This window comes from Passer domesticus, chromosome 7 (assembly GCF_036417665.1).
Source record: "Passer domesticus isolate bPasDom1 chromosome 7, bPasDom1.hap1, whole genome shotgun sequence".
Classification (NCBI taxonomy): Eukaryota; Metazoa; Chordata; class Aves; order Passeriformes; family Passeridae; genus Passer; species Passer domesticus.
The window spans coordinates 232,793-374,972 of NC_087480.1; the positions used below are offsets into that span (position 1 = coordinate 232,793).

General features: G+C 47.8%; 1 protein-coding gene and 1 long non-coding RNA gene across 5 annotated transcripts; both read left to right on the top strand.

Annotated features, from left to right (window-relative positions):
• The first annotated feature begins 498 nt into the window (after nt 1–498).
• Nucleotides 499–77,804, top strand: LOC135304070 (uncharacterized). 3 transcript variants are annotated; one of them, XR_010365499.1, is made up of 4 exons: nt 62,501–62,542; nt 63,495–63,591; nt 66,816–67,079; nt 76,557–77,804. It is a non-coding gene; the product is annotated as an uncharacterized LOC135304070 (long non-coding RNA). The 3 variants fall into 3 exon arrangements; XR_010365501.1 differs by lacking the exons at nt 62,501–62,542; nt 63,495–63,591 and adding an exon at nt 499–662; XR_010365500.1 differs by lacking the exon at nt 63,495–63,591 and having other exon boundaries at nt 62,499–62,542.
• Nucleotides 77,805–90,762: 12,958 nt separating this feature from the next.
• Nucleotides 90,763–94,152, top strand: ZIC3 (Zic family member 3). 2 transcript variants are annotated; one of them, XM_064426419.1, is made up of 3 exons: nt 90,763–91,834; nt 92,464–92,627; nt 93,069–94,152. In XM_064426419.1, the coding sequence occupies exons 1-3, from the start codon at nt 90,793–90,795 to the stop codon at nt 93,249–93,251; spliced, it is 1,389 nt and encodes a 462-aa protein (XP_064282489.1). In that variant the 5' UTR covers nt 90,763–90,792; the 3' UTR covers nt 93,252–94,152. The 2 variants fall into 2 exon arrangements, with proteins under 2 accessions (XP_064282489.1, XP_064282490.1); XM_064426420.1 differs by having other exon boundaries at nt 92,464–92,576.
• The last annotated feature ends 48,028 nt before the right edge of the window (nt 94,153–142,180 follow it).

Sequence of the window (142,180 nt, forward strand, 5' to 3'; positions counted from 1 at the left end):
AGTTAATCCAACACTTGTAGCTGCACCAGTACTGCTGAAACGAGTGCTCAGTTGCTAATGAGCTGCTTGCCAAGCAGCATTGCTGCCATCTGAAAACCTTTCTGGTCCTTGGCATCTCCCTCTAAGAGAGATATGAGTTGTACAAACCCAGAAAATTATCTTCATTATGTCAGATTAATTCTGCACATAGTCCAGTGTTTTAGCCTACTGTAAAACTAGAACTATCTCTATGTAAATATACTAAATAATTATCTGAAATTTGCCTTGGTGTGGAGGTTTGGAGTTTTCCTTCTCCACTCCTCTGTACATCCTCAGCACCAAATGTTACTGACTATTCTGGAGGGGGAGGTTTAGCAGCATGAGGAATTTGTAATAGAAATCAAATATTAGTACAAGCATGTGTTTGGTCCATAGGAGTGATGACAGAGAATAATCTACTGTTGGAATAAGAATGACAAGCATTTCTAAAATTGGACCATGAAGAGGGAATAGTGAGTCATGATTGTAACCACTGTCTTTGAATTTTGCTTTTTAACCACCTGCTATCTGTTTGTTTTGTGGTGGAAAAGGCACGGACACAATAATTCCCTCATACAGGATGTGATGCAGCAGCACTTCTGAGATCTGAGCCTGTGGCTTTCCCCAGGATCCTATTTAATAAGGTATTGGCAAGCAATTATTTTAATTTTGATTTACATCCCTGAGAGTTATTCCACTCTTTCCCCACTCCTTAAAACCCAAGCCCACCTTGATGAAGCCCACAGGGTTGCTGTCCCTCTGACAGCTTCTTCTTTGGTGACGGGCACTGCAAGTGTGTTTTCCCCAGCAGAAAGATGCAGGCAGGAGAGAGGGTGTAGAAAGTTCAGGGCATAAACCTGGTGAGAAACCATGAACACAGGTGATACTCCAGGGTACAGCTATGTGGCTGTACATGGATGGTTTTGTGATTGGTGTTTCTCTCTTGCTGCTTTCAAGGGAATTATTCTGGGTGAGGGATTTTTATCATGTCAACTGGATTCAGGACAACATGAGAGGAGAAGAGGATGGAGCAGCAAGCAGTGAAAGGAAAGTGCTTTCCATGGTGTGGGAGATGAAGGTGGCAAGGAGAGGGGCCTGTGTGGATGGGGTGCCTTGCAAAGTTTAGGTGCCAGCACTGGGTGGTTCTGTAAATCTTACTGCTGCTGCCACATGCATAACATGATGCTATTTTAGGAGAAACCTGGGGAACCAGATACAGCCAAGATGAGAGGTGGATACTGTGCCCATTGGTGTTTCTGGTGTTGCATGTCAGCATCAGTCCATGACACAGACACCTAATCCAGCATCACAACTGGAGAGAGCAAATGCCACCATGTTCCCAGGAATATTTTGGAGTTCCTGCCATTAAAGATTGCCTTAAGTACAGACGGGATCAACTGGCCATAGCTCAATTTTAATGGTGCAACAGTGACAACCAGTGGCCAGCTGGGCTAATCCGGGATCAGTGCCATCCCTCCAAACCAGAGCTGGGATCCTTGGGGGTCAGGCTCCTGGGGGCCTGGAGTCACACTGGCACAGCTCTCTCCAGGCACTGAGAGATATCCCACTACAGAGGCTTCTGAGCATGGCAGGCTTTGATGTTTCCATCTTCTGGGTCATGATCCCACATTGCTAATGGGCGAAATGTTAGTGTAGCATTTTGGGACTGACTTTCTGCTACTGACCACTCAGCTGCCAGAACAAAATTTGAGGACATTTGGTGTAAATGGGTGGAGAGGACAGAGCACAGGTGGGAGATGGGTTAAGCCTCTAATGATACCAGTTTATATTTGGAGTTGTGCCTCACCTCCAAAAACTTTTATTTCCTTATTGCACCCTGTTCTGCCTAAATGGACGTGATCTCAGGCACAGCACAAAACAGTGCATGGTTGAATGTCTCATGTAAGACTTTGTTTTTCCCTCTCCTCAAACTCAAAGAAATCATTTAGACCCCAAAGTGCTTGTCCTGCGCTTTGTGTACAGAGAAACCCATGGCTGACCAAACACTTTTATTGCGAGAAAAGCAGAAATTCCCCTGCCTGCCTCCACCTGGGCACTGCTGCATCCCACTCACAGCATCCCAAGGACTCAGTGCTGCGCCTAGCACATCATCCTAGTGCAGTCTTTCCCCTCCCAAGAGAAGTTTGGGGCTGTGTGGGAGCTGGCGGGGCTTGAGGTCCTCCTGCTCCTCCACGTCTGCCATCTGTTTTGGGCAGGCCTTGGTCCCTTTCCCAGGGAGGTGACAGCATCCCTTCCCAGGGCCACTGCAGGGAGGGCACATGGGGGAGGGCAGCATTTGCTTTTTGGCAGTTCAAAGGCTGCTGCTCCTTGTTGCTGCTCTCAAATCTGTCGATGACACAGATGTGGATATGTGGTGATAGCACAAACTGTGGTTCTGTAAGCAAGGGTCTGAACAGCTGGAGGACTGCCAGTAAGGTGCCACTTGCAAGATCTGGACATTTGAGAATTTAGGATAAAGGTAAGACCCTTGTGAGCTGGCCCAGGCAGCCCAAGGTTATTGACCCTCCTTGTGCAGTGGCTGGTGTTGGGTCAAGCTGTCCCAGAGGCACCTGTGATGCCCTATAGGGGGTCTCATTTTGGACATTTTGGGTCTCAACAGCTAAATTTTTCTGAAACCCAAAAAGCTTTGGGGAAAACTTTTTGGTCTTTCTTGTCCCAGTGCAAATGTGTTGTATGCCCCAGTTTGGTGAGTTGCAGCTACCAGTGGTATGATGCTGATGTCCCACTGCAGTGTTGGTCACCTTAACTGAGACCGACTCATTTCATGGAAGTTTGTAGTTTATAAGATCTTAAATTGTGTCCTCCTTAGCCACTTTGACCTCTGGGTCCCTTTGAAAGAATTCTGGTTTGTCTTGAATGTTTAAATTTAATAATTAATTTAGAAACTCAAGAGTTTGGGCTACAGGAGCATCCGGGCACGACGTGGAGCTGCTCCGCGGTGGGGAGAGTCCGAGCAGAGCGCAGCCAGCGCCGGGATGTGCCCTGGGGCTGGGGTGCCGGGATGGAGCCGGGGGGAGCCGGGATGGAGCCGGGATGGAGCCGGGAGGGAGCCGGGATGGAGCCGGGAGGGAGCCGGGATGGAGCCGGGATGGAGCCGGGATGGAGCCGGGATGGAGCCGGGGGGGAGCCGGGATTGCCGGGCAGCACGGCCCCCTCTCCCCGCGTGCCCGGGGCAGGACCTGCTCTCTTCCTGCGCCTTGTTTCCCTCACCAGACTGGGCTACAAGGAAAAAGTAAAACAGGAGATGAAACCCTTTTACTTCTGTTTGTTAATCTTTCTTCTTCTTTCTTTCTCCTTTCTTTTTTTCTCCCCTTTCTTTCTTTCTTTTTTTTTTTTTTTTTTTTTTTTTTTTTTTTTTTATTAGCAGGGCTCCTTTTTTCTCTCTCTTTTGCCTCAATAGAAAGAAAAAAAGTTTTGTCAGCACTCCTGTTTCTTTTGTTGTTTTCTTTTTCTCAGAAGTCTTTTCTGCTTTTATCCTAATCCCAGGCATGCATGAGGGAACAGTTGTGCTCTGTTGTTTGTCTGTTCTGGTAGTTTTGAACCAGTAGGGCTCCTGCTTTGTTCTCTTTATTTTCTGAACACAGAAAGGTAAAAGAGTAGGAATAGCGATTGAAACTCTTAAGAAGAGAAACCTTCGATATTTATTTAGATTTAATTCATTTTTTGCCATGTTGGTAATAATTAAGGGATGATGACAAATAAAAAAAAAAAGAGGGGGGAAAAAAGGAAAAGGAAAGAAACCTTTTTTCACTCCCCTGAGATCAGAGTTTTGCTACCCAGAGCATTTTTGACTTGTACCTCTTGAGAGGCACGTTTTTAACTCTGTTGTCCAATTTATTCACTCTCTGGAACCAGACAACAATTTAACATATGCCAGGGTTGTTTTTTTCCCCTAAACACAGAATTACTCCTTTGTAGATCTGCCTTTATGATTTGAAAAGCAGTGTTAGCCTGGTTTACCTGATGTGATGTCAGCCTGACTTTCAAGTCACATCTCAGTTTTAAGCCTTATATTTGTGGCTTTAAATGCACTCTGGTGCTTCTTTTTGAGGGGCTTGTGCAGAACTGTCATTAAAGCTTTATTTAAGATTTTCCAGGTATTTCTTTACTAGTTGGGCATGCTGGCTGATAAACTGCCTGAAATGTTTTAAAAAATTAAACTAAAACTAGCATGGATCCATCTGTCTCTGTTTCATTCCTGCAAAACAAACCTTTTATGATTTTGGTATCCAACATGTGCTTGTTCTCCGTTGCCATGGAGATGCTGTAGGCCTGAATTTTTTTTCACAGGCTCTTACGATGAAGTTTTTTTTGAAAACTGTTTTGATTAATTTTTCCTCCACTTCAACTTCTCTCTCACTTAAACTGTTTTCCCCTTTTGTTTCCCACTTGATTTATGGCAGGTCGCTGTCATTTAAATAGATGCGCGTTTTGAAATTCCTTCTTTCTGTTCGAATGCAAAGAAAAAAAAAGAGAAAAAAAATAACCCATGCAAGTCATGCTCAAAGACTTGGTTATTGTTGCTTGTTGGATTTCTGCTCTCTGTGGTTGTCGGGCCTAATTCAAAGTAATTCAGGCTACTCAGTGGGGGCAGTGCATAGCTCCACAGGAAATTATGATAGCAAAAGTCTTCCTGTAGAGCTCTACACTTGGCACTACAAAGTGCCTTGGGCTGCAGTTACCTGAATAGGGTTGAATTAGACCAGACAACCGCATCATCCCACTTCTTAATCTATTAGAGCGATATACAAGTGGCAATTGTTGATTGCAAAAATGGGATTAAGAGGCTCTTCAAGTGAATTGATTTTCTTGTGAGAACAAAAAGAGGAAAGAGAAGGCTCGTTTGAATCACACAGCCAGCAAGTTTCGTGAATGGGTTCCACTCCAAATGTTAGAATTAAAGCAACCAATATTTCCCCATGGAGCATGCAGGTGAGAGGAATAAACTGCCGAAAAATAGAAAATTATGTCTAAAAGTTTGCAGTGCTCTCAACAAATTGTGGCTCTTCCCCCACTCTTCCTCCCTCCCTCCCTGCTCCGGGCAGCAGAAACAACAAATCCTTGTTTCAGCAAAACACTTCATTGCTCTTCATCAGCCTCTGCTTATTGTTCTTTAATCTTTATTTTTACCCACACATTTCACTTATTTATTTTGCTTTATCTCCGGCAAGAAATAGGGTGAGAGAACAGCTGCTTTGACTCCTACTGGTTTTCCCTGAATCTTTCCACTTCTTTCTTCCCCCCACCAAGACCAAAGCCAGTGCCATGTCTCTCCCAAGGGATCTCCAAAATCTGTTGCTGGCATTGCTCCAGAGCAGCACCCCACAGGGATTTCACCCTGTCCCCCTGGTGCCTGCTTTTTCCCTCATGGCTACTGTTTTCCCTGAAACCACAAGTTTTGTGTGTCATAAATTTCCCATTAACCTGAGTGTGTCGTCCCCTGGGAAGAGCAGAGGCTGGCATCTACCTTCACTGGGATGGGTCCTGCTATTCATTTTTGGACAGTTCTCAGTGATGCTGGAAATCCTTTCACCTCAGCTGGAAGACAAGCTGGTACTGGGCTTCATAGCAAAGGTAGTGGAAGGCCAGTCCTGCCCTGGGTGTACTGGAGAGCAGTGCTCAGGCAGGGCTCACTGTCAGCAGTGTGGAGAATAGAAATGACACCCAGCAGGAAAAAGGAGCTGCTGGAGCAGATGGAGGGAGCCTGGTGCTGTTGTTTGCCTTGGGAAGGGACAGTGGGGAGGGTCCTCTCTCAGACATAGGGATGAGAATCCTCCCCTCCCACCATAAAAGCATGAGATCTCACCCTGGGTGCTGGCTCCAGTGCAGGGGTGAAGGGGATGAGCAACTTTCAAGCGGGCTTCAAAGATTTTGGGGCAGGGAACAGTCGGCTGACCTAGACCTTGCTCTGTGGGTTGGAGGGTACATGCTCCTCCTCATCATGTTATCACCAGCACGTCTGTTCAGGCTTGCTATGGAGTTGATTTGCCCTTTCTTTAAATTTGCTATAGCAGCCTTGTTCCATCAGCTGGACCCTGCTTAGGATGGGGCTTGAGAAGTGTCTCAGAGCAGAAAGGATTGATGGAGTCGCTGCTGTGAGCTGGAGGGGGCACGGCCACCAGGGAGGCTCTCACATGATGTTTTGGGAAGGGGCAGAAGTAAATTTGGAGCAAAAGCACTATCTCAATGCTTCACTTAACAATTATTTTTTATTTCAGGGGATAGTTATGTTGTTGCAAAACTTTTCTTTTTGGGTAGGTAATTGTAGGATAGGCATGAACGTTTATGGCATCAGAGACTCCTCTTGCACCTCAAGAACCCCCTATGTGTGTTTAGAAGTGCTGCAAATCCAAATGAAACAAGACCAAATGTGCCTCCTTTGGGAGGTTGCATTCGTACTTCCCTGAATCCTTCACCATGAGCAGCCACTTTTTCTTTTCTTAGCACATTCCAGCCCTTCCCACCTCAGCTCTCACAGTTTTAAGGGGTGCTGTTTCCAAACCACACTTGCATGTGTTTCCTTTTTTCACCTCTTCTGCCCCATGGAAAGATTTTTCCCAGGATGCCAAGGAGCACCCACTGAGTGTTAGCATCCATGAGGAGCAAGCAGGCACAAATTTTTCCTTTGCAACAACATCACCAACTCTAAGTGTGACCCGGTAATTGCTCTGTATTTAATTACCCAGGATTGCACCAGGTCCGTGTGCTGTATTTGCGTGTGTGCTATCAATTATGTCATAATAAATGAATTTCCTTTTCAGGATTCCCTGCAGCCGATGGCTGGGCTTCTGTTCCTCCTTGACTGTTCTGACTTTGAACAGGTTTATTCAGCTGTTGTCTGCTAAGCCCTACAGAAAAGAACAATAGCTTCTGATCTGCCTTTTATGGGTTATTGGAAACTGGTGGTCCGCACTACAGCTTTGGTCAGTGATTAACCAGAGTGAAAACAAACTACACAAGGCTAAGTTGATGTTGGAGGAGGAATGAACCCACTTCATTAAGGCTTTAAGAGGAAACCTTTTCTTCTTCAATGCTTGTTCACAACTTTTCAGGTCTCTATTTAATCACGTAATTCTCTCTAAGTAGGAAGAGAAGCTTGCCTCACAGCGAGAGGTCTTTTGCCACATGACAACTTAGAAAGATAAATTATATATAAATATCTTCATGGTTTTGTGGAAAGGAAACTAAATTCAGTTTCACTGCATGCAGCTAATTTACCGGATTCTTAGGTGCTGTGGGCATCCCATGTCCATTGCAGGTAGAGAAATTTTTGCTGAAATTGCCTTAACTTTTGGTGAGAGTCTGTGTGTGTAGGGTGAGCAAATCATATCTGATCAGTGCCAGACACAGGCAGCTGACAGGGGCCGAGGGCAGATGAAGAGGCAGCAATAATAGCAACCCTCCTTTACAGCCACTGAGAGAAAATGGAAGTGCTCCTCAGGGTGGGGTTTGTTACATCTTCTGGACATATTGAACCCTCCTGCATACTCGGGTGTGTTTGCTGTTGGCAACCCAGGGAGCAGAAATGAAAGACAGGAGATTTAGGGTGGATGAATTTGGTGCTGGTGAACATGATGAGTGACTCCAGCCCGTGAGGTCCAACCCTCGTGCTGTGCTGGGTAATCACACAAAGTGCATCAAGTTGAGGCAGCCTCTGGGCTTTTGTTTAGTGTAATTTATTATTTAATTTTTTTTAGTATGCCAGTTAATTATGGTTTGGAGAGCATATGACTTTGACCCAAAGCACAGCCTTAATAAATCAACCCGCTGGCTTCTCTGTGGGTATCCAGCAGCAGCAAACTCTGTTTTTTTCTAGAGCCCCTGCTTTTCCAGCACTGCAGGCAGCAGCTCCTCCTGGCTATCAGTGCACACCCAGGGAGGATAACATGGATACCCTGGGAAACGCAAGGGAGCTGCTTGCTGGTCACCTTTAGCAATTCCTGGTGCACAGCAGAGATCTTCATCAGGTAGATGTCTGAAATGCTAAGGGGTATGTGTTAAACTGGTGCTTGTGGCATGGGTGTGGCTGGCCCAGGCTCCTGTTCATCTGTTGGAATAAACAGGGATTTGTTTGGGGGCCAGGATGAAGTAGGTTGCTGTTGAATGTATGCAGGCCATACATTCTTCTGGTCTTCTAATTTTCCCCTCTAAGAGCTCCAGTGGTGATATGTAGGAGATTCCACTGAGCAGAGATGACTGTACCCCTGGGCACCTGCTGCAGGCAGGGCTGACCCACCTGGGTGCAGTCTGCCTTCCCTGCAGTTCACTCAACACCCTGAAACTCCCCATTCAACACTCCAAATTCAGCAGGAATCCTGGATCTGAGTGCAGCTGTGCTCGCAAGATCTGGGGGCACAGAGGCAGGGCGAGTCCCTGCATGCACCCCAACACCTGCAGTTTTTCCAGGGCTGCTCCCTCCTCCTGCCAGCCTGAGTCAGTCCTGTCCCTGAGCACTCTCCCAGTCTAACAGGCTGGATGTAGCACTGCCCTTCCACTTGCCTCAGATGATGCACGTTGCTCCTTTGCACCCATCTGTTAAACTTTGTGAGCACAGCACGGACCTTGATGAAAGGACATTTGAGGAGGAATCTCTAGTCCCAGTGAGACAGAAGATGAGCAAGGAAGTGTGATTTTGCTTGGGGCTCTCTCCACACATGGAGAAGCCATGGAAAAGGTTTTGCTCTGCTCTTGGTGCAGGAGTGCACCGAGAAAGGATGGACCCATCTGGGCTAAGAACAGAAAAATCATCACTCCATTCTTGTGGGAATGATGACTGCAACTAAACAGGTTGGGAAATAAGGGAACAAAGAGGGTAAAACATATGTAGAGATCTCCCATTTCTCATGAAATCAAGAAAAATAATGGGTGATCATTTCCTCCTTAAATTAAACAGCAGGGGCACAATTTTTCCTCCAAAGATTAATTGTGAAGCATGATTGTCCATAAAACTATCATTTTGTTTTCTCCAGGTGTTTTCTAAATTGATTAATTTTGGGTGCAGAAATGTTTAAATATTTCATTAGCTGAATTCTTTGAACTCCAATTAGAGAATCCTGTTGAAATAATTCAATGAAGTGCTTTGGTATGAGTGGAGGATGGAGGGGCAGTAAAACTGGGGTACTGGGATGGGAGCAGCCTGGATTTGCAGCAGGTGAGGATCTGTCCCAATGCAGGGTTTGGCTATTAAATTACAGTGCTAAGCTGTCTCAATTAATAATTAAAATGTATATTTAAATAATGCATCAAAGGAAAATGCCTAAATTGCAAACTTGAGATTTTTGGGGTGAGCTCATGTTCAGACTCAGGCCTCACATGTGGAAGGATTTCAGATACCTCATATACCAACATTAAATGGGAATTTCAAAAGCTTTTGCTTTTGTGTTAAAATGATGAAAAGAGATGTAGGAAAAGAGACTGCTGAGCTCCTTGGAGTGTTTGTGAACAAAATAGCACCTTTTTGGGGAAACAAAGACAATCGTTCAGAATCTATCAAACAGTTTATGCCTCAAATACCACAAAAATTGGGCAGCAAAAAGTGTGAGAGATCCTTTAGATGATTCCACCAGGGGGAAGGCTGGGTTGCAGATCGAACAGAGAACACAAGAAGCAGATGTGCCTTGGACAAAAGGATTATCAGACTAAGAGCCATTTGGGAGTCTGCAGCTGAATGAGGAGGAGAAACTGAAGCAGAGTGAGACTTCCAACAGTGTTTAATTTCTGGCACAGAGGTGTCCTTGGAGGCAGTTCAGGGTCTCACGGCACCAAACCAAGACCTGCAGGTGTACCTGGAGGTGCAAGATGCATGCATCATTCCTGCAGTGATGTCCAGTGCCTTCCTGTGCTCGTGGCAGCTGGCACCAATCAGTTCCTGGCTGTAATCAAGCATTCTTGGCTTTTCTCAGAACTTGTGTGGTGCTGGGTGGTTTTTGCTCTCAGACATCTCTGCTGAGCCAGGCCAGTGGCAGAGCTGCCTTGAGCAGGCACTGCCTTTGCTTTGGCTGGAGAAACAGAGGAGTTGGGCTTTCCCAGGATCATGTCCCTGCTCTGCTCCGGGGATGGCACTGCCAACTTTCACCCATCCTGCACGAGCCTAGCACCTTCCCCTTTGGGAGCTTGCAGAGAGGCAAACCTGCCTCCTGCTGTCAGCTCCCAAATCCTCCTCTCCCCGTGCCCGCCCAGGGATGGGGTTGGGTGGCAGTGGCATGCTCAGGCTGGCTGTCACCATCGTTTCACCCCGCCTGTGGGGCTTGGCCACACTGATGTTGGTCTGCTCTGACTCCAAACACAAACTCTCTGGGGCTGAATAGAGGGGATTCCTCAGTGCAAAAGGCTGGCTTTGCCTTCACACATGAGGGATTTGCTCCAATATGCTTTGATGTCCTGCAAGGAAGCTGCTGCAGCATCAATGGCATGTAACACAGCGACACATGTAGGGCCCGAGGGCCCTGGGAGCAGGTTTAAATGAGACCATTGACTCATCCACCCGTGCACATGACTGCCATGGCAGGAGCCCAGCCATCGATTGAGCTGTCAGTGTGTGCCCATGGACCACATCTTGGTCTTTCTGTCCTGTGCAAAAATGACTGGTCTTGGTGCACTGGGCCTGATCCAAGCCTTGGAAAAATATTTGGCTGCTCAGGAAGTGACTGGGGGGTACAGGACCTGTCCACTGTGTGTGTAATTACTGCAGCATGGCTTTCTCAAATCTGTTGAAATGAAATAATTTAAACTGCAAGTTGTTTCCCTCCATAGGTGAGCACTGCACAAAGGAAAAAGTCTCCATTCAAGGTTATTATTACACCCTGGGGCTTTGGAGATGTTGTTCCTAATGGAGAAAGAAGTAGGCAGTGTTTAACCAACAGAGGAAATAGTGTTTAACCATAAGCATGTCTCTCTAATTTCTGCTCACAGTCCTAATGATGAGTGGGTCTGAGCATCAAAGGCAATTTTGCTGAGGCCAAGACCACAGGGATTTCATCCCTTCTACCAGGGGACAAGAAAAGTCACTGCTTTCCAAGGACAGGTTTTTCCCCAGATTGCTGCTGCTAGTCCAGGCTTCTCCAGATGGAGATGGCCTTGGAGGCTGTGGTCCAGCCTGAAGCTGGGAACTGCATTAGGAAATGCACGGTCAAGTGTGAAGCAAGGAACAAGGTTAAGGCTGCGAAGGAGCTGGCTCTGCTAGCTCTGCACCCCCGTGTGATGGGCACCCCCTGTGGCACAGGCTGGCCCTGTGTGCCCTGTGCCCTGCAGGAACCCACCTGCAGGAACCCACCTGCACTCTCCACATGGGCTGGGCAAGAGGAGTGGGGAAGAGTTTGCTGTGGGAGAGTGTTTTTAGCCCTGTTCTCAGACCTTAATTTCATCATGAGAGTGCTTCTCTTAAAATGCAGATGGGGAGCTTCTACTTCTGGGTTGGACACTGTTGTCCTCTGCCACTGCAGGTTACGTGTCCATCAGCCTCTGGCCTCAACAGCCAAAACACAGCATTCCCTATGGAGATGCTCAGTGGAGGAGCTGGAGCTGAAATAAAATCTCCAACTTTTCTGGAGGATGCTAAAGGGGTGAGGGCTGTGGTGGGATGGGGATATGCAGGGTGCAGCTTTGCAGCTGGGATGGGAGGGAAAAGCCAGTGAGTGCTGGTGATGCCCCCTCGAGTGCTTCTGTGCACCCACTGCTTCCTTCCAGGACTCTGGGGACGCTGGAGAGCAGTGGTGGGGCTCTGGGGAATTAGTTACTTGCATTTAACTCACTTCATCTTCCATTGGAAAAATGGCATGCACAAGCATGTATGTAGTTTTCTCTATAATTATATTTTTATATGTGTGTATATATATATATATATATATATATACATATACAATATACACTCTGAAGAATTCTTGTGAATAGGCATCTTGGAGGGTAAATACAGGACTGAAACCAAGGAATCTTAATTTTGGCTCAAATTTTGGCTATACTGTTTCTATAGAGACCAAAAGGAAGCTTTGGCTCCCCCACTCAGCTATTAAAGTTTAGTGCATTGAAAACTGTCTTCATGCTGTGATACCCTTTCACAGAGTAGAATAGGGTCTGAGCTAATCCATGAAAGTTGTCATGCTATGAACTAGTAGTCAAGCTTTTTCCTTTCAATTGAGTCTAAAACTATACTGTACTTCACACTTGATTGGCCCTTCAGATGGCAGGACTCAATATCCCTGCTGGAAATAAGCTCGTCTTCACACAGTGATGTTGAACGTGGAAAGATCTTGTTTCTGTGGCATAATTACTAGCACCGCAATATGAAAGTCGTCAGGATGAGACTTCTTTTTTTTTTTTTTGTCTAATTAATATATACCAAACTTCGCTTTCTTCTCCTCAAAGGCCGGTGAGGTTTGGGTGCTAGCAGCATGCCAAGAACCTGGACCTGGGCACAGGCTCCCGCTTCTGGGGAGCTTTCCTCTCCTCAGTGTTGCACATACAAATGTAGCAAGGCAAAGTTATCATCTGCACACCCGCCTCAGCCTTCCCCCATTGAGTCTACTGTAGCAAAGGTAATGAATGGGTCTTTTTTTTTTTCTCCTTTTTTTCTCTTTTTTCCTTTTCTTTTCTTTTCTTTTCTTTTCTTTTCTTTTCTTTTCTTTTCTTTTCTTTTCTTTTCTTTTCTTTTCTTTTCTTTTCTTTTCTTTTCTTTTCTTTTCTTTTCTTTTCTTTTCTTTTCTTTTTCTTTTCTCTCTTTTTTTAAAAGAATTTTATTATTTTAAATTTTTTTCCTATTGTCTATAAAGATAACGATGTAAAGCAGGGTTTTGCACTGGGGCAATTTTTTTAATGGAAATCAGCCCGTTCCTGTGACCTTAGCTGCTGCTCGTGCGTGTTCTCAGGGGCTAAATCGATCGCAGGGACAGTGGACTGTCATTAAGATGGAGCAGCCATGAGACTCTCGATTAAGACTTCACTAGTGAAAAGTTACTGTATTTTTATGATTAAATTTTTAAACGGGGAAAAATGCCTTGAACTGTATAGACCAAAAGGGGGCACCAAGGTATTAAAAAAAAAAAAAAAAAAAAGCGGTGTTGGTTTGGGTAGCGTTACCTTTGCAAACTCTGGCAGTTTCTACCATGGCTTTCTTGCTTAGTGTAGTTCCTAAACAACCACCACAACAAACGACAAATTTCTCCTCAAAGTTTATGCAAATTCCGAGTATTTTCACTCTTTTGATGTGACTGATTCAGCTGGGGAGGCTGCTTTGGGGATTTCTTCCAGTCTTTTTTTTTTCCTAATCCTCATCAGTTAATTTTTTAAGATTTGTAGAGGTTTTTAAATGTAGAGTGGAGTTGAATGGGTTTTTTAAATTCAGGAGTGATGTTTTAGAGAATAAGCACCAGATTAATTTAGTTACATAAATTCTTAAAGTGCTGTCTTCTTTTTCTGGAGTTATTCATTGTTGCCTGTGTCACTACTTTTAAACGGAAGTTTGCTGTTTCCTTTGGTATGAATTTCTCCTGTACTGGGTGTAGGAGGATTTCTCCTTAGCTGGCCGTGGGATGAAGTGGGGCACAGGTAGGGACGGTGTCCCCCCTCCATTTCAGAAACCAGCTCTAGTTACCAGCAGCCTCATTTGTGCTGCTGTGACCAGGACAAGGCACAGGCACTGGAAGAAATCCTGCCCTGTGACAAACAGGACCCCAAGGGTCTCTTCTCACACTGCCACGAGAAAGGGATGAAAGTGCAGAACAAACCTAAATTTCTTCCATTTTCCATTCCTGTCCTGTAGCCAGATTTGGTTAAAAGCCTTCTCTCAGTGAAAGGCTGCAGCACAGGGAGGGTGCAGAGCAATTGTGTTCTCGAGTCTGGGGGTTTTTCTTCTCTCGACTGCACGGAGGTTTATAGTGCTCAGTTTATAATCTCCATTTTTTTACAAGCATCTAGCACGTAAAATCCCAGTCAGATGATTACAGCTATTTTGTAATCACTGTGTTCTATTTGTGCTTTGCAGCTCTGTTTAAACAAAGTCCTTTCATAAAATTTTCAGATTCAATTATTTTTCACACCAAATTGGAATAAGTTTGTTTTCCTTACTTTTTGAAACCACCTTTATTGGTTTTTAAATAATTTAGAAATGAAAGATGGGGTGTTTTCAAGCACTGAGTACAATGTTTTATAGTTTAATTTGTACTGAGACCTAAGCCTTTTTTTTGTTTTGTTATGTTACCTAATTTATTGGATCATATATTGTATAATGCAAGTCAACTGAATAGCTGAGGTTACATTAATAATTTTGATACATGTGGCTAATTAGTTTGTATTTTCTATGGATCCCAATTAAAGAAAAAAAGCAGAATCTACATATCTAGTTTAGATTTCTGCAATAATGTTAAATGCAGTAAATACCTAAATACAACTATTCATACAAAATTGTGAAATTTACTTTTAAAATATAAATAACATGGTGCTATTTTTTAAAGGACTATCCCTTTGGTATCTCACAATTTGTTCACAATAGAGTACACTTGTCTTATCCATCCATCGTTTAATAACAACACCTACAAAACTGCAGGGCATGAACCTGGTTTGTTCTCCGGTTTAAGAAATGGCATTTTGATCCCATCAGCCACCTCCCAAGAAATGTAAAGTCGTTGATGTTTTGGTAGCAAATGCTTTGTAAGAAAGTGTGGAAAGAAGGAGAGACTTTAAACCGTAAACTATCTCAAAAATTTAGTTGCAAAAATCATTTGTTTGTCTAATTTTCCTCTTGCTGTTTTGCTGCAGTTTTAAATTACTCCATGATCTCAGTATATTAGTACAATATTTTAATTTAGTTTTCCCAACTAACTGGTTCAAAATAGTTTCTGCATTTAAAAGGTTTCCTTCTGCTTTTGCAGTTTACTTTGAAAAATAACCACTAAAGAGCACTAAACATCAGCTATTCATTTCATGATTATGATAATAATAATAAAAAAATAAATTAGAGTCTTTCTATTGAAAGCACTAAAATATTGTGCCTTTACCTTCTGCTGTCCCTGTTTGGCTGTACCCTGTCCAGCTCTGATCAGGTTTTAAAGGTCTGCCATAATTTATTAAACCAGTTAACAAAAATGTGTAGGTAAAGAAAACCCATTCAAACATTAACAGGAACCACTTCAAGCAAGAGCTGCAGAAAGCTGATTTATCTGGTCAAATTCCCTTTCTGCAATGAATATTATTTTGCTCTAGAATAAATGTAAATTTTTTTTTTTTGTGGGAAGCAGAGAGGGAAAAAAAAGATACTTTCTTAGTTTAGCCTACATATCTTGCTGTAATTGCAAAAAAAGGTTTTATCTTTTCATTTCAGAGGCATAGAGGCAAACATTGCCTCTTCTGCTCCCATGTAACTTGGATAAATCAAAAATGAAGATGTATAAAAACTGCAGGCAGAATTTGAAATCTGATTTCTCCCTCTGATTTACAATTATAACCTATCAAAAAGAAAAGATTTTAAAATTGAGTATGCCTCCAATTTTATTTTTCCTTATCCCTCATGTGTGTGCTTTTTAAGCAGTGGGAGGACCTGTGCTGCAGCTTTGGGTGCTGCACTCTGGAGTAAATTATCACCTGAATTTTTAATTGTTTGTAGCACAGAGGAAGGGAAGATTCTTCCTCATGCTACTCCACTGGCATTGGTACCTCACTGAACCCAGCTTCCTTGCAGATGAATGCATCAGCAGAAAACTTTACTGCTGATTTCCCTGTGCTCTGCACGAACGGGAGCAGTTTTTTTGTTTTGTTAAAAAGCAAATCAAGAAGCAAAAAAGGCAAGAAAACAATTTCCAATTCCTTGTTTGGTTAAATGCTAGGGATACAAGTTCTCTGTGCCCGTGGCTGTGTTGGGAGTCTATGAGCCCTGTAAAAGCTGGCATCGTCAGAGTCGTAATCCAGCTGTATTTTAATTTTCAGGGTAGAGCAGAGCATTTATTTGCCGTGTCTCTCGCTGTCTCCCTCCCTAATGTTAGTGCAGAAAGGAAACTTAATCTCTCCAGTGACCCTGCTTCTGTTCTTTAGCTCATAAAAACAAAAAAAAGTCAAGCCACAGGCTCCTATATGTGGCAGATCCTGTAAATTACCCCGTAGCACTGACAGGATAACACCTTCCGGGGAACAGATTTTTTCCCTGGACTCTGAGTTTTATTCCCTTTTGTGAGTTTAAGAGACACTCATGATAGCAAATCCATGTATCTGTATGCACAGTATTTGATCTATAACAAATTGTTTTATTATGGGCAATGACTGGAGATAATTACAATGGAATACAAATTTTTAAATGAATTCCAGGGCGTTGGATGCCTCATTACCTACACTGAGAGGAAAGCTGCTGTATTTCTGGCTGCAAAAGTAGAGACACAATTTAATCAATGCATTTAGAAATAAAGTCCTAATGTCTCGTTCCAAAGTGGGCAAATTAAATGCACAGCAGAGCAAAAATTTTAACATTGTCATATATAATTAGTGACTCAAATGTAGGCAGATATTGCTGGATTTTTTTGCTTACTGCTGATTAACTTAATATTGTTATGGAATGAGGGAAGAAATGGGTTCTGGTGAGGTGGTTAGGACAGGAGCCTCAAGTATGAGCTAGATTTGGTGGTTTTATAAAAATGTGCAAAAAAAAAAAAAAATTGCCATTCCTTTCTGCTCCTTGCTTTGACACTGCCTAAATTAAATACAGAGTTGCATTGGCTTTGCACGTTGTTTTTTGCTCGTTTGACATTTAATACTGTTGTATCAGGACCGCTCATCTCAGCTGAGATTCTGAGAGGAAAATATGCAATTTAGACCAAATGTGTGAGGGGCTGTCTGAAGCAAGTGCTGTGCAGGGAGCAGGGGGAGTTTGCCGGGCTGTAGAAGGCAGCTTGCCCCAGGATGTGGCTGGGGAGCGCTGCTGCCAGCACAGCCCCGGCACCTGGGCAGGTCTGCGGCCCCACTCCCTGCAGCCTCTTCGTCCTGTAATTGGCACTTCCTCGTGCAGATGGGTGAAACGTGCTCTCTCCATACAACTCTCATTAATCTTGTGCATAAAGTATACTTTTTAATGTTTATTGTAAGCCACAGAGTTCTCTGGGCTTTTTAGTATCCCAAGTACTGCAACACTACCACATTCAATAAATGTCATGTTATTGTATGTCTGAAGTTCAAAAAAAAAAAAAAAAAAGCGAAGGGGGGTTTAGTTGCAATCTGTAATTAAATCCAGCGGTAAGTATTTCCTGAATAGCACAGACCTTTCACACTCTGTTACCTAATTCTTTACAGGTGATTTTCTCCCCAAACCCCCCTCCTCTTTTTTGGCACTAGGAAGTCGTAGTCATAGCAAAACTGGCTGGATTGCAGAGCGAGAAAATGCTCTGTTGTCTCATAGTGAAATTGGTAAACGTGATGGCTAGTCCTTAGGGTGAGAAAGTAACTTCATATTTAGTTTTTCTTCCATAAGAAGTGATGGAAAGGATTTGAAAATAATTATTTGTATTCCAAAATAACCCTCTTTTGGTTGAAAAACAGCTTGGTGCAACGCTGCGTTTTCCCCTTTTGTGTCAGAAATGGTGGAAGGCGGCGTGGGGGTTTCCCCTCCCCGGGGCACCGCGGGCAGGGGGGCTGAGCGGGGTCGGCACAGGGGAGCCCTTCCCTGGGGAAGGGTCTGCCTTTCCCCTCCGGCCTCCTCTGCTGCAGGAAGAGCTCTCCCAAGCGAAACAACCTACACTGGGAGGAGCTTTTTGTGGCCAGGCTCATCCATTCTTTGAAAAAGTGGCCCTTTCCCCCCACTCCCTGAAGAATAAAGTGATGCAAAGAAATACAAATGGCACAGCAATGACTTGGGCTGTTACATGCAGGTCTGATTTGATATATGAGGTCAGTTCCTGTAGGATAATTCTGTTCTGGTCTCCTTCCAAGCTTTGTGCTGAGCTTCTCATCCAGTGTTTTGATATTCTCTTCTGAAAACGGAGCAACTCAAGAGTCAGTTAAAACCATATTTCTTCCAGGCAAATAAATGTATAAATGCTCCCCAAACACACTTGCAAGCAGAAATGTCATCTAGTGTTCTCCAGATATTTTGATGTTGACAGAATATCATTTTGCATTGACAAATATGGAAATTTAAAGTAATGATGTGATGCAGCAGCCTTCAAAACAGTAGATAAAAATTCAACAAAATTTATTTAGTGTTGATAGAAAAGGTTGTTTTAATTTGGGGGGGGGAAGCAATTACACCAGTATAGTGATGTTCCTGACCTCTTGGTATCATTCTTTGTGCAAGGGTTTCCCTGCCAGTGATTGCCATAAATGCCACTTCTCTTATCTTGTGTTGGCCACCAAAACACGTCACATGGGAGTTACTGCATTTCCGTGGCTTGGGAGCAAAAGTGTCTCTTTGAAGTCAACAGCTCTTGGAGAAACTAAGTCACATGTATTTTTTCATAATGAATGGTGCAGAAATTCCTGCTTGCCTCAACACCACCATTACGACTCTCTCCAGGGCTGTAGCTGTGGATGGTGCTGCTGAAACAGGACTAGGAGTTTGGAGAAGGGGCAGACATGGTGTTCATAGCTTCCACCTGGGAACAAGGAAAGCTGGCACTTTGGTATTGCCTCAGCTGGGCTGATTTGCCTCTTGGGATGCTGGGGAGCCCCCGAGCCTTGTGAGACTGTTGGAGGAATACAGTGTCATTGCTGAGCAATGGACAGCTTTACACTGGCTGCTGTGAGAGCAAGAGTAGCTGGCTCAGAGCAGCCACCATGTGTGCAGGAGGTCCTGGGCAGCTGCCGCGTGGTGGGGCAGGACACCGCCTGCCCTGCTCTGCAGCTCTGGGTGGTTACAGCAGCGTGCAGGACTGAACTCCTCTGCAGGAGCTATGCTCTGTGTGTCACTGTCTCTGCTGCTGGCTGCGTGCTTTCTGAAGGGCCTGGCTACGTCAAAACTGTCATGAGGTGTTTTGCCCCACGAGTGGCCCGTGCCCTATAAGAGACTTTGCCTGCAAATCAGGCTGAAGATCAGCTGGTAACAAACACCATTGGTGCTGTGTGGGTGCAAACAAATGACAGTCACAAAGCTCTAATGAAGGTGACTTCTCTTGACTTGGCCATGGTTTGGGTAGCAGTACCTCTTTCCTCTCCAAAATGCAGCTGCTTTCCATTTCCTCAGTGGCTACAAACTGTAGTGCTCACTCTCTGGGAAGCAGCCTATCTCTTTGTTGTGTCAACAGAGCCCAAATAGCCCAACCAATGTATGTAGGATTGGAAAATACAATCAAGGGGTTGAGTGCTTTGCTGTATCTGTTCTCAGCACAAAGTGAAATTATCTCATCTGCACTAAACCTACTCATTTACACTTTGCTTATCTGCAAATTCCATAATTTTTCTACTTTCATTGATTTTTTCAACTTTTATTAGCAGTGATCAACAGCAGAACACTGTACAAGCCCTCCTTTTACTCCAACTTCATTACTTTTACAAAATAGACTGCAGCCTGCTTAATCGAAGATGCTTTGCTCAGAAGAATTATTGATGATTAAAACCAAGCTACACTTGTTAAAATAAATTCCTTGAGTACCTTTTGAGAGGCAGCAGCCCTTCCTCCCCAGAGCAGTTTCCTGCCATGGCAATTTGCACCACATGGGGACTTGCAGTGGCACAGCAGTGCTGCTGGAGGCCCTGTGATGCCACGTGGCAGCTCTGTGCAGGAGGGTGTGGGACTGATTTGAAGTCTCATGTTTCCTTGTACTTTACCAGTATTACATCAGCTGTGCACCTAGTCAATCTTCATTGATAGAGGAGGTTGATTTGCTCATTGGATGCAGAGCTCGGGTGCCCCAGGGTTGCCTCTTGTCCATGTGGTGCCTCTGGGTTTTGCACGTGGGTGCAGGAGTCAGCTGGGAGCTGGATGGAGATGTGGGGAGCTCCTTTTTGGCTGTGAGAGGAGGTGGCATGAGGTGGCACACAAGAGCTTTTACTTTCATTAATAGTGTGGAAGGAATTATACTCATGAAATTTGCTTCACATCTTCCACTTTCTTAGAGTAATATGTAAACAAGTGATTGGACTTGATGATCTCAGAAATCTTTTCAAACCTTAATGATTCTGTGATTTTTTGGAGAAGCAGAAAGCAGCTGGAGACAGATAGTGAGAGAGTGATGCCTGGAGGGCTGTATCTGGGGACATCTGTCAGTTCCTGCTGTGGGAGTAACCAGCTCGCGCACTTTCCTTGGCATGGGATAGTTCCCCCATACCTGAACACATTGAATTGTTTATATTGGAAAAGCCCTCAAAGCCCTCTGAGAGTTCAGCATTAACCCAGCACTTCCAAATCCACCACTGACCCATGAAGAGCCACATCTTCACATCTTTTAAATTCCTCCAAGGACGGTGACTCCTGAGCAGCCTGGAGTGCATGACACTCACCTTGGTGAAGAAATACTTTCCAATACCCAATCCAAACCTCCCCACACGCCATGCTTCATCTACAGCGTGGCTCATCAGAGGTGTTTTTTGGGGAGCAGTCAGTTTTATTGCCAGATGCAGTGTTGGTTATACAGAGATGGGTGTGTAAAGGACTTTGTGGTTTCTGAACTACCAGCAGTGTGTTCACAGCATATATGGGGAAAAAGTTACAGGCAAAGCAGAACTTGCAGATGAAGTTGCCTTTTTAGACTAAAGCAAAGGAAGATGCAATACCCACAGGTATTAATTGTGCTTTCAGTGTTTCTTCTTGGATAAAGGTTTAAAGCACAGAGGGACCCTCTGACAGGCAATCACAGGGGTTCACATCTTGAGGAGACTCTTGTCCCCTTGCAGAGAGGTATCTTCAGCAGTGTGTCCTGGGTGTATGGGACTCAGTAGCCTCTGTCTTGCTGCAAAGCAATGCAAACCCTGAGAAATTCAAATTTCCCATCTTGGCAGAGAGTGCCTAAAGCAATGGGAGCACCAACTCTAAACAGAAAGAGCAGCAGATTGCTTTAGAGGAACTGTATTTTATCAGGCAAAATTAAGTCTTTTAAAAAATAAACAAAAACAAAAAAGCAACCAACCAACCAACCAACAAAAAAAAAAAAAAAAAAGAAAGAAAAAAAACAGAAAAAAAGTAGTAGTAAATTAAACATCCTGGGGAATGCAGTAGAGGTAATGCAATAACTTAATAGAAAAATTAACTCGAATTGGACTGCTCCTGTCTGGATTGAAAACTGGCTGGAGGAATGTAAACAAAAGAATACAAGAAACAGGATTTGGCTGAGGGGTGGGTCTGTGTTGCTGCAGACACACCAAGGGTGTGTCCCTCTGAGCGGCTCCCTGATGGTGGTACAGGATGCAAAGTGGGCAGGGGTACCCTGCATGGACGGGTACCCATGACACAAAAAAAAACCATTCTGAGGAAAACCCTGGCTAAAGAATTGAAGAAAACCAGCCCCTCATGTGTGAGCTCAGTAGGAGGAAGGTGACAGAGGAGATGGGAGCCTCTGGGAGTGGTTGGCAGGACTTGGAAGCATAAGGTGAGGTAGAATGCAGCTGTGAGGGGTGGCCAAAGCCCTTCCAAAATACCTGCCTGGTGAGTCAGCCAGTCACACCAGGACCCTGTCAGTGAGGTGGGATTTCACTGAAATGCTAGTAATGCCCATGAACCACCACATCAAATAGAGCTTTATTTTTCCTCCTTCCCAAACAGAAGTTATCAGTTGGAACCAGATGAATTTTTTTCTGTAGGAATTTCCAAGCAGGGAATGCCAGGCTACCTTGCTGTAGTCAGAGAGTTGATGATCTCCTCATGAATTTTTTGCTTTTTCAGACACACAGAAATGCAGCCTTTTTCCTTCTGATGAGAAACATTTGCAAGGAGAAGAGTTCAGCAGACACTTGTTGTTGAGCAGTTTGAGGGGCTGCAGCATAATGTCCTGAAAACTTCACCCACTGTCCTCACTGAGACACTGCAGATGCACACAGATTATTTCCATGTTCTCCTTTGTGTACCTTGGTCACATTTATTTTTTTAATGATGTGTGAGTTTGTTTTCCCCTTTTTTCCTTTAATAACATTTATTTCATTTAGAGCTGTTTTGAAGTAATAGACACCTTTCTAGGTAGAGGCTTCTTACATCGTATAAGCCCATTTATCAAAGGCAGGATTTGCTGCTGTTGTTTTTCTATTAGGGAGGAATTACACTAAGCCTGTAGCAGACATTTTGTGTTACCATGGCAGCCCATATTTCCTACAGGGTTGTGACCTCTAATGACTACAGTGGAAAGCTAGGAAAAATGGGGACTCTTTGAAGATTAGTAAATAAATGCATACTTATGCAAACTATCCAAGAGATGGCTAAACTATAAGAGAGGGAATGGCAGGATTCAGAACACTGAGTAAGTGGATCTTTGTAAATACCTGTGTTTTTTAAAAATCACCTTTCATTTCTCCATGCTTTTAAAAGGCTGTTTTGTTTCCATCAAAGTGGCACACCAAACACATTTTCTGCATAGGGTTCATATTATTTTTCATGTAATGTAAGGAAAATACAGAGTTCAGAATTTCAGCAAAAGATGTTTCTTACCACCTAAATAATTCCTTTTTTTATAGCCTTTTCAAATATTATTGCCATCATGATTGAATTTTCAGTGTTCTTTTAGTTCATCATTGCTAGATAAAATAAGGCAGCAGAATGTACTGAACTTTTAAACAGACATCTCAGTGGGAGCTGTCTTTATTCTTTTAAAATAGCGTATTAAAAAAAAGTCTCTGTTTTTAAAAAGAACAGATTGATTTTTACGTATGGGATTTAGTAAAAAGGAAAAATTGCATCAGTCGAGTAGTACACAGTACTTGTTTTGGACCATTAAAATACCTACAAAAGGTGTTTTATAGTATTTGTTTGTGAATTTTAAATGATCCTGCATTGTACTCTGCAGTGATCTCCTAAATTGTATGAAGCCTCTGTAGACGTGCTGGTGCTCTGTGCATCTTCAGTTAATGACCCTTTTCATGTAAGCACAGCTGTTGCAATGTAAAAAAATAAATTAGCAAAATGTGCCTCTTCTCCCTGCAGCTTCCCTTTACTTTTCTGTGGATTTCAGCATTTTCCCCTTCAGTTAGTAACCTTCCAGACTCCTGCAGCCCAGTTGTGTGGTTCCAGACTCTCTCCCATCCATGCTGTCAGCAGAAAAGGAGCAGATCAGGGTCTTACAGAGCAAAACCATCAGCCAGATCCTGAATCTCCTGTCAGGAATACCAAGGTCAAGACAACACTACTGCTCCTTACTGTGGGCGTTGTAACCCTGTTCTCTGCCTTCAGAAAACAAAACAAGCCCTTTGCAGAGAACCCCACAACCCTTGGCTTTCACAGGGCACTGGAGTCCCTTGTGCTGGATCTGCAGTGCAGCCAGGTGTGGGACCCCCCACCACAGACTGGGAGGCACTGGGAATGCGTCACCCTGGAGCTGATCTACCCACTGTGGGAAGTTCTCTTTCTTCTGGAAATCATGGAGGCTTGGGGACACCAGGAAGGGCTGGAGAGCAGTTTTGTTGTACCCTGGAAGACACAAAACTGATATCCACAGGGATATGCCCTGTTCCCAACAGGCTTGACTCTGTGACAGGTTGGGTGCCCACACAGGATGGGAAAGCCTGGGTGAGTTTGTGATCCACACTCGTATCAGCATCTAATATTGTAGTGAATTTTAGCAAAGTTTTGGGATAGCTGCAAGAGAAGTGGTGTGGGGAATTGCTGTGCTCTCTGGTGCACAGGAAAATGCTGGAGATTGAGGCAGATGGCAAAGAGCATTAGTTTTGGTGTTGGCTTTGATTTCTTTGCATATGATTTTGCTTCTTGATAACTGCACTGGCAGTACAAATTTAGCAGCCCCTTGTAGGGATGGGGGACACCAGGTGCCCTCTGGGTTAGTTTGCATTGCTGAAAGCTCGTGGTTTTAATTTCCTTGGAATTGGGAAATTTAGTACAAAATGAGACATTCCCGAGGTCATTATCCTGCTTCTGTTGCACAACACAACATGCTTATGAGCCAGGGTAATTTACACTCTTCTTTCTTCTCCTCTTGGTAGCTCTGAGTTCTCTGCTAATGGTCAGCAATTCAAAGAGGGCTGCCTGGGGAGGTGCCTTCTCCTGGGGCACTCCTCCCCTGCTGTCAGAAATGAACCCTCCCTGGAGCAGGGATGGGTGCACAGTCCCAGCTCTGAACTCCTGCTCTCCTCACCCGGGCACAGAACTGCTCCTCTCCTCTTGAAGCTTTTTCTGGCAGCTGGAACTTTTCCAGCACAAAGGTTTGCCTGCTAACCAGCCTAACCTGAGGTGTGGGGTGCGTGCAGATCTGCCCTTTACCTGATCCCAGGCGCTCTGGAAATCCTGCTGTTAGTTTCCTGGGCTCCCACAGGATGCGTTCTACTTTTTAAAGCTCAAAAAAGGTCTGAGAGAGAGGGGCTGAGTGCACGGCCTCCATCTGTGTGTTGTAGATCACTTGCCTCAATCATGAAGCAACCCTATCCCCCTGCCCATCATTGAACACATAGTTTCCAGCCCAAGCTATTTGACAAATCCGACCCAGAGTAGCTAATAGTTCAGGGTGACCAAGACCTCGTCTCTGATGAATTTATGATTGAACTGAAAACTCTTTAGTCAAGTTCAAACGTAGAGGGGGAACTGGTGGTTAAGGCAGCAGGGAGGAGAGAGGAAAAAGGAGGAATTCTAGGGAGGCTGAAATGGGATCCTGATGTGAGCTACAGGGCTGGCAGAGCACTTTGGAAAGGGGGTGTCCCTGGTGGAGGAGACCCAGGTCCTGGTTAAAGGGACACCCCTCCCCTCCACCTCTTCCAGTGGTTTTGTGAAATTGCTCTGTCCTTCCTCTGGTTAGTATCTTTCTTTCTGTTTTATTTTGAAGGATATTTTTTACCAGTCCTTGAAAGCAAATTTTTTGTCCCTGCTGACATGAGATCAGAGGGATACTTGTGTTAAATGAAAAGGGCAGTGTGGACTTCTGGGAACAAAGTGGAAATATTTTATATCTGGTGGGGTGGAGCAGCACTAAATCACTACTTTGGAAAGTAGTGATTTGGTTCTGCAGTGTGGCCATTGAGCAGACCATTGTGTGATTTTGCACTCCCAGGCCACTGTCACTAAGAGCTGCTGCCATCCCCAGCTTGTGCAGAGCCACTGCTGGGCAGCAGCACTTCAGACATGTGGGGGCACCCCCAGGAGGGTAAATGCAATCATGTCCTGCTCCTGCCTTCTGCCAGCTGAGAGCTGCAGGTAAAACAGACTGAGAAGCATTTAGCAGCCCCAAATGCAGTAATTCTGAGAAAAATGTCTTCAGCATTTTGATCCAACCACCCTTAGAGCTATGATCAGCCCACGCACCCCTTTTCCACCCAGGCTCACCCCAGCACTCACCCTGTGGTGGCTGGTGTTGCTGCTTTTCTTTTTTTTTTTTTTTCTGAGGCTTATTGGCTTGTCAGTTCAGTCCAGCTGAAATCAAATATGTATGTCCAGTGTGCTTTTTATCTAGTTAACTAAACACAAATAATGCGTTCTGCCTCTTCACTTTGAAAGCTTTCAAACCTTTCTCTTTTATCTCTGCCTGTATTGTTCTTTAACAACCTGACAGTTGATTATTACATGGTTTCTCTTTCTCCTTTATCCTCTGCCTATAATACTCAATGATTTTTCACTGGGCATCACTCCCAAAGTGCCTCTGTATGTTCAGAGCTAGGCAAGGTAGGACATTGATATGATTCTTTGATTCTGAAATATCACAGGTACTTAAGAAGGTGTTTCTTCTCCGGGGCACTTAATTTTTTCTGTTGACTTGAAACTTGTCTCCAACCCTGCTAGAGAGACATTTTGGGGAAATTTATCAAGCTGAATTGGCTCGCTTACTGCCAGCCATTTTTTTGTGCTTTCTGCTCCTCTGTCACCAAAACCCCATTGTCTGTGCAGCCTGATCATAATTAAATTGCTTTAACATGGTTTATTAGCTGCTGTGGGGAGTATCTTTACCTGACATTGCCTGTGATAGGACTGTCCCCATCAATGAAGTCACATTGTGTTCAGCAATGCTCTGATCCCATACACCCAGCACACTGTGGAGGGCATTCCTGAAGCTCCACTTTCCAACATGTGAGTTGTAGCCAAAAATGCTGATATTCCCCCTACGTATTTTTGCCTGTTGACACTGCAGGCTGGTGTGTATCTCCTTGCTTATTTGACCAAATTAGGATAAAGCAAAGCTTTCTGCCTGAAATACCTGTGAATATTGCAAAAAAACCCAATTATTTCTCTATTTTAGGAATTTTAGTGATCTTACTTTTCTTTATGCATCTGTGTTGCTGGCCTCCATGACTTTTTCTTCTGTGTTGGGCCCATGCATTTGCATTTCTTGCCGCTCATTTTCATTCAGAATAGTTGTGTTATGGTTATTGGTTTGCTGATAAAACTGTAATTTTGATGACTAATATCCTTTTCCACATTAGACCTTGAATTTGGGCTGAATCAGAAGCAATAGTCAAAAGAAACAATTTTGTAAAGATCAGGTTCTTTTCCAGCCATTTCCAGCACAGGAGCTGCTAACACAACCACTGCATAGCTGCATGTAAAATGTGGACAGAAATACTTGTAGCAATGATGTCAGCTGGAATGAAGTTATGGAATTCCTGCTATGCTGAGACACTAAAACATGGTTTAAATTAAAACTGAGGCTAAGCATATTATTCACTTGATGAGTATTGTTCTACTCCTCCTCTTGGGATACCTGAAAGCAGGCTGCTATTCTGCTATTTCTTATATTTTTAATTTTTTTTTTTTTTTTTTTTTTTTTTTTTTTTTTTTAATTCCTGGAAGGTGACTGATGTACTCTGAATCAAAATGGCACTTAATATTTGAAATTCACCTTCACTTCATTGCACATTTGGTCATGTCAATAACACAGGGAGTTGCTTGTGTCACTTGAATGGCCATGGGTTGTTTCTTATAACTGGGAACGGGCAAGAAGAGCTCACAGGGAAGTTCAGCCTCTCAAGGAGATGTGATACCAAAAACGAGGTCTTTTGCAACCATTGCTATTTTCCCCCTTGTTGAGGCAGTGCAGGATTCCTAGAGGCATCCTAGAGGCCAGAAAGGACTGGCAGCTGGAAAGTTCCTAATCTGAAGGTGGGATCTGGATTTAATTTTCTCTCCTTGCAAATGTATGCAGTAATTGGGCACTTGTAAGTGCCCTGGGTAATACACAGTATCATTGCATCTCTGTCTGGCTTCTTTAGGAGGTGTTTTTTTCTGGCTGGGACTAGACCTTCTGACTTCCCAGTCTGGCTCGAGGCACAGCAGAGTCAAAGGCTTCATCCAGGAGACTTTGTCACCTCCAGCTCCACTGTCAAAAAAGGGAAGTGCTCCTTAGGGAAAGAGCCAATGTTACAAATAATCTTGCCTAGTCCCTCCAGAAGCTGATCCACTGCTCGGTTGCCCTCCCTTGCAGGTGAGCAGCTTTTCTGCAGTTCCTGAGTGCTGTGGCTTTGTGGCTGAGCTGTCTGTGCAGGACTGCCCAGGCACAGAGGGGTGGTGTGCAGGGTGCCCCAGGGCTGCAGGGAGTCAGGGCAGTTCTGTGCTGTGCTGAGTCCTGACTCCTGTGCAGTATGTTCAGCAAATGAATATTCCTCCCTGTCAGACCCAAGAGCCTTGCTGGGCTCACTCTGATGTGCTGTATCTGCAAGAGCCATCTCTGGGACTTCCAAATGGCTACTGCCCTCATGTTGTGTCTTGAAAAAAATCTGAAGTACATAAATATGTCAAGCTGGCAAACTTGTATGCACTGTGTCCTCACTCTGCCTAGTGGTGAAGTAACTTTTTGTGCTGGTTCTTGAGCTGTTAAGTGTGAGGACACGTGTTGTGTAAGGGTGAACCAGCCTCGCATTCTGTTTCACCTTTTCTTAGCCCAGAAATGCTGTGGTTTCTGCCTGCATTGTGCAGTGATACTCAGGAACTTGCTGTGCTGAACATATCCCTGGTGCACCGTTAGGCTTTATTTTGGAGTCCTCATTCACTTTCTGGGCTCAAAACAAGCAAGGAAAAAAAATATGGCTTTCTTCTGCACAGATTTGACATGAAATCACTGGACTATTGAAAAGCAAAGTAGAATATTTTGATCTTGCCAAATCATGTGTCTTGTAAACAGAAATCATTGCTCTCTTGTAATTTTAGGGCACAGAGAAGGCAATCCAAGCAGTAAATAAATTACAACTAACCTGGGGTTTAAGCAGGACTTGGTACAGAAGGGCTCACTGTTCCTGGCCCACCCTGAGCCTGTCAGACTCCAAAACAAACCTGGAAAAGCCTGGAGACCTTGGCACACATCAGCCCAACCTCAGGCTCCGCGCTCTGCTGATTTGAGAGCCAGAAAAGGTCACCAAAGGGTGTGCAAAATGCCTGGCTGATGTATTTCTGGGCAAGGAGAGGGCTGGGGCTGAGCCTGCTGCTGATGGTGGAGTCAGAGTTCCCTGAGCTCTCCTGCCGCCCCCACCGAGGCAGCAGCTCCTGCCCCGGGTGCCCCATTCCCAATGGAGCGCACCAGGGCAGGGACACCTCCCCACGGGCACTGTGCCATGCCAAAGCAGGGGCACCAGCAGCACCAGGACAAGTGTCTGGTGTGCTTTTATGAAGATATGGAGCTGTAGCTGCTGGAGGTGGTGACAGCTTTGGCATGGAATGGGCTGTCCACAGTTCTTTGCTTGGTTTGTTTGTCTGCCCTGCATCAGAAGGTAGACTGAAAACAGAATTTATGCTTTAAATCATCCAGGCTGTGGTGTATATATTTCTTCCACTGATGTTTCTAACCTTCTGGCTACTAATTATCAGTTAACAATGAAGTTTGCAGAATTAATTCAGAACAGTGGCACTTTTTTATTGCATTCCTTGCTTTTCACACACCATCTTGCTCAGCGGGGCTCTCTGCTGCCTGCACTGCTTGTAGCCAAGGTGACAAACCCATACCTTGAGCAGCATGGAGTGTTTGCAGTGGAGAACAAATCTGAACCAAAGGACAGTGCTCCTGACTAAATGTAACTTTTGAAAAAAAAATCAGAACTGTCATCACTGAGACCAGGGAGAAGAAAGTAAGTAGAAATCTTTCCCTGCAAAACTAAAACTTGTTTCCAGGCTTGATAATATTTCAAGGAGATAAATTTGTAATTCTACCTGGAAGCCAAAGCAGAAGTTAGTGCATGTGCATCACCAAACCCCAAGCAGCAGAAAAAGGAATTGCCAAGATCAAGAAAAATGAATATCAAAGAAACATAAAGGTTATGCCCAGGGGTCCTGTTCCAGGTCAGAATATTTGTTCTTTGGGTGCAGGGCACAGTTGCTTTCCTCCCCTCTGCCCTGTGTTGCCCTGTGCTGGCTTCCCATGCTGAGCAATCCCTGTTCCTGCTGGGCAGCAAGCGTGGGATATCCAGCACAGAGCTGCAGCACAGGCAGAGGGGGATGTTTCACCCCAAATATAATGGAAAAGGCAAAATTTAAAACAAAGACTTTTTTTCTTCTTTTAGTTTCACAACAACTTTGCTTTGATGAGTTCCAGGATGCAAGCTAGTTGTGGGAAGCAGAAAGATACAGATATTTTTTTCTGGAGTGCTTTATTTTTCATAAACTTGTACCATTCACTGGTTTTAGTCTTTTGGACTGCATGGTCTTTGTCTCCTTCTCTGCTAGATCTAAATGTGGCTTGTGAGAATCTTGTCAGAGAGCCTTGGCTCTACTTTTGTATTTGTATGCAACAGCAGAAGCAAGGTGTGTTATGGGGATGCCCAATGTACCTGGTACTGTCTGAGAGTCACCTTTCTAATTGAGGATCTCAGCTGGGAAGGGACTCCCCAGGGAACTGTGAGGGACAGACATCCTTCCATTCTCACTGGAAAGCTGTAAGGTAGATTTTTTCCACTACCCAAATCACTGAGGCATTGGCCATCTGTACAGAAAGCCCAGCACCCAAGTGAAGTGCTCATGGCAGAGCCAGGATGGACATTCCAGTAGTTGTCTAAAGATGTGTACAGTTCTGAGTCAGTGTAGAATATCCCTTTCCTGAATGTCTTCAGATGTTTATTTCAGAAATGCAGCTGGGCTGACCCATCTCTCTCGAGTGGTATGGGAAATGCAGGATGAGTCCTGGGATAGCTTAGATTTTGGTAGGGTTGGTGTTGTGGGGATGGGTGTAAAATCTTTAACCTCTTGTTAATGATGTTGATTGATTGAGTTTGTAATGACCACTAGGACAGTGGTTAGCAGAGGTGCCTCAGTTTAATGATAATGAGGATGATGATGATGATAATAATAGGTCAAAGAATAAGAATAACATGCATAATAATAATTAAAATAATAAATAATAGATTACATTTCTTGTCTCAAAGTCGTGTTTGGAAATAAAACAGTGAGTTTCAGGTCAGCTCCCCAAAACCCTTGACTGCAGCCAGGCTGGGGACAGCAAAATCAGAGGCTTAGGAAAGGAGGCAAAGTGCCTGCAGCACTTGGGTGTCTGGGCACCTCCTTCACAACGAGCCAGGAAAATACGGCTTCTGTTGTCTTTCCCAAGCTGTGTTCGGCGAAGGAAGAACTTTGCTCCAAAGGGAAGCTGCGTTTGCTGAAGCCGTTTGTGTGCTGGCATGTGTTGCGTCAGCTGAGAACAAATGCGCTGGGTTAGGGCTTGTGATGTGGCTGCTGGGACCCGTGCAACCACATGTGGGGACTGGGACAGGGGCTAAAGAGCACTCTGGAAGCTAAAGGAAGTCAAAAATCAATTTTGAAGGGACACAAAAATAAAGCTGGCATGTCTGGTTTTAATCTACTTCCCAAGATGAGACTCTGGCTTGTGATTTTGGGTTGCTTTTTTTCGGCTCAGCACATTTTCTGAGGGATTTAAAAATGGTCAGAAAGCAAATTGTTTCACAATAGTTATTCCTTTTCTTTGTGAGTTAGAGTTTGCTGAGAGTTTATACTCTTCTTTTCATGAGGAAAAAAAAGCTTGAAAATCAAACACTGTTAGTTATTTTGCAACTGATTATTTTCCAGACAATTCACCTGTATATTACCCAAACTGGTTAAAGAAAAATAAATATCTTGAGGGTTAAAAAAAGGATACTTGATGGAACCATAAATGCTTTCCTTGTAAAGATGTATTTTCTGCAAAAAATATTGTTGACAAAAAGAAAACCCTAAAATCCACTTCTTTTTTTTTTTTTTTTTTTTTTATGATTTGCTCTTCTTACATATGTGGAGCTGTCTTCCTGCATGTCAGATATACGGGATAATTTTAGTTGTAGTTGATTTATTTAACACAGGAAACAGAAGGGTTAAGGAATTTTTAAAGCTGGTACCCACATCAATATTTTGGCTTTGAAGCAAGCAGCCTTGCTGTTTGGATGTGCACACATTTTCCACATTTTCTCATCATGTTTTGTCTTCTGTTAATAGTCAGCTCCTGTTATTGATGGGAGGCAGCATGGGCAGCACCCTGACAGTCTGGCTCTTTATTTGGATGTGTAACTCCAGGCACTGCAGCTCTGGCTGTGAGTGTCTGGCTGTCACCCCTGTTACGCAGTCAGCGGGAATCCAAAATTATGATGATTGATATTTATCATTTGTGTTATGACATCTTTTAGGAAACCAGCTGAGTGCTGTGCTGCTCCTTTTAGGCATGGCTTGTACATGTGGGGAGAAATGGGGTTTGTCCTCTGGACCCTCTGCCAGACAAGGGACAGGAGGGAAAAGGGAATCAGCTGAACCAACCCTGCCCTGGCCATCCTGCACAGATTTTAGGGAACGAGTCAAACATTACTCCTTAAAAGGTGGTGCCCAGGCAGGGAGTGTGGGGAGTTCATCATGGACACAGGGAGAGGAGTTCTGGAGGTCGTCGGGGGTTACAGCAGCTCCCCTTCCTCAGCAGGGATTCCTGCAGGGTCCCCCGGGCACGGGCTGCGGGGTGAGGTCTGTCCTGCTCGTGCTGCTGCCTGATAAGCTCCATCCCAGCTGGTTGCTTTCACAAGAGTTATTTTCAACTGAGCAAGAGTATTAGGCAGCCAGATTAGGGTCTAAGGTTTGGCTATTGTATCTAGAGCAATTAAAGCAATTTCCTTCTGCAGATGTTATGGGAGAACAGCTTATTGGCTTCACTGGGAGCTGTGCCTGTGGAAGGAATCCCAGGCCCTTGTGGGTAAGATTTGCTTATTGCTTCTCTGCCCCCTGCTTAGACATCTCTTTGAATCCTGTGTCTGCAACATATTCACAGCTCCAGTCTCTTGCAGATGTCGTCTGTCCAGAACTGGTGCTGGCTGTAGACTTTCCAAGGTTTGGAAGCAAACATGAGAGTCTTGGATTGGAGTTACACCCTCCTGTCCAGCCTCTGGAGACAACAGGTTGTCCACCATTTGTACATATATGTGCAAATTATAATTTGCACATATAATGCTAAAGAATACAAGACCATCTCCTGGCTTTTCTTCTTCCATCTTCCCTTTCAGTTGCAAGTTCTGCTCTGAATCTAAATCCCAGTGTAAGCAGGTGCTTTTCTGTTGGGCTGGCAGCCCTTCTGAGAGGTATGAATTCAACATGCAGTCCCTAGTTTTGGAAGGGTTATGCTGGAAGTCCAGGTTATTTCTAATATTTGGGCAGCTGTGGACAGGTAGGATGGCAGTATCTCTCTGGAAATGGCCCACATTCATGCTTTTATGTGCAGTGCTGTTGCAGAAGTGCCTATGGCTGTGGTGAAGAAGGAGCAGGAGGAGTGGTGGGGCACAGACTAAGCCCATGTGCAGTCTTAACAAAGCAGCATCTGTGGCAAAACACAGCCTAGGCTTGGTCCTGTGTGCCATTCCCATGGTCCTGTGTGCCATCCTTGCTTGCAGCTGCATGACTGCACCAGGGCTTTTGAACACATAGCCGTGGAAAACACCTCTCCTTAAAATTAACCTCAGTTTAGGGGTGGTCTCCCTGAACATGCCTTGTGCCTTGGATGAAGCCTGGTTTTCCTCCTGTTCTGGAATATTTATACCTCTCAAACTGATGCTGTTTCAACCACCTCCTGAAACACAGCTTCGGTTTTCAAAAGCCGACTGCTGGGGAGGTTGTTTTGGTTTCCCAGCACACAGTGCTCTGTCTGCCTCTGCTTTGTCTGCCCCTCTGCCCAACCCGGCCATGTGGCTTGGGATTCATGCCCTGGTTGGAGTTCTCTCATTTAATTTTCATGCATCATTTATAGCTTTCTGTGGTGATTTTGTGAAGTGAATGTATGTGGTTAACGCAGGGGGCTGACTGGGAGCCGGTCATGCAGCTGTGACAGAATGGTTGCTCCCTGCCTTTGTCATTATTTTCTGTACTTGGAGTGTGTTGGTGAGAAACTGCTTCTGGACCGAATATTCAGGCTTTAAACTTGATTGCTTCCCTGAGGAAAAAAAAAAGGATCGCCTTCCCTTTCCTGGAAATCTGGAGAATTTCCTACACGCGACTTCTGCCCTTCAGACAGACGGGTGCAACTGAGCAGGGAGACCCCGAGGTGGTTAATTTAAGGGAGTGCAGGGCTCTGCTCTGTGAAATGATGGTGACTCCTGAAGCCAAGCCAAAAAACAACATCCAACTGCCAGCAGGGGTTTACACAGGAAACCTGCCTTCTGATGTGGGCAGCTGTACCCACAGCCTTTGTGCTGTCCCCTCCTTTGGGCACGCTGTGTGGCCTTTGGTGGGAAAAGGTAGGCTTGGAGGGGAGCTGGTGGAGAGGTCTGGAGGTATTGTTGAGAGCAGCTGTCCTCCTTTCCCCACCCTTTCCCTTTTCTTGGGCCAGCCCATTAATTTCACAGATTTATTTGATCTATTTAATAGATTTGCTTAGGCTGAGTGACTTCCTGCAGTATCTGCATTTCTGGTTGCTTGTATTAAGTTGTTTGCTGGACTGTATCACGTCAGCTTAGAAATTACTAACAAGGAGAAGGGAACAAGAGAGCCTTATTGATTTCCATTTGGTTTGACTGGCAGCGCTTGGAAATGGTAGAGGAACTGTGTCCATTTTGAAATGCCACATGTTCACAGGCTTGTGCCACCACTGGAAAGGTGATGGAGCAGATGACCTTGGGCAGGGGTGGCCAACCAACCACCATGGACCTCAGAACAAGGACTATATATCAGTGGATGAGTTTGATTTGCTATTTTTATTGGTCCAGTTCGGTGCAAGTCGTACCCCTGGGATCCACAGAGGTTGGGCACCTCCTACAAAAAGCATCTTCATGCTTGCTGGGCTGGAGCTCTGACAAAGGTATGCAGGGTGTATTGGGGTGAAGGATGGAGAGCCTGAGTCCCTGTGAGCCAGGATGGAAACTGGAAGTGATATTTAGAACATGGTTTCCCCCAGGATAATGCCTGACTGGAAGGTTTAAACGCAGACGTGCAGTAAGAGCTTTGAAGACAACCCAGAGGAGGTGCTTCAGCCATGAGATTTGAGAATGAAAATCCTTTTGGGAAGGCAAGAGGGTAGCAAGTACATCCAATTGTCTGCTGGATGACATGCAGTAAAAGCTGGACTGGGATCCAGAACATAAAGCAGTGATAAGGAGACATGCTATGACCTTGTCTGCTGTTAGCAGCTTACACAGCCTGCCAAAGAAAAACCAGCCTGCATTACAAGAGCCATATGGTATTTTACTAACTCAGTGTATAAATCCCTAATACAATTAGAAGATTCAACTTCCATGCTGAATTAGAGCCTCTATATTGCTTTATCTGGAGGAATTTCTGGATCGCTCAAGACTGTTGATATCAGGAAGGAATAAAATATATATGAATGGACAAGGGAAGGAGTCTGTCAGCCTCCTGGGTGCAGCAGCCCTTTTTCTGGCCGCTGCTGTAAGAAATCCTCTTTCTGGCTTGCATAGACCCTCAGGAGCTGCCTGGGGCTGGCCCTTAGGAGCTGGCTGCCCAACCTCATGGTAGCATCTGTTTTATTTTATTATTAAACCTCATCTGTTTTATCAGGGAGAATTTGTGCAGGATTCCTGAGCGAGGTCAGGATTTCCATAGGAGGCCATCATGAGCTATTGCTAATAGAGCAGGGTCAGGAGGAAGAAAGCCTTGTACTCTCACCTTCTCCCACCTGTTGGATTTTGTCTGGATCAGACAAAAGTGTGGGTGCAGGAGGGAAAGGGATGCCCATAGTGTATGGGGAAGGCTCTGAGCGTGCCAGCTCCAAAGGTGCTCATGCCCAGAGCATGGGCTGCCGGTGGTGATGGGCATTGAAAAGAAGTACTGGAGGAGGACTGGGCAGGTTTGGGAGTGTCTGGCTGAAGACAGGCATATGTGATGCAGCCAGTGGAAGGGCAGAATGTCCAGAGCAGGTTCCACATGCCAGGATCATCCATTTGAATATAGATCTGTCCTTAGTCTTATCACCTCTTTTCTTGTTCTGGCTTAGGCCAGTTTACCCTGGTGTTACCTGGCTCTTCTCAAAAAAATGTCTGTCTTTATTCCAGTATATGAACCTCTTCAAGAAATACCACTTCATTTGCTGATGAGAAGGGAAATGACCACATTATCAATAAGCCATTAAGTTCTCTGAAGGGATGTGGCTGTGCTTAATGGTATCAGTATTGAGGGACAACCTTGTAGCAGGCTGGGATGTGCTCTCCTTTTCCCTGCAGGTATTGCAAGTATTTTCTCTCTGCCTCAGTTCTTCCTCTTACAGAGGTGGCTGGGGACATGTCCTGCCCTGGTTTGTGCATCTCACGGAAAAGTTCCATTGCTCTTATTTTCTTTGCTGCAAAATGCCAGACAGGCACTCACTCAGTGAAGCAGCCTCCCTTTTACCTGTGTTGGAGGGAACATAGGTTTTGTATGATGTTTATAGCTTTGTACAACTACACAAAGTCATTTTTGGCTGTGCCCCTCCCTTTTCTGTGCATGCCCATTTCCAAATGAATTGCTCTGTGCTGGAGCATGCAATTGCAAAGTGCAGCCCTGGCTCTGCTGGGAGAGACCCTGAGATGGGAACGATTTACCCAGGGCTTGTCAGGTGGTGGTTGCTGTCAGTTCAGAGCTGGAAGGAGTGCCATGGGGCAATGTGTGTGAATAAGAAATGTGCTTTCAGCAAGAGCTGGATCCTGCAGGTGGCACAGCCCAGAGCTCAGCCTAGTGGGTCCTGTGCCCCTGTGCCCTGCACCCTGCTGCCAGCAGTGATGGGCTCATCTTGCTGGGACGTGTCTGCAGGTGTGTCCCCTCTCCCATGGCAACCCACGTCGGGGTGAGGGTGATGCTGCACCACTTTCCCCCACTTCCTGCAACTCTGTGCATGGCAGCACAGGCACTGGGTTGGGGCAGTGACTTCTTTCCTACTGTGACCATCTTCTGTGCTGTACTTCTGTGCACAGCCTGCATTTGTTTTGATGGTTGGAACAGCAGTAATGCATGGGTTACCTGAAGTTTTCATCACAATGAGACTTTCAGAAGCTTATTTGTTGTAGCTTCTATAGTAACCACTGTGTGCTCAGAGCTTGGCTTCTCTGTGCCCACAGTCTCACTTTTTTATTTTGAAAAACTTGAGAAAATTTTAAGTGCTGTTACAACCCTGGAGCACAAATAAAAGTATATACACATACAATCAGGAATGAAATTGCTGAAAGCTCCTTCAATGAAATGGCCAATATGGTGGCAATAAATTCAGAGGAAATGGACATTATCTGCTGATTGACCTTCTGGAATGTTAAACAGCTTTTGCTTTTGCCTTGAGGCATCTGGCTGCCTGACATGGTCAATTATCCTATGATAACATCAACTTCATTGGGTCTTATTGCTTCATTATGAAACTGCTTTAGCTGATAATGCACTGTGATTAGCAGGCAAATATTCTTGGGAAGGGAGATAACTTCTCGCCCACTGTTTGGCCTTGGAGCTGTGCAGTTTATCTGCCTGCAGTGCAGAAGGCAGTGATATGGGGAAGGTCCCTTCCTGCTCCTGAGTTTCTCTGGCAGCAGTGATGCTGCTTCCCCTGTTTCCCTCTCTCAGCTTCCCATTTCCTCCCTGCTTGCTTGGATCTCTGCCCTGCCCAAGTGAAATAATTTGTAGATATTTTTATTTATGGCAGGATAATATTTTTATTTATGCCATGGCTGCCTTTGGGGAAACAAAAATACCAATGCTTAGTCCTTACTTGCCTGGAGCACTGAGTCCTTTTCTGTCCTAATCAGAGCTGTGCATAACTCATTGTACCATGATCCAGCCTGGCATGCTTCTCCCTTTGTGCCCACATCATCAGAACAAAAGAGGGCCTGTCCACAGAAGCACTTCATCCTTACACCCATCTTCTCCTCCTGGCCTGTGGCGGATCAGAGCTTATGGCCATGACAGTGATTGGTGGCAGTGCGGATCCAATGCTCGGCCCCAGGAGCAGGGACCGGGCCAGTCTGGGCTCTGCCCGTCCCCAGAGCAGTGTGCTCCTGTCCCCAGGGCAGTGTGCTCCTGTCCCCAGGGCCGTGCTCTGCCCGTCCCCAGGGCAGTGCTCTGCCCGTCCCCAGGGCAGTGTGCTCCTGTCCCCAGGGCAGTGTGCTCCTGTCCCCAGAGCAGTGTGCTCCTGTCCCCAGGGCAGTGTGCTCCTGTCCCCAGAGCAGTGTGCTCCTGTCCCCAGGGCAGTGTGCTCCTGTCCCCAGAGCAGTGTGCTCCTGTCCCCAGGGCAGTGTGCTCCTGTCCCCAGAGCAGTGTGCTCCTGTCCCCAGGGCAGTGTGCTCCTGTCCCCAGAGCAGTGTGCTCCTGTCCCCAGGGCAGTGTGCTCCTGTCCCCAGAGCAGTGTGCTCCTGTCCCCAGGGCAGTGCTCTGCCCGTCCCCAGGGCAGTGTGCTCCTGTCCCCAGGGCAGTGTGCTCCTGTCCCCAGGGCCGGCTGGAGCCGCTGCCAGCGGGGGCTGTGTCCTGGGGGGGGACAGCGAGGGGCAGATGGGAGCAGCTGGGGAGAGGAGATCAGAGGCTTAGGGAAGCCAGGGGAAACCAGCGGGCCCGGTGCAGCTGAGGAGGGAAGATCAGAGTCCCGGAGCAGCTGGGGGGGAGATTGGATTAGCAGTTGAGAGATCAGAAGCCCGGCCCAACTGGGGAGGGTGGATCAGACAGGCGAGGGATCAGAAACCCCGCTCGCCCGTGGGCTGCGGGCGGCTCGGGCAGCTCGCAGGGCCGAGACCGAGCGGGCCCGGGGTTTGCCAGCGCTGCCTGCTTTGGTGCGGGTCGCTGTGCTGCTTGGCATCCCCCGTGAGCGCGCTTTGTCCCAGCTCGGCAGCAGGAGCCCCGCCCGCCGAGCCGAGCCGTGCCGAACCGTGCCGTTCCGTGCCGTTCCGTGCCGAGCCAAGCCGAGCCGTGCCGTTCCGTGCCGTGCCGTTCCGTGCTGTGCGGTGCCGAGCCGAGCCGTGCTGTTCTGAGCCGAGCCGAGCCGTGCCGTGCTGTTCCGTGCCGTGCCGAGCCGAGCCGTGCGGGCGCGGCTGTGCCCGGGATGCATTTGCGGGAGCGGCTCTGTGCAGAGGGGCACCGTGACAATCGCTCTGAGAGTTCCCGGGAGCTGCTGCAATGCTGCAGCCACGCTGAGACCCCGACTGCAACGCTGTGGAACGCTTCCTCCCGCCTGCAGGCACATTCACCAAAGGCTGCGTTTGGCCAGATAGAGCCTTGACACCCTGCTCGTCCATCCGAGCCTGGAAACGCAGCAATCGCGGGGGGAAGGAGCTGTTGAACACAGATAACTGATCAAAGAGCAGCTGTGCTGTTCCAGCTCGTACGTTACCTCAGAGGTGGCACCCTGGGGTCACCGGGCAGGGCCGGCAGCCCTGGAGCCCAGCCCGGCTTCATCTCTGGCCGATTCTTGGAGCAGCAGGTCCACACGAGCAGACCCATTAGCTGTGCCGGCAGGCATCCCCTCCTGCTGCGGTCTGGGGAGCCCAGCCTGGGGAAAGCAGCCCCCAGGAGGGCGGGTTGGGGCACAGGGGGTGGCACCTGCCTGCAGAGGGGACAGCTCTGGCAGGACGTGGGTCCCTGCCTCTGCTGCCAGCAGTTAGGCAGCGCTGCGGAGCCTGTGCTTCTCTGTCTGATTTTCCCTAAGGAGAAACAGAAGTGAAGATGGACAGAAAAGCTTTCCAGAGTAGAGAGCACTGATCGTTTCTCTGAGCATGTGCTGTCCTGACATTAATTGCCTATTAATAGTCTTGTGCTTCTTTGCTTCCTCCCCTTAAGCAATGTGGCTTTGGTTCCCAGTGCTGCTTTCTGTAGTGAAAACACCTGAACACAGTGCAGAGGTGTGGGGTCACCCCCAGAGCTGTAGGAATACCTGGTGGGGAGGTGGCTGGGGGTTACTCAGTGCTGCCCCTAGACCCTCTGACCTCAGTTTTGGATTTGGTTGCTAATGCTTGATTAAAGGGATGGAGCTCTGGCTTCCTGGTACTCCCACCTTCAGAGATGTCACCCAGGGCCTTTGCCAGGTGACCTTGGCCACTGTAACTGCTGAGGACACTTTGTGCTGCCTCTTTCCAGTGCAGACTTTGGTGTCCCCCAGGTGCTGGGCAGAGCCATGGGTGGCTGGATGGAGGCAGCTTTATGGAGCATGGCTAATTGTTTCGTTGTGCCTTTCAGGCCCTGAAGGTGGGCTCAGGCTCTGAGGATGCAGGATCAGAAAGAAAGGGAGTGAAGCAGGACCATTCAGAGCAGCCTTGGGTTTGTTTTGTGGTCACAGGCAGGAGATGGATGAACCTTTGTAGAATTTCTGGATGTTTTCCTGTCCCTCACACACATTCTTCTGGTTTTAGTTTGGGTTTCTTATTTTTTGTTGTTTCACTGACAGGGGAGATGTTCCTCTCTGGGGTGGAGGGCCCTGCAGCACAAGCTGGGCATTCCTGTGCTGGCTCCAGCCCCGCTGCCACGAGGTGCACTGGAACCAGCAGGGTTTGATCCCTCTGGATCTGCTCCAGCCTGGCTCAGTCCAGCTGATCCGAGCCTCCTCTGCACCCTGGTTAAACATCTCTGCCCCATGGGAGGTGTAAAAGGGAATGTTTTGGCACATGGAAAATACAGATGAGAGGGATGCTGCAGTTTGGATGATGTCCTCATTGTTCAGTCAAAATGGTTTGACAGCAGAGATGGGAAAATTATTTGTATGCAGCTGATTTGAGAGACACAAAGAGAGGGAAGGAAGGTGTTTTGCCTGGATGATGATGCCATGGTTTTTGCAATACTGGGTCCAGTATATAAAAAGCTGAACTTAAAGCAGCCCATGGGGAAGACATTGCCACACCACCCCTGGCATCTCACATCCCTGCCATCCTGAGCCCCTCGTGCTCAGGACACTGTCCCCCTGCACTGGGGCACACAGAGCTCCAGTCCATGTGCGTGGGGTTTCTAAAGCCACAGAGATCCTGCCCCAAGGGAGCTGCAGCTGCTGGGGCTTGGGATGTGCCTGCAAGATGGTTTAAATGGAAAGCTCAGACGAGCTCAAGCAAAAAGGCAACAGCAGAAGAAGAGGAAACCTATAAAACCTTTGAGCCATGTTATTTGCTAAGCTGATAAAAGGTAAAGTGCATAAATTTATGAAAAGGGGAAATCCTTGCTGTATTCACAGAGACTGCTTATGGTTTGACAGTTAAGTAAATATAGTTCAGAATAAGACCAGTTTAAAGGGAATCTGAGAACATAATGAGTCTCAGAGAATTAACTGGATAGCTTTCATTTGAGATTACAAAACCACAGTGTAATATAATGTTTAAATACAAATGTGGCTTCGACATTACATAAAACAACCAAACTGAGATAAAACCACTGATCTGTCCTAGTAATCTTACTACTGAGTTAATATATCCACATCTGTTATGATCACCCTTTTCCACTAACTTGACAGGCGAAGGGAAGCAATAAAAAAATGTGAGAAAGGGAGCACATGTTGCTTTTAAAGGTCACCAAACTGCAAAGCCTGGTGTAAAGCAAAACCTGGTGGTCCAGGCTATACTGTGCTGCCAGAATGTCACCTTGGCATTGGATGGGGCAGGAGGGAGATCTTTTGGGTGAGTTTGGGTGTCTGGAAGAGGCTGGGAGGATGCTTCATAGTGCTGGTGTCAGCCTTCATGTAGCATGGGAAAGACTTCATGTTCTTGGACAGGGAACATGACTCTTGAACTCTTGAATTGATTGTAGAAGGAAGGGATGAAGGTGTGCAGTGGCTGTTGGCTTTCAGAAGGAAAGCACAGGTTTTTCAGTCTCTTGTGGTACATGTGGCTCTTGGGCTGAGGCATAGTGCAAAGAATGTGCTGGGATGTGGTGTATTCCCATAACAGATTCATCTGACACTCTGCTGCATCCTTTCACGTGGTTTGAAGGGGAGAAAGTGAGGAATTTGCTGCAGTTTTGTGGCTTTGGTCTGTCAGTCTTGTTATTGGGAGATTGAAAAATCTCCCTTGTTTGGCTGCCAGCTTTTCCCAAGTGATACCCAGTTCTAACAGAGCCATCCTGGCTGCAGCACCCTGGGAGAATGCAGAGGAACACGCAGGAGGAGCAAATGCTCCCCAGACCCATCCACCTCCATCCACAGCACTTCTGAGGGCGGATGTCCAGCACCAGGAAACCAGGAGGAAGCAATGAGCAGGGAGCATCGGGGGTCAGGAAAACAGCTACAAAAGAGTAACAGTAATCTAAATAGACTATGTCCTTTTTCGGTGGAGTCTCTGCCCAAATGGTCACCGCTTGTGTCAGTGTTTTGGGGTGAGAACCATGTTTTGTGGTCAACCAGGGGCTACAGCTGGCAATGGGAGCAGCACAAGGGATGCTTGTCCAAGGCATCTGTAGGTGTGGTGCAGTCAGAGCAATGCTGTTGCACCTCTGGGACCCTTTCTTTGTGTTGTGGGCACAGTGGGCAGTGTTTTCAGTGCTTTGGCATCTTCAAGGTCTCCCACTGGTGCAGTCACCTGGCTGCCTCAGCAGGGCTCAGAGGTGAAGGTGGGGGACTCCTGGTCACACCCCAGGGCTGTTGCAGATCTCAGTGTTATTTGCAAAACATGCCAGGATGGCTTGGCCCAGGGAAAACAAATACCTTCACATCCATGTTCACAGCCAAAATGATTTGCTTAGCTTTGAATTGCAGTCCAAATGTTTTGAACTCTGGGATAATGCTGCTCAGCAAACCCAGTACCTGAAAGGCCTCTTTTATGTGACTATTACTTTGGTGACCAAAGTGCCAGGGTTTTACAAGAGCTGCTTATCCTTTGATAAAACAAAATCAGTGAATTTATGCTGACAGCTTCAGATGCTGTGGAAACCTGAGCAACCTTTCACCAGCATATGTTTCTTGCTGGATTCTTCCTCAAGAACAAACCACAGAAGCATCTTTAGTAATTTAATGAGCAATAAAAGAAACTATAAAAAAACAAGGATAATTAAATGCAATGATAGATTTTAGCACCCTAAATGGTTACCAGAAGTGCTTAATCAAAACTAAGGTTTCTGCTAGGCAGAATGAATGGTTCTTTGTTGCCCCATAATAGAAAACAATTAAAAATAAAACGCAGGGAAATATTTGGGATACATTGGAATAACAGAATCATTAAAACCCATCACAGCCTGCCTCCTAATGCCCCTCTGATGCTTGAATAAAACAAATAAAACAAAGCAAAATTAGGGAGCTATTTCGTATATTGCTTTGATCTTTGTTTCACCTTTTGAAAATATTTATGAAGAGTGCTTTAAGAATTTGGCTTCTAATTTTTTGATTGGGAAGAAGAAAAAATAGATTGACACTGCTAGAGGTTAGTCAGGGATGTGATTATTTTTTTCCTTCAGCCTCCTGATGTGGGAGGTATATCCCAGAGCAGGAAACACTGGCTACCTAGGCAGAATGAAGGGTGATGTGTGTGTGTGTTTGTGTGTGTGTGCTGTCAGGGTGGAGGGTGCACAGACTCCAGCCTTGCTGCTGCTCTTGTTTCAGCAGGAACAGGAAACTAAGGAAGGCACCAAAATTGCCACAAATTCTTTCTTAATACAGTGGTGTTTTGGAAAATCTGTGAATTAATTAAACATTTTCATGCAATAGCATGATGCTAGTTGTTTACACTAAGCCATATTTGCTTCTGTAATTTCCCTTAATTGGTAAATTCTTTAGCTTATAATTGTCAGAGTATTAAAGAAATGAGGAAATATGGAGAATGTCGAGGCAATCCTGTGCAGATGATGCTGAAGTGTGATTCAGGGTGACCTAATCAGTAAACTCAGGCTCTCTCATTCCTCAGGTACAAAAGTGCTTGAAATGATGTGGAAGAATTATGTGAGTTGTAATTCTGACTGTTCATGGCCTGATCCTGCCCTCACTCCTGCATGAGCCCTTCCTGAGGCCAGGAGGGAAGGGATGGGGAAAGCTGCAGATGAGGCCAGCCCTGGGTTTCTGCCGGTGGTACATGAGTAAGCACAGTGTTTTTCATGAAATCATCTTGTTTGAAAAAAATCAAGAGGGATCTTTGCACTGGGTTCAGGTTACTGGACAGTCCACTGTCCAGAGCTGCTGCTTGTTTGTGCTGGAAATTTGTAATGCCCAGTGAAAAACCTTGGGGAAGCCTTTGTGCACATAACCAGGGCAGAGCTTAGGTGCACAAGGAGCGTGGGCAGCCTTTCCTGCAGGCACCAATGCTCTCCCACTGTCACTGGTGTGAGGTGTGCGTCGACTCTGCTCCTTCAGCAAACACCATCGCTTTCTCCTCTTGGTGGTTTTACTGAACAAAACCCCCAGCAGCAAGAAAGCTGGAAACACCTTCTGTGTATGCCACAGGTGAGGTGTTTGGGCTCACTTCTCCTGACTACCCCTTACAGCTCACCCAGGATAATTCCTCTAGAAGTACTTTCCCAAGGTTGTAGGCTTTTCCCAGTTGATTCAGGATAAGCTGGGATATGGTCAGAAACTTCCTTGGAGTGAGCTGGTGTAGTGCTTTTGAAGATAACAGTGGGGCCTGTTAAATAATGAGATACACAGGGAAAAATAATTTTTCATATATGAAAAAATACAGAGCAGCCTGGCATGTCTCAGAAAGGGCAGGTGCCAGTGGGGGAGGTAACTTCTCCACAGGGAGTGTCTCTGAGCAGCCCCTGGCATGGGAGGCCAGTACAGCCCCTCTCATTGCTGCAGAGTATGGCTCATTGCCCGTGGATGAGGCTGCTTCTCCTCCTTGCCCTGCCACAGACCGACCTGGGCTCTCACCCTGAGGACTCTGGCACGCAGCATGTTCTCATCACGCACGCAGCATTCCCAAATCTCATCGCAGCATCCCACTGGGCAGAATCCGTGGCTGTGGGACCCTTCTCCTTCCCCAGAGATGCGAGCCTGCAGCGGGTGCATCCCTGCATCCTGGTGCCAGTGCCGAGGAGCTCGGCAGCCCTGCCTCGGCAGCTGCTGTCTGGGGAGAGGCTTGGAGAGGAGGGGACCCTGGCGGGCCCAGGAAGGGCTGTCCTGCGGCAGCCGCGGCTGCTGCCCCTGCGGGAACCCGTGCTGGGGCCCTCAGGGGCTGCTGGGGCAGGGATGCTGGAGCAGGGATGCTGGTGAGGGGATGCTGGGGCAGTTAGGGGGTTCTGGGGCAGTTAGGGGGTGCTGGGGCAGGGATGCTGGTGCAGGGATGCTGGGGCAGTTAGGGGGTTCTGGGGCAGTTAGGGGGTGCTGGGGCAGGGATGCTGGTGCAGGGATGCTGGTGCGGGGATGCTGGGGCAGTTAGGGGGTTCTGGGGCAGTTAGGGGGTGCTGGGGCAGGGATGCTGGTGAGGGGGTGCTGGGGCCCTCAGGGGCTGCTGGGGCAGGGATGCTGGGGCAGGGATGCTGGTGCAGGGATGCTGGGGCCGTCAGGGGGTGCTGGGACCATCATGAGGATGCTGGGGCCGGGATGCTGGTGTGGGGGTGCTGGTCCGGGGATTCTGGGGCAGTCAGGGGGTGCTGGTGCAGGGATGCTGGTCCGGGGGTGCTGGGGCAGTCAGGGGGTGCTGGGGCAGTCAGGGGGTGCTGGTGCGGGGATGCTGGTGCGGGGATGCTGGTGCGGGGATGCTGGTGCGGGTGCGGCACAGACAGAGCGGCCCCCGCGTTGTCAGAGGTGCAGGGGGGAAGCAATGCTCTGCACTTCAAAGCTGCCCCGTGTCCGAGGCCGGGCCGCAGCTTTTTCAGCAGCGATTAGACACGAAGGTAGGTAGAGGAGCGGAAATGCCGGGCCGTGCCCCCCTCGCCCCCGCCGCCCCTTTGTGCTCCTGCCGCAGCCCCGGCCAGGAGCAGCCCGGCCTTTTTGCTCGTATTATTCTCACCATCTCCCTGACAGGCGTAGTAATATATCAAGCTATCTCAAGCTGGGACTGTTTGAATGAGGAGAGATTAAAAAAAAATATTAAGAATGAGATTTAAAGTGTCTCACCAGAGGCTGGTGCTGCAAACTGCTGCTTCAGGAGGGAGCAGGGACAGAGGAGCCAAAATTGCAGCCAGGGAGGTGGAGGCTGCCCTCAGGAGCAGGCAGAGCTGCGTCCCTGTGTACACACCGTCATTTAACACAACTTGTCCAAGAGGGCAGAGTGTGTTTAAGATCAGATAGGACTCTCCTACTGCTGCGTTTAAAAAGTACTTATTTTTTACTTTGACTCAGCAGCTATTCTGATGGGAGGAAGAACATCACTCTTAAGGTCTGAGATCTAGTTAAATGTGTTCAGCATAAAAAAACATTTTATATCTTCATATCCTGCTGCAATGGTATTTCAGTGTCTCATATGCCCAGTGGAGCTGTGTCCTGGATTCACTAACACTGGTCAGAATCCGGCCATATTTTGATGAGGGGAGGAGGGGGGTGGTGGGGGAAATAGAGGGAAAATAATCAAATCTTCCCCTTTTTTTTTTTAATTAGGCTTATTTATTCTTAGTTTTACTTATGGCTATTCACAAAATATTTTCTTAAGAGTATCTATTCTTGATGCCATGTGAAGATTGACAGTCTGCAGCATCATAAAGAAAACGTATCTGAAACACTTGCTCAGTGGAGTCTCAGAGGCACCAGGCTGTCCAAAATTGTTAATGCAGGCAGGCTGCTACTAAAGAGGCTTTTGCAGCTCCATCAGATGTATTAATTTTGAAGGGTGTTTCTTTGAGTATTAAGCCTTTCTCATGCTACATGCTGTTGGCACTCTTTTGTCTTACAAACCTTTTAAAATTTATCCCAGGACACTTCAAGTTGAGGCTTTCTCTTTTTTTGGGGGAGGATTTTTTTTGGACACTGCCTGTTTCTGTCTTAACTCAATAAACGAAGAGCGGATGAAGGGCTGAGTGAGAATGTCAAGCTCCCTGCAGGATAGTTTTGGAAAAGATTATATGGAAAGAGGAAAAACAAAAGCACATGTGGTGAAAAATATGCATATTTTACTTTACCATTTTGTATGGTAAAAGGGGCTGTTTTGTGTGTATTTTCAAGATGTAGAGGGAATAAAATTATTCAAATATTTTGGCAACTCCTGCACACTTTTTTTTCCCCCCCAGTATATCATAAAACACTTGCTTAGCAGCTGGAGAGGATAGTAATTAAAAAGTAGTGGGTTTGCTGGTGGTCATAAAAAATTTCCATGGTTACCGAGGTAGTGTAGCTAAAGAACTCAAAATATGTTCAAAAATTAAGTTTCTTTGAAATGAAAGCAGAGGTATATTGAGTAACTGCTGTTTAAGTTTATTGTTTTAAGAAAACTGGGACTTGATCAGGTGCTGGTGCAAGCAGACCCTGCAGTGACCCTGCAGCACACCTGCTGATAGCCAGGAACCTGTTCCTTGGCTCAAACTCTGTGTGAGTGGATTGCCCAGAGAAGGGCGGCTCCCCATCTCTGGAAGTGTTCAGAGACAGGTTGGACAGCCTGGTCTCGTGGAAGGGGCAGGGGGTGGGAATTAGGGGATTCTTAAAGTTACATCTAACCCATTCTATTCTTCCATGATATTGGCAATCTTTGAGGTTTGTTGGGGTTACCATAAGGATCTGGGCCATATATTAGAATCTCCACTTTTGGGGTCCAAAATGTGATTTGGAGAAACAAAAAGTTCTTTTTAATGAACTATATGCATTCTTCAGAACGAGCTGTGTGATTTCCCAGCTGAGGAGACCTGAACCCCCACCCTCCCTGGTCCCTTGCACAGCAGGCAGAGGCTGCTGCAGACGGGTGGTGACAGGGTCTGTGTCCACGGGCTGCTCTAGAGGGAAGGTCTCAGCCTCGAGGGTGGCAGTTCGTGTCTGAGAGGAGCTGGAGGAGCTGACATGGAAAGGCTTTCTGCTCTGTGTCTCCTCTACTAAGAGTGCTATTAAATCTGACTTCTAAAAGCACTGAAAAGTCCTGGGAAGTGAGACACACAGCCAAGAAGCACTAATGGCTGGGCTGTGTCTGCCTACCCAGGAGAAATGCTGGAGCTTCTGCTGCTCAGCTGCTCTGGGGCTGCTGTGAAGCCTGGAGAGTTCAACCCCCTCACTGCTGTAGCAGGACCTCTCCTGCCTGTCTGCCCCTCTGTTCAGGTTCTGGCTGCCCAGAAGCTGGTGTATCCACACTAATCAACAACACCTTGGTTTAATATTTACTGAAACAGGTTTGCCATGCTTTACACATGAAGTGCTATGTGAAGAATGCATTAATGTTCCTGAGCAAAGTCTATTTGGGCAGGAAAATGCCAACAAGGTGTGACCAAATCCATGCAAGAAGGACATCATTCCTTTTTTCCAACTCAGCAGAGCTGTCCCAATGCCAACATGATGACAAGCATTGAAGGCTCCTAAAATATAAAATGAAACAGCCAATCTTAATTATTCAAGTTCACTAATTAGAAACATTTTTACATTTCCTGATGGTGAAATAGCAAGCAGCAATTTCTGCTCCTTTCTTCACAGGCCCTGCATTCCCTTGAAGGGATTGAGATTCATGGACTAGAAGGTAACAGATGGGGAATGCAGAGAACTTCAGATGCAAGAAGGGTACCAGTGTGTGATTGAGTTATTAATGTAAATATAAAAACATCAGTACTGCACAAATGTCATATTTTCAGCCAGAGACAGCCCTGGCTGTTTGGAGTTGGTAGTTTGCTTTCCAGATTCTTTACAACTTGATTTTCTCAGACTTCTGTTTTTGAGTACTTAGAGCTGCAAGACCAAGTACTCTGCTGCTTCTCTAGAAAACACCCCTGCATGAGGTGGCAAAAGATATTAGGGGGAGAGAGATGGACTCATTCATCTTCATGCCTTCCCCTATAAAGCAGGAAAATCTGTGAGTTTTTTCTAAGGAAGATGCTTGTAGACAGAATGATTGTTAATGTACCACTTTCTGAGGGTAAACAGTTTCTTGATGTTCACCTGGAATTCTCATTTATCTTGCTGTTTTGCTTCTCTCTGCCCCCTGGGGAGCATACATGGGTTTCTCTTCTCTGAGTGAGCTCCTGAGAGGTTGGGAAAGGCTGCTCCTGCTGCAAAGGGCCCGTGGGTGCTGGAGCAGCCCTGTCCCCAGCAGCAGAGCTCTGGGGAGCCAGAGGTGCTGAGCCTCTGGACCTGTGTGTCCAGGGCAGGTGGAGCTGGGGAGGGGAGAGCTGCATCCCCAGGGAGCACGGGGGTGGGGGGAGAGCTTGGAACCACCTGCAAGCCCCCTCACCAGCCATGCTGAGGGACACGGTGCCTTGTGGTGCCCAGTGTGGCTCTGCAGAAGGGCACCTGTGGGGACAAGGTTCCTCAGAGGCACAGCTCAGCAGAGCTGACCCAAGAGCAGCACGGTGAAGAGCAATGCTGCTGGTACCCTGCTGCTCTCCCAGGGAATCAGGCACATCTTGGGAGGCACTGGCACAGCCTGTGGTGGATTTGGTTGCCAGTGTTGTCACCTCCTGTGCCATCTTCAGTGCAGCTCAACAGAATGAAGGGATGAGCCTGGCTGGTCCCAGCCCTGTTGCCAGCTCCTGCCTGGGAGGTGGCTGTTTCTGTGCTTGTAGGGTCTCATAAACTGAGGGGGCAAAGCCATTTCTTTCCTTTCCATTCCTGTGCTGAGGCCCATTTCTCCTCCAGTCAGCTCCTCCTGCCCCCATCTTTGCCTGCTCTCTGGCAACTGTGTGGCTTTTGGCAAAAGGAGTCCCCAGATAACTATTTTGTATACGCAAACCATGCGGCTTTAATGGAATTACCTCAGCCCGGGTAGTAAATAACTTATAGGAGGCAGTAAACAAAATATGTTTCTGTGTTCTTTAAAAAAGCCCCAAAAAACGAAACTAAACAAAAAAAAAAAAAAAAAAAAAAAAAAAAAGGAATTGTCTAACTGCAATGCCTGCTGTGGGGGAATTAACCCAGAAGTTGCCCCACTACAGAGATCCAGGAATGGGACTTGCTGGCCAAAGCATGCAAGCCCAGAAGAGCTTGGATAGGGAGGGGAGTGCTTCAGAAAAGCTGTGATCTGGGCAGGGGTCTGGGGAGCCGCCTGCTGACTGCCTGCGGTGCGTCCGTCTGTCTGTCCGTTCATGCAGTGGGGCATTTCCGAGGTTGCCTCCCGGTAGCCTTGACCGTGAAACCCGAGCCCGCGCCGCTTGACCCGAATTTCCGAGGCACCCGCTGCAGCCCCTGGAGTCACCGAGCCCCGATTGAAACCCGACCTCTGTCACTAATGGCATTAACGGGAGCTGCGGGCCGGGGCAGCCCAAGGGTGCCCGGCGGGTCGGGGAAGGGATGCGCGGAGCGGGATGCGGGATGCGGGATGCGGGATGCGGGATGCGGGATGCGGGATGCGGGATGCGCGGAGCGGGATGCGGGATGCGGGATGCGGGATGCGGGATGCGGGATGCGGGATGCGGGATGCGCGGAGCGGGATGCGGGTGCGGGAGCCAGGATGGATGTGCGGGAGGGATGGATGGAGGGCGCGGCGCGGCGGATGCAGGATGCAGAGAGGGCAGGATGCAGGGTGTCGGAAGGGATGCGGATGGAGGGGTGCCTGAAGGGGAGCATCGGGTAATGTGGGGTGCCTGGGACTGAGAATGAAAGGTGCCCAGAGCGGGAGGAAGGGAGGAGAGTCTGAAGGGATGCGTGAGGCGGTGGAGATAAGAGTGGTGGTGGTGATAAGATAAGAGATAAGATAAGGGTGGGAAGATGGAGGGTACCAGAGGGTGATGGATGGAGGGGTGCCCAGAGGGGTTTGGGAGATGAAGGGTGGGAGGTGAAGCGTGCCCGGAGTGTGGAGGGTGCCTGCAGAGGTACAGCAGGAGGGATGAGGGGTGCCTGCAGGGGGGCAGGCTGGGGATGCAGGGTGCTGGCGGATGGAGGGTACCCGGAAGGTGATGAACCCAAGGGTGCCCGTTCGTCGGGGAGGAACAGGCGGGCGCGGAGAGGGGTTCGGGGCCAGCTGCCGTGCCTGCCGCCCTGCCGGTGGCTGCATCCCGGCTCTGCGGGCCCGGCCCGGCCCGGCCGGGGAGCCGCAGCCGGTCTCCCGCTGGCTCGGGGAGCTCGGGCCGGGGAAGGCGGCAGCGCAGATTTACGATGCGGGAGGACAGAGCGTGAAAGCAGTATATCATCATCAGGTTGGGCTGAAAGAAAGAAAACATATCTCCAACAAAAAGAAGGGCTTCGCAATTCAACTGCGTTGTTAGGACAACGCAAACTATCCTTGAAATGATTAGTTCCACTTCAAAGGCATTTACATTCAACAGGGGCAGACGCAGCCTCTTTTAATGTCGCCAGAGGAGGAGGAAAAATAATAATAATAAAAAAATAGCAAGGAGGAGGTGGGGAGGCTTTGTGCTAAGAAGAGTCATATGTTTGCTTCTTCTATTTATTTTTCCTCATTCAGGGGACACTTGTGTAAGACAAACACAGTTCTGGCTCCGGGCTGCTGGCCGGGGAGGTGGTGAGGGGTGGCCAGGCAGGCAACTTGGGGGCTGCACTTGGACTCCCCCACCCCTTCCAAAGGAGAAGTGAGGGGAAAAAAAAAAATATAAAAAGAAGGAAAAAATTTCCCAGACCTCAAGAGCTGTCTTTCCTGGGACATGTATTATTAACTTGAGGAAGCATGACGTATGTTCGATCAGATCACAAAGACTCGGGGCATCCTGACAGAGTTTGGGAAAAATTTGAAATATCTCCACTTTGTTTGGGAATTGGCTCCTATGTGATAGCCTGGGCTGGAAAGAAGTTTTTGCATCTGAAATCATGTATCTTAACTGCTTCCCAGAGGCATCTGCATGGGAAAACTAATTTTTTGTGTTCCAGGTTATCCCAAATGGATAAAGAACGTGAAAGAGGAGAAAGATTCCAGCATTAGCCCAGAGGCAACATTTACCACATCCCTACTGCTTTCTCAAAATCCAACCCATCTCCACTTTCTCTGTTCAATTCTTACATCCAAATGAACAGAGACTTCTCTCCTATTTCAAAGCACATCATGTTATTATAACTCCCAAATTACATATTGGTATTGTTTCCATCATGCTCAGTGTTGGAAGTCAAAAAGCAGCCATTAACAAAAATTAAAATTCAAACTTCAGAGCCTATTTGGAGAGTTGTCTGTGCTCGTGGAAGGATTTCCCATCATCTGAAATGTGTTGTCCCAGCATATGAATATGTGTAGTGGCAGGCAGGAGGCTTGCCTCTCTCCCTCTTTTCCTGTTGCTGGTTTCTGCCTGATGTTTTGCAGCTCATCCTTGGGTTAGACCTCATCATTCTGCTGGAGAAGAAAACTGAAATTGTAAAAGATCCTGGGCAACAGTTTTCTAAAATATTTTGTCTCCCACAGCTATCTCAACCCATATGAACTGAATTAGACTCAATACTGGTGCTGATCAAAAATCTTTCTTTCAAGTCACTCTTGTGGGGAGGTTAACACTTTGCACATTTGAAACCTAACAACTATATTAGGGTTTTTTAAACAAAACAAAACATTTTTTAAGGTGTTGTGAACATTTTAATGCCTGCGCCCATAAATTCTCTGCTCTAGCCTTGTTGGGAAGCCGGAGATGATGTTGGCCCCAGCTTTATGAAAAAATAGCAACATGCAAGTTAGCGTTTGAAAATGAAATCCTTATTCCAGCCAAACTGTAGCTGGAATCAAGGTTTAACTCATCCATGATCCTGGTTTTAGCCTTTGAACATGTGTGTGAGTCATTTCTGATCATTCCAAGAAATTTTCTTCCTTTTTTTTTTACCTCTTTCCCTATTCTCTCTTATTTTCATCAATCTTCTCCTCACAGGCATGGGGAGGCTCAAACAGGGAGAGTTGGAGATGTCAGCATTCACTTTCAGTTACTTTCAGCCAGGTTTTGTTCATTTCCGATATTTTGTTTGCTCTGGAGAGCAGTGGTCCAAGGAGAACCAGTCCAGTTCTGGACCATGTTCGCACCATGTGCATTAAGAAATTGTGCTGTGGCAATGAGAGATAGAGCACAGAGATTAGAAATGGGCCTTCCTGTGATGTCAGCTCTCATGGTGGTTTTGGTAACCAGCAGAAATGTGGCCAGAAGTGTGGCAGTGGCTTTAGAGAGAAAAGTGGTAACATTTTTTATTTTAGCTGGTGAATGCCATTGGACTGGTACTCTGGAAAAAGAAAGCTATAAAATTACAAAAATCCTAATAAAAATAATATGGTCTTGAAAATTAGCAACGACAACAAAAAGATAATCTTGAAAAGAATATTGGACTGAGGGAGATGGGAGAAGTGCTGACTGCTGTGCTGTGTGAGGGGCACTGGAGCTCAAAGGTGAAGCTGCCAGAGCTGCCAGCCTGAGACATGTTAGCCACCAGTGTTAGTTTTCATTCCTGAAGATAAAGATACTTTTTCAGTCAGAAAAATGCATTTTTATTGAATTCCCTGCAAGTTCATACTTTTAAAATGTGTTTTCCATTTCTGACTTTCTTGTTTTATGAAACACTGGAAACATGAGAGCCTTTCAAATATCCTTGAGAATGATGGGAGCTTTACATTTGTTCTGTCATTTAGTCTGTCATTTATAGAGGCCTTATCAGGAAACAAAAGCTGATGTGTGTTTTAGCTCTACAGCATCTTCTAATGTGGATCTTTCTCCTCTTCTGGGTTTTATTGTTATTCTGTCCCTGAAATGCTGGTGAGGCTGCTAGGGCTGCTTGGCAGCAGGAAGGAGGGAAGTGCCCCTGGGACTCCCAGGTTTGGTGGGTGCTTGTAAGGGAGAGGAGTGAGGCTGGGTGAGCCATCAGCATCTTCCATTCCCTGAGTTTGTTTACCGCAGCTGATCCATGTGTGTCCCTGACCTGGCATTTACTAGGACCAGCTTTTGGTTTTGCCTGCAGATGCTGATGACTGTGGCATCACCCAAGGTGCATTTTTTGGAATAGGAATGAGGAATATGGCTGTTGGTGAGAAATTCGCCCAGTTACTCCAGGTGCCTTTACAGATCTGCTGATCACAGCTTCCCCAGCAGCAATGCAAAACCTGGGCAAACAGGAAAATCCTCTTGCATATGGGCGTTGAGCCCAAAGCTGTGATGCTGTGCTCTGGCGTCCTTGCACAGGACAAGCAGAGAGTGGAGGGAGCGGGCCAGGTGAGGAGCGCCCTGCCCCATGTGGTCTCTTCCCCCCTCGTTATCCCCGTGTCGTTCCCTTTCTCTGATTTTTGTGTGTCTGCGTGTCTCCCTCCCCTCCTCCTTGTCCGCGCAGCTCCTCTCCCATTCTTGTCTCGCTCCACCCTCCGTTTCTCTTGTCTGCCTGCCCCCCGCCTCTTTTGTCCTGCTCGGCTGCTCGGCATCGCTTTTGTGTGCTGATAGCAGCGGCTGCCTCAGCCCCAAGGATCCCCACGCGGCTGCCTTCGCCCCCCGGGTTTAATTCAGACCCAAGGAGGGTCCGGTGTCCCGTGTCCCGTGTCCGTGTCCCGGGTCCCGTGTCCGTGTCCCGGGTCCCGGCAGCCCGGCCCTCTCCCGGAGTGCTCGTGGGTCCCCTCTCGCGGGTGCCAGCCGTGGCTGCCGTGGCCTGAGGGGACAGTCCTGGCCAGTGCAGGGTCCCCCGGCTCGGGCAGCACACGGACAGGGGGTGCTGAGGCAGCCTGGAGCTGCAGTAGCATCTTCCAGGGTGCTCTGGCACGCTGAGCTGCTTTCCCGGAGCTGCTGGCACCCAGGAGCCAGGGAACAAGACTGGCACCTCCCTGGGGATGTAGGGGCCCCTTGTGTTTCCATCCCCACCTGAAATGTTTATTGTTTTGTGTTACGTTCAACTTAGCCAGGAAAGAAGTTTCTGTGGGAACTTTTCCTTCGGACATGGGGGATTTGCCGTCTGGGCTCGGTGGCTCCGAGCGGGCTCTGGGGACCGGCGCTCGCTGTCTCCCAGCGCATCCCCAGGAGCTGTGCGGGCTCCCTCCCGCTCGGGAACTGGGTGGGGTGTGGCAGCAGGTGACAGAGGTGACAGACACCGCCATCAGGGGTTCCTTCCCACCCTCGCGTTCCCGGCTCCCGCCGGCAGCCGCTTTGCCGGGTGCCGAACCCCACCGGCTGCAATTCTCACAGGAGCCATAGTTGCCCCTTTCCCCCACAGTGACAGCTTGCCACATGCTTTATTGCTCCTCTCCCTCCTGGGAGGGCTCTGATTGCTCTCGGGAGCCGCCACGCTCGGCCGAGCGCGTCCCGCAGCCCTCGGAGCGGGGACAGCGGCTCGGCTCGGCCCGGCCCGGCACGGCAGCGCTCTCCCGGCTGGGTCATGTTTGCTGCAGCTCCGTGTCACATCTGCTTTTCTGAGAGCACGTTCCCTGCCCTGGCTTTGTCCCGGGAGCTCCAGGCTGTGCCGTGTGTCTGGAGCGAGGCTGGCAGGAGCCTGCCCGTCCTGCCAGCCCGGGAATGCCAGGATGCCTGCGGGATGCTGCGTGTCAGCCAGGGGATGCTGAGACCTTTGGTACTGCCTGCGAGGGAAGCAGCAAAAGGTGGTGGAACCTGCCTCTGCTGAATGCAAAGGAGTGGCAGAAAATGCTAAGGAGGCTGAAAAAAAGCAGCCAGATATCAGAATTTTTTTTTTCTAAAGAACTAAACTATTTTCCTCTGAAACTACATACAGTAATTTGTAAGTAGTCTGTGCATTGCAGCTACGCTTAGATTTAAATGTGGAAACAATAGGAGTGAGTGAATGCATTTTTCTTAAACTCCTCCTTTTTGAGACTTGTTTGAAATATTTTTTCCCTGGTATGGCTTTCTTTCCTCTAAAGAGAACAAGTTAAAATAATAGCAGAGATAGAAGGAATAGATGCTAAAGCGATGTTAAATGTATTTATGTTACACACTGGTGGGTTTCATTTGTACACCTAAGGTAAACGTTCCCACAGTAAGAATAAAAATTTATACGTTTATAAATGTATGTGTATATATATATATATAGATATAGACTGAGATATAGGTGGCTTGAGAGCCTGTGCATGTTCAGACACATATTTGCGTGTGGTAGGTGGAGAGAAACAGAAATGCACCTGTGCTACTGTAGTTTTGGTTTGCAGAGTGGTGGGCTGGAGTGAGTGAGTCTCTGATACACCCCACGGGTTGCTCTTTGTTTAAAACATAGATCTCCCTTAAAACCCACTGTAGGCTGAGACAGAACAAGGCAGATTCTAATGAACACCAAGAGGTTTGAGCCCCCCGAGGAGGAGCTGTGTGCGGGTTTCCACAGCGTGCTGACCTTTTGTGTGAGTGCTTCAGCCTGCCACGGAGCCAGCCTGCGTGACCTTCTGAGTGTGCAGGAGCTGCAGTGTCCTGGAGAGAAATCCTGTCCCTGCTGGGTCCGCTGCAGCATCCCAATGCCAGCCAGAGCCAGCGTCACCAGCACTCGGTTTTCTGGAGATCACACAGCATCACTGCTGTCAGAAAGGAATATAAAAGCCTGGTTTTATTAATCTAGTACAGCCTTCTACGTATTAAAAAATAGTTGTGCTATTAATAATGAATTTGTCACATTTCTCTGTCAGTTCCAATTTGTGTTGCTTCCCAGCTGGCAGCAGGTTTGTTAGCAGTGCAGTGGGAGCTGGCAGAGCTCTTGCCTGGCACCTTGGCTTCTCCTCTGCCCTGTGTGCAGCTCCCAGCACACCTGGGTGTTGCTTGCCAGGGGCTCCATCCCTCCCACTTTCCAGAAAAGTGCCCTGGTTCTCAATACCATAGGGAAGGGGAGGCTGGCTTAGCTGTCAAGTGTTCTCATGCCTTTGCTCTCTGTGCTTTTATAAATCTTCTTTTGTTTAAGACCCCAAATTCTACTTGACAGCAAGCACAAGGCATCAGCTGCACCACCAAACCTCTGCCCCAAAAATTCAGCCCTCCGTGGGCACAACAAGCAGAGGCAATATTTCCCCTTATTTTCAGAGAAAAGTTACTGAAAAAGGAAGGGAGACCAATGAGCTGTAATTATCCAGTGTTTGTTGGTAGACCTGTGCCTGAGTGCTGAACCGTGAGTGTAGCCAAAAACTGCTCTCACAAAGTTCAGCAAGAGACAGGTCAATTTGAAGTCACTTGAAACTGGCATCATTAAAAAGCTGTGACACTGAATATAAAGAGCGGGTGGGAAAATATTTGAACTGTTAAGCTGAGACCAAGATGGAAGTGTGGTACAGGTGTCTCCAGGCTGTACCACACACAACTTGCAACACCTTTGTTTAACTCTTGCAGTGGTATGAGAGTTATGGCCCCACTGAGGGGCATCCTGGCACTGATGCTGCTGCTGCACCTCCAGGCTCGCAGGATATAAAGACAAAGTTAGAGAAGTATTTTTATTAAATCATCTGTTAAGTGAGACCTGGATGCTTTTAGGGAGCCCTCTGTGACAAATGTCTTCACAAAGATCTACATGATTAACAAAAGATTCTCCTTGAATGTTGTTTCCTTTGTAGGAAAAAAAATCTATAATATACATGTGTGTCTGTGTACACATATCTATTCACAAAAAGTCCAAAGCTTGTCTATAATTAACTGGAGAAATACAAATGCAGTGGTTGATCTTTCTTTTTAACTGAATTGAATATTAGCATTCCGGGCTTGATTTTCCATCTGTGTCCTGCAAAAAATTATACAGGAATTTTCTCTGACTGTGATGTGAGTGAGCCTTATTAACAGTGTGTGTTCAGCCTAATAAATTAATGACATTTTATTTTCATAAATAGGTGTTTTTCAAGAGTTTGGACTGAAGCAATCAGAAATTATTAGTCTATCACATTTAGCTTTCTAATTAGTGTATGATTGTTGTTTTATGGAAAATGCCGGCTAAGTATTTTGAGTTTTTCCCCAAGAATGACTCATAGGCACCCATAAAAGCTGATTCAGAATGTATAGGACCAAGTAGGCAAAGAATTTGTCCCCAAAACACCAATTTTCTGAAAGAAAAAACAAAGAAGCTTCTGAGAAGCAGTGCAAGATGCTACTTTCAAATTCAGTTATTGTCTCAGTGATTGACTGCACTAACTGTATCCTGCCAGAAACGACTGGCTTTTAAAATATATATTTCTGATTAGTTTAATTCATGGAGCCTTTTTCCTCTGAATTGATTTGATGAAATGAACTAGACAAATAATAAGTTTTTCACTGGAATGAATCTGCTTAATCAATTTAGACAATCAGTTTGTTCTTTGCTTAATAACATTTGCAAAAAGAAAACAAAGTCTTTCATTAACAAGGAAAGCCAGACATTTATAATGAGAGGTGGCATCTAACATCAGGTTATGTCTTCTGTTGGAGCAGAAAACAGGATTAAACATCTGGTACGAGTACCTGGCTCTGAAAAGCTTCTCCTGCTTTTCAGTATGGGATTCAACATTAAGTAGCAGGGAAGAAAACCCTGGCATGAGTCGCATTTTCATCCCTAGACGTTTTGCCAGGACAGGAGTTAATGACAGGTACATGGGCCCAGACCTGAACCTACCTCAGAACCCCTGGAGGCTTCCAGTCTGCCTTCACTGGAAGCTCAGGGAGCAGCCCAGAGACCCAGCGTGGTCAAAACCCTGCATTGAGTGAAGTTCTCTCATTTGCTATTTAGAGAAGGAGTTTATTATGGAGAGTCATTAAATATCTGCTTCTTACAATGGGCTGCAAAGTAACAGCTCGGCTGGGAAGCCTGGGAGTTCAAAGCATCCCTGTACAGGGAAAACAAACACTGCTAGCCAGAGAGTGATTATGCTTGTACTGCAGTGCAGAGGACTAGTCATTTTAAAGACATTATCTCCTAATGTTTTATTTTCACTGTGTTCTGGATTTTATGTTGATTTTAATTATACCTCTTAGGAATAATATCTGGTAAACTAATTTTGGTGAATGGCAATGAAAAAGCATTACCCACCTACGGTAATTACATATATTTCTTAGTCCCTAGATTAAATAGTTTTACTTAAACTGCACTACAGAATTTATAAACACCTTTTTGCAAAGTCTGCCAGTGGAATTTCAGATAATAGAAATCCAAAATACTAATCTCAGTATCCCAGATGGCTGCCTCTAGGAGCAACATAAGCTGTTACCCCTGACAAATTTCCTTTTGCAGTTTTCTCAGAAAAACACAGCAAGGCAAGGCAAAGACATTCAATATTTTCCCTCATGGTTGCTATTAGTTTAATAACTTGGGTGTTAATCCTTCTGTCTTTGAAATCAGAAGGGTGGGGTGTTTTTGCCACAGAGTTTTGATGCTGAGTTTTGCCTGTCCAATTGCTCTCCCAGGGGGTGGTAGCAATGCCCAGCTGCCTGGTGAGGGGCATTTTCTGGTGCTGCTCAATATACAGGAGAATTTTAATGATCCCATCTTATATCCAATGTAATGATAAATTGACACTTTGGGTTATTTTTGTTAACAAATATCTTCTTTGCTAAACCAAATGCTCAAAACAATTATTTCTATTTTATTGTGACAAGCATTAACAAACAGTATCTTTTCCCCATATTTTCATCACATTTGGAAGCAGAAGCTGAGGATGAGCAGTTGATTTCACTTGATTTCAGTTGATTCACTGACAGCCTCCTCCTGGGACACTCTCCACTTCTCTCCACTGTTGCCTTCTCCTTCAAGCCTCTCCTCAAAGCACATCTTCCCCCCAGCACTTTGCAGGTAGATGCATATGGAAGTTCTAGACTAAAATGAATAATAAAATGGGAGTTCTAGACTCAAATGAATAATAAAATGGAAGTAAGTCCAGGTGTCTGCAGGATGGACAACCTTTCCTGCTGCTGAATGACTGCTGTGTCTCTTTCAGCTCTCACTTGCTCCCAAAAGCATTATGTGTGTCCCTGGGGTAAGAGGTAAGGATTTTGGGACAATAACACAACTGTGTGATGTTTCCTGTAGAAGGGTGACTTGGTGCCAGAGCTTCCTTTTGTTTGTTTGAGTTTGGATTTTTCTTTTCTTCTCCTGAAATCCTTAAGGAAATCTGGGTCAGGAAGCTTGAGTTAAGAGTCTGGTAGTCCAATGTAAGGATGTTAAAGAAATTATGTAAAAGATGCATAGCAAAAATTAGGGGAGAGAAAGGAGGGGTTTTGTGCTAGCACGGCTATCCCAGTCAGTGTGGCTGTGTAAGCCCAGTCTGGGGCAGATCCTGCTGGCTCTTTGGCTGGACCCAGATCTCGACAGCCTGTGCTGCAGATGAAGGTGCAGTTACACCTTGTCTGTCCTGGCATCCTGTAGCTGATCACGTCTACTGCAGATTTTCCCTTAGCATTGATTAATGCTAAAACCAAAATACCATTAGTGTCTTTGAATTGTTCTCTGCAAATGCACTATACAGTCGGATTCTGCCCTATTCTTGCAAGCTGTGGCAAATATCTGCAAGCCAGTCGCCTACCCAGGCACGAGCTGTTCACATCTGCAGTTTTATTTGGCATTTCTGTGTGTCAGGAAAGTGGAAAGCAGGGACACAATACATCAGAAGCAGCTTCCCTATTTAGTGCTATAGAGACACCCTTTATATTTTAGGCTAAACTTGGCCTATTATGCAGTAGCAACACCTGCTCTTTCACAAGACTGGACTTCTGTAGTCTGGGAGATCAAGCAATGAAAAAGCACTGCTCCTAAGCCTAGGCTTGGCTTTAGGATAGCTTTATTCTGTGTATGAGCAGAAGATGTGTGCAAATAACAAACAATAAAAAGCAAATTCCCTTCTGCCTGATCTGCAGTAACTGTTCTCCCTGGAAACCCCAAGCCAGCCTACTTTCCTTTCATCTTCCAGGAATGCCTTCCGAAAGTATTTAGGCAGCAATTTGGAGTAACATGGGGAGGGGGCTCTTTAATGGCAGCTAATTGAACACTTCTGACTTTCTCTGCCACTGTAACATTTCCCAAAAGCTACTAGAAAAGATATTGAGCCTTTTTCTGTTGAATATGTGTCAAGCTACGTGTTCTTGGTGTCTTTGGGTGAGCCAGTCGTGAAAAAACACCAGAGCTGCAGACTTGCCATTTTGTGGGGAAATGTAAATTCTGACATCCATAGTTTGCATCTCGGCACTTTGTGGCTGCAACATTAATCATCTGTTATGGAATTATATCCTTTTTGTGAGGTTGTGAGGGTTTTTTGTGGTGGGTTTTGTTTTGGTGTTTGTTTAAGCACCCGGAAATCAAATATTAACCTGATTAAGAATTCAATGTTACATGTAAGGCAGAGAAGAGCTGCAGGTGGTGACAGGCAACTGGAATGTGTTTGATCTGGCAGTTTTCATCTATGCCACCATTTTATTCCTGCTGTGGGACTGCAGCAAAATGGTGGCTCCCTTGTTCCATGCCTCGGTGCTGAATAGGGTGTGTGAAATCCCAGCCCCGGCGTGCCAGGGCGCTGCTCACTGAGAGATGTGCCCTTGCTGGTGTGTGAGCTGCAATAGGATTTCCCACCGGGCAGCTCCTGGGACTGGTGCAGGGAAAGAGCTGCATTAATTCTTCTCATGGCATGAGGATTTAGGAAGTTCATTGTCCAGTGAGTTTTTTCCTCTCGCTCTTGTGTTTTCTCTGGGCAGGGGAGAGAGCTAATCTCCTTGGAGCACATGTACAGGGATGCCTTGTCATTGTGTCTCTAAGACAGCCAAGTGCCATGGCTGGCTCCACACCTTCAAGCAGCCCGAGTCTTTCCTCCTATAGGCTCTGGGATGAGTTTCAAAGATTTTACTTGGAAGAGGCTGGGTGTGGAGGAAGGTGGCAGGCTGTGCAGAGCTCGGCTCAGCCAGGGGTGTCACTGGGATGGCTGTGCTCCAGGCAGGCGGGCAGGGGCACCCTGCAGCTAACTGGGACCCCAGTATGGAAAATCTTTTCCAAGCAGAGACTTTTGCAGCTCTCTGCTGACCCAGGAGTGTGTCAGCCCTTTTTTGGCCATTTCTGACATCCTCTGAGAAGGTGCAGCAAGGTTTTTTGTTTCACAGACCCAGACAATGGGTCAGGTTGGAAGGGGCCACAGTGGCTCATCTCCCTGCTCTCATCCCAGAGCACATGGCACCATTGCATCTGGAGAGCTCTTGAATCTCTCTGTTGAGGGAGACTTCAAGCCTCCCTGGGCAATCTGTTCCCGTGCTTGGTCACTGCAGAGAGTTCTTCCTCAAGCTCGGGTGGAACTCCCCGTTCACCAGTCTCTGCCTGTTGTCTCCTGTCCTGCTGCTTGGCACCCCTGAGCAGGCCTGGTCCATCTCCCCAGACCAGCCCCCAGGAGCTGTGCCCAGTGCTGGTTTCCTTGGCTGACCATGGCCACCTCCATCTGCAGGGATCTCCCAGGGCCGTCACAAAATCATCAACCGTGGTCTCCCGGACAACTCCCAGACAGAAGTGGGGTGCTTTGGGCCTTCTGGGGAGTTAGGCTGTGCTGTGGGTCACACAGCCTGAAGGGTCCTGCTGCTCTGGAGGCCAAAAGCTCACGTTGGGACTGGCATCTTCTCTGCTGAAGGAAACCTATCTCCTGGGGGATGTCTGCACGTGGTAACCCCCGTGTAGAGGGAGGACACCTATGGCATCTCACAGCCTTCACTGCACAAAAAGGGACCTTCTGGTCCAACTGGTGTCTCCTGGAGGAATTCTGATCCTTGTTGAGCCCTGAGACAAGTACAACTGTGGGACAATAGTGTTCAGATCCCCTTGTGCCCTGCCCAAGCACTTCTGTGGGAGTTTCTGGGAACATGTGTGTGTGTGTTTGTGCAGGGAGCCAAATGGACTGGGACATGGATCTGCTGCCTTCCAGTCTTACAAAGTAACTTGCACAACTCTGGGCTGACTGACATAATAGTAGTCCATTGGGGTTGCTTGTTCGCTAGTAACTTAAAAAGGGAATTTTGTGCTGGGATGAACTACAAAAGAAAAGCTATTTCAGCAAGGATTTTTTTTTTGGCTTCAAGTTTTCTGCATGCTTCAGCCTCACAGTTGTGCTTAAAACTGTTGTGTATCGATAAGAGTTTGCTTCTACTCATAATCTCTTCTCTCCTTCTGTTCCCTGCTGTAAACAAGCCATTAAAAATGTGTTTATGACATCACAGTTGGTGACCATGGAAATGACTTTGATGTTAGAAAGACAAATATAGCATCATGATTTCACGGCAGGATCAAGGCAGGAGAAGACCCTTGTTCAAATGGTGGGTAATTAACAAAGGTGGTGGAGGGGAAGTTTGAAAAAAAATGTGACGAGCCAATTGACTTAATATGATACACTTTAAAGTTTTTTTGCAGTGTAAAAAAATAAAATAAATTTCAAAAATCTCTTTCAAATGAAAAATTGCAATGCTCTGGCTGTACTCCTTTAAATAAAAGCCTATAGGGTAAACAGAGAAGTGGAGTCAGGGGGAAGCTTTGGAATAAGGATTGTACATATGCCAAAAACTCCAGAAGGCATCTGTCAAGCTGTAGTGGTCTGTGCTTAAATCAGGCTTGGAGCATTGGGGCCAAATGAGACCATGGGGCCAGTCTTCCTCCAGTTTACACCAGTAACAGAGTCCTGCAGGTTTTGGGTACAAATGGATGCAGCTGGGATCTTTATCTTGGAAAATCATCTTCCCTTGCCGTGTTATCCTCACAGTCATACCTGCCTGCAGCCAGATGCCTCAAAGGAGCCAGGGGAGCCAAGTCTGGCAGCCAAGCAAAAGTCTTTGGCTCCTGATTCTGCGGCCATTCCAAGTCCTCCTCAGTCCATTAGGCCAATGCTCCTGGCATGGATGCATCCATCATTTACACAAGCTGTTGAAAATAAGCCCTTGTTTTCACATACATTTTATTAAATCATTTGCATTACATGCTTCAGAGGTAGCAGGACCAAGCCTGCTAGGAAAGTATTGTCAGAATCCTTTCTGGGCACACTTTCTGAGTGGTTGCTCCAACATATGTAATTACAAATAAAATAGCCTCTGAAAAGAATCCTTGGATTCGAGAGAAATGAGAGCAATAATGTAGAGATTAAAAAAAAAGATGTTTTTTCTCAGCTAATTGTTTTTAATAAAATTGTAAAAGTTGAAAAAATACCAGGAAACTATAGTTAGGATGATAATGCTTTGTTCTGCAGAAATATGTGCCCTGTTGCCTCTCTTATTACAGAGCAACAAAAGGAATGAAGTGTAAGGCAAGGGAAAAGTGGGGATGAATGGAGGTTGTTAAATACTGCGCTGGAAAGGTCAATAATCTTGTCTGGAAGGTAAAGCTGATATAAAGAAAGCCCTGCAGCAAGGCTGCCCTGAGTGCTGCCTAGCCTGTTTAAAGGGGTGCTCAGGTGTTGGGGCTGGGTTTCCTCCTTGGCTGCCCCATCCCCTACGGGCTGGCTGGGAGCATGGCTTGGAAATGCTGCCCAGGGTTTTCAGGTCCTGCTGCTGAAGCCCACGCTTGCTCCTGTGCAGGGAAACACCTAAGGTCTGGGAGAGCTGTGTATTCCTCACATCCAGCTCCTCTCACGGCTGAGGGCTCAGCCCAGCAGACGGAGAGGAGGATGCAGCCCCTCCACCTCGGGTCTCAGTAGAGCCACCTCTCTCAGCTCTGCCCGGCTCTGTGTGCCCTCTCCAGCCCCCAAAACATTCCTGATCCCATTGCCACGGAGCAAAAAGCACATACACAGACTAGCCCCTCTCTTGGCTTTGAGTCATGTGCAGGCGGACTTGGTTTTCTTTAGATGGGCAGGTCGTGTCTCCCTCTGGGGACAGCCACTGTGGGGGGGTGGCCGGGGAGCTGGGACACCCCTGCCCTGGGGTGACAAGGAGGACACAAGGGCAGGGGATCCCCAGAGTGCTTTAAATGCATCTACAGAGAAATTCAGCTCTCCTTGGGCTGAGGAGGGCTCTGTGGTACCTGGGCAGCAGAAATTCATAATGGACCAAAATCTCTGCTACTGAAGGGGAAAGGAAAGCTTTGTACATGTCGGGGTCTCTTTTTGTTATGCTCATGTCTGGTATCTAATTACCACTTCGGAGAATGAAAACATTTATCATCCAACAATCCCTCTGCTTCACCTCCTCTAGTCAGACCAAATTTTAAATCCATGAAATCAGTACAGAAAATCAGAAAACAGCGTCTATCCCTAAAGAAGAGTGAATCCTTTCAGCCTTATACCAAGCAGCAAGAAAGGTCATAAAATTGAAACAATCTGAAGTACTCCTGGTTCACATTTAGCAGCTGTCACAGAGCAGCAGGGAAGTGCAAAGTGTAGTTATTGCTTATTTTAGGTACTTAATTTTGTTTGTTTCATTTCTTCCATACTCCGGAGATAAAATATTGCAAGTTTGCCTTGTCAGAAAGGAAGAAAATTTATTTTGATGTGTTGCTGAGGTGCACCTGAGAAGCCAAGCTGATGGAGGAAAGCTAAAGCCTCTTCCTTTCCTTGACTGTCATGTAAGGGTATGAAACCCCCAGTCCTCTGCCAACAAAGTGCTGCTGACTTCAGATGTTTTGTTTGAACTCATCCATTGCAGGATGGGCAGAGACTGCCAATGCTCTTTCCCCAAACAATCTTTTTCAAAGGAAAAATGTTGGTGGATTCTCATCACAGTGATTATCGGGGATTATTCTAGGATTCTCAGAAGAATCTGAAAACCAATCTAAGTTATTTCTGAATAGCTATTGAATGGATAATTTCCATACTGATTATCAAAATGATGTGCTGGCAGTGAAATTTAGCTGTATTGTATTTGATCAGTAATTGGTGAAATATTTTCCTAGGGTTAAAAGCAGTGTCACATCTCTGTGTAGGGATTTACAATGTGTTTAGATACATTTTTTATGTATTCAATTTCTTTATGCTTTCCAAATGCTTTGATGGTATGGAGAAAGCTAACGGGATTTATCCAGGTATTTAAAGACAAACTGAAAAGATTTTTACCTTCTGAGACCCAAGTTCAGAGTTGCACTGCCTCTGTGAGCTGTTGATGACAACTAACATTTTAAACAATGTGTAATGTTAAAGTCTTGATCATTAGTGACTTGCAGGTCTGGAGAATAGAGCAGCCTCAAAAGCAATCAATGTAAATACACCAGAGTAAATAGTAAAAAAAAAAAAAAAAAAAAAAAAAAAAAAAAATCAATGATAAAAGAGTGAAAACTTTCCTTGGTTAGATTTTCTTTCAGTTCATAATAGTAATACTAAGATTATGCTGTATCTTTTATTTTATCTTGGATTGTGGGAAATAAGAATTTGGTAAAATGTGCCCCAGTTTTTCAATTGAAACAAAGAGAATGGATTAAGACTTGGAGATGGTAAAGAAAACAAATATGTAAGGAAAGAAAACACCCTAATTTGCAGTGTAAGGTGAACTGAAAGGCAAAGCTCTCATTTAACTCTGGTTTTCCATTTCAGTAACGTGACAGGCACATGGTGGATAGGAATGCACTGAGGCAGGGACAGGCAGGAGACAGGCAGTGCTTCAGCCTGAGCTTCAAAACTGTCTCTGTGCTGCTGCAGGCAGCTGGGGTCAGAAGCAATTTTCTGGAATTACACCTACCCTGTGAGGTGCTGGCAAAGGGGCAGAGCTGAGCTGCTCTGTGCCCGAGGAGGGCAACCAGAAAACATCACCACATCCATCACAGCACGGAGATCCCTGAGCACACTCGTGGCAGTGGAACACCTTTCCTGCAGTCTCTGCATGGCCAGTTGTGTTGGCTCACTGCTCCTCTCCCCTGCAGTTTGGATCCAGCCCTGCTGGCCCATGATGGGGTCTGGAGCCATATCATGTCACTGTGGGGGTGGAAGGTCAAGGTGCTGGCAACGTCTGAGCACCCCAAGTTCCTCACCTCGGGCACGTCTATGGCTCTGCATCTGGAAAGTGCTGATTCTTAGATTAATTTTTTAATATTCCAAATTGTCACTACCATCTGACACAAAAACCCCCTTCTGATTGTTAAATCTGATACATCCTAGACCAATATTTAAGTGGTGTTTGATTTTAGGGCAGTCTGTCTGTTCTGGGGTTCTGTGGGCTTCTGCAAGCCTGGAAGGCTGAGTCTTTTTACAGCTAGGAGGGGATAATGCATGAAGAGACTGTGTGACTTGCCTGAAGCCAGAAAATCAGTAGCTGAGGAAAGAATTTGAAGAAGTTCTTAGTCTGGTAAGCTGGACTGTCCTTCCTCTTTGAGCAATGGGACAATCCACTTAAAAATAACCAAATAAAATGGAAGAAAAATATTATTTTAATGTTTCTTGTTATAATATACAGCTCTTGGAGCCAGTGTAAGCAATGAAGTCAGATATGATAGCTTAATGGAAGCTTACCTAATTTACCACCGAGCCAGTAATGTAAAACAAAGCTTTGCAGTAATTACATAGTGTTTTAAAAAATGTTTCAGGCTGATATAAACCCTTCACTATTGCATTTTTGAAGTGAACTGTCTTAAATTGAGATCATTATATCCACCGATTATTCATTCTCTTGTTTTAAGGTGTGTTTAGGGATTGCATTTCCTGTGACCACCCTCCCTGGCTGCACTGGTGGCTCATGCTGCTCTGCTGGAAGGCATCCCCGTGCCAGGGCTGTGCAGATCTGGCCCCTGCAGGAAATAGTTGGAAAGGAGAGGGGAAAGAAAATGCAGCCCGTCTTGGACACCTTGAAACACAAACAGCAGAGGGGACCTGCCAAGGGGAAGCATTTCCATACGCTCTCCTTGTCAGAAGAGCAAGCAGGCTGAAAAAGTTGGATGCACACAGTGAGTAGAAGCTGACCCGGGCAGCCTTGATTTACATAGTGCACACTTGGGACCTGCTCATTACCACAACATCCCCCTAATCATCACCTCGGCACGATGGGCACAGGGATGGGGATCTGCCCCGGGATCCCCAGCACTTCATTTTTGCGAGCAGCCCTTTGCAGTTATTGTGATCTGACAGATGCACATATCATCGAAAGCAGGTCTTGCATGGCATTACACAATGTAAATCAATAATGTGAAAATACAGCCGTTAACACAATGTACAGTTTTGCCTATTACTACAATGCCCTGCTTGTTCCAAAGGAAAAGCAATTTTATGCTCCACTGAAGCATGGTTTGCTTAGCCTTCAACTAGCGGCAAATGCCAGATACTGCAAAATGTTATTGTTATACAAGCAGTGTCCTGGATTTATTTACAAGTATCCATACAAAGACTAATTTCAACAGGGACGAGGACTGGAGCCCCTCTGAATATGGGGCTGAACTGCTCTGACCCTACATTTCCAGCTCTGCTGCCTCTTCCCTGCACCAGGTCCTGATCCAGCAAAACTGTACAGTCCTGTGCACCTCACTGTGGCTGTCCTGGTTTGGCTGGGATTAAATTCTCACAGGTTTTAGGCTATCCTAGCACACAGTGGCACCTCACAAGCCAAAAACCAGAGACACCCCAAATGTCCAGGTCTTGGTGCCTGGCACACATACTGCTGTGGTTGCTTGCCCCTTACCTCTACCAGGATGCTCCTTTCCTTGGATATGGGGCTTGGTTGCCTCCCTGCATGGCAGGAAGCTCAACACTTCTGGGGCACTTTTTATCCTTGTTGGCAGAGATGTAGGGAAACAGTAGCATGAAGCCTCTGAACCCCTAATTATTGATGTGCACCTCATTGGCTGCTCCCAGTAGAAGTTAATGCCTTTTAGTTGAGGACACAAAAGGAAGAGCTGCTACAATAAAAGGAAAGATCTGCTTGGATCACTGGGGTAGCAGGGAAGAGGAGCAATGCTGCTGTGTGAAGGTAACCCCTCCTGACCCTCTCTCAAAGCAGAAATTGCTCCATGTTCACTTCTGAGCAGGAAAGCCTTGATGTGTTTAACCTGCAGTAGAAACAAAGATCCCAGAAAAACATGTTGTTGAGATAGAAAAGCCATAATTCCTGAGCCTATCAGCTCAGCATAGTGGGGTGTGAAAGGGCAGTACCAGTTGTTCACTGCCTGTGCAGCCACGCTCGGGTGTGAAGGCTGGGCTCAGTTGGGCTCAGCTGGGCTCACCTGGGCTCGGCTGGGCTCAGCTGGGCTCACCTGGGCTCATCTGGGCTCAGCTGGGCTCAGCTGGGCTCACCTGGGCTGGGGTTTGGGCTGTGTCTGTGCAGGGAGAGCAGGGACGTGGCTGCACCTCACAGCTTGCAGCTCACCTTCCTTTCCTGGCAGAACTGGTTTCCACTGAAAGAGTCAGATTTGTCAGACAGGCTGTGTAGTGGAGTCAGATTCAATGTCCTGAGAGTGTGAACAGGAAAATGTGGAAAACAGGTGGGAATCCTCACAGGCCCTGTTCTACCAGCTCTTTGCACTCTCACTCTCCTGCGTGGAAGCAGTTGGGCAGCTCTGAGAGAAATTTTCTTGTTTATGTTTGAAATAATTTCTGGGTTTTGATTTATCCCTGAGCTGGACAGGAAGCATGTTTCAAAATGCTTAATTATTTCACAGAATAGAAATTCTGGCATTGCTCAGTTCTATGAGGTGAAGGTGGGAAAGGATTAGAAGCTCCTGCCAGTTGTACGGTGCTGGCATCCAGCCACTGCAGGTATGGCTCTTAATGAGAACTTAATTATCAATCCAGGGGTTTGTGGGTGATGAAGGGTGAAGATGGCAGCTTCTTTCAATAAAGGGGAATTGTGTACAGAGGGGGAAAACCAAAGCCCCATTCCTCCTCTCAGCAGCCTGGTGTGGGAATAACTTGAAAATGAGGAGGTTTTTCTCTGGGGTCTTGCATGGGGCATGGCCCACTGATGGGCAGCTTGGCCTGACTTGCTCAAAGGCCTTGTGGCAAACTCAAGAGGGTTTCATCCAGGACAAACCACACATTGGGGTTCATCCCTGGGTTCTTCTAAACCTTTTTATTTTGCTCACTTGGGCTGACGTCAATTTGAAATGCAAATGCAGCACTGAAGTTGGAAGTGGGAGCATTTTTTCTTTGAAATGTCCATACAGAATATCTCTTTTATCAAAAGACACCCTTTTTCTTTTTTTTTTTTCTTTTTTAAATCTCCAGAAACATTTTCCATGTTTGGCCCAATTTCAGGAGTGTTTTGGTGCCTGTCCCCCTCCTTTTTCCATCGCATATTGTTTGCTGGGGAAAAACCTGTTCTTTGTATTGTGCCTCTTGGTCATCCCCTCCCACCCTGCCCCGCTGGCTCTCGCCCTGCCCTGCCTGCACCATGCCAGTTCCAGCACTCTCTCAGGTGTCTCCAGGTGGGCCTTGCCTGACCACAACACGAGATGCAGGCCGTTGTTATTGATCTTGGCATTTGGTGTGGCTTCTGGTGAGCCACAGCTTTGCCACAGAGTGGGGAGGGAATCCTCCTTTCCCCAGGGCTGAAGCTGCCCCTCCATGCCTGGGGGCTCTTTCTCATAGAGAAGGGAACAGATCCCCTTGGCATTAATATTTCTATTACACAGCCTAGATTAATTTTGATTTCCCCTTTTGACTCCTTTGTTGTGTTTATTTCAAGGGATTTCTGCCACCTCCCTTATGGACTTCAACGTGCCTGAAAAATTTCTGTCAGCAGTGATTGTGTGTGACTTGAAGAAAGTACAATTTTTAAGACTTGAATTCACTTTAAAATCCCCACTGCTTCTATTCTTTTTCCCCCTCCAAATTAGCGCATCTCTGTGCTGAAGCTTCCCCGTCTGACAACACTGTGTGTTATTACTGCCACAAGACCTTTCCACCACTGGGTTTCTCTCTTTTCCATTTCTTGCTATGAATATGAGATTTGCTCTGTGCTGAATATTTGCATCATGGCCTGGGATGCTTTGAGTAAGACTTCAGGGAGCTGAGAGAGCCTTGAGATCAAACCAAAATACTCCAGAGAAAATTCCCCAAAGCCGTAGACAAATATTTCCAAACATTAATATTTCCACCCTGGCAATTTTGTTTAAATATATTATTGCTACAGACAGCTAGAAAGACAGGCAGACACCTACAGACAACTGACATTAGCATGTAGATTCTGCTGTCACCCACAGATGGGCTGCGTGGCTGGAATGATGATTTTTCAGTCCTGACTTTGGGGAGTTTCACATATTAGACATACTAAAAGAATTTTTAATTGGACTAATTTTATTTTTTTTATCAGAAATGAGACAATGTGTGTGAACCCCTGTGGTTCCTGCAGTCTCAATCAGCTGCCAAATAATATCATAGAAGTTGTGATTGGATTAATGAAAAGCTTGTAACAAAATTACGATTATGAGGAAATTATCATATTGGGGGCTTTAATTTAAACTGGTGGGACAAAATTAGTCCTAAATTAAAGAAAACTACTAATTGTCTAGATATCACTTGGTTGATAAATGCACCAGTAGGATCCCATTCCCAGGGTGTTACTCTGCTGTTCATTGGGTTTTTGAGGAAAAATGTCCTTGGCAGCCTTGTTCCACTCCTTTTTCTCCTTTTTCCATGGGTGTCCTGGCTGTGGTGGGCTGTGAGCTCCTCCTCAGCCCCATTTCTGAGGTCACTGGGAGATGCCAAAGGAGAGGGCTGGTTTGGGCCAGTCCAGGAGCACCTGTGCCTCCTTGGGGATCCCAGCCCCTCCCCTGGGATGAGACAGCACCCACAGGGGTGGGACATCCAGACAGCACTGGGACATATGGACGAGGTGAGGACCATTCCTTGTGTCCCATCCAGCGCTTCTCTTTGGTTGTGAAGGAGTCATCCAAGCCACGTTCTCCACTGGCTGCTGATTCCTCCCATGCCAAGGGTTTGGGAAGCTGCCTGCAGGGTCTCTCCCACCCCTCGGTGCTGCACTCCCCCAGCAGCCCCCACGGAGTGGGACCTCCAGCTCCTCCTTTCAGGGCAGAAAAAGGTATTGAAACCCTGTGCTCTATAGAAAGAGCTGTTTCCTTCAGCCACAGATCTGTAAATGCAGAGCCAGAGCTGCACCTCGTGCTGGGAAAGGGATACATTGGTGGGTAGCTGTCTGTGTTTCACTCAGGAGCAGAGCTCGGTTTTCCCCATAGCTGAGACCTCTGTGTTTTCCTTTGAATAGCCCCAGAGGTGCTGGGGGCAGTGAAGCCTGGAGAACACCCCCACAGGAACACCTGGGGTGGCTTTCATCCCGTGTTTTACTGCTGATCTGCACCTGGTAAAAAGATCCTGTGGGCCACAGCATTCCCCTGTTGTGTGCAGCTCCCTTGCTCTAATATTACTGAGAAATTATATAGTGGGATGTGACAGGTTTTTGGGGCAGCAATTTCATCCTATTGGAAAAATCCCATACAAGAGGGCTGAGAACAGATCCCCCCTCAATGCAGATGTCCTACAAAAACCGAGTCACTTTGAGACAGGACTCCTGGTGACAGTAAAGGGTGTTGTTAAGAAAATATTAATGGGGGGGCTGTATAGACTAAGTTTTCCCTCTATTTTTGAGCCCTTGTTAGATCCCAGTGTTTTGCCTGGGGTCAGACTGCATTGCTGGATCAGTTGTCTAAGAAAAAAAGAAGCGCCATTTCCTTTGGAATTTTTTTCTCTCCCTTAGGAAAATATTTCTGTTGCTCGCCTCTGTCATTGGCCTTCAAGCAGTAAATCCCAAGCAAATAAGTCTGTATTTAAAGAAAAAAATTCAGTGCCTTTCCTCCAGAGGCTTTATTTTCTCATTTAGTGACCTCTTGTTCCCCATGTCTTTGACACTTCTCCGATGTGCATTAAGCAAATATGCAATCATCCTTTCATTCTCTATCTTTGCTTTCATTATGATTTTTTACACTTCATTACATTTCCCTCTATAATTGCAACTCTTTGTTGTCCCAAAGTTTTATGGCTCTTTCCTCTCTTCTCTCACTTCTTGTGTTTCTTTGTTGTTCACGTTAGCTTTTCTTGACACTGTGTTCCTAGTACATTTTCTAGATGTCAAGCAAACTCTTAGGCCTAAACTCATTTATCTTTGAACACTTTCCATTTCCACTTCAGTGCTCTACCCCAATGAATTCCATCCAGAACTTCCTTTTCTTCTAAAATTGGCTGTGCTGCTTTTATTCAGTGTTCTTCCCTTTTTAGGCCTAATTATAAATCCAATTGTTCGGTCCTGAATGCTTCCACGAGCTCCATTCATTTCCGAGCACGGTTCTGCCATAACTGCCGGGGGAAGTTGCGTGACTGCCCTTTCAAAATCCTAATATGATCTAGATGAGAAAGAGATGTTATTTCTAACTTAAATTAAACCCTAGCGCAAGACCAGGCTGTTAAGTCTCTCCGCCCTGCTCTCCCGTGGCTGCATTTGCCCACCCTGGAGGCTCGGGGGATGCTCTGGTGGCTTTGTGGAGTTTTCCCAGCCCCTTGCAGTGCCCAGGGAGCCGCGGGAGCGCCGGTGGGCACCGCCGTGCCTCCCGCCAGCATCGCCAGCAGAGGCCTTTTAAACCCATCCAAGGCAGCTCCAAGTGGCAAATGGCTGATTCCCACAGATGTACACCACAGCTTGCCTTTGGAATTTTTACTGGCTGCTTGAATAATCGGATGTTAATTTGTAAGCAGAAAGCGCCAACATTACTGCTGTGATTTTGAATGTCTTTGGCATAAGCGGTCAGTGGGAAGCAGGGTTTTGCTGCAGCTCTCTACCTGAGGATCAATTATCTGTTTGGGCTGAATTTTGGCTCTGCAGCTGGGCAGGAGTTGGCACAGGGTAGCTGGGGCCTGTGTGGGGACAAAGCACCCAGGGTTTGGGAAGCTCATGCTGCTGCCAGGCTCTGCTTGAAGCTCAGCTGCTCAATCTCAAGGCAAACAATGCCCCTGCTCCCCTGCCTGACTCCAGTGCAGTCCCACACAACCAGATCTCGGGAGCAGCTAGATGACACCATGGATTTGCTGTATTTCCAGATACCCTCTGGCAGTGTTTGCCTGTAGGTATGCTCAGGTGTTGGGCTGCTCAGGTAACTTCCTCTGGGTTAAATGTTCTCTGGAGGGGAACACACAGGACTGGGAGTGCAGTCTAAAATAGAGAACAAATGGGAACACGATGTTCTTTCAGTGGAATTGCTGGCAGGATTTGCTAAGCTTTCATAAGGGCAAGGCAACACTCTTCTTTCTCCTGCAATATTGCCCTTGGAGGAGGGTGATGACAAAGAGAATTTCTCTTGTCCATTTACTGATTTAACCTGATTTCTTCCTGTTCTTTGAGCATCTGGAAAAAAACATGAGTAATGTGGTGACAAAGTTCACCCTTTGTTCTGAGGCAGGGATGTCAGTGACTTTGCAGACCTGGGGCACTCTGTCATCCCCAGCCAGCATGTGCAGAGGGGGCTGCCCTGCTCTCTAGGCATTGCTTTCTCTTGAAAGCCCGAGGAGAAGCAACCACTGCTGCCTGTCCTGTCTTCTTTGACCTTTCAGCACCAGCAGTGCCAGCAGGCCCAGGCGATGCACGGTGGTGGTCCTACAGGGATGTGGGTGAGAGCATGTGTGATGCTTAATCTGCTGAAGGTTTTGAGATGCTCACAAGCTGCTGTGTGTTGAGCTCAGTGATTCCAGGAGGACTTGGCTGTGTCCAGCTTTGCTGGTGCAGAGCAGAGCTGTTGTGGTTGAAGAGGAGACAGACATTATCAGAATGCACCAACACCCACATCAGAAAGTGCCACACGTCGCTGTGTTGGTGCCATGCACACAGTGAAGGAAGGCTTGGGAATAAATGCATTTTTTCTCATCTTAAAATATCTGATAGAGGGAGATAGAAAGACCTCTTGCAGCAACTTCTGCGTATCAGACCAGTCAGAGCAGATGACCTGAAAAAACCAGCTATCATATAGCATATCATACAAATAAATACCTCTTGCAGTTTTCCTAAGCCTCTATAGTCAGCTGTGTGTGTGGGATAGATATGACTGGATTATTATAGTCTGTCATTTCAGCATGAATTCAGACACTCCGTTAAGTGAGTATTATTTAATAGTCTGGAAGAAGCCTTTGGAGCTGTTATTATCTCTCATGTAAATGCACATTAAAGCAATTTGAACAGGCGAATCATCTTGCTGAGGGACTATATCCCTCCAGTGGGAAGGCTGAGGGGTTTGTGCTGTGACACAGCAGAGCTACCTGTCCTCTGGAATGGCAAGTGGGAGGTGTGTGGACCCCAGGATGTCAGGCTGCGGTGAGGAATGGCCAAGCTGCTGCTCAGGCTGGGCCCATGTGCTTAGGGGTACAGAGGAAACAGCCTTGCTTGGGGGGAACCAAGATAAATAAGTTTAGCACAAACTTTTGACCTGCTATCAGCAAATCTGCATCAGTCACCTCATTGCAGTGAGACAGCTGTGCTGCCTGCAGGCTGCAGGTGAGCTGGGAAGCAGGAGACCACTGGGGAGGGAAAATTTTCAAGGTCCAAAAAGGATCCTTTGGGAAACCACTGAGTGGGTTTGGAGGGCTGGGAGCTGCGGGGAGGGAGCGGCACGGTCAGCAGACAGCAGCAAGGCATGGAGAGCACGGGGAGGAGGGATGAAATCCCACACAGCACAGAGCTGCTTGGTGGGGATGTTGCTCTAAGAGACCTCCATGGCAGGGCAAAAGAGGTTTGAAAATTGCCCTAGGAGTAGGTTACAGACGTGCTCGTTTCCCTCCCTGCAACCTGCGCCCAGACCCGACCGCAGCCGCGCTCCGGAGCACGCAGCAGCCCCAGCTGCCTCATGATATTATTATTTTTTTATTTGCCTCAATAAAAATCTGTGAGTCATTAAGTGCTTGTCATGTTTTGATACGTGGATCAGGAACTGATCAATAGCCAGCCAAATTTAATAAAAAGGAGCTCTATTCTTGGGGAATGAGCTTGTTACCATGCCAACTATCGATCTTTTCTGACAGGCTCTGTAGTCACAAAATGGGGTCCTGATGGTAGGTTGGTTTCCCTGCCTGCCAGAAAGGGTGTTGGTTGCAACCTCTGTGTCTAAAAGACTTCAGAGAAAACCCTGCTTTTTAATACTGCCTCTATGTAATTCTTTGGCAAAGGTTCTAGATTGCCTGGAGCTAGTGGAAATCATCTAAAGGCTTTCTTTTTCTTACTGGCTCTAAGGTGGTGGAAATATAAGACAGAAGGTAGCAGAGCTCTGGTTTTGCACCAGAGCCCAACAAGGCAAGGAGGGATGGAGACCAGTGCCAGTCCACACCCCTGCCTCGCTGATGCATGGTGAGCCAACCACCACCTGGTTCCTGCAAGCAACACCCCAGAATATTTCCTTGCAATTTTAATATGAGCCAAACAGTGTTAAGTGGCACTGAAACAGTCCCCTGCCAGGTGGATTTCTCTAGCTGACCGTGGTAATCAGGACAGATTTACATCCTGAGGAAGAGGGATGTTCTGCAGACTCCATCAGGTCCCAGAATTTAATGTTGAAGATCTCACCAAAGTCACCTGGGGACCAGGAGATCAATGTAATTCCTTCATGGCTTTTCCAGATTGTGTACTGTAAAAATCTTACTATGATTTGACCTCGACATTAGCCCTGCCTTTGGTGGGGACTGAACTCAAGGCCTCCAGAGGTCCCTTCCAGCCAGTGTTTTCCCTTATTTCATCTCAGAGATGCCATGTAAGATCTAACCCCAAAATGAAAGTGCAACTAGCTTTGTTGGCTATTCAGATGTGGAGGACAATATGAACAGACATCAGACCCTGAATATTTCCAGAACTATTTGTGTGTCAGAGGTGCCAGAACAGTCCTGGTCACTGGTCACATGAAACAGGTTATTGAACAGAGCTCTTTGATTGCAATTATCAGAAAGGTCACCAGCAGCAAGGGCCTGCCCTTGTGTCTGCTCTTGGCTTTCCTCCTCCTTGGGTTTAGCTCATCTCTAACTCCCTTTTTCAAGTTTCCTTCTTTCCAATATTTTTCTCTGGTAAAAATCAGCAGCTTTCTCCATGGGTTTGTTAGCATGAGTTGTTGAATGGAAATGTCCTTTTAATATATGACAAAAATTAAAGACTTCACTAAGGTTTAGGTTGCAAAATCTTCCTAAAATCATCAAATCCAGCAGTTGAGCCAGCACTGCCAAGCCCACCACTAAGCCATGTCCCCAAGTGTCACAAGGTCTTTTAAATACCTCCAGGAATGGCAATTCCACCACTGCTATGGGCAGACCGTGACAGGGATTGAGAACTCTTGCAGTGAAGAAATTTTTCCTAATATCTAGTCTAAAACTCCTCTGGCATGATTTGATGCATTTCCTGGGCAGAGCCTGGGATGGTTTTAACCCCGTGCTGACTGAACGTTGTGTTCCTCTCGCAGTTTGCCCTTGAAGACCCTCGAGCCCAGCTGGGAGCGGACAGCAGAGACAGGAGGAGGGCGGGCAGGGCTCGGCGGAGCGCGAACCCCGGGACAGCCGGCTCGGGAAACACCTTCGGCTCAGGGCAGAAAGCTGCCAGCAGCGAGCTGGGCTGGCCAGCCTTGCCTTGCCTTGCCTTGCCTTGCCTTGCCTTGCCTTGCCTTGCCTTGCCTTCCCTTCCCTTCCCTTCCCTTCCCTTCCCTTCCCTTCCCTTCCCTTCCCTTCCCTTCCCTTCCCTTCCCTTCCCTTCCCTTCCCTTCCCGGGGCTGCCAGAGGGTTTGTGTTTTCCCATATTTGAGGGGCCTGCTCTGCAGTTTTTGAGCTGTATGCACAGCCCCACAGCACATCGTGATTTGGCTGCAAGTTGAGCCGAGTGTACATTATCTCGGCAGACTCATGGTGTGCATCTCCTCCCCATCTAATATATCCGAACATACAGTGAGAGTTTTACAGACAAGATAATGTGTTTTGGCTGCATGAAATAGTTGTGCTATTCCTATAGGAGAAAAATTTAATTTTGCTCTGAATTCCTCTATAACCAGACAGCTCCCCATTTATATCCTGGGTAATAAATCAAAGCAACATGAAGTCTTGTGCATGGAACTGAAGTGGTTTCTTAAAGCAAATTTGGCAGGAAATAAGTCATCATCATAAAAAGCCAGTTCATTCCTCATATACAATACACCACTAACTCTTTGCTAAAATCTGTAACCAGGCACATGTTTGTGTGAAAGATAGAGGGAAATACACAAGCCCTAGCAATGCTGTGTGAGATAGGCCATTTGATTCTCTTATCAAAATCACCCATATCTTTGTCAGAGAAATCACCCTGTCAGTTCCCTGGCTCACAGGTTTGCAGTGCCCAGGTACTCAAACATCACAAGGGTCATTAGTTTGACTTCATATAAAAATAAGGTCATGCTGGTATCGCATCTTCCCTCTGTGTTTTTCCTCTTTCTTCTTGCCTCCTCAACTGATGTTATTTTTCTCTCATTTTTTTTCTACTGACTTTCCTTTCTAGTTTCTATTTCTATCGTGCAAACATGCCACGGCAAAGAGATGTAAGCAATGCATAATATATTTGCAGTAATGTATGATTCATTTACTAGCTTTCATAATTAATGTGGCTGTGTTTTACATACACAGTACTTCCTGCATGCATTTAATGATGTGAACGCTCTTCAAAAATCTAATAAAATGTAATCCGTTAAAAACAATAGCACTAGTCCTGTGGTGAGATTTGTGTGCAGTTTTGCAGCAGCTGCAGAAAGATCTTGGTGCCAAGTTTCTATTCTAAACACCAATTTTTTTGCTGCTGTTTTATGCAGCTCCTAATTCTCAAGGTGGAAATTATTATAATTATATATATTATTATAGCGATACCACAGTTGCTCTGAGTATAATTTGCTTTCATACCCTGAAAACTTTCCAACCCAAATAATCTTTCTGTCTGCTCTCTGGAGTTCAATAAAAATACAAAATGATGCTGAATTTATGAAGGAACATATCAGAACTATACAACAACATCTGTAAAATATCGGCAAAATAATGCCTACATCTGCACCTCCAAAAAATTCATTCTTGCCTGGGATTTAGTGGGGCTGAAAGCACACCCAGCTTCATCCTCTGGGCCCCAGAACCCTGTTTCCAAAGGTATTTATACGTGTAATTGCCACCAGTATCAGTAAAAGTTGGGAATGGCTGGAGAGCTCAGGCCATGCACTCCAGTTAAACATTATTATCTGCCTGATGAGGATTTGAGGACCCCAAATTAATTTTCACCCCATGAAAAAGAAATCCTACATGGCCATTTGTACGCTGTTCCTTGACACGCTGTCCCAGGCGGACGGATTTGGAAGGTTTTGGTTTCCTATCTTCACACTAAAAGTGTGTGTAAAATGATTTCCAGCAAGAAAATCTAGACTTTCAAAGGCAATCTAACATGAATGTACTGAAAATTCAAATTTTATATTAGAAATGGCTATAATTTCCAGTGTAAAGCTATAAATCCTGTTTCTGTCTTTCCAGATACCAGCCCGATGTTTTGCCTGCTTTCCTCCAGATGAATCCTCATTAAAGCAAACAGGCACAAATCATCCCAGCTCGATGGCAGTGTGGAGTTGGGGGATTTACTCTTGTTGAAGCTCTGACCCCCAGCCTGGGTGGGAGCAGCCAAATCAGGCCCATGCTGCTCCCACTTTGCACTTCTCACCTGCACAGCACCTCAGCGCTGCCTCAGCTGCAGCAGGTGAGGGGCACCACTGGCTTCAGTAAAATCAGCCTGGGCTTGGAGCTTGTGGGATGAGTTTTGCAGGGGATGGCTGTGTGCAGCAGGAAAGTTTCTGGATGCTGCTGGTTGGAACAGCAAAGGCACAGCTGCACTTCCAGCCTGACTCCAGTCCACTGGTTTTGCTGCACTCGCATCATCAGGTTTGCTCTGAAGTATCTGACATAGAGATTTTTTTCAAAAGTATTAAAGCTTTGCTTTTGGGCTGTTCTGTGTCCCTCCTGGTGGAAGGTTCCCGGCTGGAGCAGCTGCCTGTGCTGTTTGGGGAGCTTTGGGTAACCTGCGGGTAACTCGTGCGGTGGCTGATGCTGCTCCAAGATGGGTGCAAAACCAGATCCTGGGCTGGGAAAGCTGCTGTGCTGTGAGCTGCTTCTCTCCCCAAACCTGGCACTAGGGGAAACGTGGAAAACTTTTCATGTGGAAAAATGAGCTAAAAACCTTACTGCCCAAAGCCTACCTTTTAGAGGAATCAATACTTCTGCTGCTGTTGGGAAGTGAAGTGCTGCACTGCAGCAGCACAAATGTGATGTGCTGTGTCCTGTTTGGGTGAGCATCCTGCACTTTGCACAGCTGGGGGGACACCCGGGGGACACCCAGGGGACACCCAGGGCACACCCAGGGGACACCCGGGGGACACCAAGGGCACACCCAGGGGACACCCAGGGCACACCCAGGGGACACCCGGGGGACACCAAGGGCACACCCAGGGGACACCCAGGGCACACCCAGGGCACACCCAGGGAACACCCGGGGGACACCCGGGGGACACCCAGGGCACACCCAGGGCACACCCAGGGGACACCCAGGGGGACACCCAGGGGACACCCAGGGCACACCCAGGGCACACCCAGGGGACACCCAGGGGGACACCCAGGGGACACCCAGGGCACACCCAGGGGACACCCAGGGGGACACCCAGGGGACACCCACCCCAGTGCACTCTGTCCCCCACTTGGCCACCTCTCACCTTGCATGCTGCAGGAAGGGGGTCACAGCAGTAGCAAAGGACACTTGTCCAGTGCCCTCCTGGCAGCATGGGAGGAAGCTGTTAAATGGTAATTTCTAAGGTTTTCTAGTTCTGACTATGAGCTGGATTTTATTTTTTTTTCCCCTGAATTTGAGGAGGTTCATTTTAGTGTTGTGCCTACTGCTTGGATCTTTGGGCTGAAGGTTATCTTGTGTTATTTCTTGCCACATCTTGGGTTAGTTTTGCATGCTTATTTTTACCTTTGAGTTTTGGTATTTCAAAGCATTTCAAAACAGCAATATTTGAAAACTATTAATAACCCAATAATAACTTCTTTGGTAGGCTTGTGCAGGTGATGCTAAAGCTTTCCTGGCACCTGCATCTGTATCTGTTTTGCTGCAATTCCATCAGGTGCTTTTGCTGCAGGGTCCCTTCTCCTTCTGCCAACAAAGCTGTGGGAGGGCTGCTCCCCTGGGCAGGCAAAGCACCTCTGTGTGTGTGCTGAGCCCCCGGGAGTGGCAGCAATGGCAAGATTTCTGATTCAAGGCATGTGACAGCAGGGTCTGTGTGGCACAGGAGCGGGGCTGCTCCTCAGTGTGGGGAGCTGCCCCCAGCCCCAGCCTGCCCAGTGCCGCATCCCAGCACTGCCCTTCACTCCCCGGGCCTTTGGGGTCCTAAAGGGGTGAGAGTGCCGGGGACACGTGCCCATCCGGGTGGCCTCCCGTCCCCAAAAACTGGCCTCCAGCTGGGAAGTCTCTGCCCCTGCAGCCCCCTCCTCTCAGCGTGGCTCCTACCCAAACCCCCCGAGAGCCCCGGCTCCACTTCTGCCCCCTGGCAGCTGGATGAAGGGGCACGAAGTCCCCTGTGGCAGGGATTTGGGGAGGGAGGAGCAGTGAGAGTCTCCCAGAAACGCAACAGCAGCTCTGGCAGTGTGGGGCTCTGCGTGCTCCCATCCCAGGACCCGACTCTGGCTCTGAGACCTGCTCAGAGCATCGGGTTTGAGGAGGGTCAACGAGACAATTTTTTGGGGGAAGGCGGAAATGCAGGACAAAAAGGAGACCTTTTCTCTGCCTGATGCGGAGGAAATTAAAAAAGAAAAATGCTAATTACTGCTCGTATGGAGGAGGGAACACGACACAAGGGGTGAGGCTGGAAGCCTCATCCTTTGCGGGATGAGGAAGGGCTGTGGCATTCCCTGCTCGCCCCCACTTCCACCCAGCGTCGTGCCGGGGTCCCGGGCTGGGGCGGCTCTGGGTTATGGGGTTCTCCGGCCCTGCTGCGGGAGCGGGGTGGGCGCAGGGGCTGCCCACGGATGCGGAGCAACAGCGCGGATGCCCGACAGCTTCTTCCTGAGGGCAGGTGGGAGGGCATGGGGTGGCTCCCGGCATCGAAGTGGCAGGTCCTGAAAGAATAAAATATATATATAATATATATTTAATTTTTTCCCCCGCATCTGTAAGCCACGGGTCCATTTTCACCTGTAATTTTCTTTTCAGGGTGGATGTGAGGCACCAGCCGCTGCCGCCTCAGATTTAAACGAGAAATAAAATAGAAATAAATGCCCGCATCTGCCTCGTTTTTAAGGCAAATGACAAAATAATTTCGTGTCTCCCGGTACAGCCAAACCCGCGCAATGACCATGGGGAGACCCAAAGTCTGGGGAGAAGGTGCAGTCTTTTCCCGCAAACGAGCGGTGCGAAATCTTGTGAGATAAAATGATGGAGGAAGGTGGGGGATCTCTGTAAATACGTTGAGCATCGTCAGTCTTTATGCTCAGGTCGCCTTGGAAGGCGGAGGGGCGTCGGGGATGGCCGTCCCTCCCGACTCCCCTTTCTGTGGTCTCTGACATGGTCGCATCAAAGGACCCGCCGGGGGGATCTGTGCACAACCGAGTCCCTGAAATGTGAGCCTGGAAAGAGATACAAAACCAGATGATATTGATATATCACTGAACAGAGAAATATTGGATGTGTCTGTACGTGCGCGATGCCAGAGGTTTGCACAGTTTGTCTGGAAACGCCCGGAACTGGAGGCGGGTTTTAATAAAAACCATTTGCCACTTGTCTTCAATTAGGGTCTAGAAATTTAGCAAAAACAAGAAATGTCTATTTTTTTCCTCACTTTCTGTTGGGATCAGGAGGTAAACGCGGCGCCCCTGCAACGATTCCGGGGCTCCGCGTGGCAGGAGAGAGGGAATGCGGGCGGTGCTGTCGCGCCCCGTGTCGGTGTGGCTCATGTCCCACGCACACCCCGTCGTGCCCCCGTCCCTGCCCGGAGCAGCTCCTCGGGAGCGGCGGGACGGGGACAGCGGCTCGGGGCCGGGGCTCCGCACCGGGGCTCTCAGCCGGCCGTGGAAAGGTCGAGCACGCTACAAGGTGGGGCGTCCTGATTTTTTTCGCAGTGCTCTGGGGAGAGCCCCGAGGCGCGGGGCTTCTCCCTCCCCGCGGCTGGCAGCCGCGAAAGCTCCTGACACCCCTTCCCAGGCAGGCGATGGGCACCTCGGAAACCACCCCCACCACCGCCCCCGGCCCCAATATTCCCTGCATCCTCGTGTCCATGACAAATAGAGGCAACGTGAGACAGGAAAAAGGGAGGAGGGAGAGAAAGACACGCACACAATAGCCAGGCAAATTGTTAATAACTCCGGCGTTTGGGGAAGCCGGTACTGTAACTGCGCTCTCATCAGTCACCGCTCCTGAAGTGATAGTAAAAATGCATCTAAACATGCTGCGGTGTGATATATAAAAGCACAGCGGGATGAGCTGCTTTCCAAAAAGGGACTTGGTGATTGGTTATGCCTTGGCATGATTGACAAGAGCTTAGTTTGGTAAAGAGAAGACACGCAAGCTTTCACAGCGGGATTTCTTTTCTAAAATATATCACACTAGCCTTTGAAAAGCGCCGCACACTATAAGGGAAATAAGGTTGCTTTATAGTGCGCTGACATTTCTTTAAAACACAACTAAGATCAAAAAAAGAAATAAAATGTGTTCCAAACACAATGTTTTAATTAGTTTATTCTGTGCATTTGCTTTTATCTGGTGTATATATCACGGATCCCCACCCTTTAATTAAAACAACTGGCTTCCTATACAACAACATAGACAAATGCTTAACTTTCTCCTTTGTAGCTACAAGCAAACTCAATTTACTACGGCTCTCAGAAGAGTTTTTAAAATAAACGTGGACTCCTTGAAAGCTATTGGGGAACGGGCGAAGGTAGCGGGAAATGGCTGTTTCCTGGCTTTGAAAACTTGAGAGGATGTGGAGTGTCGCGGGCAGCCGTGCCCGCAGCCTGCCCGCAGCGCTCACCCGCGGGCCCCGCCGAGAGAATTGAAACGCAACGAGGGCGCAGAGCTGCCTTCATCTGGGAGCCGCAGCGGAAGGGCTGCGATGGGGCTTTCCTTTTGCTTGGTTGCGTTTTGGATTTATCTCTTTTCTTTCTTTCTTTCTTTCTTTCTTTCTTTCTTTCTTTCTTTCTTTCTTTCTTTCTTTTCTTTCTTTTCTTTCTTTTCTTTCTTTTCTTTCTTTTCTTTCTTTTCTTTCTTTTCTTTCTTTTCTTTCTTTCTTTTTTTTTTCAATTTTAATTTTGGTGCGGTCCTCATCGAAGCCCAGGTTGCCGCGTGCCCTCCCTCCCGCCGGCACTGCCCGCTGCGGGCTCCATCACTTGCCGCTCCTTTTCCCCCGCGTCTCCCCCGCCCCTGCCCAAGGTTCTCCTTACGGAGCTGATTCTCCGGGTAGGGCAATAAAGTCCTTTAAAAGGCTTCGGCTCTTTCCCCCGTGGCAGGCACATCGTTTACAGGCGGGTTAATCGGACCGCGGGGCCGCGGCTGCCCCAGCGCCCGGGGTGCGCCCCGGGTCCCCAGAGCGGGCCTGGGGGTGTTCCACATCGAAACACCCCAGGGAGGCAGCCAGAGCCGAGGGCCGTCTGTGTGGGATATCGGCAGCAAGAATAGGGCTGGCTGTCCCCGAAGCCCCCGCACGCAGGCGGGGATGAACCGGAACCACCGCGGTGCCATCCCGGCCCCGCGCAGGGGGCACACGGGGCATCAGCCCTCGCCCCACTCCGCACCGCTGTGATTCACCCGCCTTGGCCCCACAGCCTCCAGCGGGTTCTGCCGGGGAAAGCGGCTCCTGCTGCAGGGCTGTTTAACCGAGGGAAGCGTGCGGGGCTGAGCCCGGTTCCGCCCGGCCGCCGCGGCCGCCCAGCCCCGGCTGACCCTCGGTGCCCGGGCGGCCGGAGCCCGTCGGGGCTGCGGGCTGGAGGGGCCGCCGGAGCGCTGCCCTCGCTGGCGAAACGAGCCGGGCAGGGGCGAAAGGGGGAGCGGGTCAGACCCACAGATGTGCGCGGGCACCGCCTGAACGGGGAGGAAAAGGACACAAGAGAAAAAGGGATGAGCAGATCACCCAAGGGGACCGTCGGGGATGTGTCCCGGGCCAGGGACGGAAGGGGAGCTTGGTTCTTTCCCCGACACCTTGGGGAAAACCCCCGGCCGTTGGGGGAGAGTCTCTGGGCGATGCGGCCGGAGAGAGGACGGCGAAAGACGAGCAGTGGAAAATCGTCGTTTTAATTGTTTAAAATATTTTAAATCGTTCAACATCTTGTTCCAACACATCATCGGGGCTGGCGAAGTCCTGTGCCCGTGTTAATGGAATGCCGGCTGCGGGAGACACCCTCGGTGCCCGCTGCCGGTGTGCCCGCCGGTGCGCGGAGCCGACGCTTGAGCCGTGACCCGGCCCGCGGTCTCGGGCCCACCTGGGCCCCCAGAGCCCCGCTCCGCCTGGGCACCGCCCGGCTCTGCCCCGGGCAGGTGGCAGGGCCCGGCCGGGGCCGCGGGGAGCGGTGACTCCCGGTGCCCACCCTGCAGCTCCGGGCCCGGCTGCGCCCAGTGCTGGGGGAGAAGAGCTGGAAGCCAGAGGAAACCCCACGCTCTCCCCTGGCACTCCCGGCAACGGGAAGAGCGCTCGAGCCCCGGCACACCCCGGGCTGTCCCCGCAGCCGCCTCGGGGAGCTGCTGCAGGCTGAGGAGGGTACCCGGGATGGGCTTGAATCTGCTTCCCCGGAGCTCCTGGGGCAGCCTCCTGGGGCTGACCCTCGGCAGCTAGAGACCGCTGTTTAGAGCCCCTGGGGGTGCCGGTTCAAACGGGGCCATTGGCCCCCGGGGAGCGGGTTTGTTGCCGGTGTTTACACCTGCTGTGAGGCCCCGGGAGAGACGGGTGTGCCCGGGGACGGGCGGGAGCGGGGCTGGTACCGGGACAGAGCCCCGTGCCTGCCTGCCGACGGGGCAGGGCTGGGGGCCGGTCGGTGCGCGGGGCAGCGCCCGGGGCCGCGGGGGTCGGGGCCGTCGGGGCCGCGGGGGTCGGGGGCCGTCGGGGCCGCTCCGCTCCGCTCCGCTGCGCTCCGCAGCGCCGCCCCGCGCCCGGCCCCGCTCCTGGGGCCGGCGGGCTGCAGAGCTGGGCCGGGGCTCCTCCCGGGACAGCCCCTCCTTGTGCTTCCTCTCGCTTCATCCCCATCGGCTCCTCGGAGAATTTCTGCGCGTCCGAGCCCGACTCAGCACGGCCAGCCGTCGGGGCCTCTCCGTCCCGCCGGTGCTCGCCAGTGGGCGGGGAGGGTCTGCCCAGCCTCGCCGGCTCCCGGTTCAGGCCCCGGGCCGGAGGGGCCGCGTATTCCGGGTGCGGGCTCGGAAACAGCCGGGGTGAAAAGGCAGCGGCCTCGGCGCGCTGGGGAAGGGGCGGCTCTGCCCCGGCAGCTGATGCCGGCCCGGCGGCTCCCGAGGCCGGGATGCCTCCCCGGAGCCCCGGGCTTGCGGTTGCCCCTCAGGGCTCAGTCACGCAGAAAGGCTGCCTAAAGTCTGTGTCCCCCGCAACAGCGGGACAATAGAGCCACCCTTCGGGTCACAGGTCACCTCCTCGCTGATTGAGATATTCGCCGCTTCCCCCACCCTCTCTGCTCCTCGGAGGCGTGGGGGGTTCTCAAGGGGGCGGCCGGAGGGTGCGGATGCTCTGGCCCGGCCGGGGTGCCGAGGCCCCGGCTTGCCCGGCTGCCCGCTCGCGGGTCCGCGCTGTTCCTCCTTCTGATGGCTTAGCCAGGGGGGCAGGGGGTGGGGGACATGAGGAGTGGGTGTCTTCCCCTTCCAGGGTGACTGCGGTGCGTGGGCACCCCAGGGCACAGGGAGAAGCCTCAGCTCCCCGCAGGGCTGCGGCACCCGTTGTTCCCTACTCCTAGGTTTGCCTCGGCCCCATTTGGGCGACAGGACACAATTTATTCTGCCGCACTTGAACCGCTCCTTGTGGTTTTCCCACTCGCTTCCGAGCCCGATGCGTATTTCCCAGGCAGCTAAAGGGTGATCTTCATTTTAGGGGGGAAATTGCTCCCCATCACCACAAAACGAGCAACAAACCCTGGTGCGCGGGCGAGGCTGCCAGTGTCGGTGCCGGACCGGCTTCCCGGGGTGCAGGATGGAGCCCGCTGGCACCTACGTTTCCTCGCCACTCCAGTCTCTCTGCCTGCCTCCGTCTGGCCTTTGATATTCCTCGCCCCCTCCCCTTGCCGAAGTTCAGACCTGTTTACTCCAGCCCGGATCTCTGAAGTTCAAATGTACATGTGCTTCCCCCTCCGCTGAGTGACAGCTACAATGGAAATGTCTCGTTCGCTCCTGGTTTGCATATAATTACATCGGAGATGCAATATGTTTATGGCAGGAGAAAAACTACTTGTCTTTACGCTTGTTAGGGATATTCATTTAACCGCGATGCAGCGCGGTTTAAAAGCTCTTTAGGGTGGATGGAATATTCCCCTCGCCGCCGGCTCGCAGCTCAGCGCGAGGGCACTTTTGTTGCTGTTATCCCGGGCTTGTTCTGCCTTTTCCTCGCATCCTCGGTGTAAGGGACGAGGCAAATCCACGGAGCCACCGACCTGCCGCTCCTGGGGCCGTTGCTGAAGCTTCGCCTGCCCCTGTCCCGCTGCAATCTGCCGATACCAGCGGGCACCCGCTGGGCACCGCGCTGTCCTGCCGCGCCGCAGGGCCCGGCCCTGGCGTTCTCTCCCTGGCGAGGCTCTGCGGGCCGTGCCGGGCTGGGACGGGGCAGCCTTCAGCCCGGGGGTCCCGGGCCAGCGCAGCACCGCGGGAAGCCTGGCAGGGGGCTCTGGGCACCGAGGCACCCGCAACGCTTTCCGGGGGGTTTGCTTTTTTGTAGCTCTTAAGTTCCAAAAACACTCGAAAGGAAAACAAAACAAAGCAAAACAAAAAGGTGGGAGAACTGCACAATATTTGTTCTTGACGTAAAACAGGGTGTCTTTCTCCGCCTTCCCCTCGCGTCGGGAGCACGGAGGGAGAAGGGAGCCTGGAGACTAGTTTTCCGGTTGCTGTTGTTTTCACGTTTACAATTGAGATAGATTTTAAATGGAAGAGATGAGAGGTACCCCGACTTCTGGAAAATGAATTGAGCTTGGCCAGGAATACCGCTGAATAAAAATTGAAATTACTGAATTGACATAATAAAGTACAAAATATATTTTATATATTTATATATAAACACATATATTCCGAAAGCTCAGCAAGGGAAAAACAATCATAGGCTATAAGGACAATGCTCTAAAAACAAAAACAAAAAAGACCAAAACAAAACCAAAAACCCCCACCTGGTCTTATACAATTTTTGCTCCCCGAATTGGCAAATTCCAATCAGGAAGTGATGGGGTGTAAATAATGATAGAACGCCAGTGCGGATGCTGCCGGGTGAACACACCCAGGCAAAGTTGGCAGAGTAGAAGTGGGAAACGTATAAAAAGAGATTTATAGGTTAATTTATGTAGCCTGATCCGCAAGTACACAGCTGCTAGGCAGGCTGCGGCCACCAAACCGTCCCGAAACGGGGAGTCCTCGTCCAAAGCTACGATCTCTTTGTTTTTCTCCTCAATCCCAAGCCCTCGAGATGTTTTTCTCGAAGCCCCGCAGTCGCGCCGTTGCAGACGCGGCGATACTTATTTTTATATTTTAGGCGAAAAACAACTTTAATTTTTTTAAAGCTTCTGCCGCCGTGGAGCCACAGTCGCTCCCTCTGTCCGAGCCGCAGGGTTTCCCAGCGCACACGCACGCCTGCCTCCCCACGCCGCCCGCTCGGGGCAGCCGCAGCCCCGCGTGGCGTGGGCACCTGGGCGGCACGGCCGCGCCACCGGCCCGGCCCGGCGCGTCCCGCCCGCCGGGGACACAATGCCGCACGTGAGGCCTCTGCACTAGCAGGGGTCAGTCGCCCTCGGTCGCTCCAGGTCGGCGACTTCAGAGGCGCTGCCCTCCCCGACGCTCAGCTGACGGGAATAATTGAATTTCCACCCCCCTTCCCCGGCCTTTTTTTTTTCTTTCTTTCTTTTTCTTTCTTTTTCTTTCTTTCTTTTTTTCTTTCTTTTTTTTTTTTCTTTTTAATTTTTATTGTGGGGTTGGTTGTTGTCCAGAAAACCCTACACGTGCGGGGGGTAATGAACGTCCCCGCGGCAGCGCTCCGGGGGCAGGCAGGGAGAGCCTCGGCGGAGCAGCGAGGGGTGCGGGCCTGCCCCGCCGCCCCCGGGCCGCAGCCTTGTGACCGGCTACCCCCGGCCCTGCCCCGGCTTCCCGGAGCCCGGGCTGCCGGCCGAGCCGCGGGAGCGGCTGCGGGAGCGGCTGCGGTGCCGCAGGCGCGCTCGCCTCCCGCGGAACAGCCGCGGTGCAGCGCGGAGCGAAAGAGGCGGCCCCGACCGCCCCGGGGGGTGCCCCGGTGGGTGTCCCTGGTGGGTGCCCCCGGTAGGTGCCCCGGTACGTGCCCATGGTGGGTGTCTCAGTGGGATGTCCCCGCTGGGTGCCTCTCTGGGTGTCCCCGATGGGTGTTCCCGGTGGGTGCCCCGGTGGGTGTCCCCGGTACGTGCCCCCGGTGGGTGCCCCGGTGGGTGCCCCGGTGGGTGTCCCCAGTACGTGCCCCCGGTGGGTGTCCCCCCGGTGGGTGCCCCCCGGGCGGGTCCCCGCGCTCCCGCCTCCTGCTCTGCTGCGATCGTGCACCAACGAGCAGTGGACTCACCTTCCAACTTTGGGACTGTTCTTGGCGGCTGTGGCCTGGGAAATTTGAGTGTTTGACGGGTACCGGTGTTATCTCTCGGGGAGATTTTATATCGGTGGCTTTTTTTTCTCCCCTTTCTTTCTTCCTTTTTTTTTTCCCTCTCTGTCCCTTTTTTATTTTTTTCCCTTTTTTATTTTTTTTTTATTTTTCTTTTAGTCGCTCCCTGCAAACCTTAAAATAAAGAAGACGAAGCCTTTCCCGGGGCTGATTGGGGGGAAGAATGTGAAAGGGCCGCGGTTATAAAGCGCTGCTTGAAGCAGGCTCTCAATGCGTCTCTGAACTTGATCAGATTTTACGTTTCCTGCAGAGAGCCGGCGGCGAGCCTGAGACCTGCCCAATAGCCAGACTTGGGGGCTCAGCAAACCTCAGGATATTACAATTACAGCCATCTTTCTTTCTGCCTTTTATTTTCACTCTTGCTCCCCATAGTTCTTTGCAAATGCTTTCCAGAACAGAAAATGAGTGGATTTATAGCGCTGTCTGCAACTGATAATTGTTCCAAGGCAGAACGTTTCCCTTGCAAAATACAATTTAAAAAATAAAAATTAAAAAAAAGAAAGGGGAAAAAAGAGAGAAAGAAAGATGGAAAAATGAGAAAGAGAAATAGATAAATAAAGAAGGAAAAAATGAGAGAGAGAGAGAAAGAGAAAGAAAGAAAGAAAAGAAAGAAAGAAAGAAAGAAAGAAAGAAAGAAAGAAAGAAAGAAAGAAAGAAAGAAAGAAAGAAAGAAAGAAAGAAAGAAAGAAAGAAAGAAAGAAAGAAAGAAAGAAAGAAAGAAAGAAAGAAAGAAAGAAAGAAAGAAAATAAAAAAGAATAAACGGATAAACGGGAGTAAGAAAGAGCCAGCTGGGGACGGGGCTGGGGCAGGAGCGGGCTCTCCGCGCACAGCTCTGCTCTCTGCTCCCGCGTGTAATCAGCACAGATAAAAATGAACAGACAAATAGAACAAATATATGTGATTATCTAGATATGTATGTATACATAAGTAAACGGCAAAGAGCCTCGGCTTTAGCTTTTTCTTTTTTTTTTTTTTAATTAAATTTTATTTTTGAATCAACGCGGCGGCTTTGCAGCGGCTTTACGCCTCCCCGCCGCGCCGCCCGGGGCGAGCATCCCGCACGGCGTGGGGCGGCGCTGGCAGGGCACGGGCGGCGGGACACGGCGCTGGGACACGCGGGACATGCGGAACACGGGGGGACACGCGGGACGCGGGGGTCCCGGGCCGGGCCGCTCGCGGCGCTCCCTCACGGCGCTCCCTCACGGCGCTCCCCCGGCCGGGCCCCCCCCGGCCGCCCCTGCTCTACCTGCGGGGCGCGCGCGCCCAATCAGCGGCCGCGGCGGCGCGGGGCGCGTGCCAATCAAGCGCGGCGCGGCCAATGGGGCGGCGGGCGGCGGGTCAGGTGACCGGCGGCGCGCGGCTCCCCATTGGCGCGGCGCGGCCTGGCCCGGGGTTGGTTTATGTGCGAGGCGCGGACGGGCGCCCCGTCAGTGCCCCGACGGCGCCGAGCGGGAGCGCGGCCGCCCCGCGCCTCCTCGCCCTGCTGCGCCGCCCTGCCCGGCCCGGCGCGGGGGGCGGGTGGCTGCTTTGGGTTTTGTGGTTTTGTTTCTGGGTTGTTTTTTTTTTTTTCTTTTTTTCTTTCTTTTTTTTTTTTTTCCTTTTTTTTTTTTTTTTGTTTTGTTTTGTTTTTGCTGTCGGCCGGGGGGTGCTCGCCTCGCTGCCCGCCCGCGGCCGGGACCGCGCCTGCCCGCAGCGGGGGGCGGAGTGGGGGTGCACTTTGGGGTGGTTTTGTACTTTTTTGGGGGCGGGCGGGAGGAGGGGCGGCGGGCAGGCTGCAGCCGCGCCGACGGCCCCGCGCCCATGACGATGCTGCTGGACGGAGGGCCGCAGTTCCCGGCGCTGGGGGTGGGCGGCTTTGCGGCGCCCCGCCACCACGAGATGCCGGGTCGCGACGCCGCCGCCGGCGGCATGGGGCTGGGCCCCTTCGGGGACTCTTCGCACGCCGCCGCCTTCAAGCTGAACGCGGCCCCGCACGACCTTGCCGCCGGGCAGAGCTCGGCGTTCACGCCGCAGGCGCCGGGCTACGCCAGCGCCCTGGGCCACCACCACCATCACCACCACCACGCCGGCCAGGTGCCCTCCTACGGCGGGGCCGCCGCCTTCAACTCCACCCGCGACTTTCTGTTCCGCAACCGCGGCTCCGGCATCGCGGACGCCGCCTCCGGCACAGCGCAGCACGGGCTCTTCGGCGGCTCCCCCGGCGGCTTGCACGGCCCCGGCGGCATCCCGGACACCCCGGGCTACCTGCTCTTCCCGGGGCTGCACGAGCAGAGCCCGAGCCACACGTCCCCCAACGGGCATGTGGACAACGGGCAGATGCACCTGGGGCTGCGCGGGGACCTCTTCGGGCGGCCGGATCCCTACCGGGCCGTCTCCAGCCCGCGCACGGACCCTTACGCCGGCGCCCAATTCCACAACTACAACCACATGAATATGAATATGGGCATGAACGTGGCGGCCCACCACCATCACCACCACCACCACGGCCCCGGCGCTTTCTTTCGGTACATGCGCCAGCCCATCAAGCAAGAATTGTCCTGCAAGTGGCTCGACGAGAGCCAGCTCAGCCGGCCCAAGAAGAGCTGCGACAGGACTTTCAGCACCATGCACGAGCTGGTGACCCATGTCACCATGGAGCACGTCGGGGGGCCGGAGCAGAACAACCACATCTGCTACTGGGACGAATGTCCGCGGGAAGGCAAGTCCTTCAAGGCGAAATACAAACTGGTGAACCACATTCGGGTGCACACGGGGGAAAAGCCCTTCCCGTGCCCCTTCCCGGGCTGCGGCAAGATCTTTGCCCGCTCCGAGAACCTCAAGATTCACAAGCGGACGCACACAGGTGAGGCCCGTGTGCGTGCGGTCCCCGCGCGGGACGGGGGCGCGGGGGCTGCGGGGACGGGCCGGGCCCGCGGCCGCCGGCGCGGCGCTGCCTCCGGAGCGGAGGGAGCCATAGAAATGCTAATGAAATCTCGTTTTCGGTGACTTCCGCTCCTTTTTTATTTTTATTTTTAGGCCTGATTGGCGTCTCTTCTAATTAAATCGGCGATACTTTTGTCAAAGTATTTTTATTTGCAGCCCCGACTTTCCTTCAGCCCTCCTGCATGGGTGGAGGGAAGAGAGGGGGAAGGCTGGAAGCAAACGTACTTTGGCTTGTATCCTCGAGTAGGTCTTGTAAAGCTGTCCGAGCCGCTGAATTTATCTCGGGTCTTCTCCTTTCCCAAGCTCGCCCAGCCGCCTTCCCTGCTGGAGCCCAGCGTGGGCCTGGCGGGAGGTGAGTTAAAAGTCATAAAGGCTGATCCAAATTTACCCGACACGTAACAAATCTTGCTGTCCATCTTTCCCTTCTTCATTTGCTGCGGTGCTTGTGCATCCGTAAGGTGGGGCGAGCAGGGCAGATGCTGTCCTGGGAGGAGGCGGGTGGGGATGGAGAGGGGAACGGCCCTCCTTCACCCTCTCTAAATTTCGCAGGTGAGAAGCCTTTCAAGTGCGAGTTTGAGGGCTGCGACAGGCGCTTCGCCAACAGCAGTGACAGGAAGAAACACATGCACGTCCACACCTCGGACAAGCCCTACATCTGCAAGGTGTGCGACAAATCCTACACCCACCCCAGCTCACTTAGGAAACACATGAAGGTAAATCACCCCGGTGCTCCAGCCCTTTCCTCCCTGAGCAGTGATGCTCAGTCGCTGGTGTGCTCAGGGCTCGTTCCCGCAGAGCAGGGCAGAGCTGAGCTCCGCGCTGCCAGCGCGGCCCGAGCCGTGCCCGCTGCCTGGGCTGTGGCTGGAGCACAGCCCGGGGAAATGGCGTAGTTTCTCTCCGTGCTGCCTGTAGTGCAAGCGCTGCCCGGGTCGCGGAGCGTGGCTCAGTGCGGGGAGGCCGTGCAGGCGCAGCCTGGCCTGCGGCTGCAGCCGGGGTGCCGCAGCAGTGTCCGGGGCCGGGCAGGGCCGCTGATGGCCGGGCAGGGCCGCTGATGGCCGGCAGGGCCGGGCCGCTGCTCCCTCCTGCACGGAGGAACAGCCCAGCGGCGCGGCGGGGGCCCCGAGCTCGCTCCCATCTCTGCCTCTTGGTTTTAGGTGCACGAATCCCAGGGCTCGGACTCTTCCCCTGCAGCCAGCTCGGGGTACGAGTCCTCCACCCCCCCTGCGGTGGGCTCCGCCGGCAGTAAGGACTCCACTAAAACGCCGCCGGCCGCCCTGCAGAGTAACCCCGGCCATAACCCTGGACTGCCCCCCAATTTTAATGAGTGGTATGTGTGAAGGCAGCTGCTGCCCGGCCACAGACTGGACCAAATGCATAGGGAACGAGGCAAAAAAGAGGACAAGCCAAGCCAACTGCAGCTCGCTCCCACGGAAATGGAGTTTCCACACCGACGACCGCATAGGGCTACACCTACTTAACTGCCAGGATGCGGAGGGGGGGTCTTTTATTATTATATTATAATTATTACTATTTTTTTGCAAGCCCAGACTCTGGACTAGCCATGTCCTTTTCTCAGGATTAGATTTCTTTTTTTTGCTTGTCATTTTTTTTCAGTCTCAGTCGTTTCTTTGATTTTCACCACCGCCCCCCCCCCCTTGCCTGAGTCTCTCTTCCTCCAATTCCCCACTTATTTTATTTTTCTTAATTTGTTTTTTTTTTTTTTTTTTTTCCCTTTCTTTCTTTCTTTCGGTGGGATGTTGACATGAGGATGAAAATTCTCCTTCGCCTTAGTGGTGATTGTTTAAACTTACAGTCTTAAACCGTGCCAAAGTCCTGTTATGTCTTGAACTTTCCTTTCTAGCTCTCCTGCTGCTTCTTTCTCTGCTCTTCTCTTTCTCCTTCTCTCTCCAAGCATTACACTTGTGAATGTATTCTCGTCTGATGGGGTCGGTCAGTATTTTTCAGGATGAGGATGTGGTGTTTATTCTGCCCAGATTGTGACGTTTAGTATAACAGTTGCCTTTTTGTAATAACTTTTTTTGTAAATACATACCCATGATGCCATATTTATCGTTCGTAATTTAATTATTGATACAAAGTGCCGGGAACTGAACAATATTTATGGGGGAGAAAAAATTGTTTTCTAACAAAAAAAATACAAACAAACAAAAAAAAAATCAACTCTGTACAGCTTTTGGTTATAACTGCTTTAGCATTAAAAGTTTATTGTTTTGGAAAGAGCCGTTTTTGACCTCCTGCGGGGCGCGGGGCAGCCGCGGGTCCGTCGCGGGCCCGGCGGGCGCTGCCAGCGGGGCCGGGCCGTTGTTTTCGAGCCGGGGGAAGCCCCCTCCTCGCCGCCGCTCTCTCTCCTGTCCCTTTGTCCCCGCCCTCCGCCAGCGCTTCGCTCCCCGCCAGCTTCCCGAGCGGGCCGAGGTCGGGGCACGGCGCCGGCGAGGTGGAGCAGCCCCGGGGCAGCGGGGCCGCCTCGACGGGGCGGTCCCGACGGTGAGTACCGGCTGGGTACCCGGCGAGTACCGGGCCGAGCGCGGGGTGTGCGGCCGGGCAGCCGCGCCCGCCGACACGGGGGGGCCCGGGGCGACCGAGCGGCGGGCAGGACTGTCTCCGTTATCGTCTGGTTTGTTTTGTTCTGTTTTTATTTCTGACTAGGATGCGGAAAAGCCTTCCCGTCTTCAGGAGAGAAGAGGGATAGAGATCAAACATCTCCCCCGAGAAACTTCTCGGCGTCGCACAGGAGCCCCAAGCAACCGGAGCGACGGTGGAAGCCGCCCCTCGCCGGCACATCGTGGCGCACCGGGGCCGGAGCGCGCCGGCTGCCGGGCCGGGCTGCGGCGGGAGCGCCACGGGCCGGCGTGCGCGGCCAGCCCGGCCGCTCGGCTCCGCAGCCTCACCCGGCCGCAGGGAGCGCCGCGGGCTGAGCCCGGCCCCTGGCAGGCAGGGACCTGCACTACAGCCGCTGCACCTTCACTGACCGGGGCACACCCAGACCGGCCCGTCTTGAACTTGACTGGGGGCGCGGTGGAAGGTCGGGGTGGCCCGTCCCCTCCGCTTGCCGCAGGGGCCGCTCGGGCGAGCAGCCCGCGGAACCTTGCATGCTTTGAAATTTACATTTGAGCAAATTTACCCTCTTCTTCCTGCAAAGGTAGGGGGGAAAAAAAAAAGGTTTCTTGGGCAGAAAAGGACAGCCTCTGCAGCTGCACAGCTAAAACAAACAAACAAAAAAATGTCCCTGAGCCCCCCACTGGCCCCTTAACATAGTTCCCTTCGAGGTGTCCCAGCTAGACATGGAGCTCTGCTTCTCTTTTGCCGTGAAGTCTTTCTCTCGCTGCGCGCAGAGCCCGGCCCGGGGCTGGACGCGGAGCGCTGCGGCCCGGGCCCGTCCCGGGCCAGCGGGACCGCCCTGCACCGCGGCGGGCGAGGAGCAGCGGAGCCGCCGCGGCCGTCGGGTTTTCCTCGGACACCCACCTGGGTCGTGTCTGCGTTGCTCCGGACCGCGCCAGGCTCGGAAAAGGTGCCGGTAGGCTCGGTTTCGTTACTGCTTTGCTCGGAGCCGGGGAGGCGCGGGGCGCGCAGGGCTCCGCGGGAGCGCCTCGGGATGGGTGCTGCTGCTGTCGGGCCCGAAGCGCCGTCCCAGGGTGGGGCCTCTGCTGGGGTTGTCCGGCCTGGGGAGCCGTGGCCGGGAGGGTGTAGCGTCTCCGACCCTGGAGTAGCGGCCCCACTGGAGGGTCAGTGCAGGGGCCGTTTCTGGCCCCACAGTGTCTCTGGCTGGGCCCCGGGGCTTGGGGCACTCCTGCCTGCCCCCCGCAGGTCCTTGCTTCAACTGGCAGCACTGCCCCTGCCATTTTTATGGCCAGGACTTAAAACCGGCGTCCTGGCTCATTTGGCTTCCCTGGTGTCACGGCCTGTCCCCCACCCTCGGGCCTCCCCATGCAGACGGGGCTTGCAGCCAGTTTGAGGAAGAGTGGAGCAAACTGTTGAGTGCACCTCACTGAGGTGCTGGGCCTCCTAGGCCTTTCTGCAGTGCTCCAGAAACGGGGCAGGATTGGGCAGGTGCAGCTCTGTGTGTGTGTGAAGCAGTGGATGTGGGGTGGGGCCCTGCTTGGCTCTGAAACGCTGTCAAAGCACGGGGCTCAGCACCATGAGGTGGGGCAGGAGGGCCGTGCCTCCCGAGCATGGAACCGTGTGCTGGTGCGTGCTGGTGCCAGCGCCTCTGCCCCACCAGCTGCTGCTGGCTCACACTGCGGAGTGACGCCACAGAAGGGCTGTCTCTCCTGCAGCCTCTGCTTTCACGGACAAGTAAGAAGGCTTTTTTTTTCTTGTAAAAGAGGTAAAAAGTCCCTGTTCCTTATCCTTGCCAGTTGCAGGGAGATACGGAGAGTTCTAGAATGGGAAATACCCTCTCTCCTGGATGTTTTAGGTTGGTTTTGTGAGTTGGGGAGAGACAGCTCATGATTTTCAAAGCCTGGCAGTGGAGACCTGTGTGCAGAGCTTGGACAAAAACATTACAAAGCTGACCAGGGCAGGACAGTACTGACAGGGCAGGTGCCCTGTTAGCTCAGCTTCTAGTGTCAGGAAGAAGGGATTTGTGTCACACCCCAGAAGAGTCCCAGGACTGTTCACAAGCAGGGGACATATTCTGCTGGCTTCTCGCATCTAGCAGCTCTCTTGCAGTTGCTGTGCTTGCTTGTATGAGTGGGATTAGGTGGATTTGTCCCCAGATAAACACAACTCGGGATGGTTTTCTTAAAGGGGTAATGTTGATTCATTGTGTTATAAGGATTCTAAGCAGGCGATGAACTGGAGCCATTCCATCTCTGCCATGCTTTATGAGCCATGAACATTTTGATTCCTTTGGTATCATTGCTTTTGCATATCTGTCTGTGTCTGGTGTAATCCTCTGAAAAAAAATTTTGTTTTCAAGCATTGTGCCTGCCATTAGCATGTAGTGGTTGCACACTGTGTGAAGGCAGAGTCCTGAAGGCGTTTTGATCAGGTTGTGTTCAAGTGTCTCGGCCTTACGGCATCAGGAATTAAGTTTCTATAACAAATCTGCTTGCTGTAAAGCTCCAAAGCAGTGGATAGGGTGTAGTATTGTGTGTTTGCATTTTATTTTTTAAATATAATGTTCTCAGATTAAAAGCATCCTATCTAACACCAGTTTTTTTAACTGACTGTAACTTTGACAATTGTTTGCTAAACCACCCCTGTTATTTATACTTGTTACTGTGATCACCTGTAAGGAAAATATTTCTGCAGAGATGCACTCCTGCTTTGGAGAGGTGAAATTCCAGAGAAAGTCTGTATTCTTTGAGAAATCTGATTTTATAGTGGAGCATGCAGAAGGAAATAGTTTGTATTGTAGTGACTAATCTGTACAGCCCCTGAACTAAAACATTTAGTTAACCTTTCTATGCTGTTTGTATGGGATAAAAATATAATCTGTCTTGCTAATGCCTGCTCACCTGAACATAACTGCAGGCAGTAAAAATGCTTTTTTAAGAGCTTACAACAGTGAGTGAGAATGGCAAAGCAAGGACCTGCCCTGCAGACCTGATAGGAGATGGTTTAGGATGGCTTTACAGACATCTGTTCTGTTCTAGTCATGGCAAAACCCCCTGCAGAATCCGGAGGAGGCAGTTGTCAAAAGAGGCGCGGATATATTTTAATACTTAGATGCTAATTTTATTCTCAGTAAAGAAGGTTGTGTGCTGCTTAGGTTTTCTTTTAGCTGATACTTTGGTAATGTTTCTCCATTTCAAATGTTTGTGTGAAAAGAGACTAATAAAAAGAGCTGGGAAAAAAAGAGTTTAGATGAATGATTTTGTTTTGGCAACTTGTTCAATAGTGGCAGCTTTGAAATTGTCAAGGCTTGACTTTGAAATGAGCGATACGTGGAGTTTGTTTTGAGGGAGATGCAGCCTGCACGTTGGGGATTCATTCCTGTGCACGCCGGGCAAGGTGTCCTGCCTGGGACAGGGAGACACAGAGGGAAAAGTCACTGGCAGTGCTGCTGGTGGCAAGGTGGCAAGAGGCTGGGGCAGCTGGAGAGCCTCCTGCCCGAGGATCGCAAAGACTACGTGCGGAATAGGGCTATTTCCTTGTTTTTGTTGTTTTTCAGAGCATCGTGTAATCCAGTCTAGGCCCGTGGGGGTTCTGCAGCTACAAAATGGCTCCTGGCAGGGCTCTGGGCAGCGGGCACGCAGAGCGCGGGGCTGGGCAGCCCCGGCCCTCCCGGGCCGCCCCAGCGCCTCTGTCCGAGCTGGAGAGTGCAGGAGAACGGGGAGCCTCGGCGGGGTTTGGTGAGGGGAAGGAGTTTTTCTCTGCAGCTCTGTGGGGCTCTGTCCGAGCTGGAGAGTGCAGGAGAACCGGGAGCCTCGGTGGGGTTTGGTGAGGGGAAGGAATATTTCTCTGCAGCTCTGTGGGGCTGTGCCGAGCTGGAGAGTGCAGGAGAACGGGGAGCCTCGGTGGGGTTTGGTGAGGGGAAGGAATATTTCTCTGCAGCTCTGTGGGGCTCTGCCCGAGCTGGAGAGTGCAGCAGAGGTGGGGAGCTCGGTGGGGTTGGTGAGGGGAAGGAATATTTCTCTGCAGCTCTGTGGGGCTCTGTCCGAGCTGGAGAGTGCAGGAGAACGGGGAGCCTCGGTGGGGTTTGGTGAGGGGAAGGAATATTTCTCTGCAGCTCTGTGGGGCTCTGCCCGAGCTGGAGAGTGCAGCAGAGGTGGGGAGCTCGGTGGGGTTGGTGAGGGGAAGGAATATTTCTCTGCAGCTCTGCGGGGCCGTGCCGGGCAGGTGCGGGTGTGCGCTCAGCGCTGCAGAGGGCCCGCAGCAGGAAGGGCTCCGTGCCTCTCTCAGCCCGGAGCTGGCACGGGCACAGCAGGGCACAGAGCAGCAGCTTGGCTCTGCTGGCCGTGGGCTTGCTGCGTCCTGTGCCACAGAGAGCAAACAGCCCCTAGAAAATACAGCTCTGTCCAGAACGGCTGAGAGACAGGGCATTAACGTACACCCTCTGCCTGACATAAAATTAATTACTAATCTACACCTTCTTTAAACTCATCCCAGCTTCACTCAGACATTATTTCAGTACAAAATCTGGTGTTTGTTATTTTTGAAAGTATTTTTGCCACTTTCTGTAGTTTACATAGCATAATTCTTGTTCTGAGAAAGATGTTCTTTTTGTTTGCTTTTGTCCTTATTTTGATTTTTTTTCTGTTTGTTTTTTTGCCTATATTAGTAGAATGCTGTTGGATTTAGAGCTTCCACTACTTCAGCATGTTCTTACAGAAAATAAACTTTTTTTTTTGTTTGTATTTATTAAATCCATGGACTGGAGCTTTTCAGGGATTATTGGTAAACTCAAGAAAAAACATAAAGCTTGTGTTGAGATCGGTGAAGCTCAGTCTTAATTATCAGAAACATTTTAATTTGGAGTCAGATGTTATCTTTGATTGAGTGAAAAAGCGTCATGCAGCAGGTGATGTGACTAAAGTTTCTCTGAGTCATGCAGAGTGCAGAGTTTGCAAGGAGTGGTCTCTGGTTGCTCACTGGTCCAAGGACTCCTGGTGAGGAAGGCAGACGTTCCCCAGAATACTCATTTCCCTGCAATATTTTTATTTTTACTAGAAAGAAGATGCTGCAAGAACTTTCTGTGAATCATAAATATTTTAAAATCATATGCCAGGCACACTTGAAATGGATTGGCTCAATTTGAGGAGATTATAAAAGAAAAGAAAATGTACAATTTTTTTCCTATTGTCTCCTATTTTTTCAGAGCCTCACTGTGCAGATTTTATTTTGCTTCTTTTTTTTTCCCCCAATGACAACTTCAAGGCCAAAGGGGAACTTAACTTACTTTAAAAAGTATATTTTAAATATTTTAAAGTTTTTGTGTAATTTCATGATTCTAGAGCTTGACTTATATTTTTTTAAATGAGGCTATTTCCAACATTGTAAAAATTGGCAAAATTGTTGTGGCAAAATATATATTTAATTTTTAATCTTGGCCCACAGGAATATTTTAAAATAATACAGCAAGTAGAATGTTTTACTGTAATGGCTTTGTAGCCCTCATTTTGTTTTTAAAATGAGATACCAATGTTTCATTGCAATCTGCTATTTTTTCTGTTTCCTTTCTGTTCTTTGGTGATGCAGAAGAAGTCAGGCAAAGACCAAAGGAGTTGAAAATGTGCCTTGAAGACACTCCCTGTACCTTCGGGAGGATGCTGGGCTGAGGTTAAAAAAGCCTTTCTGTTGGTGCTCACTTTATGTTGCTGAGGACTTGATTTCAGAGGAGTTCCCTTTAAAAAAATCTTTGGGAATTTTTTTTTTTAAAAGAATTTAAAAAAAATAAACATTAGCTCCTTTTTAAAACTTGGAGATTACACAGGGCATTTTTAGAATTGTGATTTGATAAAGAACTTCCTGGGTCCTGCACGGGGAGCTGCTGTGGGGCTGGGCTCTGGCAGCCTCATCTCAGCCGTGCTCTCTATGTTTAACATGAAACCAGAATGGACCTTGTAAGCTACGTCATGATGTCTGCAGTCAGAGGACAGAGGAGAACACTACACAGGGCTCTTCTAAAAGTCCCAGTTTCAGACTACGTCCACTCAATCAGCTTTATAAAAATTTATGACTCAAAACTCCAGAAATTTGTAACGCAAACTTGAGCAATTGTAGTATTAAAGCAAAGTTATTTGTTGTTATTTAATTTTCATCCAAGCTAGGGGGAAAAAAATTATAGAACAATAGTTTATATCAGCACCTTAGTTGTATCACACTTATATTTCTAGATTTTGTAATTTTGCTATAGAGTAAGAAATAGTTCCCTTCCAGACTGACAATAAATTGCACTGAAAGAATTAAACTGGCATAAATGCCCCCTACGAAGTATAAAATCACATATGTATTAATGAAACATTAATGCCCTGAAAATGTGTTTTCTTCTTTTTGTTAGTTTTCTGTTCTTCATCTTGGCCAGTCTTTTACAAAAAAGCTGGTTGTCTGTACAGCAGCAGGACTAAATCACGCTCCATGGAGAGGCTGACGCAAGGAAGGGGCATTGGAGAAATACTGCATTTCATAAACAAAATCACTGGAGCATTAGGAGAGCAAACATGTGGTTTTATGAACATAGTTATAAATATTTAAACATGCAAAATGAAAATGTTACTAAATATCTGTTTTTCATTATCTTTCGATGAACATTTTCATTCTTGGAAGCGTTGCTGGCTGTCTGCACAGAGCGATCACCACCCCCTCCCCAGAATGAATGATGTGTAATGTGAAAACGTGTTAAAATGCACAGTTGTTTGTAATATCTTCTACCAAAGTGGAAGACATTCTACCAAATTTGGTATTCTACTGAATCACAAAATATTCTTGCCCAACAAACAGGCAACCATCCTGATCTGTCAGCAGCTTGCTTGCTGGATGTTACGAAAAATCTGAGGATGGTTTAGAAAATATAAGATGTCACTCAACGAGCTTGGAGTCGTGGTCTACCATCCTTTCTCCAGCAAAATTCCTACAGAAGTCAACAAAAGATGGGGCTGCTGATTTCATCATTAGCAACGTATTATTTTGACATGTCAACAAGCAGGGAAGAGTTCTGTGTGTCTGTGGAAGGGGTGGGAGGCTGCAGCAGGAGCTTTGGGGCGGGCGCCTGGGCTCTGCCCCTGGGCTCTGCTGCCCCTTTCAGAGGGGCGAGGCGGCAGCGGGGCAGGCAGGCTGTGCAGCTCGGCTTGGCTTGTGTGTGGAGGCCCGTGAGCAAGCAGAGGCCACGCTGTGCGTGGTGGGGCCGGCGGCCGATTCCCCAGACTCCGCGTAGGCAGCCGTCTCTTGGCCTCGCTTCTCCATCCCTGCCTCCCCACCAAGCTCTCACTGTGCTGTGGATGTCATGAAATCAGGTGCCAAATGAGATATTCTTTTATGTACCAGAGAACCCGTTTTCTATTAGTCCCATACTTAATGCTGGCTGTGCTGAGTTTCTGGTGGAGGCACGGCCCCGGTGCGCTGGCGCATCCACACGCACGCGCACGCTGTTTACTATTCCTCCTGCAATTGCTCCCACCAATAAATCTGCACTTGCTGTAGCCAGGATGGAAATCTTTGAGACAAAGGACTTGAATGGGCAGTTTTTTATTGCTGTTATAGAGTAGAAGGCCCCAAGCTGGGGGCTACTGCATGCATGAATGCTGCCCCCCTTGGCTTGGTACTGTCTTCTGTGAGCTCTATACCAGTACCAGAGACTGTTAAGGGGAGAGGGCCCCAAGGCTGGTATTTCCCCATTTCAATTCCTGCTCCCCTGACTGCAGCAAATCCCAAAGAAATGATGGCTGAGAAGTAAACTTGGAGAAGAGTGTAGAAGGGGAGGCTGTTGGGTAGCGCAGGGGATGCGTGGGAGGGCAGCACAGAAACGTGGGAATGAGGAACGGGGGAACAAAAGAGATGCGGGTTGGCGAAGGAGGAATAGTGGAGTGAAAAGCGGCCAGGCTGGTGCAGCAGTGAGGAGCTGCTCCTTGTCCCTGTGTGTGAATACATCCAGCTGAGCCTTTTGCATTTGCAGGCTGTTCAGGCAGAGCCCCCACAAAAGTGTGTGAGTCTCTGGAGACGTGCACAGGGTTTGTCCTGTGGGAAGCAGCGTGTGGTGCTCGGGGTGAGGGACGCTGCAGCCTCCACGCTGCTGGCTCCCACGCTGCAGGCTCCTCACTGCTGGCTCCCATGCTGCAGCCGTGCAGGCTGCTGTGGGTGCAGTGTGTGGGCACCACTCGGGGTGAGGGATGCTGCACACTGCTGGCTCCCATGCTGCAGCCGTGCAGGCTGCTGTGGGTGCAGTGTGTGGGCACCACTCGGGGTGAGGGATGCTGCACACTGCTGGCTCCCATGCTGCCGCCGTGCAGGCTGCTGTGGGTGCAGTGTGTGGGCACCCGTGGCACCGTTCCTGTGATCCCCAGGGCTGGGGGCGAGTCCCTTGCCGAGCCAGGCCTGAGCTGCAAGGGGGAAAGAACGGGCTGCCGTCCTGCCAGCAGCTCCGTGCCCACCAGGCTCGGGGGCAGAAGGGCCCTCGGGGAGCCGTCGTTGCCCTCCTGCTCCCCCATGGCTCCCGCTAGCCCCCATCCTTGCAGCCTCCAGCGGCTGCTGCCCTGGCGCAGGACTGGGGTTGGCTTCTCAGCAGCAGGAGAGGTGGTGCTGTGCTCCCTCCACTTGCGTCAATGCAGACCTTTCCATGGACTCCAGTCGGGGTTGGATCAAGCCTTGCATGGTTGTGGCCCTTGTGCGTTTCAAAACTGTGTTAATCTATATCTGGATCCCAATGGGGGCACTCGGGATGAGCTGAGCTCAAACAATCCTTGGCAGGAGGGACAGACTGGAGTTGGCAAGGATTTTTGTCCCATTATTGGTTACTCAGAGGAAGGAATTTACGCACCATTTTAATATATGACAACTTGAGGTCTGTCATCTTTAGCCTATTAGAAAAGCCTCATTTTTAACAAATCCCAGAGCGTTTACCAGGCATGGTGCTGCTGCTGGGCTGAGACTGCATGCTGGTCCTGAGCAGAGGCACAGGGCTGCTCTCTGTCTCTTTAGACACAGAGCAACTTCTGCTGTCGGGGCAGCCCCGTGGGTGCCAGCCCCAGCCCCACGGGCTGCTAACCTCTCCTTCCCGTTTGACCCTGCCACAGGGGAGGTGGAATATTGGGGCAGAAAAAAGCAGTTGCAGAGCAAACCCTGCTGAAAGCTCTTCCCAACTAGTTAAATCTGCTTGCGTGTGCTCAGCAAGTTTAGCCAGGGTTGTTTACCAAGCTCAGAGACTTGCCTGTCTGCACTAAAATCTTCAAAACATGTCCCAAAGACCCAGGGAGAGGTTTTACACCCTTTCAGTCAGTTCGCTCTTTTCTCTAGTGAAAAATCCAGATGGGTGCTTGTCTTGAAAACTGGTTTGTATGAAGTCACCCTTTATGCTTTGTATTTCTGGATTTCTGAAGTAGAAGAATTCAACTTGTAAAGATTTTCCAAGATTATTTAGGCTTGTTGTATCAAGACCAAGAAATTAGTCCAGATAACCAGAAAATGGCTAGGAAGGATGGAAGAAATGTGTTTGGGGTTTTGTGTTGTTTGAATGTTTTGGGGTTTTTTTGTGGGGGAGGCTGGTTGTTTTGTTTTGGGGGGTTTTGTTTGCTTTATTCTGTGTTTGGGTTTTTTGTTTTGTTTTGTTTTTTGTTTTGTTTTGGAGGAGGAAAGAATTTTAAAATAGTTTTCTTTGGTTTACAAGCATTAGTTGCATTTTTATCAACCAGCAAAGCACCCGAGTACTTAGCAAACCATTTCCTTCAAAAACATCCCCATAAAGAGAGTGCTGAAACAATCAACCAAAAGCATTGGTGTCAGCCTTAGACAAACAACTGTGTTTCTTGGTAATCTAATGCCATTTTACTATCTTGCTTTTAATGCAGCTGAGAAAAAGGTTTGATGGACAAGGCACTGATACTCATGTGCCTGAGTTCAGTTGTTAGGGCTATGTCAGAAATTATTTTTCACAGGCAAGTGTAGTTGGAGTGTCAGCTCCCATTAAATATATTAGGGCCTCTGAGGTTCAGTGCTAGCACACCATGTTTTGTAGCCTTTGGTTTGCTTCTCTGGCAGCAAAACCAGAAGGTCTTTGGTTAACTTCTGACCACTGACATATTAAATGAAGATGAGCATTTGAGCAACATCAGTGATTTCAATTGACTCATCAATTGCCATTGCATAGCAGTCCTCATGTTTCACTTTGGTAACAAGCTCATCTGCCACATCTGATGCCAGCAATTCAGTCCTTCAAACAAATGACATGTTTGATAAAGAAATCTTTTAAAATTCATTATGCACTTTGGCTTTTGTCTTTCCTTTTAATACAGCATCTGTTGCAGCCAGGATACATTCCTTGATCGTTTCTGAGTCTGCAATTATTTTTATGCCTGCCCAGTGTCCCGGAGATGTGAAACGAAGCTGCCATGCTATGCTGCTGAGCCCTGAAACTCTACACAGACATTCAATTTAATCTCTTGGAACAGACTGCATTAAAGTAGTGTCATCAGTGCACACTTGTGATAAAAAGACGACATGAAGAAAGACAGTGAACTAAAAGGCCCTGCTTTTTTTTCTGGGAAGAAAATAGGATATCTGTCCCTTCATTTGTTTCATGGCTTCCTTGCACAGCCATTTAAATTCAGCAGAAGGCTCCAAGTGTCTAAACTTTATCCTGAGCATTTTCTTCAGTGCTGGAAAGGAATACAGTTAAGTGTCCCAGGGGGAATTTTATAGAAAATGCTATGTGCAATGTTAATGACTTGGGATGGGGTTGTACGTTTTTCCAGAGAGCCAGTAGGGAAACAAACACAGGACTCGATGAGAAGTGTTCTGCAAGAATCCACTGCTCTGCAGCTCCAAAGACTGGCAGAAGGATAATGAAGGCTTTAACCCAAAGTGCCCCCTTGTGCCTCCGACCTGCTCCATGCCAGAGCCCTGTGAATATCTGGAGCTGGAAGAAATGACAAACTTCTTGGGTGCCACAAGAGATTGCATCAGCATTACTGATCCCTACTCGGCTCGTTACTGAAAATGCATCAAGCAGCTATTTGGGTCAGACTGCTAAATTTGTAGACACGAAGTGTCAAGAAGCCTTTTTGTCAACTTGGTACCGTTTAGTGTTATTTGTCTTCAAGTTCAAAGCAATCGTGGCCTCAGACTTGTGATATTTTCTGCCCTTTCCCCTTTCTGTTGGCTCAGACCTCTTCCCTTTGAGGTCAACATCAAAATAAAGATGTATGTTTCCTCAGCCTGACCATGGCTCTGACTCTTTAGATCAGCAATCCTATAGTCCATATGTCTTCCCATCTGTCAACTGGCATTTGAAGCCAGCTTGCTCCTCTATTCTTTCAGACAAGTGTGAGAATCAGGAGTTTCTTTAATGACGCTTTCAGGCCTTAAAGCATTTGCTAAGATACTACCTATTAAGATCCCTTGATGGCACCTTGAATAGAGATCAAAAGCAGCTGAGTTCACTCCACAAATCTGATTCCTCAGTCAGTCAGTTTAGGGCATTGAGAGAGGGGTGGGGAGGGCTCAGGAGGGCACGGCGCTCCCGCAGTTAGGAGACAGGCTTGGGAAGTGAGCCCTGGCTGCTGGGAGTGACAGCAAACAAGCACTGCTGAATCCCTCCAGTGGTGGCTGTGCTCCAGCTGCCTGGGCTCCTTGGCTTGGCGCAGCAGATCCGTGCAGCAGGGCCTGGTGGCCTCGCCAGGGCCCTTTGGGCTCTGAGCTGTGCCTGCTTGGAACAAGTGCTTTTTGGTGCTGCATTAGTACCTGTGTCTACGCCTTTGGCTGAGATTATTCAAAACCTGTTAGTCACATAAACAAAAATCTGATAGTACAAAATATTCTTCTCATTAATAACTATTACCAGGCTGCAATTTGTCTGTTATACTTTGGAGAGCTGCTAAAAATGGGAATCTGTTTGCTGCTTCGCCACTGGGACTGCATGAAAGGCGGTGTGGAGAGATGCTCCCTCCACAGCAGGATGACAGCGAGGTGGCCACTCTTTCTGGGGAACAGTTTGACTTTCAAACTCCCCTATTATTAATGCTTGTCAGGAGATGATGCAAAGCCCTTGGAATATTTGGGAAAGTGTTTGCTGTGGTGGTGCATTTCTGCAAGTGACTATGATAGAGAAATTAGTGGGAAGCTGTGGACATTATTTCAAGCCCAAAGCCTAAAACTCAAGGCCTTGTTGCATGGGGGGGGTGCTCACCGTGGGAAGGGTGGTGGAAGGCATTCCCCAGGGACCCTCCGCAGCCAGTGCTAACAAAAGTTGCTGTTTGTTTATGGGACCCAAATGTCTGAGAAGAGCTGAAAAGCGCCAGGATGTGGCTGAGTGCCGGAGGATGGTGTCACAGTACTGACTGTCAAGTAAAACTTGACTTGGTGGAGTCAAGGACACCATATGTCCTTAGACTTGTGTTGAAGCCTGTTGAAGTGTGAGCATGAACCTGAAGTCCAGACACAGACTTTCTTTGGCCTCAGTGTCTTTAACTGCAGTCATAATGTAATTTCTGCTCCCTGAGCGAAAACAGCTGCTCTGGCTCCCTGCTCTGGAGCCTCACTGCCTTCAAATCAGGTGGTTAGTCAAAACTTGGGGCATGGAGATTGTTTCTTTTTAGGATGGAAAACAGAAATTACTTTGAATGCAATTATATGTCTTCACCCAGAAGATACACCAGCTCCTGGACACTGCAGTCAGCAAAACATCAAGAGTCATTTTGTGTTCCCACTCCGAGCCAGCTCAAAAGTGATCTCTATCTGAGACCGTCATTGGACTTATTTAAATGCATTTGGCTTTCTGCTCTTATTCTCTGCCTGTACTCTTGGTGACCCACTGTTTTTCTTTTACAACCCCCACTCAGTCTATTTTGTCTCTTTCACATGACCATACTCAGCCAAATTTGTCTTCAACACAGTAATTTTTAGTGTGAATCCATATCTGCCTTTTTAGGGGGTAGTAGCGATGGTGACGTATACTTGTGGTTGCAGCAGAAGCTGCTATTGAGTTGGATAAAATAGGATGAATGCTGTATAAAAGCCTTCAGAGAGCTGTGAAATCTCCATGCTCTCTTCCTTGTTCTCCTGGGAACACTTGCACAAAGAGTATTTTTAATGTGAAGCAAAAAGGATTCTGACGAATACTCATTAACATTTTGTTTCTGCAAAGATACATGATTATCACAAGGCTGCAAGGGACATGTATTCAGTAAAGCTCTTAGATGTATGCTTAGCTTTATGTATATGCTTAAAGCTTCCTGATGGCCCCTGCTTTGCTGAATAGACTTATTAACCAAGACAAAACCAGGTATTTGATGGAGCTGATTTGTACTGCTCAGGTATGATGCAGGTCTCCAACCTCACTGCATAATAATAATACTCTGTGAGCAGTGAATCCTCTCAAACAAGTGTTGGAGTGGACTGGAATTACACACCCAGAAATCATTTGTATCATAATTGTGAACAACAAACCATAAGAGCAGGATTCAGCCAGAGAGGTTGGAAGGGGAAAAACATCAGAGCCATCATATGCTGTAGCTTGTTTGCTTCGTGTGCCTTTGTAGTGGGAGCCCAGATGGAAAACATCCGGCCAAGGTATTGCTCCTCCATTGCCACCGTGGAAGCTCCAGAGCCATGAATAAAGATCTGATATGGGCTGCAGTCTTTGTCAGACACTGGCTGTATCCCTCAGGGCATATGCAGGCAGCCCCATTTCCTGCTGCCTGTTCCGAGCTGGCTAAACCCAGGCCAGCCTTTGTCAGGAAGAGTTAATGCAGTAGCATGGTGGTGAGTCTCAGCTACTTATCTTGTCTGGAGGCAGGAGAAAGCGTGTCTGTCTGTGCCTCTTCCTGCAGACATGCCATGGGGACTCTGCTGCTGCTGCGAGCGCCCTGTGGAAGCGGAGCGCTGGGCTTGGCTGTGGCATTAGACACTGCGCTAGATTCACCTAAGAATAAAGATTTCCCATTTGTGCAAAGGAGGAACATGTTTTGGTGGGCACAAGACGCAGTGGAAGTAAGTAGACATGACAGAAGGATTTCCAGGCTTGCTGGAGTTCTCATATCTTGTCACAGGGGGAACCATACACTCATTTTTCATGAGGTCCCCATTCTTCCAGTGGTTGTAATCCACTTTCTGTGCCTCTTTCCATATGAAACATTTGGTTCCTTTTAGCAGTTGTTCGGGTGGAATAAAGTCTAAGAGTTGGAAACAAACAAACAAAAAAGTCCCCCCAAAAGATTGCATGGTCCTAGCTATTATTTCTTTTATGAAAATGAAATGTTCTGAAGATGTTTTGTATAGCTGAGTGTCATTTTGAGTCACTTGAAGCATACTGAAGCTTTGACACGATGTCACTGGGAAGTGCAGTTTCTGTCGCTGTGCAATGGATGGTTTGCTAAGACGTTATTAATGTAATACCTCTAAATACTGCTGCAGCCTCAGGGTGTGATCCAGTGCAGACCAGAAGCCCGAGTGTCTCTCCTGGGAATGAGAAGCTCCAGGTTCTGGTTCTTAATTACAGGATTTTCTGTTTTACGTAGGAAGAACATTGAGGAGAGAGGTCCATGGCTGCAGTGTTCAGGTGCTGCAGCCAAACAAGCTCCTCGGGGTGATGGTTCCGTACTGGTTCTGTAGCCCGGGGCAGGAGGGCAACAGTCAGTCCTCCTGCTTGGCCACAAATACTGATTCAAGCGGGCCTCTTGTCCCTGCAGGGCAGGGCGAGCAACTTCAGAATATGACAAGTACTTAGTAATTGTCACTAAAGATCAGTCACCCAAGAAGAGCAGTGCTTTCTTTAGACTAACCGGCCAAAATCGTCCTGGTTTAATTTGAGGAGGGCCAGGGCTGTTACACTGCTGTTTCTTACATCACCATTCATTTTGACTGTGCTGCAACAACAGGTTACTTATTATGTGTGTGTAATTGGGGGTATTTTTATTAGTTGATGGAAAGATAGCTGTGTAATTAATGGACTGGGTAATTTGCTCTAACAATAAACCATATTGTGACGTGATTGTTAAACAGTTCTACCTTCGCAGAAAAAGAAACATTTGCAGAATAGAACTCGGGGTTTCTAAGAAAGCTGTGCTTGACCTGTGGTGAAGACTGGAGACGGTAGCACCTGTTAGCATGAAGCAAATGAAGATGGTGTGTCACTGCTATTTATATGACAGAGGTTGAGCATTATAAACGTGTCACTTCTTGCATTAACACATCTTCCAAGTGCACAGAACTGGTGTAAAAAATATGGAACTACAAATGGTTAAACTCCACCCAGCATTTGACATAAGTACTCTTTCTCAGCACGTAAGTAATGTGAATGTTATGTTGCACAAATACTTAGAGCTTCATTTACCCTCATCTTCTTTTCATTATTTGCAGGAGGTCTTGTTCTCTGATGGTGTCCTGGAAAATACAAAGTGGATATTATTCTTATCTCTGCTGCTGATATTTACTGCTGATAAATAGACTCAGTAAAACGGGAACAAATGTTTGTTTCATAATCCTCCTGCAACTGCTGCCTTCATTGTATATGAAGAACACAGAGATTAAGTCTGCCATTTGCCAACAGCATGTTTCCAGTTTCTGTTTATATAGTACTCACAAGCAACTGTATATTAATATTAACCTGTACCTGGGCTGAAATATATATTTTTTTCCTTCTTGGGTAAGATATGAGGATTAATTATTGATGTACTCACTCTGGCCTTTCATCCTGGCTGGGATGGCAATTTTTTCCCCCCCATGCTGCAGTATCTGAAGTATGTTTTCTCCTCGGTGGAGGTGAAGTTTGTACTGCAGTGAATTGATCTTTGCCTCCTTAGAAGTTTTATATTTTTAAAATATCTTTGTGCACGTGGGTAAAGTCAATTTTCTGAAAATGGATTTCTTTTTATCACAATATGTTATTAGACCACATCTTAAGAGTTAAAGTTTTATCATAGTCAGATTCTATTTGCAGATAGCATCATGTGGAGACTGTTTTCAAAAGCATTAACTCAAACCACACGGATGCACAACTATTTTAGAAGATGAGAATTCACACATGCTTTTTATTATAATGCACATAAAACTGAAGTATAATACAGTAGGCTTGGCAGTAAAACAGGGTAGTTGATATATAAATTTTATGCCTGGTTCTTTAGATTAATGAACTGCTTTTCTTGATGAATTGAGGATGAATGAGTAAAACCACAATGATCTGATTAGATACTAAATCAGTTGTTTTCTGGCAATTCAGAAATTGTGTATCTAGTTCAGTTTTGTTTTGGGTTGGTTTTTTTTTTTCTTTTTCCCCCTGGGACAACTTGATAACCTTCTTGTGCTAGCCAAACCACTAAAGAGGCATTGTCAGTCTCTTCAAGTTCCCTATTGTTCTCAGAAAATCACTTCCTTAAGACATATCCATATGTTGAGGGTCTCAGTAGTACTTTGTGGGAAACAAAGTTATGGATTAAATTCATTTAGTCTGTAACACCACTGAAGCTGGATTCAGCTGGCACAAATACCTCCTGATGCTGTTATAGCGGGGGGAGTCTGCCTTTGCATTCTCTTTTCTGGCACAAGAAATGGGGAGAGGTTGATAGTCAATAAGGACAGCTGCCGGTGAGGGAGATTCCTCAGGGCTGAGATTTCCAGTTGATCCACTTCATAGTTTTGGAAGCTCGGATTTGAATTTAGGAATATAAATGAGGTCAGTGATTTTCCAAATGAGGTGAACAGCCAGACGGCCTCTTTCTGTAGAGAGGGCCCCTATGTGTTTGTGGCAGAGAGAGACCTTTTCAGTTTTAGAGGCACTGGGAAGAAAAAATAGAGATGGGAAGCTGCCACAAGCCAGGCAAGCCTCTAGAGGCTGGCAGGGAAGGAGTTAATCAGCCCCTCGACAGCAGCTAGAGCAAGGCCTGTGCAGCAGGTAGTGATTTGTAGGAGGGTTGGTATGGGCCAGCTGGGAGAAATGATCTGATTGCTTTGGGGTGGGCTATCTATAAAAGACTGTCTCAGCAGAAGGGTCTGCTGGAGTGGCAGCTTTGCTCTTTGGCTGTCTGGAGTTGTGGCTCAGCTTGTTACAGATTTTGGTGAGAGAAACTCTGTTTTGCTAGTGCTTCCCAAAGAGGTGCTGCTTTTGCAGTGAAGGTCTCCCTTCTCTGTGGTGAGAGCAGAATGGTGGTGATGCTCGAGCTCGGTGGCATCTCCCTTTGGTGGCTGCAGGTCCTGGCTGGGAGGGCAGATTGGCCACCGTGGGAATGGAGCCATGCTAGAAGCCAGCTGAGATAAACTCTCCCATGGGAAAAGATGCTTGTCCTGATCTCCCTTCCCTTAGCATCTTCTGTAGTTGCTGGTCCAGAGCAAAAGTGGTGTGGATTACTCCAGGAATGAGTGGTTCCTGGAGGGTGGAGGGCTATGGCACCCTGTGTCCACAGGGAAGCTCTGGGGTGGTGGTGGAGCCCCTCCATACAAAGGGTGAGTGCTGTGAGGAATGGGAATATCTGCATTTAAGGCTGCAAGGGTTAAATCTGATGGAGATGGTGAACCCTCCAAGGTGGAAGGAGCAGCTGCTGAGAGGTGGTTGGAAAATGCACAGAGACTTTTGCCAGGGCTCTGGGACAGTCCTTGTGGCAGGAAGGGCAGGATCACCAGGGCAGCCCAGGGGGTTTCAGTGTGTGCAGCTTTGCTGTGGCTCACATCGGAGAGGGCTGAAATGGAGGGAGAAGGAAAACAAGTGGTGGAATTGAAGAAGGTGGCAGCACTGACACAGTGGTGAGCTGGAGTGCAAGCTGCAGGCATCTCTCAGATGGCTGTAAGAAAAGGAAGGAGATGTGACATGCAGAAAAAAAAAAAATAATAAAAATAATTTAAAAGCTCTGTCAGAGAGGTCAGAGCTTGGAGTGAGCCTGCCAGGAGTGGGGGTCCTGTCCCGGGGATCCTTTGCATCCAGAAGCTGCCATGGCATGCACAGACCTCTGTCTGGTCCCTTTTCTTCCTTGGTAGCGTCTTCCCCCTCCCCCTCCTCCTTTGTCAGGCAACTCGTTAACACTTATTAGCAAGCATCTTCAAAAGGCCAGGAGGGGGGAAAGGATGGGAGAGGAGCTGAGATGGCTAAAGGAAATGATTAGGAGATTCCTTTTCCTTTCTGCCTATTGAAGCTTTAATGACCAGCCCTTGCGCAGTCTGTGCCCTGCATTGTTATCCAGCCCTGCCCTGGGAGCGCAGCACCCCAGCTACCCCGGGCCCTGATCCGCTCTGACATCTGGGGCCCCGGAGTGCCCACAGGCTAACCTTTCTCAGGCTGGGGGCTTTACTCCTCTTGCTGCCCTTGGCACCGATGGCAGTGCTGTGCCGTCAGTCTCCTGCTGCTTCACCCCTCCGAGTGTGCCCGGTGCCATCAGTGCTGGCCGTACCCCTGTGTGATCTCTACCTGTGCCCAAACGTGCCTGGTAAATCCCGGTATCCAGCGCCAAGGAGCTGCTGGGCAGCAGACAGGCTGGTTTGTGGACAGGACTGTGTTTGCCCGAGGTGGAGGAAAGTGACAGAATTTGGCCCATAGCTTTCAATTTCTGCCTGATGGTTCCAGCTGCAGTGCACGTTCAGTGGTCTGCCCTTGAGCTGGGTGGGTAGAGCTGAGCCCTAATCCCCTGGGCGAGGATGGCAGAGCTCCGCTGGCATTGGGGGAGTGCACCGGGGCAGCTGAGGCTGTTCTGTGCTGCTCTGCTGTGGAGTGTGGGTTATACTTGTTTTGCTCTGTCCATCAGAGTCCACCCTTTCCAAGTTACAGTACAGGAACAGATCCTGGGATGGTTTTTATGCATTAGTGAACTCCAGAGAAGGAATGGTCTGTGAAAAAACTCCTCTGACTTGGTAATGACAACCATCCCTCCTCCCCTCCCATCCAGCAGACAAAGTTGAGAAATTTCCAGAAGTTGCTGAAGTTTTGCATCTACCAAGGACTCTGCAGGCATAAAATACCAGTGTATGTTGTCTTTTCACAAAGCTTCTGCCCCTTCCTGCAGGAACAGCCCCTTGGCATCCAGAGAGCTGGGTGCCAGCAGCACATACTTGAGCAAGCAGGTGACATTCAGTGCAGAGTTCCTGCTTTGCAGAGGGCAGGAAAGGTTTCCTAGATTTCCTGCCCCTCCCTGATGATCTTTAAGTGGGGGAGTACATGTGTAACTGCATGCAAAGCCTTTATCCCAGGAATGGGTACTTTGGGACAGAGACTTAAAATGTAAGTAACTATCAGAATACATGTGTGTGGGTTACGGGCTGGAGTTAAAAGTCTAAGATGCTTCCTGAAGGCAGATCTGACTAAAAGCCAGTGCTACATCTGCTCTGGGCCTTGCTGCAGTCCTGGCATCTCTGCTGGGCTTCTTCAGTGTCTTCTACTGACCTGCTGGTGCAGATATGTGTTTTATGACTGTGGCCACCTACCAGTACCTGGACAGAAGTTTCGACAGGCCTTGGTTGTAGAGAGGATAGATGTGGTTCTTGGTGATATAAAGTCATATGCTCCAGAAGATGTTTTGAGGGCTTTGGCTCACTCCTTGGGGATGTAAAGTCTTTGGGGCATTGACTCTGTGTAGAGACAAATAGAGGCTTGCTAAATCAGGGGATGTTTTACTATTGAGCCTAAGCTGCAAAGGACATTTACTCAGTTTGTTGACAGTTGTCAGCATCAAAGACTAGTATAAATTTGAAATTAAAGGGATAGGGGAAAGGGAGTAAGTGATTTAGTTTGTTCTGGTTTTTAGCTTGTGGAACATACCATGGGTAATGTGGAGAAAAACCAGACCAAAGAGCTGCTGGTGGCTGGTTGGAGTATTCCTGCTCCGAGTGCTGGGAGCCTGAGTTCACACCAGCTCCTAGAAGGCTCCTTCTTTCAACAACTTATTATTACAGTCTGCTGAGAGTGTGAGCCAATTTCCTCTGTGTCAATAGCTGAGGGTTTAATTTTAAACAAGGGGAAAAGTGGATTTTCAGATGAATACTGGAAAATTGGAAATATGCATGGAAAAAAAGCACAGAAGAATTGGTGAGCTGGAAAAAATAGGCAAATAATTTTTTTGTGTGTGTGTTTTTCAGAGTATATTCTTTATATGGTACTCATTCCATGAAGCATTTTGGAAGGTATTTGGCAAATGCATAGAAGTAATCTGTAGGATACTTTGTAGTCATGTGCCATAACTTAGATTAATTTACTGCCTTCAGAAATAGCTGCAAACAAATGCACTGATTAATGTGTCCGTTTAAGATTTGTGTGGGGAAAGAGTTATAACTGTAGAATACAGGAAGTATTTAGGACAGACATTTCAAAAATGTTATAGCTTCTTAGAATGTGGTAATCGGCGGAAGAAATGCAGCACTCAATATGAGTGATCAGCAAATCTCAAAACTTTATTGATAGGCACATACATTTATATTGGTGTTAATGAGGCTAATACATATTGCAAAAAGCGAGCTCATTATTGGTTAGTTACTTATCAGCTAACTACGCCTACCTTATCATTCTTGAGGCTACTATGCTGCAGCTGTTTACATATTTTCTTCATGTTTCTAACTAACGAACCTCTCCCCCATCCTGATGTTGCACCAAGGGCACAGTGCCCTTGCCAGGTTTGGACACTGACTGCTGACTCCTATCCTCGTCTCCTTCATCCCTAACTAACGGTATTATGTCAGTGTGACCTTTGTTAGCTAGCCAGCTGTTCACAAAATCCTCCACACTTCCCCTGTTTTTCTGTTGCACAAGCATAGTCTGATTAGATGCAGCAAATATCATTCTTTGAACTATGTTCTGTAAGCACATGCAAAAACAAGGCAAAACTAACACTACTAACAAAGCTATAATGCCTACTATAATGATAATTCTAACAATAGAGCGCAACCATGATCCCAAGCCTAATGATTTGAGCCATTCATCAATACCAGAGCCTGATTCTACCTGTAAATTTCCAGTTAACCTTCGCAGCTCAGAGAGCTGGGAGTGAATGGACTGGGAATGATCAGAGAGGTTCATGCAACACATGCCCTCAAATTCTTCACAACCATGGCCTTGTGCCAGTAAAAGGAAATCAATTGCAGCTCTATTCTGAAGCGTTGCATGGCGAATAGAATCAACATCAAGCAAAAGGCTAGAAAGTGCTAAGGAGGTGGCATTAGTTTGCTTAGCAAGCCAGCATCCTAGCTTGTTTAAAATGGCATGGGTACCTGCTGCTGATACCCCTGGAGCTAAAAAGGATGCTGCCACTATGGCTCCTGGGGACCAAAATTTTACATCATCTTTGCAGTCAGCAGCAAACGCATGGGCCATTCTTTTAATTCTGTGATAGCAGCGGCTCATATTAAGGATCATTGACGTATTGGGTGTGAGTAGAGACAACCGTCCAATTGTACATGGCCCCCCGCTCAGCATCGACGGGACACTGGGCCACGCACGGTCCCCACATATTAAAAAGTAACCTGCTGGTAATTGAATAGGGTCATTTGATGAGATCGACACCCTCTTTGTGGTATAATTGCACCAGGTTGTTGCATTACGGTAAATGGCCATGCTGGAGGTTACAATAGTAGAATAGTTTTTGGCCGGCAGCTGACTTTTATGCTTAAACCTAAGGCATGCATCCGCCATCACTGAGCCTAACAGTTCCAACTCTTGGGGTTCCTGTGGTGCTATAGGAAAATGAGAAATCCATTGGTCCCAGTTATCTACACTGACCCTGGCCTCATTGGTTTTGCAGGTGGGTATTTTTGATGGGCATGGCCAGGGATCTGCCGGTAGCCCAACCAAACAGGTTGTAAATGGATTGCCAGGAGAAGATAATGACAAGCAAATAGCCTCCTGGTTAGTTAAATTTGCCATGGTGATCCAGATATTAGTCTTGGGCTGAGGTGGGGCCCATGCTTGGTGGGTTCCCACTCCTTTGGCAATGTCTGGGCTGTCTATTAAGAGAGCAAATACGAGTAAAACAGCAGCATAAGTCTGCCACATCACCCTGATTTTCCTGGGCGCTGTTTTGAACCATCCAGACATTTGGGGAATTAACAGGTTGCCCACAAGCCGTTAAGAATGTCTCTTCCTTCCTCTCCCCCTTTTCTTTCTTGAGCCGCCCAGACTTAATCTTTTTAGAGCTCTTAAACAATCGTCCCACGCTTGGTTAGGATCTTGATCCCTCAGAATCGGACCTACTACATCTAGCTGGGAGAGGGGAATGCCCCGACCACACTTAGACTGTAGGATACACGACTGAGATTGCCCTAAAGCGCGTCTGGCAAAATGCTGGGTTTCCCACCTAAACCATGCGAGAATTTTCTGTTCTGGGGACTCATACAACTGTAACCCTTGGCAACCAGGTAATCCTGTAAAGGCCTGGAGTTCTGCTTGCCAGGAGTCCCGCTGCCAATAAAATGCACAGCTTCTGCACCACAGCTCAGGTAACTGGGACTGATGCACCCACTTAGTTTGCTGACACCCCCTGCAAAAGAACAATATCCATGCAGCACACTGAGTATTTTGACACTTAATACAAGCTAATCTCTTAGGCCCTCTATGATAAAACGTATGAAGCGCCGGAATCAGGCTTAGTATACAGTCCAGAGATTGACACCGATCAATCGCTCGGTCAATGGCAAAGCTACACTGTCCTTTCAGCTTGAGAAGTATTGGTCGAATGGTGATCAGCAGCTTTGCCTCCACTCGCCGACGGTCCTCTTCGCTCAGTTGTCTGAGGTCCGGTTCCATCTAACACGGCTGGTGGGGTCCATTTAGCAGGTACCCACAAGGATCCTGTAGGGGTAGAAACACAAAGATACCCGCGGCCCCAGTATAATACCTTAGCAGGACCTTGCCATTGTCCTGTCTTGGGGTCTCTATACTTTACCCATACGTTCTGCTTCACACTATCTTTCTCTGTTACATAATGACGAATTACAGCAGGAACTTTGCTTTCCCCAAAAACACACAGGTGATTTAAAACAAATAGACATTTTAGCAACCTCTCTTGCGGCTCTCTAATATCTTTGTATTTACCTAGATATTTCTTCAAGGTACCATTAGCTCTCTCTACAATCGCTTGTCCTGTCGGAGAATTAGGGATGCCTGTCACGTGTTCAATCCCCCACATTTGCATGAACTGTTTTATTCTTTTGCTGCAGTAGGCAGGTCCATTGTCTGTCTTAATATGTCGTGGCACTCCCATTACAGCAAAGCAGCTACTGAGATGCCTCTCCACGTGCCCTGCTTTCTCACCAGTTTGTGCTGTGGCCCATATAAAATGACTGTAGGTGTCTATAGTAACATGCACATACTTTATCCTTCCAAACTCAGCAACACGTGTGACATCCATTTGCCAGGTCTCATTTGTATTCAGCCCTCTGGGGTTAACTCCTAGACCTAACCCGCAGCCCCCGTTATGATGATTACATATGGGACAGGCTTTGACTATTGCCCGTGCCTCTTCCAGAGATATCTGAAATTCTCTATGGAGGCCTTTTGCATTTTGGTGAAACATGGAGTGTGCCTCTCTGGCCAAAGTCTGCCTGGGAATTGGAGTCACATGTGTGATTGAGACTAGCTTATCTGCTTGTGCATTACCCTCTCCTAGGCCAATATCCCACTTATGACTTCTGATATGAATGACAGAAAAAGGATACTTCCTCAGTTTAATTGCCCTCTGTAACTGTATAAACAGCTCATGTAACCTCCTGTTCTGAACTTCTTTTATAGAGGCATCTTCTATTCGCTCGCATACTCCAGCGACATATAAAGAATTTGTCACAATATTGAGGGGCCCAGAAAAATGCATCATGGCCCAAACAACAGCCAATAACTCCATGTTTGTAAAGTATCCAACTCGTAGGCCTGGAGAATCTGATGGTGCCATTGTCCCTTTTCCTGCCAGGTCACTGCAGCAATTCTGGATTTTCTTCCTGCATCCGTGTAGGCTGTTACAGCATCCGACAGGGGTTTCTGTGACCTTTTTGGGCATTGAATCCAACCCCATTGCCCTATCCAATTCAACGGTATATTGGGGATATCATCAGTGGCAATCACACTTCCAGCTCCCAACAGTGCCTCTTGTAATTCCATACTGTTTAACAGGTACCAGGTCAATGTATCTTTCTTCATTGGTACCCGTATCTGATCAGGCTCCTTTCCCATGATCTGTAGTGTCCGTTCACGACCCTTTTTGAGCAACTCAGCCAAAATTTCAATTTTTTGAAGAAGGGTTTTATGCTGTTGAAGTGGAGGAGATATCCATTCCAAGGCCCACACCTCCCCCGTTTTTCTGTTTTGCTGAGTAAGTGCACCTAGGAAGTATTTAGTTCCACACCAAACTGTCAGCTGTATAGGGAGGTTAAGGTCTCATCTCCGGACACTGCCCTGTGCCACACAGTCCAGTATCTGTCTGTCTTCTTTGTTTGTTGAATGGTCAACGTTTCTCTTGGTCTTAATAGAGTTTCACATTCTTCATTGAAATCCATCTGGATTTTGCACCTGTTAAAACACAAACAAATCCCACGTCCCCGCAGGAATGAAGAATTTTCTCAAAATCTTAGAGGTGAAGAATGGGTCCTGGTTTCATTTTGCAATGTTACATAGAGAAATGTTAAGATAAGAGTAATTAGGAATAAATTCAGATAATACACACAATCAACAACACATACAAAATCAGAAAATTACCAAACACTACAACACTGAACTCTTATCCCAGAGTCTGCGACAGCTGATAAACCTTAAAATGACAGAGAATTGGAGAAATCATGTCCGGATTCATGTTTCTCCAAATCACCTCTGAAAATGGCTCAGCCGTCATAGATGGTCAAATTGCCAAGTCAAAAGGACTTGAATACTATTTGATGCAGAAAACATCTGGGTTGATTGTCAATCACTCCATCCAAATAGAGCTAGAGCTTGGCCAGAGCCCAAACTCTAATTGGTGAGTGTCACTTAACATACTTTTTAATCAGGACTTTTAAAAACAATCCTTATAAACAAAAAACTTCAGGGTTACAAACCAATTAAATTATCAAACAATTGAATCCTTCTGAAGTTTCTGTCAAGACAGAGATTTTCCAAACACAGCAAACTTCTTGAATTCTCTGCTGGAGTATTCCTGTAATAATAATTAAAAGAACTACAAAACTGGCAATTTGGATAAAAACCCTCAAAAACATCTAAATAGTTAGGAAATAAAAGACAGGATCCTGAAGAGACACGTGTCTTGCAGGTGATCACACAAAAAAAAAAATAGAAAAACACATGAAAGCCGGCTGCAAACACCACAACAACACACCAACAACAATTCTCATCACAAAAATCTGAAAACTCCCTAACAAGAAGTTCTTAAAGGGGTTAAGACAACCTTCCCAAAGTATTAATCTAGTATTAACAACAATCACTATCTATCAGCATTACTTACAAAAACTGAAAATAACAAAGGTTATAAACTTAATATAAATTATTCTTAAAACTTTGAATCATTGGGGAATCGACTGATGACCCCACAACAGGGTCTGATTGACCTTTCCCAAATGCTTTGTCTTCCAATACACCTTGGGTAATTAAATCTTTACTAATACTTTCATCTTTACACGACATTTTATTTCCCTGGGAATAATTTTTTACAATAGAAGCAGTTCCTTTTTTTTTTTTTTTTTTTTTTTTTTTTTTTTTTTTTTTAAATGAATTAAGCTGGCATTTTGTTATACTGAGATTGACAACAATCATTAACTGAAAGATAACAGGCTGGTAAGGCTGGACAGTTTGCATAGATATTTTAAAACAAAACTGAGAAAGATGACAGATAATTTCAAACACAAATAATTTCACTTAAAATAAGGACAGTACAAAAACAATTAGCACATTTACATCCATTTATCTAATGCCATCTCTTAATGAATAGAAGAGAGCAAAGACCATAAAGACCATAGTATACATAAATATTACAGTTTAAATCTTCTCACATGTAGTCCAAACAGAAACTAGGAAGTTTATTTAGATTCTGTTCCCTTAAAAGGTTGTTCCTGCCTCAGGTAAGGGAAAGGCAATGAAGTCATCAAACTTTAAGCAATCAAACCCAAATACTCTAACAGTTTTAAAAAAGCAAACACATTTACAAAAAAAACCCCAAAAAACTGGTAAACAAACTGTAAAGCCTGTGGAACAGTTGGGTAAAATGCCCAGTATAACATCTGCTGTATGATGCACTGTGTGAGTTTTCAGAAGTTTTCCATCCTGATCTTGAAGAAAATTCCTGACCTGTTTTTTCTCAGACACTTGTTTGAATTGTTGCGATGGGCTGGCTGCTGTGGTTGCTAGGCAGCTGTGACAGGGCGGTGCTTTGAGGAATGTCTGCCCGCGCCCATCTCCGCCTGCTCCAGCAGAGCCTCAGTCTGTGCTATCCCGGGGGTGCGGAAAGGAACGCTCTCGCCCGGACCCGCGCAGCCGCGATCTCCTTTGGGCTCCGCTCTGCCTGGATCTCCGCTCGGGCTGGTTCCCCCTGGCTCTGCGCCAACACCCACAGCCAGCGGGAGCATGTCCCGCACCGCTTGTGCTTTTGTGCGCTTGCAAAAAGTGAAAAAGCCCTCCCAGCTCCAGCTTTCGGGTTTCGCGTTACTGGTGCGCGTCCGCCGCCGCTACCACCGGCACTGCGCTTGTCGCTGCCGCATATTCGGCTGCCGCGTGTCGCTTTGGCTGGCCCGGCCCTGGCTGGCACTTCCCTCGCGATCTGTGCGCTTTCCCCACGGACAGCTGCCGTGCGAGTTTTTGTCACCGTGCGTGTCACTGGACCCGCGGTGCGCGTGCCCGCCGCCGGCACCGAGCATGCCACCACTGCCACACGCGTTCTCGCCGCCGCGTCTGCCCCGGGCTCTCCCGCGGCCCCTGTTGCCCTCTTGGTCCCGAACTTACGCCACTCTGTTAATTCATGTACTGTATAAGAATTTTGAGAAACTCCTTGTGCACACCCGTAAGCTAACAACTGTGGGAGCTCTTTCTGCAAGTCTATGTCCTTAACCTGACGCTTTTTTAAAAAGCAAGTAAATAAATAATATGCTGCTTGCCTTTCCATTTCCATTTCCATTTTTGAGAACGTCGACGTTTTTGCAGCCCTTCAAGGTCTCGGCAGCACGTATCGGCCGGGCTCTTCTATAAGGTCACCCAGGGCGCGGCACTTTTCGCTTTTTCAGCAGTGCTTATTCGCCGTCCTTGCTGCTGTAGGACCCGAACTCCTTCACCGATCCACCGTGGTTGCCGTTACCGATTTAACGTCCGGGGTCACCATTTGTGGTAATCGGCGGAAGAAATGCAGCACTCAATATGAGTGATCAGCAAATCTCAAAACTTTATTGATAGGCACATACATTTATATTGGTGTTAATGAGGCTAATACATATTGCAAAAAGCGAGCTCATTATTGGTTAGTTACTTATCAGCTAACTACGCCTACCTTATCATTCTTGAGGCTACTATGCTGCAGCTGTTTACATATTTTCTTCATGTTTCTAACTAACGAACCTCTCCCCCATCCTGATGTTGCACCAAGGGCACAGTGCCCTTGCCAGGTTTGGACACTGACTGCTGACTCCTATCCTCGTCTCCTTCATCCCTAACTAACGGTATTATGTCAGTGTGACCTTTGTTAGCTAGCCAGCTGTTCACAAAATCCTCCACATTAGAAGAGGGGTAACTTTCAATTATGCATTTTATTAACATCTCCTTTTTAGCTCTATAAAATGGTAACAATGTTAAAATCCCCTCCTGGGAAATAATGTCACATGGCTTGCTGCTGATAGAACTTGAGGAGGTTAGGAGATGCTGTTGGAGTTAACCAATTGTTAATCAGTTGCTCATTTGCAGCCCAGTCTTGCTCTAGCTGTACTGGAGATAATCAGATAATAATTCTGACTTGGAGGTGGGTTTGTTGTGGACTTGGTGTCTTAACAAGATCTGCAAGGAATGATTTTATTCCCGTGATAAGATGAGGTCAGCTGCTGAACTCTGTGGTGTGGCAGGGGAGCAGTGTTGGTGCTGAGGTGCCTGTGTGGGGCTGCACCAGCAGGACCAGTCGCTGCTGGGCACTGCTGGCTGCAGCTGCTGCCTTTGCTGGAGGGCACTGTCCTGAGCCAGCCCTCTGGGGAGCATCCGGAGCAGGTTGGGGGAGCAGCACAAAACTCCGAGGGGCTGGTGGGAGCAAGATGCTCCTGTAGCTTGTGGGGTCTGGCCTTGCCCTGCTGGGCTGGGAGAGTGGCCTGCTGTGACACACCTGGTGATGGGTCTGGGACAGGTCCCCTCAGAGAGGTGTGGGGAATATGGGAGAGCTGTGGGACTCGGCCACTGAGGTCCCAAAGGCTCTGAGGTTCTGCATTTCTGTGGCAGGCTGTTGGTAGGGCACCTGGGAAACACCAGGAGCACCAGGGTGGATATAGAGCTGCTGTGGGCCTGCTCCTGACTGGATATTCCTTCAGAAGGGAGTGAGTCCCACAGGATTTGCTGTGAAGCCTCTCCACTGCAGGTCAATAACTGAGAGCTGGTTCATTACACTCCTGTCTCCTGCTGCTTATGGTGTTGGTTCCCTTTGCCTCCTTATCCTTGAAGCATGAACTCCATGTAGCAACTGGCAGCTGTAGTGACTAGCTCAGCTCCTTATCTTCCTGTAAATACTAGTTTTCTCCCCCCCAGAAAAGGAGTTTTGGTGATATAATCCCAATGAATGAAGGGGTTTTCTTAATTAAAGTAATAATCTGAAAGTTGTCATTGATAAGTGTGTAAACAAGCTGATTGCAGCAGGCGCATGAATAGCTCTAATGAGCACGTGTGGGTACTGAATTAACCATGGTTCACAAGCCATGCATGGCTATGTGGTTATTCACAAATAACCACTTTCCCCTTTTGCTTGACTTTGCCTGCCACCCCAAAAATCTTGTCTTTACACAGCAAAAAGGAACCTGCATCTTTCGCAGGAGGAGAGCTTTGAAGGCAATCACAGCTCTCAAGGTGGCTGGGGAGGCAGCCTATGCTCTTGGTATTTTTTTCCCCGAAGTGAAGTGCAGCTTGGTGGGTACAACGTGTGTTCAGCATTGCCCTCTCCTGCTGGTGAATTGTTCCAGGGCCCTTGGAGGAGGCACTCCCCTGCTGGATGTGATGGGGTGCCCTGTCTGTTAAATGGGAGAACAATGGCTCTGCCAGGCTTTGTGTTTTGTTAAGGAGCTCCTCAGAGAAAGGGCCCTAGAGAAGTGCAAATCATCTTAACTTGCTGTTAATTATTGATATATGTATTACTGCAGTAAGCAGGATGGCAGTAGTAGGGTGATGGTAGGCTCAGCTGATCTGTACATGGGTCGAAGGACACTGACTTCTTGTGACCCTCCCAAGGAGGGTCTGGGCTTGCTGCTCCGCTGGTGCGACTCTGGAGGAGTCTTCCCTTTCCAGGCCTAGGAACACCTCCAAGATTTGACTGAAAAGAGCTTGTGTGTGTACCTTCCATGTATTGGAAGAGAAATAAAGTTTCATTGCTAAATGTCATCTGGGTGATCCTGTCTGCAGCCTAAAACAGCAAAGGAGGACACAGGGTGTAGTTTAACTTCCAGAGAGTTAAGTACAGCTGCTTTCCTGATCAAGAGGAGATCGGGGTTTGTGTTGTGTACTCATGGCACTCGGACTTGATCTCCTGTTTTCGTAGCAACTCATTCTTCTTTGCTGTCATCTCAAAACACCATGTTGTGAAGTGGACATTCAGCCTCTTGTTAATCACTGTTGCTGCAAATAGCCTCCTCCTTTTTGAGTGCCCAGATCTAGCAGAGAATTAAGGTGGAGAGGAGAAGCTGAATCAGTGACACCAAAGACACCTGTCTTTTGTTTGAACAGTGATTTGCATCATTAATTAGGATATTTGTGTGTCTGCTTCCACCCTGAAACTCTGACTTATTGTTTCTCTTTTGGGATAACAATAAATGGTCCAAGAGGCTGTGGAGGAGATGGCTTTTGGGAATCTACTACAGCTTGTAAATTCGTAGCCATGCTACTGTCATGGGCTTTATGCTCTTCTGGGTCTGCATGATCATTAAACAGACCAATGAACCACCAGGGTAACCTTGGCTCTGAAGATATTTGTGTTTACCAATGTCTGCTTTTATGTGCAAAAACTCAGGGAGGAGATTTCTGCGGGGCTCTGTGTGTTCCCTTCCACAGCTGGCACTGCCTGATATGTGCATGTCCCATGTGCACTCCCTTTCTCCTGTCCCTTGGGGTCCTACAGCCATTCCCTGGTGAGTGCTTAAAGCAGCACTCTGGTGCTGCTGGAGATCTTGATACAGGATGGGTTCTGCTCTTCTTCCTACTAAATTCTCCTGAAAGAAAAAGACCAAAACAGCAACACGAATTCAAGCCCAGGTAGGGCTGCTACAGCAGAGTGTCCTGTGCACACACAGTCACTTCCATCCACATTTGAGTTCAAATGGAAACTCCCAGGTGGAATTTCTGCACTGGTGTGTGATCTGTCTGGCTCGCTTCCCTTTCCTGCCAAAGGGAAGGTAATCTGCCCTCTCTCTGGGAGGCTCTCTGGTGCCTGTGCAATGGACACGAGTCCAGCCTGGCTTTAGGGAGCAAGGTGTGTGCTGAGCTTGTTGTCCACTGCCCTGCAGGAACTGGACTACAGGAACTGTGGGGAATTACAACCTTCAGGTGCATTTCTTCTGTCAGGCAGGCTGAAGTTTGCTGGAGATTTCTGGTTTCAAGGTTTGGCAGAAATTGTCATTTCACATTGCTAGCAAAGAGTCTGAATATATGCCATATAATTAACACCAGGAAATTCTGACTCCCGAGGCTACAGGGTTAAACAAATATATGTCCCCATTAAACTTGAATAATAAGAGGTTAACTCATTAGGAAAAGAACACTCTTGATGTGCTTAATGGAGGGAGGGAGTATTAACTCTCACAGTTCCTTGTGAACCCTTATGTTAGTTACACTTTCATTTTTGAGTGTTAATTTTTCTGTTGCTTTACACCTCCAAACTGACCCATTTATTCTGTTTTTATCCTGTTTATTCTGTATGAGTTGTTTGTTTCCTGGATTGTTGATATGCCTGGATCCTTTGGAGTCTTAAAAATTATGCTTTGTTGATGGTTAGTGCATACTTTAAAATAATATGCAGCACAGAACAAAGACAAATCTTTAAAACCCCTTATTAGAAAATAGTGAAGGAAAATAGGTGAAGTATAGATAAATTAATATAGCCAAGGGAAAAACCTGCAAGCCTAATAGTTCTTTGATTGTGGTATAAGCAAGCCTTATCCAGGCTGTGGCTCTGGAATGCCTTTGGTGTTCCCCAAATGCTGCTGTACTCCAGAGCAGAGTTGTCTGACATGGTAACTCTGGCAGAGCTGATTGCTCTGTTCATGCTGGACACTGGTGGAAGTGAGTCAGCTCCAGCTCCTCCAGCCGTTTCCTCCATGTCCTCTTCCTTGCTGAGCACTGACCATGCCCTGACTGCACTTGCTGGTAGAATGGGACGTACATCACTTTCATGTTGGAGGTCCTCCTGGAGAATTCCTCCTCACTCCACGCATATTTAAGTGTTGTTCTTTTGAATAGTTTGAGTCTGGCTTCTTGGGAACTTGTGGCACTATGAAGTCAATAATCCTGTGGTTGATCATGCTGTTGTCAAAATAATTATTCCAAGTGTTGGCTCCATATGATGCAATTAAACTATTGATTAGTACAGTTTGGTCCAACCAAGGAAAAACATGTGGTCCTTTGCACAGATTTCCTTGAGCTGAGAGACTGATTTTTCTTTGAGATTGCCCTATTAAGCAAAAGGAACAGATTTAATTCAATAATTGACTTTGGTAAATGGAGCACAGAGATAATTTGATTCTGTTGCAAGCAAATAGGAAATTTTTCTCCATTGTTACTCTCATTCTGGATCCTTTATAACATCTGAATGTTTCTGGCTATGCATTCCTTCAACTTGGCAGTTAAAAAATTCTGGAGAGGATTTGAAGTTAGGGGCCCATGAGGTGAGAAAGGGAACCCAAAGTATTGATGACCCACTTAAGAAATAAGATTTGCTTATGAAACAGCAACATGTGTGAAGCAGCTCTAGCTGGGAACAGTTCTAGGCATGGAAAAGACTAAGAGTAGTCTATGTAATAATACTTTTCAAGGCAGAAATAATAATTTATAATTCATGCAGCTGTGTAAGCTCTTAGCAGAGTCAATTATGGAACATTTTATTTTGTGGATCACCTGAGAATAGTCTATCTTCCCAAGTTTTGCAGAGAAGAGATGCAACAAGTCTGGGAAATGCTTCTAAGCAAGGAGGTTTCCAATAGCAAATAGTACACCAATGATGTCAGCCCAAGACAGGAAATCAGCATTTTGGCTCCTGCATCCTCCATGGCTCAGCCTCTTTCCTGTATGTGGGAGTGTGCATGTGTGTGGAACTGTATAAATAATCACACACCAGCGTGTTTCATGTGGTGAGCGACTGCCTTGGAGGAACTAGCTCCTGGGATGAGTAGGTGCTTAGCATAAACACATTTTGTGTGCTCTTAAGCTGAGGAACCTGTTTTTCACCTGTGCCCTGTGGAATGATACTGAGTTCCAAGATGCTCTATATGCTGCAGCAGGGTAGAAGAAATTGCACATTTTTTTCGTGGTGTTTTTTTTTTAAGTAACATGTTTTTGTTGAATTTACTGTCTGTTATGTGGGCAAATTAATCTCTGTGTTTTTGTCAGGTGTCTCGTACAAGACTTCTGTTGCAGCAGCCTAAGCATTTAGATTTCTGTCTTTATTTTTATTGGCCTAGTTTCCACTTTAGCAAATTCACAGCTTGTGAGCTATTGCTGGAAAATTCAAATGTGCAAAACATTAGGGAAGCACTAAGCACAGCCGTCCTCTTAATTTGTGCTCTGTCTTCGCTCCTAATAGTGTGTAACATCAGAGTGCAGCAGTGCCCAGAGCAGCAGCTCCCTCAGCCCCACTGCGCCTGCCACGTGGGCGGGAGGGGATTCCTCCCTTTGGGGTCTGAGTGGGAGCTAAAGGGGATGGGGCCAGGGAAACCACCACAGCGGGGAAGGGAGCAACTGGCTTGGTCACACAGCACAGCAGTGGCACAGCAAGGAACAGAATTAGGTTTCTGCTAGGATATTTAGTCACATCTAAACTAATTCTTCACGGTGCCTCAAGGCAGACTAGGTGACTTCTTATAGTACTTTTTTTGTCCCATTTTATTATGTGCCTATGTATGAATTAACTGTTATCTGCTAATTAGTGAAAGCAGACAAGGACAAACCCTGCTCAGGCTCACCTCAGCTTGCCTCGGGTAAACTTAATGCTGACCATGACTCTTCCTTGTTTCCTGGCCAGTTAGCTGTTGTGCCAATCTTGATTAACTTGGTAGTTTAAAAACTGAATTCAATTAATTCCATCATAGAGACAAGCCCTGTGGCCATGGAGTTTGCAGGGAGAGGCACAGAAATTAGACTTGGATCAGTACCTGCATTTCTCTGGGGTCATTGAAATCCTACCAGTAGTTCATAATAGTTGTTGTACCAGAAAGTACAAAAATAAAGCTAATAGTTATAGCAAAAGAAATCTCACTACTGTGTTTCATAGAGTGCCATTACAGGCAAAGCATACTTTGAAGGGAAATACTGTGTTCTTGATATGATAGAGCCTCTTCTACACATGCAGCACATTAATAGTGACAAAGATTTTTCCAATGGATATCAATTTAGGTAAAATAAGATGGATTAATGCAGGCATTCACCTTCCCTGTCAGTTTAATATCAAGATAATTTTATTTGATAGTTCAATGTAGTAAACTCCCCTTTTCCTTAATACATATTTGCAAAAAGTAGGCAATATTGTAATACAGTAATTAGCCATATTTGCCTTTACTATGTGTGAATAAGATTAATATACTAGAGTGTTCAACCTAATTGATCTATTATGTGATAGGGACTCACAACCAGACTGCAAATTACAGTTTAACCCCCCAAAGGGCTAGACTTGTTTAGAAAATGTGTGAGTCTTTAAGAGATAAAATTAATAGAACTGACGTTGACCTAAATATTCAGTGTTATTAATTGTATCAGTGGATTGTGCTGGTTTTATGTGCAACTAGGAAGGCAGTCTTTGGAAGGGAGAGGGTTTATGACAGCAGTGGGAAGGGTGGCTAACAGAAAACATGACAATTATTGCAAGCCAGGTTTTCTGGTTAAAAAAGTGATTGTCACGGGCCCTTAAAATTGCTATTCCATGTGGTTGTGATTAAATAAATCATCCGTGCAGCGCGTTTGGAACATAATGGCTCTGTGGGAAAAAAATGTAAATCAGGTTTTTGTATTAATGAAAACAGTTTAATATGGTTTTAATGACCCATTTTTCAGTCTTCACCAGAAAGTAATTACCAGTTAGATAGTTAGTGCTCTGGGCTTTGTTCTGGCTCTCAGAACTCCTTCAGCCGGTCACCCAGGGGAGTCCTGCCACGCTCCGCGGGCAGCCCTGGGCCGCTGACCCGGCAGCGCCGGGCCCGGCTGGCTGCAGCCCGGCCTTCTGCTCCGGGGTGTGGGGAGCGGCCCGGGCTGTGCCTGGAGCTCCCGGGGTGTGGGGAGAGGCCAGAGCTGTGCCTGGAGCTCCCGGGGTGTGGGGAGAGGCTCCCGGGGTGTGGGGAACAGACAGGGCTGTGCCTGGAGCTCCCGGGGTGTGGGGAGCGGCCCGGGCTGTGCCTGGAGCTCCCGGGGTGTGGGGAGAGGCTCCCGGGGTGTGGGGAACAGACAGGGCTGTGCCTGGAGCTCCCGGGGTGTGGGGAGAGGCCAGAGCTGTGCCTGGAGCTCCCGGGGTGTGGGGAGAGGCTCCCGGGGTGTGGGGAACAGACAGGGCTGTGCCTGGAGCTCCCGGGGTGTGGGGAGCGGCCCGGGCTGTGCCTGGAGCTCCCGGGGTGTGGGGAGAGGCTCCCGGGGTGTGGGGAACAGACAGGGCTGTGCCTGGAGCTCCCGGGGTGTGGGGAGCGGCCCGGGCTGTGCCTGGAGCTCCCGGGGTGTGGGGAGAGGCTCCTGGGGTGTGGGGAACGGCCAGGGCTGTGCCTGGAGCTTCTGGGGCCGTGGGGAGCAGCCAGAGCTGTGCTCTGAGATCCTGGGGTGTGGGGAGCGGCCAGAGCTGTGCCTGGAGCTCCTGGGTGTGGGGAACGGCCAGGGCTGTGCTCTGAGATCCTGGGGTGTGGGGAACGGCCAGGGGAGCAGCCAGAGCCGTGCCTGGAGCTCCTGGGCCATGGGGAGCAGCCAGAGCTGTGCCTGGAGCTCCCGGGGTGTGGGGAACGGCCAGGGCTGTGCTCTGAGATCCTGGGGTGTGGGGAACGGCCAGGGCTGTGCCTGGAGCTTCTGGGGCCGTGGGGAGCGGCCAGAGCTGTGCCTGGAGCTCCCGGGGTGTGGGGAGCGGCCAGGGCTGTGCTCTGAGATCCTGGGGTGTGGGGAGCAGCCAGAGCTGTGCCTGGAGCTCCTGGGTGTGGGGAACGGCCAGGGCTGTGCTCTGAGATCCTGGGGTGTGGGGAACGGCCAGGGCTGTGCCTGGAGCTTCTGGGGCCGTGGGGAGCAGCCAGAGCTGTGCCTGGAGCTCCCGGGGTGTGGGGAGCGGCCAGGGGAGCAGCCAGAGCCGTGCTTCTGCAGTTGCTTCTGCAATGCTGCTTGGCACTGGTGTTAGCCCTCTAAGAAGGGCACAGAAGTGGATCCAGACCAGGTGAAGCACCTCTAAGTCAAGCAAATTAAGGCCCTATTGGATGCTCAGGGTTTGCACCTTTTTGTGTGGGAGCAAGTGTTTCATAATAAAGGGCTCTTTGATCTTCCAAGGAAAGGCACAATACCTCAAGATAGGAATACACAGGGTCAAAAAGATCCATCTACACTTTAGTAGTGCATAACATTGGAGTAGCTTGCGGAGGCCTATGGTGATTTAATTGTCATTGGAAGTTCTGATATCAAGGCAGAATGTTTTCCTCTAGAAACCTGCTGCAGAAGCTCAGAATGTGCTCTTCATGCTGATACTGGTTTTGGACAGGATCTGTGTGCTGCCCTGGAGTGAAACCCAGGCTGTTGTGATGGTCTGTGCAGTCAGAGCTCTTCTTTCTGAGCTTCTGGTGCAGAGAAGGCCAGTGTTGCCTCATACTCATATGGATGAAAAAATAATGAAGGTCCAGGTGAAATCTAGAAGTTGCAAAATTTCTGGTTTCTAGGAGCTTCTAGATTAGTGGGTTTGAGTATGCTTGCTGAAGCTTAAACACATCTGGAATGTCTTTTGCTTGGAAGCAAAGGCAAGGGGAGACTTTTGGCTCTGTCTCTCCCAGTGAAAGCCAGCAGGTTTGTTGTGCTGTGTCTAGTACCCTGCCTGGGGCAGTCAGGCTGTTGAAAAGCTGAACGTGTGGGTTGATACAAAGCTCTGTGTGACAGCAGCACCTGTGTGAGCTGGGCACCTCGTTGCTGCAGGCTGGGCAGGGATGTCAGGGCTGAAGCCTCTTGGCTTGAATGTCCCGTGTGTTCCTGGGGCAGTTGCTTGGGGGTAAGGTACATTTGGGCTAGGTGTTCCTAGCACTTATTCCACCTTGTAAAATTCACAATATGAGTGTGGTACCAGTCAACACAGAGGGATGAGCCTGTGTTCGGAGTTCCTGATGCTATTGAGAAATAAAGCAGTTTGAGGGCAGTGAGTGAGAACAGAAAGATTTTGAGGGAGGTGAGGGTCCTTCATACTTTATTTATCCATTGCAAAGAAACACATGAAAGTAAACAGAAATCAATTTTCTGAAAACCCCTCCCAGGTCACCTGCAAGGGAAATAATGTGACACTGCTCAATGCCAGGCACTGCAGATTTTGTCAAGACATAAAGAATCCTGGTGCTTTATTTTTATTTTTGAAGTGAAAGTGGTTCACAAGGTACACCAAGGAGATGATTCAGTGCTTACAGTTGTGACATGTCAGAGGCTTGTAAGCTCAAAGACAACTGTCTTTATTGTGTTTGCCTTTTTATCTTCCAAACTTTGAGCCCCTGTGTTCCTATCATTTTCCCTTTCCAATGTGAAATAAGGAGCATATTCTAAACAATGGTGCTCTTTTGATACATGCCATAATAAAGAAACACTGACTCAGAGAACAGCAGATCATAGCTGTCCACAAAGAAGTACAGAGAGGTGCAAATCCTTTTGGCATGGCACCACAGCAGTTGTTCCTGCTGGCTGATGGAAAGCCAACAATTATTTTTCTCTTCTAACATAACAGGGACAAAGGAGCTTCCCTTAGCAGCCCATCTCTGCCCTAATTTGTGTTGCAGCTTTTTAGGGAAAGGAGCAAAAGTCATTTTAGGAGCTATTGAAAGATATCTTCCTCTTTTGTAGCTCCTGTATGTTTTTGGCAAGTGAAGTGGAATACATTTGTGGGGCACATCAATGGCAGCAGCCTGAAAAGGGCTCAGGAAGGGCCTAATCACCTCCCCGGTGTGGCACAGCTGCTCCGAGCTCTGCCAGGGGGAGGCTGCCCTGTGCACAGGGAGGGCAGGGCCAGCTCGGGGAGCCGGGGCTGGGGCTGGTCTGTGCTTTGGGCCCCTCGGCATCGCCGTTCCCTGCCGCGCCACACCGCGCACAGCTGGGCGTGGGGCTGCGGGGAAGGGCTCTGGGGCTGCCACCCTGCTCCTGCAGCCAGCTGGCACTCACAGGGGCTCTGCTGCCCCATCCCAACCATGGCAACTGCTGCATGTTCTGCCTGTGGAAGCGCTTTGTAATTTGGACCTTTTTTGCCTCAAATAGAATGACTTCTGCTGTCCTGTTGTGTGTTACGGCAGCTCCCTACTGAATGTTGGACTGTGATGGGAGCCTTAAGGTGTAACACACGTGAACCAGAAATTGTTAAAGGAGGTTTGGGGGAGGGATCTTTCACACTGTTAGTAATGGTACCTGGTGAGATCCAAGGTGGCTGACCCTTACCAGGCATCGATATTACCAGCTAAGATTCCTTGTGAAATCCCTCAAGGGACAGAAAGTTCACCAAGGGTGGAAAACTTGCTTCCTTTTTCTCCTGTGTAGGGCTCAGGGTGAAGCAGGGACATGCCAACAAGTGGCCCTTGATGTAGCAGAGGAGCAATGAGGGGCTGGAGCCCAGGTGGCACCGTGTTGTTACAGGGTGGGGAATTCCTGCCAGTGCCCAGCAGAAATTAATGCTGGATTGATCTGGGAACCCTGTCCTGATCAGGACAAAATAGTTAAGAGTTGGTCCTGTGTATCACAGCTTGTGCTGCCTGTGCATTTTAACTGTACAATCATTTTGTCTTCTTGTCCCTAAGGAATCTCTGGGCTTCAAGAAAGATTTTGTGACTCTCTCTGTGACTGACTTCTGTGAGCGACACGAATGCTTGGGTCGAGGGATGGCTTTTCCCTATGGAAGTCTAAGACTATGTAGTGTTTAGTGCCTCCAGTTTCTGACTGAAACCTCTCTAGACACCATGAGTAAAAAGTAATGAGATTGGCCAGAAACAAAAAAGCCCCAGGAATTCTGGTTTTTCTTCCAGACTAAGCTGTATAGAGTCCCTCATCCCTGGAAGGCTGGAGAGGGAATATTTCCATAGCCATGGGGTGTCTGTGCATGAGAAACATGGTACATCTCTGCAGCATGAGGGTTTAGCTCCTCCATGACCTGCCTGCTGGCACTGTGTTTGCTGCTTGAACGAGCTGATCTCTGCTCTAACCAGTGCAATGTCTGTCATGTTATACCAGACCTGGCACCACTTCTCAGGCTCGGTTGTTCCTGCTGCTGGTGCTGTGCCCGTGACCCTTGATATGCCAGTCATTCACCCTGCTGGGACTACCAGATTTTGTCAAAGGATCCTCAAAGTCTGTGGATGGCTGGTGGATATTGGTATTTTTAAGCTCCTAGTTTGAAAACATCCCTGAGCTTTTAAATTGCTTTCTCCTACCAATCACAGTGACACTTCATTCTCAAAAGGCTGCATTCATCCTTTTATTTGCCCTGTTAAAGGCTGCTTTGTGGCTCTCTGACATCTATCCTTCCGTTAGGCTCTTGCTGTCTTGTCTCCATGTTTGATGGCCAGATGGCTGGGATAAGCTCTGTGTGTGGAAGACACCTGGGGACACCAAAAAGGAGGGTTCTTAATTTTTTGGCTGAACAATACTTGATATATCTTGTTTCTGTCTGCAGTTTTGTTTTATCTATTTTTAATGTCTGCATTTTTAAAAAAAAACAAACCCTGGGGGAGGATCAGGCTCCAAGTTAGACCTCGGTGCTGTGACTTTGTGGGACTGTTGCAGATTCTTGAGTCCAGTGCTGTGTCCTTTGCTCTGCCCCGGACTCTGGCCCATGCTTCCAGATCTTGTTAGTCCTGCTTGTGCCGGGGCTGTGCTCCCGTGACTGAATTGCAGGAAGAGCCAGGAGTGAGTGCTAGGGCAGCGATACACAGAGCTTGAGGGGAAGGGCCAAGCTCAGGGGGTGTCTCTTCTTAATCAGTGTGAAGATTTTTACAGATCAGGCTTTCTGGAGCTGAAGGGTGCTCCTGCAAGCAAAGCCCTGTGTCTTCCCAAGGAGGTTTGCTCTGCTGCTGCCTGGAGGAGCTTGGGGAGTTCCAGTGCAGCTGTGTGGGAGGAGAAGAGAGATTTGTGGTTGAGCTTCTGGGAATTAAAAAGGGTTGAAATCTTGCCAGCCAAAAATGAGAACCCTTGCAAAACTAGTGTGAAATCCAGGCACCACTGAAGTCAGTGGCACACAGTTTTGTACTGGACTTGAGCAGCTTTTTATCCCAGCTGTGTTTGGGAAGTTGGAGTTTTGTCCACTGGAGTTTTTGCTGCTGAAACTCTCTGGCATATAAATGTGTTCCTTTATAGAAAATAAGTGTCACAGCTGCAGTGCCAGAGCTCTCAAACTCACATGTCCGTGTCCAGGCAGCAGAAGGAAAACCTGTGGGTGTTTGTAGGGTTAAACTCTCCACACTCCTTTGTATAGTCAGGAGGGTGTGCTCCAGTATGAACCATTCCTTAATTTTAAATGTCTTCCTCTGGAGGGAAGAATCTGCTTCATGTCTCCAGGACTGTGTGACCTGCCTGATATGTTGGTGAAGTAAAGGGTATTATAAATACTTTTTACCCATACAGAGAAATCAAATAATTAAAAGGTACCAACTAAATCTGCATTTATTAGTTATATTAGACTAACAAGAACTTGCAGAAATGAGGTTTGTATGGGGTTAATATGTGAGTACACACACATGGTAATTTGTCCTTTTTTTTTTGTAATCTATGATTTTTTTAAATTGGCTGCTTTGGTCAGAAGATGGTGCTGTAAATATGTCCAGTTGTCTTTTACACTTCTCTAAGCATCCCTGGTGCAATGTGGTGTTGCACTCTGAAAGCAGATTGCCCTGAAGATCTGTTGTGCTGTGAGAGCTGCCCTGTGTAGCTCTGAGAAGAGGAATGCATTACATGGTTGAGGAGCTGTCAGGCAGCTTCTGTACCTCAGATGTGGTCTCCTGGCAATTTCTATCACCTGATCTTCCCCAGCAATGAAGATTTGTCCTATCCTTTGCCCTTAAATGCCCCTACTCCCCCTCAAAGGGTGTGCTATTTGGACAATACCCAGACAACTGGTATCAAGTCTCAAGCATTGAGTTCTTTTACCACCCGAAACAGAGCTCAGTGAAGCTCCTTTTAATAATGTGAATTCCTACTGACCTTAGCAGTAAAATATTATGTCTTGCATGCTTGAGGTGACTTGGATGTGTACCCAGTAGGGAAAGCTGTCTGTTGACATGTCTTCACAAAGGTTTTTGACTCAAACACAGAATCTAATAGGATCTGGTGAGTCCGCTAGTGATTCCTGGAGGATTGCTAGAGAGTTAACAAACCACTAATGGCCTGCTCTGTGTTGTCTACAACTGGTATAGTCTTTACTTAGTAGACATTTTCTTGTATTTGCTTAACAGTAAAAAAATATTATGCAGTTTAAATGTCTGGAGAGCAAAATAAGCTCCAAAAGAAAGTGCAGGTAAATGGCGATGCATTTGTGACAGTAGATAAAATACATGTGCTGACAGAGCACTGCCAGGCCTTGTGATATTCCTGCTTTGCAATGCCAGGAGGTAGATGTGGCTCTGAGGCCAGGCTGCCGCTGTGTTTCCAGGTGCTGATTGCAGGATGCTCTCAGCACACCTGCCCTGCTGAGCTGGCACGGTGGCACCTGTGGCACCTCAGAACGGGAGCCGTGCTGGACAGCTGTGCAGCCTGCAGGGTGAGGCATCATGTGTGGGGTGTGGGCAGCCCAGTGCCAGACCCTGCTGTCCCCAAGGCAGCGCTGGGCTCCTGGCGGGTGTCACCGCGCTGCTGCCCGGCTTGTGCCTCCCGCAGAACGGATCGTTTTGCTTAACAGTTCTGCTACTGTCTTTTTGCAAATAAAACCTTAATGACTAGACTGGAAAATACTTTAAATTCTTTTTGATAACTTCAAAAATGTTTTCGGTAGCAGCCGAGTTGTCAGAAAATATTTACATAACTGCATCTGTGAACCTACAATATCTTAAGATCTGCAGCAGCTTTGTCACTTCCTTACAAATAGCTGTGAGCGATCTATTATGTAAAAAGGTTCAGTTTAATTTACAGGAAGCCTTACATTTTTCTCTAAGTACTGTGTTTAGTTTATCTTGTTGGGTTTTTTAAAACCACTGTGGCTCTTTTTAATGCTTCTCTGCAGAGGTCTGAATGATCTGTAGGGAAAGGTAATACCTTTTTGTTGGGCAGGCTGGCTGGGGAGGAGGGCAGGAGCAGTCCTTGTGGAGGTGAGCTGTTCTGGAGGCATCCCGTGGCACCCCTGGCCCAGCAGCGAGGTGATGCTGGCAGCTGGTTATCTCAGGGTAACGCTTCCCGCTGGTGTCTGAGTGATGCCTCAGCAGTCAGAGGTGTGTGCTCCAGCCCCTTGCAGAGCTTGGGGACCGAGGGTGACTGCGCCTTCGCACCTGGAATGGGCAGTTCTGGCTTCTCTGGAAGGAGCACCAACCTGGCAAATTCCTGCCAGCTTCAGTGCAGTTATTTTTCAGGTGGTTTATTTGATCCAAAAAATATTTAGGTCTGTGTGGTGACTTTTGAAAAAAGTAATAGGCAGTATTTTTGTTTCAAGGCTTGATGTTCAAGCTGGTTTAATGCGGTTTTCCAAAACTGCTGGAACTAGTTGAAGTCTGTGTGGTTTGATTCCAAAACAAGTGGATGGTGTTAATGTAAATTAGCTTTTCACATTAGTAACTGACTTTTAATCTCTTCCCTGCATATTCAACTTGAATGATAAAGCTGTCCCTTGGTTGAACTGGTCTGAAACAACTAAATTGTCTTAAACTTGTACCTTACATTGTTCTGAATGTGAGTTTTATATGGACTCAAACAACTCGGTATCTTTAATTGTGTTATGTAAATTTGACCTCCCCAAGTTGCAAAGCTTCCCTCAACAACTCGAGGCTTGTTGGCATATGTCCCTAATCAGCCGAAAACAATCAGGGACACTTCCTGAGGCTGCTTTGTTCTTCTCCACTGTCATGTGTATTGTGTGTGGTCACGTTCTCTAAGTGTGTGAAGACTTACTCACACTGTGGGAATTTCTCCTCTATCTGCATTGCTGATGGAATGAGCTATTCAGACATATTTCTCCCTTAAGTGTAAAGCTAGACACAATGATAATAATGGGACCAATTATTTTTTCCTCGCAGTGTCCCAGATCTGACTTTCCCCAGGGACAATACAATGTTTCTCTCTTATTTTATTTCTCTTCCCTCCTAAACACTGGATGATATATTACCAAGGAGAAGACTGAGAGAAAGATCGCTCATTTCTCTCAAACATGGTAATGAAAGAATTACATGTTGCTATCCAAATAATAACTGAAGCATTGCAGCAGTGGAGGCAGATTTTGAGTTGTTGCAGCATTCCCTGGAGAAAGGGAGCATGTTGGCAGAAATTTCTGTTAATTTCCATGTGTACTTTCATTCAGCGGAGGATTAAAGATATGGGGTTGCTGATACTGGAGAGAAATTTGCATGGGAAGGGTGATTTTCCTAGTTCTACTGTCTAGAGTTACTTGAAATCTCTCTAGTTTGCTAGTCCTTGAAACTATTTAACAAGAAAATGGTATATTTTTTGAGGAGGAGAAAACAAACTTTGTGGGTTTGATTGTTTGGGATTTTGGTGGTGTTGTTGATTTGGGGGGTTTTTTTGTTTGATTTTTTTTCTGTTGTTTTGCCTTGGGTTTTTTTATTATTTTTAAAGAAGGCCTCCCCAAAGAAAAACTCTGCAAACTTAATTTTCTTGAGGTACTGTTTGAAAATATTTGGTTTAAAGTTTCTTGCTGAAAAGCCAGAAACCTGTCAGAACAGACCAAGCTGAAATATTGGACACAGGGAAATATTTCTGAGCAGATTCAGTAATCCAACATAGTTTTACTACTCCCAGTTTGCCAAATACAGCATCTGGCAACATTAGGTAGCCCTATGTACTTTCTTCTTTGTAAAAATGAGGAAGTAAATGCACCGTTGAGACAAAGGAAAGAATAGGAACAAATAGAGTTCAGTGAGCTCAAACTTGGGTTAGGAGAATTGCTTGGTGCTGCCAGGGAGAAGAGCAGTCCACTTCCATGCACTCCCAAGATGCTGACTGTAATCTCAGTTTCTGGTATTGATTGAACTCTTGCTCTATTAAATCCCAAGAGCTGCAGCAGGAGACACTTCCCAGTCTCTCTTCCAGAGGGATGAATAACAGTCAGTTCTCTAAAGAGCTGAGTTTACTGTTTTCTCAGACAAGGTGAGAGTTTTGCTGGTCGCTGTGGTGACCCATGAATGCAGTGGCAGCCTGCTCTGCCGGAGAGCTCTGCTCCCTCCTGCAGGACTTCTCACCCTATCTGACAAACTCCCTTAGCACCTGGCCCAGCCCCACTCTCTCATTGCTGAGAACAAACCAAATTTGATTACTGTCTCACAAAGGTATGCAAAGCCACTGGATGGGAATAGAATTCACTTTGCCAGTATTTTCTTTAAAATAATTGGAAGAACTTGCTGCACTTCACGCAACCCTTGGATTATGAGAAAGGACATTTTCCAGCCTAGTAGAGCCATCCAGCTTGGCGAGACTATCGCTCTTCCCCCATCCCAAAGTGCTGGAACTTCATTATGAGTTTTCTTCACCCTGCACAAACTTCATGGTTCCCCAGGGTGCAGTTCCTGTCTAGCCTTGTTGCCTTATAAACGTGTTATTCTACCTCAGCTCTTGTGTAAGACCCAGGGTTAGCTCTTCTAAAGGTCACAGTTCCACAGTGTGCATCTCTTCAGCTTCTCTACACTACTGAGTTTGCTCTCACGTTATTTTTAAATTTAGAATTTCTAGTATTGTTCTGTGTACCTCCAAAGAACTATGAATGAGGGAAGGAACAATAGATCCAATTTTTGTAGAAGTAGAAATAATCATGAGTGCCAATTGGAAGCTTAGATGCTGCTTAACTAAAATTGATCTTGAACACTGTGAGGATTAAATCATGAGATGGAGGCTTGGATCTGGGTTCAGATCTCGGATCTGCTATTCCATTGAGTAACTTGTTCAAGTCGCTGAATCTTCTGGTGTCCCACTTCCCCTTCATAAAAAGGAGGCAACAATACTTGGGTTTTTCTGTTGGGTTGTGAGGCCTCTGGGGCAGGAGCAGCCTGTTAGTTTGAGCATGTGTAGTATTTAGCACAATGGGTCCTCCTCTTAGAGATAATAACAACAACATGTGTGACATTCACAGAACACAATTTATCTTTCATCTTCTAATGCACTGGAGTTCCCAGATTGCCATAGTGTTTTCTTTTTTAGACGTGAGAGATCTTTTTTTGTCTTGTGAAAATGCAGACTGCTTTTTGTCTTTCTATCCTCTTGCCATCTGAGAGGAGGGAGGTGTGTGGGATGAAAACAGTGATATAATGCTCACTTTTCTGGAGGGTCTCCTTGTGTAGGTTGTCAAGATGACTTTCCAGTTTCAAAAAAATCCCCCCAAGCAAGGGGAAGTACTTGTGACATACAGGGAGAATTGCTTCTATATTCATGGTTTATGGTGCCCCACATGCTAAAGACCAAGTCAGACATCTTGAGCATTGCTGTACTCCAAGGTAAATTACTTGGGTTATGTGTAATATTTTACAGTGTTAGGGACACCCTCAGAAAATATAAGGATTTACAGTGTGGGGAAAGAAATTATTGCCAGAAATCAGTTAAATCCATGAGACTAGTCTCTACAGAGTGTCAAGGCTGTGCAGAGATGCAATGGGGGAAATGCCTATTTATTGTAAATAGCATCGGGTGGACTGTCAGAAGAAAAAACAAATTTTTAAAAAAAGGTGTTTAATGGAAAAAAAATACCTCTTATGCTCACAAAAAGTGGAAAGTGTCTTGTGACATGGCTGACTTTAAAAAATAAATATTTGGGATCCTAAGTATCTCAAAGCAGGAAGTAGAATTGAGCTGGAGAGATTGTCATTAAAAAGTGGAACATTCAGCTGGTCTGTAGATGTTCAACTTCTTCCCACGTCCAAGTCATGGACCAGCACATCTTAAGGGTGTAGATGGGCAGACTTCCCATTCAGCAGATCTATTCCTTGTGCTATTATAAAGAGTTGTGCTTTGAGATGGAACTCAGCAGACTATGGAAACATCAGTGACTTTGTTCTGCAGCTCAGTGGAAAATCACTGACTTCTCTTTAAAGCTAAAAAGCTGCTCTGAGCAAATACAAGCAAAGTTTTTGTAAATTCCATGTGTTGAACTGTCTTAGCAAATTATTCCAAATAGTATTCACACAGGTCACTTCTTCTGAATCAAGAGTTGTAGGATGGCTTCAAAAGAGGAACATGCCTATTGGGTTAAAGAGCGATTATTCTTAAAAATCTTTTATAGGGAATCAAATGGGAAATGTTTAATTGCTGATAAAGTGCACAAGTAAGCAAATGGACTTCCTCTAACTTCTCTGACTGTTCTCAGAACCTTTTGCTCACAATGAATGGTGCTGGACTCCAGAAGCCCAGAGTGGCATGGACAAATGGAGATGCTCTTGGTGCACTCTGCAGCTGGCAGCAGTGTGGCTCCAGCCCGTGGTGAGCTGTGATGTGCCCCTGTTGGGCTGCAGCTGCCCTGAGAGCTGTGCCTTCCTGCAGGGCTGCTGGAAAAGGCTGAGCAGACACAGCAGTGAGAAGGCACCATGGCAGAGCAGTGTTTTCCTGAAAACAGCCAGCTTTCATCAGTCCCAGACTGCAGTCAGCAGCGCTGAGACACTGTTGGGATGGGTAGAGTTGTTCCAGCCAAGAGGCAAGATTTAGCAGATGTTTAGCAAAAGGTTCCATTCTTCTTGCCACAGACGCATGCGGAGCTGTCTTGAGTCTAGTAAGGATTTTACAAGTTTTATAAGTCATAGTTTATTGAGCTTGGGAAAGAATTTAATATGGCATTGTGATCTTGGAAGCTGTTTTTCTCTGAAATATTTTTTTTTTTTTCAAGTAAGCTCTGATTTTTTGATAACAAGTGAAAGAGAAGCTAAGTAGTTTTTTGGTAGTTTTGTGTGTGTGTGTGTTTTTTGTTTTTTTTTTTAATACTGCTTCTCTTCTTTGGAAGTCCCCCTGTACTATTCTCTTCAGTTGCACAATGGTGTCTTCCTCTGAGTGATAAACAACCAGAAAGCTGAATCAGCACTTTGGAGCAGCATGAATCTGGCTTAACTTTGCTTTGGAGAAAGTTCTTTACCAGGTTTCATAGTGACTATGGAATGGTACAAATAAAGGGAATACCATTTATCAACCACCTCAGCCATGGAAAGTGATATATTTAGATGAGCAGTTTATGTAAGCAAAGGACTCCTTAGGACATGAGGCAGTGCTGCACATCACAGCAGGCATTCAGAGGGAGGGGTTTGCTTTGGGCAGCCCTGGATTTGGGAGATGCAGCCCTGGAAGTCAGTGTTATTTCTATCTGCTGAGCACTGATAAAAATGAAAAATTGTGATAATTTTATAACAGATTTTGAGGTTCAGCCTGTAACTTATGCTACTATTTAAAGTGTCTCATTGCAATTCTGTTGATTTGGTTAAGCTCAATGAATTTTACTGCTGGACTTGATTGCTGAGGGGAGAGTGCTCTCTATCAGCCCTACTAGTGTGAGCTAAAGTCCAAAGCATTTGTGTGTGAAACAAAAGCAGGGGACTGAAGAGACATTGGGATATGACAGAAGGCCTAGTGTAGACAGACAAGGCTAACAAGCATTTCTGCTTTTAAAATGCCTTTCAGAAAGAATGGCTGCCTTCTCAGCATTCCTTCAGAGGGTTGAGAAGTAGTTCAGTCACTGTTTTGGAGCCTGAAACATAAGTGAAAAGGGTTTCATTCCCAACAGGAAAATTGGATATAGAGCTCAAAGACCCTGATGACCAGTCCTCTCCTTCAACAGTGACACCTCCATCTTCTTCTCATGGACCTTCTGCTGAATTATTAGTAGGAATAAAGCTTGTACTGCACATTAAATGCACTTTCCTCATAGGCATAGCTGCGAAGAGCAGTTTGGTCAGAGCTCTACAGAGTGACAGGGCTGAGGAGGGGCAGCAGCAGAAAGGGTTAAATACCTGCTGGTGCAGTCTCAGTGTGGCTGCC

Excerpts from the sequence above, each read along its gene's own strand:
- ZIC3 (XM_064426419.1), top strand. The coding sequence starts at position 90,793 with ATGACGATGCTGCTGGACGGAGGGCCGCAGTTCCCGGCGCTGGGGGTG. Across the intron at positions 91,835-92,463 it reads TCACAAGCGGACGCACACAG|GTGAGAAGCCTTTCAAGTGC; the intron begins GTGAGGCCCGTG and ends TAAATTTCGCAG. Across the intron at positions 92,628-93,068 it reads CACTTAGGAAACACATGAAG|GTGCACGAATCCCAGGGCTC; the intron begins GTAAATCACCCC and ends TCTTGGTTTTAG.